This window comes from Sus scrofa, chromosome 13 (genome assembly GCF_000003025.6).
Source record: "Sus scrofa isolate TJ Tabasco breed Duroc chromosome 13, Sscrofa11.1, whole genome shotgun sequence".
In the NCBI taxonomy this organism is placed as follows: domain Eukaryota; kingdom Metazoa; phylum Chordata; class Mammalia; order Artiodactyla; family Suidae; genus Sus; species Sus scrofa.
The window spans coordinates 13,125,768-13,269,946 of NC_010455.5; the positions used below are offsets into that span (position 1 = coordinate 13,125,768).

General features: G+C 39.4%; 1 long non-coding RNA gene across 1 annotated transcript; it reads left to right on the forward strand.

The window, feature by feature from the left end:
• On the forward strand, window positions 4,127–63,849 carry LOC106505556. Its single transcript, XR_001300088.2, has 4 exons — window positions 4,127–4,228; window positions 12,305–12,418; window positions 58,432–58,519; window positions 60,803–63,849. It is a non-coding gene; the product is annotated as an uncharacterized LOC106505556 (long non-coding RNA).

The following is a 144,179-nucleotide window of genomic DNA, read 5'->3' on the forward strand; positions in this document are numbered from 1 at the left end:
CTCTGGTGGGCTACAGTTTTATAATCCAAGGGGAGGTGGGGTGGAAAAAGACCTCCTCTTCCATAGTAGCTCCTCCTTGGTATCCAGTAAGAGAGTATTTGACTCTATAAGGTCAAACCAGGACTGTCAAGTATTTGACCCTATAAGGTCTGTCAAACCAGGACTGTCAAACCAGAACTGATTATTCAAAATCAGCAGATGGGTGGTCCTTAAACTCCCACCCTCGGTCTGAACCTGAATGCAGGTGACACCCCATCCCCCACCCATGAGCAGATGTTCTTATGTGGTAATCATTTTATGAGGTCAAACCACTCTGCTGTACATTGTAAATTTATGTAGTGGGTTTTTTGTCAATTATATCTCAATAAATTTGGAAGACAGCAATTAAATTAAAAAAATTTAAGCAAGAAAAAAATGAGACATTAAATCTTGGTGAATATGATTGTGGGGTTCATTATAATATTCTTTGTTTTTATATACAGTTGTAATTTTTCATGATAAGTTTTTCAAAGTTAAAAAGAAAGCGGCAAAAGCATCCATGTTTCTACATTCTCAATTTTCTCATCAAGCTGCTGAAAGTTAGCTGATACTCCTGCTCTATTATTAGTTATGTTCTGTAATTGGTCAGAAATTTCACATTTTATTAACACAATTTGCTGTACCTTTTCCAGTAGAATGAATTATTAAGTGTTCAGTATTCATGGCCCATATGTTCATGAAAATTATATTTGGCATGCCCAGAAAAATCCAACTAAAATATTGGAGTAGGTTGGAATAGAGTTAGAATGGGTGAGGGTATTAAAATATGCAGCATATCAGAGTTCATTTCCTAAAAGGAATCATAAGACCTGTAATCTCATCAAGTTAGTCCAACTATAGTGCCTGAATAATGTCATCTTTAGGTTCTTAAGCATCAGGGGAAAATTGGGATCTGCTAATGTTGGACAGTAAAAAATTTTCTTTTTAGATACTCATCCTGAACTAGCTAATTTGATTTACTCCAGGAGATCCTGGGTATAGTTAATGGCATATATTAAAAATAACAAAGAGAAATTGGGTACCTTTGCTGGATTTGGAGTGAGAACAAACTAAAGTTTGTTAGATTAGAGATTTTTCACAGTATTACTTTTTAAAAATTTATACGGATTTTTAAACACTCAGGGAATGTAGCTATATTGTTTACATGCAGAGACTTTGGATTTCTCTCTTTCTTTTCTTTCTTTCTTTTTTTAAGGCCACACCTGTAGCATATGGAAGTTCCCAGACTAGGGGTCTAATTGGAGCTGTACCTGCTGGCCTATAGCCACAGTCACAGCAATGCCAGACTCCAGCCCTATCTGCAACCTACACCACAGCCCATGGCAATGCTAGATCCTTAACCCACTGAGCAAGGCCAGGGATCAAACCCACATCCTCATGGATACTAGGTGGGTGCATTAGCACTGAGCCACAACAGAAACTCCTGGATGTCTTTTTTTACCCTCTCCTATTCTCAATCAAGCACATTTTACTATACTTTCTGCTCATATATTTTTATATGTTTCATTAGGATGACTGAATCGTTGACTGGATGAAAAGGTGGATAGCTGTTGTAGGTCTTTTGTAATTATTCTCTAAATGGGACATTTTCCATTCTTTTGTATTTTCAAGTTTCTTTTTAGAGTGTAGCATCTTCACAAATTTTCAGTAAATTCATATATACATAATGTAGATTTTTAAAAAATTATTGGGATAGCTAATATGATCTTTCTCAAAAGGCCAAAATAATAACTTTTAATCCTTTACATTTAAAAATTTGGTCTCTTCTGCTATTTAAAGAGTCCTTTAAAAAAGATGAGTCTATCTTACGTTCTTTCTAAGTGACATCTGGGCTGATTGCCGTGGGGAAACTGAAGGTTATGTAACCCCATGAACAGACTAGTCAGGATTCTCAAATGTGTTCTCCTAGGACTTCCATTAGGTTCTCAAAGGTGATGTTTTTTTATACCTGCTTGCTGTTCATCCATACTGAAATCAGCCACTGGAACTTACGATCCATCTCTCTTATCATGGTGAAGAAAATTGATAACTTTCTGCTAGTGACTGGGCCAACCTTCAGCTTGCACTGGATCCAAGTCTGTGCCATATTCACCCCACAATTTTAGGTCACCTCATTCCTCAGCATAGTAAGTGCCAAAGCAGGGATGGTTGCTTTCAGTTTGGCTGCCTCCAGTCCTTCTCAAGGGCCTAAAGGAAGTTCTGTATTCCACTGATATAATCTAGAAATTGAGAAAGCTAAATATCAGGGATGTTTGCCTGCCAAATTTAGTTTGATTGTTATAGAGATGGGAAGGGGGGCTTCAAGGCCTCTTCAAGGAGATAGAACTCAAAGCCTCTGGCCAAGATAAGAATTACCAGACCCTCATCATCACCCCACCTGTCTTAGTGTCATGCCCCCTCTCCCACCTTGAGAAACCTGGCCTACTCCTTCCTGCCCCTACTAGGAAAGGTAGGTGGCCCACTCCTTACCCCACCCCTATAGGGCCCTTATACACCCCCGACAAACCAGCAGGTGTATCAGAAGACCACATTTTTCTCCAACCAATCAGCAGGTCCAGAGGTATATTGTAAGACCGTGCCTCCCTCCCTGGGTTATAAAAACAGACATGACCACATGCCAGGGTGGGTCAGCTCTCCCTGATCATCAGGAAGATATCTTGCTGCAGCAGCAGCATCTCTCATCTTAAACTCTTTCTACTCTTTGGGATTGTTCTCTCCCTGTTCATCATGAAGTCATCCTACTGCGCTAGCAGCATTTCTATTCTCAATAAATTCTTCTTTCTTTTCACCCTACTAAGAGACTGGAAATTCTTCTGACCTGCATGCACAGATCACAATCAGGTACTGTTATTGAAATAGGTTCTCTATTTAAGTGGGATAATAGGATTCTGAAGGTGGAGAAGGAGGCAAATTTCTGACAAAATCTCTACAAGGGAATAGTCCCATAATGTTTGTGAAACATAGATTAATAACCAGAGTGAACGGACCCTCAGAGAGTTTGAAAGTGAGTAATAGATTGAGGATTCCCCAGACGAAAACTAGAGGTCAGTCTGTTAAAGCCTTTCTTGGTCTTAATAACTTGGGGGAAAATCTGACCTGAACAGACATGATTTGCATCACCAGACTCAGATCTCCTTAGTTAAGTGGCAACTACGTTCCCTTAAGGAAGGAACATGCTATAACATCTCAGGTTTGGAATGTGATTCTCCAAACATCCCTAACAACACCTAAGACCATTTACAAATGTGATTCTGACTTGGGACAAGGTACATATTTAGACTCTGGGGGCCTTACTGAATATTCATTTTGAATTAATGTTGGATTTTTTAGTGGTGGGGGGGCTTTTCTCAATACCTCTGCAGCCCACTAGTCATTGGGAGGCTCATGAAAATCAGCTGATAAATGGAGACTCATCCCCAGTCTATCTCATGTTAGGCTCAGAAGGTCAATGAATCAATCCTGAGGATATTTCCAAGCTTCTAGATGTATAGTTGGCAGAATCCCCACATTGGCTCTCTGATTTTTGAAATTAGGATTTTATAGTAGGTAGGATCAAGTGAAAGCCCCTGGAGTGTCGCTTCCCTGTAAAAATCATAACCTAAAGTGACACAGCATCCATGGGGGAGTCATAAAAATGAAGGCAACTGCTAAGTACTGGAAGATTTAAAGACAAGGAGGATACTCACTATCATAATCCTCATTTAAAGTTCATGTTCACCTCAGTTGAAAGTAGATAGGTTAAGAATGACAAACTATTGAAAACTTAATGGTGACTTTAACAATAGCTGTTGTTCCATTTGCTATTCTCCTCCATTTTTTTTTTCCTCCCTTTAGGGCCACACCCAGGGCATATGGAAGTTCTCAGGCTAGGGGTCCAATCAGAACTACAGGTGCCAACCTACACCACAATTACAGCAATGTGGGATCTGAGCTGCATCTATGACCTATACCACAGCTCACGGCACTACCAGATCCTTAACCCACTGAGCGAGGTCAGGCATCAAACCCGAATCTTCATGGATACTAGTTAGAATTATTTCCTCTGCACCACAAGGGGAACTCCTGCTATTGTTCTTTTTCAATCCTGGAGGAAACTAACACATACCCTGGCATCTGTGCTTCAGTCTGGATGTTTTACTGATTTGTATTCCAGTTAATTCATCCTCTCTTCTGCTGGGTCAAGCCTGAGGTAAGAAATCTATTGAGTTCTTAATTTTAGTTGCTGTATTTTTAATTTCTAGAATTCCCATGTAATTCTTTTTAAACTAAAGTTTAGTTGGCTCATAAAATCCTCCAGAAGGTATTTTTTCCTTCCTTCTCTTCTTTTTTTTTTTTTAAAGTATAGTTGATTTACAATGTTGTGCCAATTTCTGCTATATGGCTCAGTCTTATATATGTATTCTTTTTCTCAAATTATTTTCCATCGTAGCCATTTTAAACTATAAGATTAATTACTAATAACTGAGTCACCTGTGGGTATAGGCTCTTGCCTACGTTCTCTCTTGGTCCTATTTTTTGATATGCATCATAATTTTTAATTTATTTTAATTTATTTATTATTTTTTATTTACTGTGCTTTGTGTATAAAAAATTGGGGATGCTCCAGGTGATATTAGAGGAGATCAACTTAGTCCGATCAAGACTGAGCTGACTTAAACCAGGTCTTAGAAAAGCTCAATCTATTTCTGATTTCCCTTTACTTTTAGGGTATATCCCTCTAGGGTTTTTAATGGACAGCCTTGTCTTGACTCCTTGGGAGGCAAGTCCCAAATTCCAAATTTAATCTGGTCAGGACCATGGCACTGTCAGGAATTTTCTCTGCATTACTTGCGATTTCACATGGGTTTTTAACCTCCTAGCCTGAGCATCTTGAGAATTCATTCAGTAAATGTCTTTGGAGGAAACCAATGTTTCACATCTCTGCATGACCTTTCTCTGGGATCTTGGACCTTCTAATTTTGACTGTGTCACCTGTCCAGAATTCGAATTCTCCCCCCTCCCTCCCACCCCCGCCTGTGAGATTGTCAAAGCCTTGCTGATTTTTCTGCTTCTTTGTAGCATTTATTTCTTATGTGTCCAGCCTTTTGCTTCTGCTCCATGAATCAGCATGTGCCTCCAAAGGAAAGCCAACATTACAGAATATCAGCTCACCTCTTGGGCTTTCCTTCTCTCTGGTCTCACCTTGAAGCCCTGGCTACCTGTGAAGCTGTACATTAACTTCATGAATATGTACTTGCTTTGTCCTCTTATGTCTCTAATTATTAATGGAATCATTGTTTCCACATGTTACTTTATCAAAGGTAGTTGCAGAAGTTCTGATTTAGTATGAGTCAGTTCATCCATTGCCTATTAAAAATATCTTAGATGATTTCCAAGTGGAGTCCAAGTTGAAATAAACTTTTTTCTGTTTATTTGACCACATCACATAGGGTTGATTTTATTGAATTATATTTTTATCACTTTAATTTTCAAAAACCTTCAAATTACTATACATAGAGTAGAATTAACTTATCCCTTACAATACTTTTACTTTCTTTTTCATCAATGATTGATTTCCTGTTATCTTGTTTTAATATTTATAGTTTATAGCTTAATAGTCATATAGATACTATTTAATTTTTTACATATCAGCTCTTTGATTAATTTATTATCTCCATTTTTTCCTATTGGCTATTTTCTGATTTTTAGCTTTCTTAAATTTATTTTTTCCTTAGTGTGTCTCTGTTTTCCACAATTATTTTAATTGCATATTAATTAGTTTTTATTTCTTATTAGTTAATATAATCACTTAAAGCTATGGATTTTTCTCTGAAAGTGGATATAGCAATGTCCCATAGGTGCACTTGTATAGTAGTTTCATTTATCATTATTCTCTCTAAAATTTGAAACTGTAGTTATTTGGCCCTTAGTAATCTGTCCAGTTGGTTTCAGGATAACACTGAATGACTTGTGACTGTCTCATTTTAATGGAAATTGGACAGAGAATAGTTTTTTATAATTTCACGAAACAGAAATTAGTCCTGGAGTTCCCATTGTGGCTCAGTGCCTTAAGAACATAAAGATGTGGGCTGTATCCCTGGCCTGGCTGAGTGGGTTAAGAGTCTGGTGTTGCCACAAGCTGCTGTGTAGGTTGAAGATGTGGCTCAGATCTGGTGTTGTCATGGCTGTAGCATAGGCCACGGCTGCAGCTCTGATTCAACCCTTGGCCTGGGAACTTCCATATGTCATAGGTTCAGATGTAAAAAGAAAAAAAAAGATAAGTTCAACTTTTTAATAGAGAAGTGATTTAGAATGACACAGTCTAATAAGATTCTGGGGTTCGATTTTAGGTGTCCTTAGAAAATTTGGCCACCTTTTTAAAATTATGTTGTAGGAGTTCCCATTGTGGCTCAGTGGTTAATGAACCCAACTAGTATCCATGAGGATGCGAGTTCAATCCCTGGCCTTGCTCAGTCAGTTAAGGTGTGTGTCGCAGACGAGGCTCAGATCCCCTGCTGCTGTGGCTGTGGTGTATGCAGGCAGCTACATCTCCTATTCGACATCTAGCCTGGGAATTTCCATATGCCATAGGTGAAGCCCTAAAAAGATGACAAAAATTTAAAAAATTTTTAAAATTAAATTAAATTGTATAATGTTGGTCTTATTTTCTCTTCTGTCCTATCAGAACCGGGAACTGGCCATGGCTACCCAGACATTGGCTCTCACAGTCCAGGGAAATAAATTTCAGCATCCTCTGGAAATCTCAATAAACTTTGTCTTAAAAAACCCAGTGATAAAATACAGATTTGAGTTGAAAGTCATGTTTATTGCTCATTATCGTTTAGTCCTTCTCCAATGACTTACAGATCACCAGAGATCTGTAATTAAAATATTTTTGTGAAAAGGAACACAGTTTACTTTAAAAAGAAGTGAAGGTCACAAAGAGACTTTTCAGTCCTTGAGATTTTGCCTTTTTTTTTTTTTTTTTTTTTTTGCTTTTGCTTACTAAGTGATTTGCTGCTATTGTTCCTACTTTCCTTCTTCCTACCAAAACTTTCCATGTGTTTTTTATATTTTAGTATTACCCAAGGTGATTCTGGTTATTTTCACTAAGTAGGTTGCTATGGAGGGCATCCCATTAGGATAAAGGAAAGGAAAAAACAGTTGCCCGAAAGTAAAATAAGAGAAAAATAGCCTTTCAAATGAATTCTTCTTACCTAGGGGGGAAACAAAAATATTTGCTGTCTTAACGTGATCTAAGGCACATCCATAATTGACATTGGAGTGAAGGGCATCTTTGGTTGGTTGAAGATGATTTCATTTTGGACAATTTTCAATTGGGGCAATAATTTATCCCTCACTTTCTGAAACATGTTTTGTCAGAGCTTTGGTCAACAAAGAGGGAGCCAGAGAACAGAGTCCTTGGAAAAATAAATCTCTTTTTTTAAAAAAGCTATTTGCACATTTAGATAGCCTAACTCTTATTATACTCATTCCTGAGGAAATCAAATAAGACAACCATTCAATTTACTTTTTAATTTGCTCATCAAGACACTCTGGGAGAGGCTGAAGGGGATCACTGGGTCTGCAAAAAAATAGGAAATCACAGCATAAAAGAAGTCAAGTAATTCTACACAAGAGGAAGTCTTCACATGCTCTTTCAAGATTTGGTAGCAAAAATGAATTCTGTTATGAATTAATATAGAGGTAAGATCCTGCTGATACAGAAGAAATTTCTGGAGGCCTTAGGACACTCAGTCACCAGTGGAACTGCTTTGCTTCCTTTTAATCTCTTGGGAGGACAATCCATATTACATACCCTATGCCAAAAAGCATAATGATTGTGATGAAAATAGAGTCGGTTGAAATAACTTAGGGCTAAATAAGGTATTGCGTTTTGTTGACTGAAAAAAAAAATTACAAGAGAGAGTTATGAGTTAAGCTTTATTTGGGGCAAAAGTCAGGACTATAGCCTGGGAGACAGCATTTCAGATAGCTCTGAGGAACTGCTCCAGAGAGATGGGGGAAGGTCAGTGTTATATACGATTTTAGTGAAGGGGGTACTGCAGTCAATTACACAGTTTGGTGGAGGTTTGCTACTAGTCCAGAGGGGCAGATATAACCATGCAGCACTTTAGTGCTTTTATAGATATGAGGAAATGCAAGAAGTGGGCTCATAAAATCTTCTGAAAATATCTCACTCTCTGATGACCTGGCCTGCTGGTTTTTCCCAGAGCACTGGAGTACCTCATTCCTGATCTCCATCCTAAATTCCTTTCAGTTGGTATTGATGGTCAGAGCATGGTTGAATCCTTGTAGAGATAAATGGCAAGTGCCAGTTTTTAGTTGGCACTTTCTACTTCTAAAAAAAAAAAAATTAAAAGTAAGAGATTTGGGGGCCTCCAATTTCTGGAAGACTCTTCATTTAAATCCTGATTTTCCATTTTCTTTTCTGTCCTTTTTGCTATAGAATTTGAGAGATTCCAATAGCAGAGAGGTAAGGACAGAAGTGAAATATTTTAAGGTGAAAGAATATGGCTAAACAGTGCTAATCAAGACTCTTGAAAGGTAAATCATTTCGCAGGAAATATAACTTTCCTTCTTTCTTCTTTGCTCTCATTTTGTCATTATCTGCTCCCCCATCCACCACTTCTAGCTTATCAGACAATTTCTTTTCCACATATGAAATTCCTAAAAGTAGATGACAAACTTGTAGAAGGCATGGAATGATGGACTATATTTTTCCCCTAAACTCCTCTCCACCCCACCCCCCTTTTTCTTTTAGGGCCACACACCCATGGCACATGGAAGTTCCCAAGCTAGGGGTCAAATCAAAGCTGCAGCTACCAGCAACGCTGGGTCTGAACTGTGTCTGTGACCTATACCACAGCTCACAGCAATGCTGGATCCTTAACCCACTGAGCAAGGCCAGGGATTGAACCCGCATCCTCGTGGGTACTAGTCAGATTTGTTTCCTATGTGACACAGTGGGAACTCCCTCCTCTCCCCATTTTTATTCTCAACCCCGCTTCCATACCACATTACACAATACCTAGTGTGCAGTAGGAACAGAAGTTAAGTTTCCAAATGATCAGATAACATATAACTTTTACATTCAGATGAGTATATTTTGATCCTCACTGTGGCTTTTCATGGTGCTACAGAGGTTACAGTAGTGATGTTCTTGCTGAAATCATTTTGGATCCTCTATTTTATGAGATGCTCCTGCAGCAGGGTTTTGTACAACCCTTTAAAGTGGCAAAAATCTTCACACTGTGTATATGGAAAGACTGGCTAACAGGGACCTGCTGTATAGCACAGGGCACTCTACCCAATATTCTATAATAATCTATATAGAGATTATTATAACTGAATTGCTTTGTTGTACAGCAGAAATTATCACATTATAAATCAACTATACTTCGATAACATTTTAAAAAATAAAAAAGAGCATTAAAAACCCATCATTGACTATATACACATTTGCAATGAACCTGCTATGAAATTGTACTTACAAGGAGTACAAGCTTCATCTCCATTCCATGAAACCACCCTAAAGACCCGGGTCAGACTGGGCAGCTCACTGAGAACATGTTATTCCATAGAAGTGGCATTATTCTTTCGAGCATGCCTGTCCTTACAACAAAGTTCTCTTAACATATCTATTATGGAGCTTACTTTAGGAGAAAATACACATACCTAAAACATTATGTACCATCCTCCATGGCTTATGCATTACGTGTGATAAAAATCGTGTTTTACTTTTTCTTTTTTTGCCAAATATTTATTTAGCAAACCAACACTTCTGACACCTTCCAACTCACTTTGATTTATTCAGTTAACGTGTGTCTTGAAAGGTAATTCAAGTAAAACAGGACTCTATCTGTAACTGAACGTATGTATGGCTGTTCGCCATTCGACAGCCAATAAATCGGGGGTTGAACTTTGATAGAGAAGAAAGGAACTTTATTCAGAAAAGCTGGCAATCTGGAGAGATGGCAGGCTTATGTTCAGAGACCAACTCCAAAGATTTTGCTCAGCCATGACGGCTTTTAAAGGGAAAGGGGGAAATGATCAGCGATCAGTCTCAGTTGATCATTTAGGCAGGATGTCAGGTTCTTGGTCATCTTTCCATCACTTGCAGACCTGCTGACTTCTCTTCCTTGGGATGCTGTCTTGCTCAAGTGGTCCACCTGCAACTGGATGTTCTGCCCACATGGTCTCCCTGCACCCTCGACGTCCACCTGCAAATTTACTAAGGGCAAGCAAGAGGTAGAAAGCCAGCCATTCTTCAATGACTTAATTCTTCATTCTTACTCTTTCTAATCCAGGAAAGGAATCAACAGGTTTGGTAACGTGTTGTGTATATTTAGTAAAGCAGAATCAGGGGCAAAGTTAAATGTTGCCTAACAATTTCACCCCTTATGATTAAAGGTCTAAAAAAAACAGGGATGAATAACCAGAAAAGAGGCAAAGGAGCTGCTTACCTATTTTAGTAGACCTAGTGCTTTGGGGTCAGCCATAGCTCTGCAAGGTCATTCTTATACTGTTTTGCCTTGGTTGCTGCTGTTGTTTTTAATAAGATGCCTAGAGGGAAGGCAGGGTTAGGAGAAGAGATAATTAAATGTCTACTTTTGGACATTTTCAGATTGGAGTGATTTACCTGGGCGCATAATTGTTCTTTCCTTCACATTTTTTTTTTCAAAATAAATGAAGAACAGGTTAGAGAGGATATTAGGGACTGTATGAATTATACTGATAATTTGATTGTTTCAACACGCTGCTATTTGGTAGAATGTTATTTAATTGATTCCTGGAAGTATTTTTTTTTTTTTTTTTTTTTTTTTTTTTGTCTTTTTGCCTCTTGAGAGCCGCTCCCACAGCATATGGAGGTTCCTAGGCTAGGGGTCTAATAGGAGCTGTGGCCACTGGCCTACGCCAGAGCCACAGCAATGTGGGATCCAAGCTGTGTCTGCAACCCACACCACAGCTCACGGCAATGCTGGATCCTTAACCCACTGAGCAAGGCCAGGGATCGAATCCGCAACCTCCTGGTTCCTAGTGAGATTCCCGTTAACCACTGAGCCACGACGGGAACTCCCTGGAAGTGTTTTCAGACCTGTGTAAGTTTGGATTCTCTGAGAAGTAGACTCTGAGTTAGGAGTACGAGAGGCTTATTGGGGGAGGAGGATGGGAACACTTATGGAAAATAAACAGGGAAGAAATAGGATGGTGCCAGGTGAGCCCAGATCACGATGCAGATTTGACAGAGATTCAGCCAAGTGTCAACCCAATGGGTACCCCCCACTGCCCCCAGCAAATATCCTTAGGAGGAGTCCTGCTTTGGGAGGAAAGAACCAAGCCCTAGACGGCCACCATGATCAGTCATTAGCTAGACGGTCTGCAAGGAGAGCAAGGCCTCAGCTCAAGATCCTGTAGGCACCCCAGCTGGAGGCTGTCAGCCAACCTCACTCCTTACCACTGAATGGTAAGGTCTTTCTTGAAGGAGATTTGAGCAGCACACCTCCAGGGTTGCCATGGTTCCCAACTACATCTTTAGCTTGTGATCCTTCTCCTCTGGAGCAACAACTCATAGCATCCCTCACCTTAGGTAAAGATGTTACACAGAAATACAGGGAGGAAGAAACAGTCAAGTCTTGGCTTTTGCATTCCCGTATAATCCTTTGATATGCATAGCTGTGACAATTGCTGGAGAGAAAATTCATTGTGTAACTCAAAAGCCCGAGTCATACGCCATGAAAAACAGGACCATTCCATGACCAGAGAAAATTGTAGGCCCCTTTGAGGTGGGGAGGGAGGAAAGTGACAGTGAAAGAAGAAATGGAAGAAGCTAAAGCACCTGGACTGAGCCTGGTTGGGAAGAGGATAGGTGAGATAACTCAAGCAAAGGAGGGGGCCATGAACCCGACCCAGGACAGCCCTGCACAGGCCCTAGGACTCTGGCTAGTGGGCTGAGAAGGGGGTTGCAGTCCAGCTTGTATACTGCTCCAGAAGCCTTCAGACCAAAGGAAAAGAAGTGTTCTTCTAATTGGTCTGCCCAGAAGTGGTGCATCATGGTGGTGCATCCACAGGAAAGGAACCCCTTTTCTCTATTTATACAAATTTCCTTGTACACCAGCAGGGGCCCTGCCCGTGCATTGCTTTCTGAATGGAGTCGGAAAAATCACAAGGTCTCAGAAGCCTTTCCATCCAAGCAAGGACAGGGTAGGGAGGATGAATGCCAGGTGGAATGTTTATGATCAGGGGTTTGAACCTTCCTTACCAGGTCCTGTAGTCCAGTGCTGGGAAGACTAGAATTTCTCTACTTCCATGTCCCATGCAGTACCAAGGGTTCACTGAAGCCAGAAGCTCTGGAGAGGCCTTAAAGTAGAAAATGGAAGTAAGTAAGGAGTGGAGAACCAAAGAGCGTATGAGAATTAGTGGCCCATATGTGGGTAAGTAGTGTGCCATCATTGTTCCAAACGCTGCATGAAACTGGAAGACTCAGCAAATGCTCTGGGGAGAAATGGGCAGGATTTTATATTGACAGGGACTCTCTTATACACATATGATTACTTAAATTCAATGAATTGTAATGTCTCCCACCCAGAAGAGTAGGGTCCCAAAGTAGGTGAATGGTAGAAAAAGCAAACTATATACATTTGTCTTCACACCTTAGTTTGTGACCTGAAAAGTTAGAACCTCCTATACATTAATTCATAACTGAGGAATTCCCTGGTAGCTCAGTGGGTTAAGGACCCAGCATTGTCACTGGAGCTTCTCTGGTTACTACTGTGGTGAGGATTGATCCCTGGCCTGGGAATTTTCACATGCTACCTGTGCAGCCAAAAAATAAATAAATAAAAAATAAATAAAATAACTAAGTGAATTGCCCAAGGACTCTGAAAAAGTTCAGTGGAAAAGCAGTCTCATACTCAGGCTTTTGGATAGCAACCCCATGTTCTTTACCTAACAGCACCCCACTGTCAGTCTGCAACCTGTTAGGAAACTCAGCTAGCACTGTGCAGTGTTTGGCACACAGCAGGTGCTAGATAAATGCATGCCTAGTGAATGTTAATAGCCTCATTTGTTGCATCCCTGAAGGTCCAATTAGCTACACACACAAGGCAGAAAGGCTTTAGTCTTGGGTTTTAATTAGCAAACCATGATGAGCCTAAGTGCTTTAGAGAAAGGGAGAGAGGCCGTTGAAACTGGGACTTTAAATGATTGGAACCATTGATCTGTTTACACACATGACACCAGAATCTAGCTGGTGAATATTATTACAGGAGCATTTTAACAGCCCAAGTGCTGTGCTCAGAGCTGGAACCCTGAAACCACAGCCCTGAATGTACATCTATCTCCTTCCCATAAGGACACCACCTACTGTTGAGCCCAGACAGCAGGCCGCTCAGTTCTGAGGCAGTTTTGGCACAGCGTCTCCCCCACTGCTGTTTACCTCCTGGCCATGAAGTCTGGGAGCCAGACCAATTCATTTCATATCGCAAATGTAAAGTGTTTAGCATAACTACATTGAGTCACAAAGTAAATTCTACTTTAACTCACACAAACATACACAAAAGAAAATGTGCCTTGGCTGACAGATTTCTTAATTTATGGACTCATTTTAAGAGCTAAACATTTACTGCTTAAAATGAAGCTGTGCAAAAACCCAAACAACCCAACTGTCCAGCAGTAGAGGGATGGATGAAGACAGAGTGGTGCTTCAGACGTGGAATGCTACACGGGAATATAAAAGAATAAACTCCCTGTACATACAACAGCACGGATAAATCCCAAACAATTCTGCTGAGCAAAAGAGGGCAAGTGCAGAAAACAAAACAGTACATTTCTATAAACTTCTAGAAGTTCTAGAACAGACCAAACAAGTAGTTGGTTAAAAATCTCAGAAATGTTGTTGCCTCTAGGGTGAGGGCTCTCTAGAAGAGGGCATGGGGAAACTTTCTGAATCATGAATTGCACATTTAGGATCTTTGAGTTTTGATGTAACTCAGTCGTACCTCAATGAAAATAAATTAATTGAATAACAAAAGGGAAGATACTCTAATAAAGAATTGGAGAAATGCTTTCAGGTGAAGATGTCAAAAGACGGCTACTACAGCAGCTGCCATTGTTTGCACTGCCTCCAAAACCACATCTACTTTTTTTGGCAACACTGGATTCCATTGAAAGAAGTGCTGAGTAGTTTTCTTAGTAGACAGATATTAGGTAACATAACTCTTTGCAGAATTTTCACTGGCTATGTGGATGATATTTTAAATCTTTCTTTTTTCTTTTCTTTTTTTTTTGGCCACCCAGAGGCATATGGAGTTCCCAGGCCAGGGATCAGATCCAAGCCAAGGTTGTGACCTATGACGTAGCTGTGACAATGCCCTATCCCTAACCCGCTGTGCCTGGCCAGGGATTGAATCTGCATCCCAGAGCTGCAGAGATGCCACCAATTCCATTGTGCCACAGTGGGAACTTAAGTCATTTTTAATATAGAAAATGTGTATTATAGTGTACTTTACACTACTAAGAAGACAAAAATTGTATAATATCACCTAAAAAAAAAAGGATACAAATGAATTTTCCAAAAAGAAACAGACTCAAAGACTTTGAAAACAAACTGATGGTTACCAAAGGGGACAGGTGGGGGTGGACGGGGTGGAGGGAGGAATGGACTGGGGGTTTGGGATTGGCATAGCACACTGAGGTATGTGGAATGAGTGGCCAGTGGGGACCTGCTGTATAGCACAGGGAACTCTACCCAGTATTCTGTGATAATCTCTGTGGGAAAAGAATCTGAAAGAGAATGGATGTGTGTACATGTATAACTGAATCACTTTGTTATAAACAGGAATTATCACAACCTTATAAATCAACTATACCTCAATAAAACTTTAAAAAATGAATAAAAGATTAGAATAGGTGTTTGCCATAAAAATCAACTAAACATTGCTTTTTTTAGAAAAAAAAAATCACTTTCCTCTATTTTATTTATTTATTTATTTATTTGTCTCTAGGATGATTTTTTAAAATTTAAGAATAGTTGATTTGCAATATTATATAAGTTTCAGTTGAACAACATAGCGATTCAAAATTTTAAAGGTTATAGTCCATTTATGGATATTATATAATATTAGTTATATTCCCTGTGCTGTACAATATATCTTTGTAGCTTATTTATTTTATACTTAGTAATTTGTACTCATCCTCTCTTTTTTAAAAGGAACTTGGAGTCAAAGATTTCAGTTGAAGTTGTGGTATTTTGTTGGAGTCTTGAGTTGACTCTTGGTTTGTTATTTAACTTTCTGATCTTGCATATATAGTTCCTAGCCTGGGATTATTATAAAGATCAATTCAAATGCCATGTATATAGTAGTGCCTTCTAAATCATAAAGCACTCTATCGTGGCTATATTTCTACTTTAATATGGAAACCTCAGTGGGAATTCTTACGAATAGAAGGCTCAGGAAACCTTAGTTATAATATGTTAGACAGGCGTACTATGCTCCTACAGTGACTTCCACTGATTTCATGTAAAAGTGTAACATGTTTACATTTGACAATATTTATTTCCTCATTTTACCCCACACTCCAGCATAATTTTCCACTTAGCCCAATTTTCAGAAATAATCCACAGGAAAACACCATTATATCTTTACTTAAACCATATTTAGACTAGGACTGGGATGAGTGGGAAGGATGCAGGGGTATATCCTGACCAGAAAGGATTTATCGGCCCCTTTAAATCACTGCCTTGACTTGTTTCAGTGGAAAACACTCAGGATTTTCATTTTTGCTGAGTCACCTCATTTTCCCCCCTCCTATTATATTTTGATAGTTGCATTTGCTGAATGAATTTTACTTTGACTTCCTAAAAAAAAAAAAAAAAAAAAAAAAAAAGAGTACAGGATAAATAGAATTTGACACCATCTGCTCTGAACTTCGTCGTGATGAATCGGTGCCTTTTTCTAGATGATAAAATCTTTGAGACGTAAGTGCATATTGAAAGCAATATTGCAGTAATTTTTAACTCACAGGTGTCTGGCAAGATGGACAAGGGAACTTAGAGGCTGCCTGTAACTGCCTTAGGCTTTAGAAAATTAAAGAACTCCAGTGAGGGAAGAGGTCCCTCCAGGTTTCTGGCTATTCGTTTGTAATCCCTGTGCATGTTTTTTTGTCAAATACTTCTAGGAATTGTGCAGTTCATTAAAGAGAACAGATTTTGTAATGCCCATGTAAGCTTAGCAGCTCTATTTATAAGAGAAAAGATTGTCCAAATTCAAATATTGCAGAGAAGTATGACTGATAAGAAGGTATTAAGTGAGAGGCACATCAGCATAGTGTTTTCGAGTGTGGACTCTGTAATTTAATAGAAGTCTATTCAGATATTTATTCTATCATTTCCTTAATATGTGATCTACAATTAATTAAACTCTCATAAGCTTCAGTTTCCATATCTGTAAAATGTGTATATTCATAGTAACTCTTTCAGTTAGTGATTGCTATGAAACAAACCACACCAAAATGTAGTCGCTTAAAACTATAACTTATTACATGATGATGTGGGATAACTAGGTGGTTCTTTTGCTTCGCATGGTATCAGATGTGGCATCTGCTTAGGTCTTGGGAAGACTAGGGTGGAAAATATGAGACTACTTGGGAAGAAATGGCAGAATTCCTGATGGCCAGGGTAGATGGTAAGAATGGTTGAGATTCCTAGTATATTTTGAAGATAGAGCTAACAGGTTTTTTTTTAAAAATTGGACAAAGAGTGGAAGAAAAAGAGAGGACTAAGGGATAACACTAAGGTTTTTGGCTTTGCATCGTATAGCCTGAGCAGACAGAAAAATGACCAAGGACCTGTGGTCCTTCTCCACATGGCATCTGAGTTCTAAGAAAAAACATTCCCAAGAAGAGAGAAGCTTTCTGGGCAGTTAAGGGATGGACTTAGAATCGGCACAGCACCATTGCCAGTATATTCTACTGATTCACTGTGAAGGTTAAATTCAATTTGAGCATTTTATACAGATCTTACTTTTTCCAGTTCCACTCCTAACTTTAGACAAAGCATTTATGTGACTTTATGAGGTTTCGTTGTCTTTATAAGCCCTCCCCATTTTGCAGTCCAGTGGCACACAATTCAAGTGCTTTTGAATCTACACCTCTTAGGCTGCCATCCTAATAAACCTCAAATAAATGCCCATTTATTTTAATCAGGTCTTTGTTTCTCAAGTTCTGGTTAACAATAAGCACCATCAAAGTAGGTCTTTAAAGGTTGTCTGGTCAACTGACCTCACTTTATAACTAGGGAAACGGAGACTCAAAGATAAGCATCACTTACTGAAAATCACACAGTTCACCTTAGAGTTCATTTGAAAACTAATATCCTGCCTAGCCCATTGTTCTTTACAGTAGACAAATTTCTTTCCTTCTCCAGGGCCTCAGTTCCACCATTTGTAAATTGGGGCCAACAATAAAATATTGTCCTCGAAGTGCCATTGTAAGGATTCAGTGAATTAATGAATGTAAAGTGTTTATTACAAAACACTTGGAATACACTCTTAATACCTGCTTACTACTACTTCTACAATTATTTTCTCTACTATTTACTGTTTTAATTATTATTTTCTACTATTATTCCATGCTGTCTTTGGAGGGGCTTGAGCAGGTATTATTTTCATTGATGTTGTTCTGGATTTGGGGTCCAAGCTGAATCTTCTGCAATGTCTCCCCTCAAGTAAGAGTTTGGCATTAGCTCTTCTTACTTGAATGTAAATTCCGGGAAACCAAGATTATTTAACCAACATGTTCAAGTGCATAGAAAAACGACTAGAAAGTAGTAATTCCTTAACTAAAATTTGTTGTTGAATGCATAGTTTCTAAAGCTAAACTAAAAGAAGCTGCCATTGAACAAAGAAAACTTCTGAGGCTATAGTGTCTCTGGATGACCTCATCCACCCATATGGTTTTCATACAAACTCTACATAGTGGATCTCCAAACTATTTTTTCCCAGCTCCTGTTTCTCTCTCTTCAATATATGTAATTTCAGTATACATAGAATAGCATAGATCGTCCCATGTGGATGTCTCAAAGACACATGAAATTGAACATGTCAAAATTTTAATTCTTCATCCACCCATTTCCTCTTTCTTCTCCTATGTGCATTATTTCAGAGGATGGCACCATTCATGCAATTCAGAAACCACTGGGATATAGTATTAATCAGAATTAGTTCTCATAGGATTAGAATTAGGGTAAGCACAAAAGCAATGTGGCACTACTTTTCAGTTTCTATTTTGGTCAGAAATCATCCAGAGATTTGAATTTAAGCATAGCCATGGAGAGATGCAAATGAGTTAAAGTTGAATGCAAAGGTTAATTTTTAGTGATAGGCCATTGAAGCTTATTTAGGTAAGAAAGATATGGAGGGCATTGGAGGAGGGGTATTGGACAGTGAAAAGGGTGGAATAAGTGGATTGGAAGATTGCATAATTTAACAATTGTTAGATCTAAGATACCAGAAGGAGTAAGTTAAAAATATAGAAAGTTTGGAAATTTTATTTTGGAAGTGGTCCAGCTAAGATATAAGATGTAGGCATGGGAATGAATGAAAGAGGTGACAAAGAAGACAAGGAAATTGGAAGTGAAGAAGTAACGAATACAGAGGCCATGACATTGCATATATTATCTGTGGAGTTATTAAATGTAGGTGGGATGACAAGTATAATATTGGAGAACAAGATGGTAAGCTGGATGCCATTTTTCAGTGGCTATGAGAGAGTGCTGGGATTCAGTGGCTAACTTCAGCCTTCCATAAACTAAGAAATCACTCTGAACTCTTTAAAACTAGTCACTTACCAATATCTATTAATTTCCCTCAAATATAGCTTTAGAATCCATTCGCTTCTCTCTATGTCCTATACTACTACCTTAATATTCATGTAATTTCAGACTCAGGTCATTGCAACAGCCATTTAGTTGGTCATCTAAGTCTCTAGGAGTCCTAAGATGATTTTTTAAATGCAAGATAATTCAATACAATAATAAGTGCATAAAAGACATTTGCCTCAGGATCAGATGGCAATGATGTAATGTAGCGAACATTACTGGATGTCTACCCAGCATTCATTGCCAACTTCTTTCTTCTTAAGAGGGAAATCCTTTTTAAACTTTGTTCAGATATCTGCCCTTCCTCTCTTCAGTCAAATGCCTAAGGGAGAGCTGAAACCACTTCCTAGGCCAAAGAATATTTGATTAGATTAGGGGGAATTTTTCTCAAAAACGATCTCAACCTAAAGAGGTACCATTCTTCGTTGTGAAAGGCAGTCTGTGTATTTCTGGACATTTAGCAGTCTAGATATTTCCGGCTAAATGTTAATAGCTATCTAGTCATTGTGACAACCCAAAATGCCAAATACTCTAATTGCTAAATGCTCCTTATGAATAAACTCATTTTCCTCAGAGTAAACCTAGGAGTTAAGTACTAGATTTATTCAGAATTCAGATTTCCCAGCTAATTAGTGACAAAGATAGGACTGAGATCATATCTGCGACTGCCAAGCTCATGCTCTTTTTCTTTATGTAAGTAATTGGACATTGCAGCTCATATCTCAGAAATCCAAAAAGTGGCTCATTGTATTGGACTTCTGCTAAACACTGGTCTTATGCCAATTATTGCTTCAAACATAGAAATTTCAGTAGTAGTCCTTATAGCTTCTTCTGTATTCAATTTGTATAAATTCTTATATTTTAAAAATAAAGACAGTTTTGTGGAATAATTAAAATATAAATGCCAAGAATATTAAAGTGTAAGAAAGAGTTAGATGCTATTTTATGTTACAGCTTTACTTATCCATGCAGAGGATACAGGCTTGACTATGTCTTGTGATGTGAGAATATGGAATTTTGCCCTTATCTATGAATACAGTCAAGAATTTCTATTGAAATATCTTTCATTAAAAATCAACAATTTCTGGGTAGTATTGAGTTAGATCAAATAAGATTTGTTTTATAGGAATACTTTTGTAGGTAATTAAATTCAGAATCAGTCACATTTAAGAACAACAGTATCTTATCTTTTATAGTATAGTAGTAAAAGCACTTGTTTCAGTCAAATTTACAATGCAGCAATTTACAAAGATTTATTTTAGACAATATAACTTGTATCACATACTCCCAGGATTATTTCTCTAGGAAACTGGTGAAAACTAAATATTGTTTCTATTCAAAATGACTTAGAATTTGAATTTTAAAAATTGAGAATTTTTTCAACACCTTTGATTTACAAAATATATTCACTTTCTTGTATTATTTTAAATTAATCTAACAACCAGATAAGATACAGAGGAAATAGTTTACCTCCTTTTGTATATGCATACATTCAAATTCAGAGGAATAAATAATTTTAGAAATCAGGAAGTCTAAGAAATTTAAGCAAGATATTTCATCAACTTGTGAACCATGAGTCTAAGGGTTCAGAGTAGGCATGTGATCCAATTCTGATGGTAAAGAGATAAACAAAATTCTACTGAGGAACACCTAGGGAAAGTTTCTTCACATTATCAAAAAAGCTGCAAGAGGGGATGTTCTTTTCCTCTCAACGATGTCATGTCTGCACTGACAGCCTTGAACTGCTACCTTGCTGCCATCCTGAAAAATGAAACTTTCCCCAGCTTGGTGGACTGGAGGAATAGCAAAGCTCTGGGTTCTTGACTTTCAAAATCAAATAACTCTGAGGCCCATACTGTCTTGGGATTGCTTTTTATGTTAGGGAACAGCATTTTTAGCGTTTAAACCAGTTTGAAGTGGCATTATTCAGAGCGCCTTCAGCAGTTACTTGCTGCTGAAAGCACTCTAAATAATCTGTATAATGTACTTGATCCTTAAGCCTACCTAGAAGAAAGGGAAATTTTCAACCAGGTAGTTTATTACTTTGAGAGGTCAAACCAAGTCTATATTATAAGGCATTTCTCTCTCTCTTTCTCCTCCTAATTCATTGAAAGAGTTGATTTAAAGGCAGAGAAAAAATCATTTAAAAAAAATAGCATGCAGTTTTTTTAGCTCAACCAAAGATATATTGATTTCTTTGCTAGAGTGAAGGTGAAATAAGGTTCTGTCTCCTACAGCTTACTAGTAGAATCAACCCTTTGCTATTTCTAGATTAATCCATTGTCTTCATTATTCCTCTCCCTCATCCACTCTTTTCTTTGAATGGAAGGTCATTACTTTTTTAGGCAGCTGGACCAAAGGCCAACCTCAGCTTTTAGACGACATACTCAATGGAATAAGTCAAAAGAACTTTTTGGTTACTATACAAAGGGTCATTTCTAACCAGAGAAAACACTCTCAACATCTATAAGCAGAAGAAAGGAAGCACTAAGTACTCTTTATGACCAATTTCATGCTTGAGGTTTGTCTTTGAATCACTAACCACAGGTAGGGACATTGGAAGCCAGAAAGAAGTAAGCAGAGAAACTCAGCTGAAGGTAAAAAACTTCTGCTAGGTGGAGCTTTTTTTCAGTGTAATTCAAGATATAATTTAAGGAAAGCACTGATTATAAACCTGGCACGTTGTTTTAGGACTTGGGCAGAAATAGGGAAATTGTCCTTTGACATATATCCTTTTTGGTCAAGCTTTTGTCAAGTAGATCACTACAGACAAGGGTTTCAGTTCCACAGGCCTTGAGTCTGTCCCTTGAAGAAGACAGGAAATTGGGCTGTAAACTTCTTACTGGAAGGTGTAGATGAAAGAAAAATCTCCATTCCTTTGAAGACTGTTTGGCTATTCATCATGCATTCCTAAAATGTAGTCACTCTGCTCTAACAGCACTCAGACAATTGAAACTGCCTGGCAGTGGAGGGAGGAGGTGGAATGAGGGAAGAGCTGGCTTGGGGGGCAGGAAAGAGGGCTTCAGAGGGAGACTGGGGGATATGAAGTCGTCCTCTAAGGGTTAACCACCATCCGTCGTTCTCCCTCTGTCATCTCACACTAAGAGCTTCCTTGTTAGCCTATTCCGCATTTAAGCAGGGACATCTTCCCCATCTCTAGCAAACTCTATGAGTACCAGGAACAAACCAGATAGTATTCCACTAGTGTGATACATTTGCTGTTCTGGCTTTTCTCAGCTTGTTCCGATATTGATCTGAGGAGGAATTAGAAGTTATCTTCTGTGCTGCTTTTTGCAGAACTGATTTATTGTCTCCTTCCATTCTTCGAAGGATTAATATTGGCTATTTATTGTCTCTGGAGAAAATCCATAGTGGGTGTTTGTATTTTCTTTTCTGTTCCCTTCCTTCTTTCCTTCCTATCTTCCTTCCTTCCCTTTTCATTTCTCCCTTTTCTTTTTAATTTTTTTTTAAATTGTTTGACTATCTTGCACCTCATCCTCATTTCTGTAATTGAAAGATTCCAGAATCCACTTCTCACTACAGAAACAGCAATCTTTTAGGAAGGGCTCAGACATATGAAGTGTTTGATATTCAGATGAACTTGCACCAGACTTGGAATCCAGTGATGGTTATAAACATGGGTGATAGAGGAGAAACATTTCTGTTGGTCTATCAGGATCCTTTTCCTCTGTCCCCTCCCAACAGGAAGTGGTTATTGTGTCAAGTCCATATCCAGTATCTGACTGCAATCGTTGCCATTGCCCTCAGGACTGGTTCTGTAGAATGGCCTATGATGAGCCTGGCTACCTAATGACTCTTCAGGCTGCTTGTTCTGTTATTATTGTAACATAAACTTCTCCACCTTTTAATATGTACTTTATGATCCATAAAAATTTTCTACTGCCTTCTCAATTCATGTTCTGTCTTGTGAAGAATCTTTAAATCAAGCATTCTCAACTGGGGAAGATTTTATCCCATGGAGGATAATTAGTAATGTCTAGAGAGACTGTTGGTTGTCAGAGTGGAGGGGTTGTTCTTACCATCCAGTGGTAAGAACAAGGGGCCCGCCACAACAAAAAACTGTCCAGGCCCAAATTTCAGTTGGTTTGGGGTTCAGAAAGGCAACAGCTTTTAAAGAGAGACCCCCCTGGGCTTCTGTCCCCAGCTTGTTTGTTTACCAGCTGTGCTATCTTCAGCCAAATATTTAAGCTTCACGCACCTCAGTTTTCACATTTATAAGATAGGGATGATGCTGGTGGCTAGAATTAAATGAAAATATAGAGAGAAGTTCCAGCCAATGTGCTGTACAAGTCGGTTCTCTTCTTCCTGCCTGTCTTTCTTTGAGTTTGGAATTTATTTTAAATTCTCTCGTCCCAGTTATTCATCATCTTTTTTTATAATCTTAACATCCTTCATAACTGTTTCACACTCCCAGACAATCACAGGAAAAATCTCTCCTTATCAGCTCCCTATGAAACATCAAGCAGTACCACATAAGACATAGCTTGAGTTTTCATTTCACTGTCAATTTTATAAGTGCATATCTTTCACTTAAAGCCAAATATCCATGAACATGGGACTCATAATTTAGGATATCATAGAGCCCTGCAGTGAAACACGGTAAGTGCTGTAAATGTTTGCTAATAAATCTACCAAATAAAATATTTTATTGGCCAGCCCTAAGTATCAGTGCAATAGCTCAACAATATAATTATCCCGGCAAAAGGTGACTCTTTTGAAGGCTTTTCCTATATATCACCTCTTCTCTCCCCATTTATACTCCTTTCTGCCATATCTTTTTTTTCCTGTGTAATATTTTATCACACCTTGTTTTGGTAATTAACTTAAGAAGCAATGCAAATTCAGAAATGGGGTGATGTGGTTACTTCTTGCTTTCCTCTTGGCAAAGCAAGCTCACTGTCCCTCCAGATGTAATATACTCATTTTAATAATGTTCTCCTACTGTGTTATCCAAAGTGCTGATTCTATAGAAGATGGAGGAGTTCCCATTGTGGCTCAGCGGAAATGAACCCAACAAGTATCCATGAGGATGAGGGTTTAATCCTTGGCCCCGCTCAGTGGGTTAAGGATCCCGCATTGCTGTGGATGTGGCTGTGGCTGTGGTATAGGCTGGCAACTGTAGCTGAGTCACCCCTAGCCTGGGAGTTTCCATATGCTGCACGTGCAACCCTAAAAAGCACAATAAAATAAAATAAAATAAAATAAAATAAAATAAAATAAAATAAAATAAAATAAAGGAGATGGTTTTAGATCAGAAGGAGGGTGAGTGGCCCCATGGTCAATTTTTGTGATGGATGGCTGTTAGGAACTTTCTTAGTTGTGAGTCTGTTTCTGTTCTGCAAATAAGTTCATTTTTTAATCCTTTTTTTTAAGATTCCACATAATTGCCACTTTTTCTTTTCATCAATTTTATTGAGATATAATTGACATACAGCACTGTAGAAGTTTAAGGTACACAGCATAATGATTTGACTTACATCATAAAATGATTACTATGATTGTTTAGTTTAGTGAAAATTCATAATTGTATAAATACTAAATAAAAGAAAAAAGATTTTTTTTTCTTGTGATGAGAACTCTTAGGATTTCCTCTTTTAAACAACTTTCATATATAACACATGCAGTGTTAATGATAGTAATAATATATATTATATCCTGATAATTAATTTAGCTTCTAGCTGGAAGTGTATATCTTTCTACAAGTTTTATTCAAATCCCCCTCCCCTCATACCCCCATGTCTGGTAACCACAAATCTGGAATCTTTTTCTAAGAGTTTGTTGTCTGTTTGTTTTTGAATTATAATCGACCAATAACAATATCTCTCTATCTATCTATCTATCTCTCTATCTCTCTATCTCTCTATCTATCTGTCGTGAACATGTACCTGTGTATCTCCCCTCTACAATTTATTTATCTATCCTTAAAATCTTTCAATGTAGTTTCACAGGTTTGAGGGACAGAGATGTGGAGAATAAAGTTAAATTTCCTAGCAGGCCATCCTGAAAATAATTCTGGATTTTCTCTCCAACCCCATCTCAGACTTTTCCTCCTAGCAACATTGCACTTTTTATATTATGACTCCCACACACATCACACACACACACACACACACACGCACACACACACACACCATGCTGCTGCACACTGGTGCTTTGATCATTCTGTTTCTTTTCTCTTGAATTCTCTCTTCTGTGCTCAGCTCTTCCCTGCTTATTTGTATGTTTTATGCTCTATAACTATCCCCACTGCAGAATCAACTAACATCCTACTTTAGTGCTTCTGGTGCTAAAATTAATGGTTTCTACCATGGAATTTAAATGGATTATTTTAAACTCTGTGTTCTTCTAAGCTGTGATGCCACCAGAGGGAGGAACCATGTTTTAGTCAGTTCTAAGTTCTCCAGTGAGCAGTAAAAAATTCAGTGTGTTGAGTGGAACTGATTGGGCAATGAAAATCAGTGTCCTACCAGTTGCATGTTTGTTCTGAAGTGGGCTCTTAGGTCAACTTCAGGAGGAAAGATAAAATCTGCTATTAGTGACTGCCTGGAGAGTGGTGTAGAAGAAATTGGATGTCATAATTGATTAGTAATGTCTCTTCTGAGCAGATCTTCAAGTGGCACTTTGTCAATGCCCTTTCCAAACCTCATGTTCTTTGACCCTAATTGTGGGGAAGTCCCTAGCATGTCTATAGAGAATATTTAGAGAATTTTGGTATAAAATATGAATGGTGGAAAGATAGCATGTAACCAGATGCTAAACAGCCTTGACTGAAAATCCAAGGGGTTGGTGCTATTTTATAGAAGTAACTGAGCATTTTGGAGAACGGAGGTGAGATATTTTTGTTTTAATAGCATGGTATCTCTAAAGTTATTCGAAATCTTTTATTGAAAACTGTTATTCATTTACAAGTATACTAAAGTGTCATTGACTTGGATTCTATTAGTCTTTTCATAATTACTACATAGACTGGACTAAAATTTACTTTTGCATTATCTATGAGGAAAGGCTTTTATTTTATAAATGAGCAAATAGCATGATGGAGATTCTTAAATGAAAGTTTTCATTTCAAAATGAATTTAAGCACTTAAAGCAGTTGTTTGCATGCCGATAGTATATGTACTTATGAAAAGGGCTTCACTAATGCCAAGTTAACTGAAGATGACTATAAATTATGTATTCTATCAAGTTCTTCTTAATTATTTAGGACACCATCATTTCAGCAAAAGATTAATCTGATGAGTGGGGAGTTTTATTTTTACAATATCTTTGAGATAGGGCAAGTTTGGAACTAGGGTTCTAAAGAAAATTTCTCTTTGTTTCATAGGAGCTTTTCCTAAGAGGACAAGTTAATTGGACCTCAATAGTTTCCTATATCACTACCATCTGTAAGATTTCTTAACTGTCTTTGACAGTCATGGTCATCAGCATTTTGGGTCTTAGGCTCAGTGCAATAAATATCACATCCTGGAATTAAAACCCTTTACTAATCAAAAAGATATCAAAGTATCTTACACACTAAAATTCTAAGGATCAAACATACCAGTATCACATACGAAATTAGTGTCTTCCTATGATCCAGTGAAATATTTTAAACTCATTCTAAAGCATATTGAGACAGAAATTACGTTGTGCTCATCTTTATTGTTAACCCCAGACACTTGGAATGACATAGATATTTAAAGAGCAACCATCCTGATTGAATTCATGAAATGATTAGAATGTCTCATGAGCTCACTGAATAGCTTGCACCAACCAATGTGAATAATCAAGAACAATTCTCTAGTGAACTGCTAACTGGATTCCCGGAAGAATAATGGTACTGTTTTTATTGATTTATACATACAAACATTTTGAGTAGATAGAGTTTTAGAAAGTATTTTCATGAGATTTCCTTTTCTGTGTTTGAGTATAAATTTCCAAAAATTTTGCCCAAGATAAGAAATCCAGGAGTTCCTGTGGTGGCACAGTGGAAACGAATCCAACTAGGAACCATGAGGTTGCGGATTCGATCCCTTGCCTCGAACAGTGGGTCAAGAAGCTGGTGTTTCAGGGAGCTGTGCTGCAGGCTGCAGATGCGGCTTGGATCTGGCATTGCCATTGCTGTGGTTGTGGTGTAGGCCAGCAGCTGTAGCTCCGATTAGACTCCTAGCCTGGGAACCTCCATATGCTGCAGGTGTGGCTGTAAAAAAGACAAAAAGACATTAAAAAAAAAAAAAAAAGAAAGAAATCCAGTTTTTCATTTTATCCCTTAGGTCAACACTTTAGAGATTGGAAAGATGCCAAGAAAGGCCACATGGTGTAAAATTATGGCTGTCAGTGGATTGCTGTTTTAAAAAGTGACAGTAACTGGTAATCATCATAACTGTTAATCTGTGAACAACTGGAAGCAGTAAGCCTACTGGGCAAAATGCACCCTCAGAGTTTTGGGTTCATGACATTACTTTGGTCACTCTTTTAAGAAATGTGCAGAGTTTGAATGGTATATTTGAAAAGTGAATATAAGAGGAAGCTCAACAATTAATTGACAGATATTGGACACTTACTATATTCCTGACTGTTAGAGGCCCACAAGAGGAATTCAGAAATAGTACTGAGGTGAGGTGCCCAATTAAAGGACAGAGAAGGGTGATGCCTCCCTCCACTTACTCATCTGTTCTGCTCACTTTTACCCTTGAGGACAGCATTTTTATTCTGGCTCATGTTTTGGAAGACCCTCTGATAAATAGTTCCAATGACATTCTCCATTTCTTTTATAGTTTTGTGGTTTTTGATCATTTTGAGTGGAGTAGGAATGATTCATCTTCCCTATATGTGCTGTGAGGAACGTATTTAATTGTGATGCCTAGATGTTGTCAGGACATGAATTATTGTACCATGCCTGGCACAAAGCTACAGTGGTATTGGCTCTGGGGACTGGTTTCCTGGGGCTGCACGTGTGGGGTTTCAAGGATGCCAAGGAGGAATATTGTGGTCACCATATTTGAACACCCCAAGTATACACCCCAATGCTTACCACCATTCCCATTATTCATTGAAAACTATTAATAAGCATTCAAATTATAGAAGCAGTATAAAAGGAGATTTGAGCAAACTGTGTAAGCAAATGAAAAAACTAGATTTCTTTCTCCAAGTAACTGCCAGAGATTTGATCTTATCTTGAAACAGACTACATATCCAGGCTTCAGAATTGACTTTGTTTCTTTCTCATTTTGTTCCTGTACATCTATATAAATAGCTTTAAAGATTATCCTTACTAATCCCCAGTATTCTTTTTGCTTATAGCCTTTTAGAGTGCCTAATCAGAACTCATAGTGGTCCCTTGGTACATAAATGTGAGGCATACTGGAATCATTAAAAAGAATTACTGATCTTGGTTCTAACAAGTTTGAGATGTTCAGAACTTACTGGAGGTGCATCATATTTAGTGTGTCATGCAAGATGCACAGTTTTGGAGAAGACAGACATCAGAGACCCCCTTCCTCCTCCAACTTCCCTCAGCCCCCTCCACCACACAGGTGGTTATATAAGTGCAAGAAGAGGAGTCTGTGATTTATGTAAACTGGTTGCAAATGAATTCCTTTGAGATGAGCTTGAAATGTTACACTGATCTTTCTCCTGATGAATCCCTCAGCTTCAAGGGGGTGACTTTTCTATCTTGATACTATAGAGTGGCATTTTCACAATGATGATAGAAGTTCCATGGACTGGGAAGACTGTGACTACTACAATTCTTAGGATGCTGTAACCCTTCACTATCCCGAGGGTAGAGAGAGACAGAGAGATTCTTTTCTCCATTATTGATGGAGCTGCTGATGTGATTGGTAAACTTGGTGCATTCTTTGGGCCCCATTCTCCTGGTGGGCCAATCAGGTCTCAGAAGCGGAGTGGGTTTTCAGGATAGAGATTTAGGAGAGAGGAAAGCCTCATAGTTTAGCTTTATAAAACTAAGTGTAACACTCGAGCAATATATACTGTAGAATACCCACAGGCTGTGGGCAGGGGGCTGTTTCTTGTGTATTTGCCTGGTCGTGAAGAAACTAGCATGACTGTTCTTGAATTTATCACCCCATTGGCAGAATCGTGAGAACAAGGGAAGTATGATTGACAAGAGTAATACCCTAAAGTCCTGACAGCAAAGTGGAGAAGGGTTTGTTCTACTTAAACTATTATGAATCCTATTCCCTTGAAGTGGGGTGGTGATAATACTTTGTCAGCCCTTGTGATGTGACAGGCATTCTGAGTTCTATAGCATTTACTCTGATTCAGGAAGCTGGGCTAATGTCTGTCTTCACAATGTTACCCTATAACTCCCGGCTTGGTTCTATGTTTGGTCACGTTGACACTGGAGGATGTGAATGTGAATAGAAAAAGACTCGTGTTCTGGATACATTTGTGGTCTATTTGGGGAAAGAAAACACAAACATATAAAATAAGTATGATACAAGACATGGCTCATGCCTTGTCAGATGGGTAGCAGAGAAAAAAGCGTAATAGTTCAAGGGGTGGGTGGCTTTTGTGGAGTGGGGTGGGGATGAAAGGACTGATTCACAGAGGAGAAGCAATAATTGACAGAATGCAACTAGGCCATGCAAATACAGGGTTGCTAGGAGTGTTGGTACAGCCAGTTAGGAGAGCAATTTGGCAAAATCCATTATAATTATCCAAGAGTATAAACTGCCAGTTGTCAAGAGCCTTTCTTGAGAAATACATATTCTCAGAAGGAGGCATGTCTGAGAATTTCACCTGCAGCTGTGGATGTAGTGGTGTTAACTGGGGACAAGCTAAAGAAATAATTTAACCCATGGCCATACAACAGAGTCCAATGTGGGCAAGAAAGATAATCAGATCACTCTACATTAGAAACATGGTAAAACATCCAAGACATAATGTTAAATGACATGAAAAGTCATGTGCAAAATGACAGCCCCTTCCCTTTTGCCTGCCTTGTAGGCTATACCTATTTCCATCACCTGCATCACTTACTTGGAATTCTGTTTCTACGCCCAAACTTTAATTAACTTTCAAGTTTAAGAGTCCCCATCGTGGCTTAGTGGTAACGAACCTGACTAGTAGCCATGAAGATTTGGGTTCGATCTCTGACCTTGCTCAGTGGGTCGGGGATCTGGTATTGCCGTGAGCTGTGATGTAAGTCTCAGGCATGGCTCGGATCCCGAGTTGCTGTGGCTGTGGTGTAGGTTGGCAGCTGCCGGTCTGATTTGACCCCTAGCCTGGGAACCTCCATATGTCTTGGGTGTGGCCCTGAAAAGACACACAAAAAAAACCTTGATAATTTTTTTATTTATTTGTTTATTTATTTTTTGCTTTTTAGGGCTGTACCCACAGCATATGGAGGTTCCCATGTTAGGGGTCAAATCGGAGCTGCTGCGGCTGACCTACACCACAGCCACAGCAACTCGGGATCCAAGCCGTGTCTGTGACCTACACCACAGCTCATGGCAACGCCAGATCCTTAACCCACTGAGCAGGGCTGGGGATCAAACACTCAATCTCATGTTGGATTTGTTTCTTTTGCACCACAATGGGAACTCCAAAACTTTGATAGTTTAAATGACACCTCGGTTGGGACTACATTGGGCAGACGTTTATTAAATGTCTTTCATCCAATCAACAGTGGAGGGCCTGCCACATTCCAGGCAGGGTGCTGGGTGCTGGAGAAAACAAAAATTGAGTGAAATGTTCCCCAATCTCAAGAGTCTTATAATCTAGAGGTTTAAAAAAAAAAAAGTAAGTGGAAAAAGTTCCTGTCATAGCTCAGTGGTTAATGACTAATATCCATGAGGACCTGGGTTCAATCCCCAACTTCACTCAGTGGGTTAAGGATCCAGCATTGCTGTGAGTTGTGGTGTAGGTCGAAGACGAGGCTTGGATCCCAGTTTGCTCTGGCTGTGGCGTAGGCCAGCAGCTGCAGCTCTGATTTGACCCCTAGCCTGGGAACCTCTATATGCTACAGGTGTGGCCCTATAAAGACAAAACAGGAGTTCCCATCGTGGCGCAGTGGTTAACGAATCCAGCTAGGAACCATGTGGTCGTGGGTTTGATCCCTGCCCTTGCTCAGTGGGTTAAGGATCCAGCGTTGCCATGAGCTGTGGTGTAGGTTACAGACGCGGCTCGGATCCCGCATTGCTGTGGCTCTGGCGCAGGCCGGCAGCCACAGCTCCAATTAGACCCCTAGCCTGGGAACCTCCATATGCTGTGGAAGTGGCCCTCAAGAGGCAAAAAGACCAAAAAAAAAAAGACAAAACAAAGAAAATGTAAGGAGGAAGGAGAAAAATCAAGATGATATTAATCATGGGGTGGGGTGTGGTGGGTGGGGGCTGGTGGACATGTTGCTTTGGCTGCCTTTTTCCTCTCCTTCCACTTCCTAAGAGTGTCTGATTTTCTTGTGGGGTGTGACCTCATAAGATTCCGGCTGGCTTGGCCCAGCTGTGGCCCATCTTCGGAGGAAGTCCAGACCCCATCTTCACTCCTGCCATTATCATCTCAAGTAGAGGTAACATGAGGACAAATGATTAGTCCTAATGTTTTATGGTGCCATAGTGTTTTATCTTCTCTCTCTCTTCCAGCCCCTGAGGTCTGATTTTCCCTCCACCCTGTGAGGTCTCATGTGTCCAACGTATTTCTGTTTTCACTGTGATTTCTGGGGTTGGGGGGGTAGTATTGGTCATCTGTGATCTGTAACTCTGATCCTTGGGGTGAACAGAAGAGTCAAAGGTTCAAAGCCTGAGTAACCCCTGGGTTCCATATAGAAGGTCTCAGTGAAATTCAAGCTTTGGGTTGAATTATGGGGTGCAGCTGATCAGATGGTTATATGAGAGGAGCTGCTTGTCCCACCATGACTCATGGTTCCTTCTTGTGTGTGTACTGCATTCTGAGTGATTTGGATACATAAGGAGGTAAAGAATTCCATGGCACGGATTTCTTCATAGGCTGAATGGACTATGGGTATCTGACAGAAGCCATCGGTACCTGTGCCTTTTCCATAGAAAGGAATTAGCTGGATTCCATAAGCTCTTCTTAGGTGTCATATGTCTCTGGAATTTGTCTTACCTGATTGACCACTTTTTAAAAAATTGGCTAGTTTCTTCAGTTGCGTTTGTTTTGAGAACCAGTTGATTAATAATATGGCTTTTAGTTGCCTCAGGAATTTAATGAAATGGAAGAAGTCTGTGCCCCTAGTTGACTTCATGGAACAAGGCTCCCCCCACTTCCACTTCTGATACAGATAGCTTGAATCAGCATCTGTCTGACCTTTTCCTTCTTTGCTTTTGGACCTGGAGGTAGGACAGTAGATGAGGGTGCATATAAAGAAGTTCAAGTTTAATTAAGACTAAACAATAAAACCTATACATTAATCACGCTGCTCCTTACTAAATGTTGCTAATCAGTAAGAATGAAAACACTCTGTTCTGCTAAGTGAGCTCCCCCCGAATTACACCTCTCAGAGACCATCTGTCTCCAAGAGCTTCTCCTCTAGTAAATGTCTTCTAATCCTGTCTCCAGCCAGGTGCTATCTTTTCTTCCCTTCATCCTGACCCCCCATTTCTCCCACTGAATCATCAAAGCACTTTTACAGCATTGAGGTTATTAAGAGCTCTGACTTTGGATGCAGGGGGACTGGTGTTCAAATCTTTGGTGCTGCATGACCCTGGGAAAGCTCTGCATCTCTCCGCATCTCATTTTTATTCTCTGCAAATGTGATGCAGTGATTAGCTCATAGTATTTATTTTGGGGATTAAATAAGAAAATAGCTGTTAAATTCACACAGTCATGTAGCAATTAAGTTACTAATGATTCTTTTGGATGATTACTATTTATGTGTTCATTGTTTTTTATGGGTGTGTTATTTTTGTTTTTTGGGTTTTGTTTTTGTTTTTTTGCTTTTTAGGGCCATACTCACGGCCTATAGAAGTTCCCAGGCAAAGGGTCGAATTGGAGCTGCAGCTATAGGTCTACAGCACAGCCATAACAACTCTAGATCTGAGCCACATCTGAGGCCTACTCCACAGCTTGTGGCACCAAGCAAGGCCAGGGATTGAACCTGCATCCTCATGGATACTAGTTGGGTTCTTAATATATAAGCCACAGTGGGAACTCCAATGTATTCATTGTTAATAATACTATTTGTGCTTTCCTTTATAACACTTTCTTAAATCTACACTTTGCTTATTTATTTGTCTTCTTTCCCAGGAAAACATAAGAAGCTTCCTTCTTGTGTGTTTTGTTTATCACTATAGCTCAAGTATTCAGCACGGAGTAGGACTGATATTTGTAGAAGTTTGTGCAACTGCTGTTATTCTATTATTTGGCCTTATGTTATTGCAGTTCTAGACCATGAGGCCAACCCTATTTATACATGCATGTTGAAAACCTAGCACAGTGTTTGGAAGAGTATAGAAACCCAACATCTATTATTAAACTAATGAATAAAGAAACTAAAACTGCATTTCTCCCAATTATCCTTCTAAATAGAAACTTTCTTGGTAGCAGAGACTGTGGCTTATCTTTGTAGCCATGGAACCTAATAGGTTTCCAGTAAACACTTGCTGAATTTATTCAGTTAAAATTGAGAGGAAGGATTTGTGACTTCATTACAGAATTGCGATGAGCTGAGTTCATTTCTGCATGTCCTTCTATTTTCTGTCTGACTTGGTTTATTTCTGGGCTCTATTGTGGAAACTGGCATGAGAATCTATCAACAGGAAGACACGAGGGATTAACTCAATAAGTACTGAGTTATTGTTCACAGCAAGACCAAACAACAGCCCTTCCTAATTGCTACTCAGCCCCCACAACTGCATCAAGGCAGGTGGGAGAAGTGACACTCGGTCTCTGCCTCCTCAGCCATCATGAACTTGTTTATGCCAGTGAAATTGAGTGGCAAGGTCATACCAGAAGAGGAAAATAACTCATATAAGGGTGATAGGTGGCTGGGGTGCCTGGAGGGAGGGATAGGCTTACAGTGGGCCTGGACTCTCGTGGGCTGGTTGTGTAAACACGTGCGCCTTGGGCCCTTTTAAACACAGGGCTAGGCTCCCTCTGAGCCTCTGTGCAGATGTACTTTCTTTACAGTGGCTGTAGAAATTTTGCATTTATTATGCATAACATGCTGAATAATAAAAAATGGAATTAGAACAAAAACAAAACACCGGCTAGTTTAGCGGCCCTTTCCCCCACCCAAGACCGGTCGCTGTGTTCAGTTTGCAAGGGGGAAAGGAAGGGAGAAGTCTGACACTGAAGGGAGCCGACTGCTTCGTTCAGCCTCTAGGACAATTCCTCTATGGCTTTATTCACTGTCTCCTCCATCAGTGATTAGAACTTGACCAGTGCTCTCCTGCTGCGAATCACCCAGGGGTAATCAACTATGTCCATCAGAGTGAGGGGTAGTCACTGCCAACATGAAAAAAATGACCCACAAATTACCTATTAATATTAACTTGAAATCACTGATTAACTTCCACCTTCACTCTCATTCCCTTGGCCAGGCACGTTAGTGCAGAGCTACCTGAACAACACAGGGACGTGGCCTGTAATCACAACGCTGTGAGTCTCTAGAATCACTAAGAAGGTCCCCATTAACTGTGTGACTGTGAAAAGTCACTAAATTCTCTGGATCTTTTTGTTTGTTTGTTTTTAAATGGCTGCACTCACAGCATATGGAAGTTCCCAGGCAAGGGATTGAATCCAAGCCACAGATGTGACCTATGCCAGACAGATCCTTTAACCCACTGTGCCAGACTGGGGATTGAACCCGTGCCTCCACAGTGACCTGAGCTGCTGCAGTCAGATTCTTAACCCATGGCATAACAGTGGGAACTCCCTCTGGATCTTAATTGTAAATATAATGCTATACCTGCCTGAAGATGCTTGGCCTTTTGATGTGTCTTGTGGCTCCCAGACTGTCATATCATGCAACTGCAGAGAGTCCTAGTCTAACCCCTAGGCTGGGGAGTTAACCCTAGTTGTGGGGCACATATTGGTGGTATTCTCACAGGTGACCCTGCTCTCCTGCCAAATTTTCCCTCCAAACCTTGTAGATGTAAACATATATCACATAACAGCCACAGGCAGGCTGATCAAAATTGGAAACTACAGAAGGACCACTGAACAAGTAATTGTACCAGAGTCCTCTCAGGTGAATAACAGAGAACCTTCAAGGTGTTCAGAGGTCAAGGACAGGAACATTCACAGCAGCCTGCGACTGCAAACTGCAAACTTATGATCAGCCTAGGAAAGGACAGAGAAATTGTGATGTATTAATACAGCATGGTCATGAAGAGGAAAACACTTCTTTTTTTTTTTTTTTTTTTTTTTTTTGTCTTTTTAAGGCTGCACCTGCGGCATATGGAGGTTCCCAGGCTAGGGGTCGAATCAGCCATAGCCACAGCAATGCAGGATGGCAGTGCAAGATCCTTAACCCATTGAGTGAGGCCAGGGATTGAACTCACAACCTCATGGTTCCTAGTCGGATTCGTTTCTGCTGCACCATGATGGGAACTCCAGGAGGAACAGACTTGCGATACCTACATCCATGGATACAACATGGATCCATCTCACAGACATCAGTCGGCGTTAGAGAAACCAACATAAGAGAATCCTTACTGTCTGATACCATGTACGTGATTTTAAAGAGCCGGCAAAGGTAGCTGATTGATAGAAGTTAGAACAGGGGTTACCAGAGTTTGCCGGTGGGTGTTGTGGATATTGCCTTGGACATTGACTTTTCACGGGGTTATGGAAATGTTCCGTATTTTGATCGGTGGTGGATACTGCTGTGTTTATATGTGTAAAATACCATCAAAGGAACAGGATGGAGGATAGTGTGAAAAAAATGTATTTGGATGTATAACTGGGTCACTTTGCTGTGCAGCAGAAGTTGACGGAACATTGTAAATCAACTAAAATAAAAAAACTAAAAACAAAATATAACGAAATACCATCAAGCTATTACTTAAGATTAGTGTGTGAAATGTATGTTGTATCCTAATAAAAATGTGTGTATATAGTTATATATACTCATGAAATTATTCAGTGATTTGGAATATATATGTACATGCATGTTATACACACACACACACACACACACACACACATATGTGTATGGGTTTTCTTTTTCCTACAAAGGAAAATGTGAAGGGAAACAGAAAGATCTCTTTGGAGTTCCTGTCATGGCTCAGTGGAAACGAATCTGACTAGCATCCATGAGAACACAGCTTCGATTCCTGGCCTCACTCTGAGTTGAGGATCCGGTGTTGCCGTGAGCTGCCGTGTAGGTCACAGATGTGGCTCAGATCCTGTGTTGCTGTGGCTGTGGTGTAAGCCAGTGGCTACATCTCTAATTCCACCCTTAGCAGCCTGGGAACCTCTATATGCGGTAGCTGCAGCCCCCAAAAGACAAAAAATGAATAAATAAAAGGTCTCTTCAGTGAACAAGTCCCACAGCAGTGTTAGCATCAATGAAACAGAATTTGGATTTCAGTGCCCAGAGGCTAGATTATATTTATGGTTATTAGGAAATTATTTCTGAGTAAGGTGAACCCCTGCTAAATGACTATTAAGTCTCTGACTGATGATTCTGAAAGTAGAAAGTGAGTCCAACGAAATTTATTTCCACAGGATAAATTGTATTGACATCTCAGGAATGGTCTCTGACCTCATTAGTTAGGATGGGAAAGGTTATAGTAAATGATCAATCACTAAAACTCGTTTATAACCATCTTTTAAAATGTGGTATCCATGTGCTAAAACACAATGAAGTCCGTTAATTAGGAGGCAGCGAATGCTTCTTTTTTAATTATATAATTTGATTTATTCTTGGATTCATAAATTAAGGCCATAGTTATTGCTATCAAAAATAATTTTTTTCAGTCTTTTAAAATGTGTGTAGATCTGGAACTTCCTCTTCCTCCTCCATTTTCTAAAGAAGCACAGAGGAAAAGAGAATAAGGATGCTTCTTCTCCAGAAGAATTTTGTAGAAGTGCTAAGAAAACAACAACGTGTTATCCTAATAAAGAGCAGTTTTGCCATTCAAACTTCAGGTTAATATTAAACTCATTGAATGTCATAAGGAAAAGAAATGCAATTACATTCAGGTTATGCTGCAAGGAAATAAAACTGATTTTTAGAGTCATCTTCATTGTTCTTTGATGGAAAAAAAAATCCACAGGGGATTAAATCCTACCTTTGTTTTACAAATGAAGACGCTAAAGCCCCATAGGCCATTCCTTATCCAAGGCCATCTGGTTATAGTGTTTCTTCAAAGCATCCTTCTGAGACCAGCACCATCAACTCACCTAGGAATTTGTTAGGAATTCAAATTCCCAGTGTCCACTCCAGACCTCCTGAGTCAGAAGTCCTGGGGATTGGTCTAAGCAATCTGTGTTTTAAACCCTACAGGTGAGTCTGAAACAGCCAAAACTTCTCCTTACTGGAAGTCATTATTTTCTGTAATTCCTAGTGACAAAGCCAGGAATAGAGCTTAGTAGAACACTGAAACTTACTCCTGATCACTATGACATGATCTTAGGAAATTTCCATTATTTGTATGACATTAAAGTGGCCTTTGGACGAAGCTGGGCTCTCCAACTAATAACAATAGGATTGTAGACAAAAGTGAAATGAATCAATTTAGCAGAAATTTTCTTAGATTTAAGAAATATACCTTTATTTTAGTGTTTTTTAACTGGAGCACTCTATATTTATGAGTATTTTTTTATGCAATATATGTAGGCTTCTCCAGAGATCTAAAATGCTTATTGCTAGCATAATTCATGAATCGCTGCTTTTGCTTTCCAGGCGTAATCTTTGGAACCCTGAGGGCCAAACTTGTCTTTCTTTGGGTCTCTCTCAGAGCTCACAAATGGGGACTGGGAAGGTACCCAGAGGGAGTGAAAGACAAGCAGCAAAGCTGTTAATCACCAGGAACCACAGCATACCCCCACCCCCTCAAAGTCAGCAGCTTCCTATCACCTCTGGCTAATTGGTACTACATTGGAATATGGACCTAGCAGTTGTCACATCCTTAAATTTTCATAGGAACCAGAAATCTGAAATTTTTAGGGAAAATTTCTGTTTTTAAAATATTTTTCAACACTATGCAAGCCAAATACAACACATGTGTGGGGCATCTGTCCCTGACCTCTACTGCAGAACACATGATGCATTGTGAGTTCGTTATGACCAGATGTGCCCAGGGAGCACTGTCTACCTGGGATTAAGGCAGGTGGTTGTCCACTTGGAGAGCATGGTCTCAGTTTACTAGATCTTTCCAGCAGAAATACGCCAGTCCTGGAAAATATGGAGGTGTGTGTGTTTCAGGCAGGTCACACATTACTTTTCTCTGTGATCTTCAACTACCTGGTCAACATCACTTTGTGGGGGGTGAGGGCGGGGGGGTGGTTCTTCTTCACAGACTTTTCATATCGGTCTTTGACCAGTCTGCTATTACTCTCTGATACCATTTCTTTTCTTTTTCTTTTTACATATAAATATAAATATATATATATATATATATATATATATATATATATATATTCTTTTTCTCACATTATCCTCCATCATGTTCCATCACAAGTGACTAGATAGAGTTCCCTGTGCTATACAGCAGGATCTCATTGCTTATCCACTCCAAATGTAATAGTTTGCATCTAGTAACACCAAACTCCCAGTCCATCCCATTCCCTCCCCTCCTCCTTGGCAACCACAAGTCTGTTCTCCAAATCCATGAGTTTCTTTTCTGTGAAAAGGTTCATTTGTGCTATATATTAGACTCCAGATATAAGTGATATCATACAGTATTTGTCTTTCTCTTTCTGACTTACTTACTTAGTATGAGTCTCTAATTCCATCCATGTTGCTGCAAATGGTATTATTTTGTTTTTGTTTTTTTTTTATGCTGAGTTATATTCCATTGCGTAAATGTACCACATCTTCTTAATCCATTCATCTGTTGATGGACATTAGGTTGTTTCCATGTCTTGGCTATTGTGAATAGTGCTGCAATGAACATAACAGGTTCATGTATATTTTTCAATTGAAAAATGGGCAAAAGACCTTAATTGACAATTCTCCAAAGAAGATATACAGATAGTCAACAAGCACATAAAAAAAAAATGCTCAACATCACTAATTTTAGAGAAATGCAAATCAAAACTACTGTGAGTACCACCTCACACCAGTCAGAATTGCCATCATTAACAAGTCAACAAATAACAAATGCAGGAGAAGGTGTGGAAAAGGAAAGCCTCCTGCACTGTTGGTGGGAATGTAAATTGGTACAACCACTGTGGAAAATAGTATGGAGGTACCTCAGAAAACTAAATATAGAACTATCATATGACCCAGCGATCCCACTCTTGGGCATATATCCAGACAAAACTTTCATTGAAAAAGAAACAGATACCATTTCTAATTCACTTAAGAGAGTTGGTGCTGCAGGTGCCTCTCCTCCAGATAAGGACACAGGTGAGGGGAGATCCAGGATGACTGGGGTCAACAACTAGTTATGGGGCAGAAGCAGCTGTGGAAACTGGACCTCCCCTCACTAATTCTAATTCCTGGTTCTTTACAGCTGACCATGAAATGCCATCTGCCCTGAAGGGACTACTGAACCTTTGGAGATGTTAGCTTTCCAAAAAGGAAATGCATTATTTAAGTTACCATCAATTTTCCAGGCTCCTATTATCTTCTGTGTCCTAATTTTGTTCACTAAAACACACAAAAATGCTTTATATTGGTAGATGCTCAAATATAGTATCACAACAATGCCATTAATACTGACTCTGTGGGAGTATTTTGGTTCATGATGGGCTTGTTTATGGGGTGAAGGGTAATTGGTCTCATGTACTGCATTTTCTAAGAGTTATTTTGTTACTTTTATTTTAAGAATTAGCCTTTGAACCTTAAAATCTTATTTCTAAAAAGGATGTACATTATTATCTATGTTAATATTTTCTAAACTTTTGGGGGGAACCTGTTCTTCAAATAAATGTCATGAGTTTGCCCAGTATAAAAACAGAGTTGCTGCAACAATGAAGGTTCTGGAGTGTTCTCCCCTAATGCTTGTCCTTCCGTCCTTCCTTTTTTGACATTTTATTGGTAAATTTTATTTTTCAAATTTTTTGAGAAAAATTTAACTGGAGTATTGTTGACTTAGAGAGTTGTGTTAGTTTCAGATATACAGCAAAGTGAATCAGTTATACATATATCCGTTCCTTCCAGATTCTTTTCCCATACAGGTGATTACACAGTATTGAGTAGGTTACCCCGTGCTATACACTAGGTCCTTTTTACCTACTTTGTGTATAGCAGTGTGTATGTGTCAATCCCAAACCCTAATTTATCCCTCCTGCCCTGCATTTCCCCAATGATAACCATAAATTTGGTGTCAAAATCTTTCAGTCTGTTTATGTTTTGTAAAAGTTTTTATGCATATTTTTTTGTTAATTCCACCTATTAGTGATCTCCTAAGATATTTGTTTTTCTCTGTCTGATTTAATTCACTTCGTATGATGATTTCTAAGTCCATCCATGTTGCTGCAAATGGCATAATTTCATTCTTTTTTATGGTTGAGTAATACAGACTTCCCCTGTGGCCTATAGCACAACTACATGGTATTGTCTCTGCAAAGGCTAGGGTTTTAGCCCTGGAATTTTCACAGACCCCAAAAGCTTTTTCTTAGTGTTTGCTGTGTAAACACTCCTCCACACCACTCCATTTCAGTGGCTCACACCAACAAGCATTTTTTCCTACCTAATCCTACTGATCTAGCCCAGATAATCTGGTTTTATCTGGGCAGCTCTCCTTCAGACTGCCATCCATTTGGGACTCCAGGTTAAAGGTCTGGCTCAGATCCGCTCTCCCATGTATATCCTCTGGATTGAGGTTAAAGGAATAGGTAATTCCAGGGAGAAACTCTTCCTGTGGTAGATTGTAAAGCAAAAGAGACAGACTCTGCCCCCAGGAACATTTCAAGCCTATCATCACATAATGTCTGCTAATATCTCATTGACTACAACAGTTCATATGTCCAAGCCCAGACTCAAATCACAGGGACATATACCCTACTGACCATGAGACCACTGAAAAAGTATATGTATAGGCTTTTATTCCAGGAGAATGAAGAATTCAGACTGCAATCAGTCAAACACGTAGCCCCACTCCTGGTGATCTCTGAGCCAACTCAAGGCAACTCATCAAACACACATGAAAAAATGCTCAACATCACTAATTATTAGAATGGCTGTAATTAACAAGTTGACAAATAACAAATGCTGAGGAGGGTGTGGAGAAAAGGGAATGCTCCTTCACTTTTTGTGGGAGCGTAAATTGGTACAACCACTATGGAAGCCAGTACAAAGTTTCCTCAGAAAACTAAATACAGAACTACCATATGAATTGGCAATCATACTCCTGGGCATTATCCAGGCAAAACTACAATTCAAAAAGATAATGCACCCCTGTGTTCACTGCAGCACTATTTGCAGTGGCCAAGACATGGAAAAAATCCAAATGTCCATCAACAGATGGGTTAAGGAGGTGTGGTACATATATATAATGGAATATGACTCAGCCATAAAAAAGGACCAAATAATGCCATTTGCAGCAACATGGATGCAACTAGACATTCTCATACTAAGTGAAGTAAGTCATAAAGACAAATATTATATGATATCACTTATACGTGGAATCCCTATAATGTGGCACAAATGAACCTATCTATAAAACAGAAACAGCTCATGGTCATAGAGAACAGACTTATGGTTCCTAAACTGGGGAGAAGTAGGATGGATGGGGAGTTTGGAGTTGGTAGATGCAACCTATTACAATTAGAATGGATAAGCAATGAGGTCCTACTGTACAGCACAGGAAACTATATCCAGTCTCTAGGGACAGAACATGATGGACAATAATATAAGAAAGGGAATGTAAGTACATGACTGGGTCAGTTTGTTGTACAGCAGAAATTGACTCAACACTGTAAATCAACTCTACCCTAATAAACAACAACAGCAGCAACAACAGCAACTAGCAGTTCCAAAACCATGTGTGGAGTTCAATCATCTCATCTTACAAATGGGAAAACCTGATATTTAGAGAGATTAGTGACATCCTCAAGGCCATACAGCTAGAGGCAGTTCTAGGAGCCTCGTGAACTGACTCAGAGTTCAGGAATTTCTCTACCATACTATAGTAGGTCTACCTTCAAAGAACGTCCTGAGTTACTTGATTTAAATAGCAACATTATAAATTTAGTTTGAATGTATTGAGCTGTCATTCTTTAGCTGATGAGTTTAGAAGTCTACTTAAGACAGGGAGTTCCCACTCAGCAGGTTAAAGACCTGATACATTCTCCATGAGGATGAGGGTTCCATTTCTGGCCTTAATCGGTGGGCTGAGGATCCAGCATTGCCACAAGCTATGGCGTAGGTTGCAGATGCAACCTGATTCAACTCCTGGCCTGGGAACATCCATATGCCACAGGAATGGACATAAAAAGAAAAAAAAAATGTCTACTTAATCCAAGGACTAGAGCCTGAGCAAAGTACAAATCATGGGGCCATGTTCCTTCAAGGTGTGGCATTTAGTGGCTGCATAAACTTGCTCATGGTGTTTGCTTTTAAGCGTCTTTTCCTACAGTTGTCAAGTATGGTAACAATGATGTCCTTGGAGCGTTGCTGTGAGAATTAAATGTCTGACACTGAGTAACTCTTAGTTCTTTTTCACTGGTTTGCCACTCAGCAGACCAGAACCATGCCTTCTTCTCTTGTGTACTGTGAGAAAGCTGCTCTCCTGTTTTCAGGAGCATATCCTTCTCACTGAGGACATAAACATTACAGAGAAAAGACTCACCCATTCTCTATGCAGCCAGGGGCAAAAAGGTCTGTCTTCTTTGCCCAATCCTCTAGGTTTTTCTAACAAGGTATTTCCTAAGATAGAAACATAATCAAAACAACTGCTTTGAAGTCAAAATCTGAGCTGTAATATGTATTTAGTAATCATTGTAATGGACAGTAAACTCAAAAGTCTTCAATAATTTATTCTGCAGTGGGATGTTTAAAGGCCATTTGGTCAGCGGGGTGCTTATTTGCTATGGAGCTGGTGTACTTTCTTCATTTTTCCTTGATGGTCAGATGGCATAATGAGACTCTCTGTGACATGTTTGTCTTACTTGAAAGTTTTATCACCTTGCTTTGCTCTTTTATCTTGAAACTAGTACTTGTTCTGCCATGAAAGTGTATTTATCTATTCATTAGTCTGTCAAAACATCTATAAACATTGGATTGCTTTTGAGATGCAAATGCCTAATTTGTGGAAAGAAAATATATCCTTAAAGAATTTGCCATAGCTTCTTTCTGCAAACATTTTGATACGTGTAATTATGTTCATAGGGCATTGAGGTGCAGTGACTTAAATTATCCGGTGATTAAAATATTTTGTGAAAAATCACTCTATTGACCAAAATAGAAGTCATGATAGAAGTTTCTATGTATACATTTCCTCAAGTACAAAACGTATGTCTCAATATTTTGCAGTCATGTATCCTGGCTGTTTTAGCATCTGCTACCCTGAATTACATAGTTCAAATATAGTTCCTATTTCACCCGGGAATTTCTAGAGATCTTTTTCTTTCCTTCAGCTCAATAATAAAACTTCACAGAATGTTGAGTAGAAGGTGATCCAGAGAGTTATTGAATTGAATATAGATAATTCTTGTAACAGTAAGGACATTCTCTTCCATTGATTGTTATAAGGAAAGAGGAGGTCTAGTAAGAAATTTGAGAAAAGTTCATGGAAAATATTTGAACAATGTCACTTTGAATATTGTCACAGCCTCATGGTCTCACGCCTCCCCTTGCAGGTCTCCAATTACATGTCACTGGACCCCTGTACTGTTTATCATCTATCTCCTATGCTCTTTGTCCTATTTCCAGTGATTTTTTGCTCTCCATCATCCAGCACTGTTGCTAAAATATGCAAATGCTTAATAAAGAAAAGGATATCCTAGAATTAGGGCTCATCTCTTTGCATTTTTTTTCCTTTGGAATATTGACCTCTCAAGTTCTGGTTTCCTTATACTTCTCCAAATGCCTTCAAACATATTTTTTCGTGGTTTCAAATATTGTTCATCTTATCATTATTCTCAGTGAGCGTGCTGGGCTGTTGCAAGCTACTTGACCATAGTCAGAATTACAAATCCCCACGTTCCTTTTAACTCAGAATTTCAATTCGGCACACATTCATCGAGCTATAAAATTCTATAATTCAATTATTCTAAGTACAAGAAGTTTTTTTTTTTTTCACTGAGATTATTAACTCTCTGGTTGTATAATACTACATTATTCTCTCAGAAACTTGACACAGAAGTGGAAACGCTCTTCTTTGAAGTAGGCCATTTGACTTTGATATTTTTTAAATGCAAAAACATGGAGTTATAAAGAAATAAGAGACATGAACTAGTCAAATAATCTTTATGGTCCCTCCTTTCCTACCCAAGGCAGTATACATCAGAAGTAAGTTGGTGATATGTCCGTGATGATTAGATGGTGACTTCAAAGTGAGGAGATGTTCTGACTTTATTATCTGTGTTATGGCAGTAATGAAAAGTGATATTCCATTATAACAATTTGACCTCATTGGAAGCACCAAGGAGAAGTCCTTTAATTCTTTTTGAGAAACACTGACTAGCCAGTAAGGTGCATTTCTGATAACACTTTGGTTTTCGAGCTAATTTTTTAAATCATTACTTTTTTTTCTTTTTTTCTTTTTCTTTAACATTTTTAAAAGCTCCTTTCTTTGGCATGAGGTATAATTTCTGATAAGTGACACACAAAACTTGGTATAACTACTTAATAGTTGTGGTTTATTAATTCTTTTTTTCCTAGACAAAGAGGAAAAATAAATGATAGATTGTCAACAACAGGGGCTTTTGTAAGTCCTGAAGGAAAATTTTGACTGGTCTATCACAAAAACCAGTAACAAAGCCTCATGCGGTTTTACAGACAGCGTTTCTATGGTTGATTTTTGATTTAAGCATACTTTTTAATTTTCCATTTCCTGGCTTCAAGAACCAGGTCTGTTCTCTCATGTTTGGTCAAAATGAAGAAAAGCATCTTTTCTCAGTTTCAATTTTTGCTGATATTGTATATATAAATTATGTGAATTTAAAATTTTGTGAAAATTTCTAGGCTATTGTCAACTAATTGACTTTAAGTGGAGAGATGTCTCTTGCTTATGTCCTCTTGTAGTAAGTATAGACACATGGCATCAAACCCCAAAGCTCCTGTTTTTCCTAAGAGAGAGTAGATTTAATTGATGCATTTTGACTAAAGCCATGGCACATTGCTTGTAAAATGTATACCCATTTTTAGCCAAATAATAGTAGTCGAATTTAAATTTTAGGAGAAAAATATAAAATGCTGTATTTTATAGCTCTGCTTTATATTTAATTTTTCATGGAATATTTCAAATAGTGAAAAGTACAGAAAATAGTACAACAGGTCTCCATGAGTTCTCTCTCAAAATATTAACATTTTGTTCTATTTGCTTTAAGCCTGCACTACCTATACTAGAGAAAATATTCCATGGTGGAAAGTGGAGACGTGTGCAAATCATATGTGTTGAGGCACTGCTGTTAGTGGTGACAAAGCTGGAGGAACCCACGTGTTAACCTGTCAGGGAATTCCTAACAATGGAAAAGTAGGTCAGTTCTCCCAACTGTGGAAAAGGAGAAGACGAAACTCTGATGTGGGGAGGACTTAACCTCAGTCTGTAACATCTTCTACTTTCACCCAATAGCTTTTTATAGAGTGAATTATTAAAGCAATACATATTTACTGTAGGATTTTCAGAACTAGAAAAAAAAACTGAAAAGAAGATAATTATGCCCTACATAAATGCTACCATTTAGAGATCATTGTCATTAATTTGATTCATATCTTTCTACGTTTTTTCTAAAAATATGTATTTAGTTACGTATATATATGTGTGTGTATATATGTAATTGTTTGGTAAATTAGATAGATAGATGATAGATACAGATGATCCCAAATAAGCAGCTTAACTACAGTTTTGCACCTGTTTTTTCCTCCTGCTTTTTCCTACTAATATTTTTCATAAATATTTTTCCTACCTGTATTTGATTATCTTATATAAAACTTAATTTTAATGGTTGTACAATTTTATCACAGGGGTATGCGATATTTTATTTCACCATTCCCCTGTGATGGGATATCTGGTTCAATTCTTCAAGAGCAACTTTGCATATGAATCTTTGATCACCCTTGAAACATTTCTTAGTGTAAATATCCAAGTGTGCAATGACTTTGTCAAAGGTATGAACTGAAGTCTGCTGAGATATATTACAAAATTATCCTCCAGAAAGGTCATAATGTAAACAATGGTCACTTTATTAGAACTTCCTTGTCACTCATCTAGGACAACAATCGTCATGGCCAGAGAGGCTAGGAATGGGATTGGTTCATATTGAACCACTGCAAATACAACAAAGATCTAGATATTCATAGATTATCATAAGGTCAGGGGATGGGAGGCTAATGCTACCGCTGGCCCGTTTTGTGAGTATATTTCAGCTTGGACCCAATCTTGAAACTGCCTGTTCTTGTAAATATATGCATCATGGTAGGATGTGGGAGACTTCTGGGTGAACAGAAAAATGCTCAGGGGCTGAAGGCAACAAGGACAGGAACAGCCCCCACTGGTTGAGGGAGGCTCATCTCGAGATAAGATAGACCTGCAAATCAAATGTGTTCCAAGCAAGGAGAGATTTCTTAAGCAATGTATGAAAGAAGAAAGAAAGACTCCAAAGCAGAGGATACACTTAGAGATTTGGATAGTAACTAATGTGTAAATTTTGGACAGTTGCAAACTGGGAACCAGGAGAAAATCAAAATGAAGATAGCAGTTGCCCACATCAGTATGTCTTCCCTGATCTTCAATATATGTTTGTGAAGTGAAGGAATGAACCTATTTCATTATATATAGTTTTTAAATTTAAAAATACCATAGAGTGGTATCACATATTCAGATATATACATGCGGTTACCTAAGTGCATACGTGTGATTGTACACTCACTAATATATTTTTTTCTTTTCTTTCTTCTTTTTTGATGGATGCACTTGACTCCCCTTCTTCTCTGTTTCCTCCCCCTCATCGACCTCCCCATTGCCTCAAATAAACCATATTAATTACCTATTGTGCACCTCTATTTTTTTCTTTACTTAGCAATTCTACACACACACACACACACACACACACACACACACTTATTCAAACAAGTAGGCAAAGACCTCTGATAATTATTAATGTTAAAAATGGATCACATGAGATTTTATTATGCACACTTCCCTAAATCTTACTTTTCTCGTAAAACCATCCTTCGTGAAAATTCCTCAAGCCATCTGATGTAGCCCTAATTGATTATGTGAATGACTGCATAATGATAAATGGTACAGATGCCACGATTATTCAGACAGTCCCCTGCTGATGGCCCCTCACCTTGTTTCATGTTTTGCTTGGCACACATGCCCTTGTCTATCTGTGCTTATATTTCTATGAGATAGATTCACAGACATGGAAAAGCACAGTCAATGGCACTATGTATTTATATTTTACATTTTAGTAGATATTTGCCAAATTGCTTTTCTACAGTAGGAGTTAATATTTTCGTCAACAAATTTTTAACTCTACATATATGGAAACTTGTATGTGTTTATTTTCATATCTTATATTTAAATCACCTTTGTAATATAGTGTAAATTCTTTACATTTCTAGTCTGTAAAAGAAAATTCCTGCTAGTGGAAGCCTCTACTGGAGGGTGATCCTTCACCCTTGCATCGAAGAGGAGAGGTTCCAATTCAGGGAAGCAGTTAGAATTAAACTCCATTGTTGGAGTTTGTGGGTCTGGTTGGAGCAACAGGTAGTTTAAGGTATTTTCTCTGGCATAAACACCCTCTCTATTTTAAGGTATTTCTCTTGCTTGGGTCCATCACACTCTTCCCATTGTGTCAAGGATTAGAGTTAGGCCTTAGGGAAAAAAACCATGATGGCAGCTGGGATGCTCTCTCTTCAAGACAAAGGGAGTCTTTGGGAGCCTCACTCATCAGGATAAGGAGACCAGAGAAGGGTTTGTTTCAAAACTCTAGGTAGGAGTCCATGGCATGTAGTACCCAGAGTGCCCTTGTGGCCACCCTCTTCAGAAGTGTGTAGCAGCAGCAGCTGGCCAGATGAGAATTCCCCTCATTGGTCCTAGCCTCTCCACACTGTCCTTTGGAAGTAACACTGATTGTCTTTAGATTCCTTTATGCTAGAGAAAAATGCCTTCTGATGACATTACAGTAGACATCTGGATGCACACCAGCAGATCACCCAATAAATACCATGGTCCAGAGAGGGCAGAATATTTTTACAAACTCCTTGTTACCTAACCTGTTTTTTGTTTTGTTTCATTTAGTGTTGAGATCCCCCTTTTTTTTTCCTAGGAATTAAACTTTAAAGTTCCTCTGGATGTCAAAAGTGATTCAGAGTGATTCTAATAATGACTAAACTGCAGATTAAGCATGATGCTTCATTGTCTGATTTGCGGGTCAGTTGATATGTGTTCTTGGACTACATTTTCTCTATAAACAGGTGGGGCTCAATTCCCTCCCAAGTAAAATGATGAAACAGGAAGTGATGGTTTCTAAAATCTCTACTCACCCTTTCCAGCCTATAAAGAAACATACCTCTTCTCTTTATGAGCTTCCTTCCCACCTGGAGAGCCAGCTTGGTAAGGATTCACTCTGTGATCAGATGGATATTATTAGCTGGGAAGTGATCACAAAGCATTAGCTTTGTGTGAGCTTTGCCTCTTTCTCAGGCTCACTGACTGTGCAAAGACATAGTGGATAAAGTGCAGATGTAAGCTGATGCAATGCGCTGCTCTCCACTGTATCTTGAGGATGAGGGCCACAGGCAGACCTTCAGTTTCCCTTCAGAGGTGTAAGAGGTCCACAAAGACTGACAGAGTACTAAGGTGTGACAGCTGAATTGTTCCATGGACTATAATCCATAAAGTCATTTTTCTGAGGTCCATAGTCTTAGATATTATTGAGACCCAACTCCTACAGGGAGGTGAGCTTCAGTCACTGAAAATGGAGAGAGAAGGGAAAACCCACACAAAGGTTCCTATTGTTGGGAAGTTAGACCCTTAAGGACACTTTCTCCATGGCCATATGGGTTACAAATGTCATTTCCTTATCAGAAATGCAGGCATTGTAGATTCTAAAGCATAGGAGCATTATGCTTGGTCTCTAGTGAATGAGTGGAGATATGAATAAGCATATGCTTATGTTACTGAAAAACTGCCATCGGAGAGACAAGCACACAAGGTAAGTTCCTAAAATTTTTTTTAAACGGTAAGATATTTTTAAAAGTATAAGGTCTGAGGTGTTCTCGATGTCGCATAATGGGATCAGGGGCATCTCTGTAGCGTCGGAACAGGGGTTCCATCTTGGACCTGGCACAGTGGGTTAAGGATCCTGTGTTGCTGCAGCTGTGGCAACTGCAGTTCAGATCTGATCCCTGCCCCTGGAATTCCATAGGCTGCAGGGCAGCCAGAGAGGAAAAAAAATGTATAAGATCTGAGATATGCTTAAAAAGTAATTTTTCCACGGTTGATGTTATGTAGAAAATAAATCCCAACAAATGTCAAACTGTGGGCTAAGAACCACAGAATGCTTTAGAACAGAACACAAATATTGGCTCCTGCAGCCTCAACAAACATGTACACTGTGACTCTTTCTCTAAGCTTTTCCAAGTGGGAATAACTTGTAGCCTTTATCAGTTTTTTTCCAGCTATGCCCTGAAAAAAAAAAAAAAGACCCTGACTTTGGGGGAAGATATTGCTAATCTCTGGAAGCTCTAAATAATAATAAGGAGGGGTACATGGAAATCTGGTGATAGATGGAAACTTGGTCTGAGGTCATCTAACAGTAGGTTCAGTTGGACTATGGACTAAGATTATCCTAAGATTATTTCTCTATTCCCTGAAAGGAGTCTACTTAGTAAATGGGCAGAATACACACTGGATCCTAGAGTCATGGAGCAAACATGGTCAAACATAAGCCCATGCAGCTCCCTTTGCTTGGGGATTTGAGAGATTAGTGCCACCATCAAATACCTGAGTGATGTGGGGGTGATAGTTCACACACATGCTCATTTAATCCATCAGTGAAAAACCCAAGAAATAGACCCTCAATAATGTCCCTGCTTTGTGTCACCATAGTCCCACTATTTCATACTGTTTATTTGTTAACTAAAGGAGATGGACAGCTGAGTGTTAGTTTTATGATCTCTATGCTTTTAAAATAATTCCTGTTTTAAATTTCTTCTTTTTTTTTTTATGTCTTTTTAGGGCCGCACCCATGACATATGGAGGTTCCCAGGCTAGGGGTCTAATTGGACTTGTAGCACTGGCCTAGACCACAGCCACAGCAACTTGGGATCTGAGCTGCCTCTGGGACCTACACCTCAGCTCAACGGATCCAGCAATGCTGGATCCTTAACCCACTGAACGAGGCCAGGGATTGAACCCACAACCTCATCATTCCTAGTCAGATTATTTCCACTGCACCACAACAGGAACTCCAAATTTCTTTATTCTGTTAAAATAATGAAAAAAAAAAGTTTAAAGAAAGTAAGAGAATTTAAACATTAGAAAATTTGTATTTCAGAGGTAAAAAAATGAAAAAATATAAACACAAAATCAAATCATTGTGAATGAATGGATAGACCAATAAGCATATGCTTATATTATTGAAAAACGACCATTGGAGAGAGAAGCATACAGGTAAGTTCCTAAAAATTGTTTGTACCCTATCTTTTTGTTGTTTTTGTTGTTGCTGCTCTTTAGGGCCACACCTGTGGCACATGGAAGTTCCCAGGCTAGAGATCAAATTGGAGCTGCAGCTGTCAGCCTACACCACAGCCACAACAACACAGGATCCGAGCCGTGTCTGACCTACACCACAGCTCACGGCAATGCCAGATCCTCAACCCACTGAATGAGGCCAGGGATCAAACCCTTGTCCCCGTGGATACTAGAGGGTTCATTACCACTGAGCCACACCCTACCTTTACATAAAACATAGCACTATCAAGTGGAGTGAGGTAAATGGATTCATGGGAGTCTATGGACTTTAGAATAGGATGGCCTTGGTGTGTGTTTTCACTCTACCTTTCACTGACTTCCAACAAATTCTGAACTATTTTGTTGAATCCTCACTTTCATCATCTGTACATGGAGTATTTTATTTGTGAGTCTTCACATAAACTGAATTATTCAGAAGCCTATTTACATCTGAATAATTTATTCAACAGGAGCTAAAAGAGCCAGTTCTGGAACCTAACTGACTCAAGTTGAGTCCCACTTCTGCTCTTTGCTAATGGTATGCTCTGAAGAAGTATATTCCCACTGTGCCTCCATGTTCTCATCCCTAAAATGGGCCTCACAGGATTTTGTGAAGACGTACAAGAGTCAATCCATAAAATACTTGGAATTACAAGTAAGCGTTCATATATCTTAGCAGTTATTATGCTCAGTTAAGCATCTGGAGTAAACTCAGATTCTTGAGTTTAGATACACTTACCTGAACTCAGGGAAACATCTTAAGTCTAAGGGCTTATCATAGAGAGATAGTCTGGTCCCTGGAAATATTACTTCAGACAAAATTTGAATTAACCGTATATAACATCCTCGCCTGCAATTCAGTGAATCTGTCATTACTAAACTGCATAAGTCTCTGAGAGGAACATCTGTTAGTATGAGGGTCTTCAGTAATCAAAACCATAAGGGGGAGTTCTCATCGTGGCTTGGTGGTAATGAACCCAACTAGTATCCATGAGGATGAGGGCTGGATCCCTGGCTAAGGATCCAGTGTTGCCTTGAGCTGTGTTCTAGGTTGCAGACATGGCTCATATCCTGTGTTATTGTGGCTGTGGTGTAGGCTGGCAGCTGCAGCTCCTATTCTACCCCTAGCCTGTGAACTTCCATGTGCTGTGAGTGTGGCCATAACAAGACAAAACAAAAACAAAAAACAAAACCATAAGGACTTGAGAACTGAGTTCAATCAAAAAGGAGCTATTTTAATTTGGGGACCTTCTTTGGAGATGGGTTTCTTTTTTCCTTTTTTCTTCCTTCCTTCCTTCCTTCCTTCCTTCCTTCCTTCCTTCCTTCCTTCCTTCCTTCTTTCTTTCTTTCTTTCTTTCTTTCTTTCTTTCTTTCTTTCTTTCTTTCTTTCTTTCTTTCTTTCTTTCTTTCTTTCTTTCTTCTTTCTAAGGTTCTACTCAGGACCATCTCATTGGCAAATAACCATGCTGGGCAGGCAATTTCGAAGGAGTGTATGCTTCTATTTGAAGGAGGTCATAGGAAGTAAGAGAAGCAATTAAATACAAATCCTGCCATCCGGCTCATTTCAACACTTTTCATATCTTGTATAGAATCTGAAAGTGACATGCTGAGAGTTTATTAAATGTATTAATGGGCTAGCAGCCCTTTTATCCACTATTTCTTTACCTGGGTAAAGAAAACCATTTGACAAAAATGAACCTCTTAAACTCTGCCTCCGTGACCAAAGCATTCATGGTTGCATGGAAGTGAGGGCTGGTCATCTACGCCTTAGCCACAATGGAAACTCCACACATGGCTATTTCTTGCTTTTGAAAAATCTTCTAATTGTCTTGGTGAATCCCAGGGCAGCCCCTTCTATGCAGGGATTCAGCATTCCAGGACACTTTGATGTGATGTTACATCCATCTGAAGATAGGCTTATAGCTCCCCTGTAGCAAGGAAAGAGTAGGTGAAGAATTCTATCAGTTGCCCGCAAGAACTAGTTACATGGACCTGGCAAACAGCAGAGAGGAACAGGGAGGTAATGTGTCCAGAAAGGCTGGAGAACTGTAGCTGTGAGTGAGGTGGTATCTGCTACTCCTCCTCTTTTGCTGAGAACTTGGATAGAAATAAGCCAATGAGAGATAGGTCTTTTTCTGCTATTAGAATCTTAAGACAAGGGACTGAGCTCTGATGTGCAGGAGCAGGGAAAGAGCAGTAGTAAGTCTGAGCTCAGCTTATATTTTATTTATTTATTTATCTTTTTCAGGGCACACCCACAGCATATGGAGTTTCCCAGGCTAGGGGTCAAATGGAGTGTAGCTGCCGGCCTACACCACAGCCACAGCAATGCAGGATCTAAGCTGCATCTGCAACTACTTACACCATAGCTCAGGGCAACGCTGGATCCTTAACCCACTGAGTGAGGCCAGGGATCAAACCTGTGTCTCATGGATATTAATCAGATTAGCTTCTGCTAAGCCACGTTGGGAACACCCTCAGCTTACAGAGAAAGCTGTATTGGTGATGGCCGTGTCACAACCATCACATTGGGAGGTCCTTCTGAGACCCAGCCTTACTTGTCTGACACCCTTTGTCCTAAGAAGGAAGGGATGTCATCAGGTTTGCCCTAAGCCTCACCCAGGTGGCCAGGTGGCATCTGGAGACCTGAGGGTCATCCACACTGGGACCAGATGGGGGTGCTGGGAGGAGGGTTGGCTGCTCTTATTTCTATTTTCTCCCCTTGGCCCACAAGTTCATTAAGTAAGCTCCTTTCTGATGTACATATTTGGGATTAAAGAAAAATGAATTTAGTTGAAACTAACAGATTGACTGGGAAATGCCAAATTTATGTTGTAAAATATTAGAATCAGCTCCCAAAATTCAGGCTTGGCCTTATTCCTATTTGGATGACAGAGAAATACTGAAATGCCCACATCTTTCACCCTTTAGTTACTACTCTAAAGCACTGAGACATTGTCTCCACAAGGCCCAGTATTGATGGGGACACAGAGATGAACTCAAGAGGGTCTGGTCCCTTAATAAGACCACTATGTAGTGTAGGGGTAGGGGCTTTCAGCACCATCACGGGTGTAAACAGAAGAAAGTCCAGGATGCTGAGGTAGAGAAGAAAAGACTTCAGAGAGTCAGGGGAGACCCCAGAACAAGGAAAGCTTAGTTCTGAGTGTTGGAGGGTAAGTAGGATTTCTGATGTGGAATCCTGGACACTGATAGGCTACGACGGGAGACATTCTCTCAGTGTCGCAATCAGCAACACATTTGTTTTTATCTTACAGCTAGGATGAGTTTGTAACTGATTAGATTTCTTTCTTATTTATTTTTTTATTAAGTCTAGTTGATTTACAGTGTTTCTTCAATCTCTGTTATACATCCAAGTGACCCCATCACACAGAGTTCCCTGTGCTGTAGTGTAAGGCCCCATTGTCCATTCATTCCAAATGTAAGAGTTTGCATCCACCAATTTCTTTCTTTGCCTTGGCTTACAGGAAGGACACAGGCAGACTTGGGGCCCCAACAAACAACTGTGCATGTGTTCATGACATGAATCTTTACCTTTGATTTAATCTTTTTCTTACCATACCTTTTTTTTTGTCAGCCAAGTTATAATTTATTTTCCTATTTCCTTAGATATTTTTACAGCTTCAGTATCAAATGTACCCTTTAAAAGAATAGCCTCTGTAAGTGTAAGCATTGCATTCCATCAGCTCGGAAGAGCATTTATGATCAATGGTTGTTGACTGAGATAATTTTGTCTGTTTTTTTTTCTTTTCAGTTCCTAAAATGTTATTGAAGTCCAGTTGATTTACAATATTGTGATCATTTCTGCTGCACAACAAAGTGATTCAGTTATGCATGTACACACATCCATTCTTTTTCCCACATAGATTATCACAGAACCTTGGGTAGAGTGTAGTGCACAGGGAACTCTACCCAATATTTCTACCATATCTTCTTTTCTCTTTCTCCATCTGTTTTTACAGTCCTATTGTATCTTTCTTCTTTAAGTCATTTCCACTTCCTTTTTGAGTCAATTACAATGGTAGAAAAGATTTTGTAGGATTCTGCATGGTTTGGTGTTTGTGGAATGGAGGATGGGGGAAGAGAGGTGTGACGTTTTCATCATTAGCATGGCATGAGGGATGGATTGAGGCTGAAGCCTGAGAAACAAGTGAGGAGTCCTTCTTTGTCATGTGTATAGATGATATTAAAGGCCTGTAAGGGCAGCAGTTCTGCAATGGACAAGGAGAGAACTGGACTCAAGAGAGAGTGTGGAGATATACTATTATTGCAAGATGATCAGGAGTGGCTTCCAGGAGTTCCTGTTGTGGCTCAGCGGGTTAAGGACCCAATGCTGTCTCTGCAAAAATGCAGGTTCAATCCCTGGCCTCACTCAGTGGATTAAGGACCCAGTGTTGCCACAAGCTGTGATGTAGGTGACAGATGCGGCTCGCATCCTGTGTTGCCATGGCTGTGACATCGCCACAACTGCAGCTCCGACTCAACCCCCGGCCTGGAAACTCCATGTGCAGCAGGTGTGGCCATAAGAAAGAAAGAAAGAAAGAAAGAAAGAAAGAAAGGAGTGACTTCCAGATTTCTAGTTTGAGCTACTGGGTGAATGGCAGGATCCCCCGCTGAAGTAGAGAACAGAAGAAGGAGAGAAATAACAGGCCAGAAAGGAAAATTCCAAGCATAAGTTGAGGTGATAATGGATCATCAGTTTCAGGTAGAGAAGGGAAGGAGGTGAAGTCAGAAGATCTGAGGGACCAGGAGAAAATGGTGGAATTCAGTGGTTACTGTTATGTCTGGTGGAAAAGCAGTAATAATGGAGGAAGAAGGATGGGATGTTGCAGGCAAGACCGTGGGACTGTGAAGCTTACGAACTCACAGGAAGAACTTTGGTGGGTGGTGACCAGGATGTGGTCCTAGGAAGGAGCTGCTCCTGGGGACAGCAGGTGATGGTCACTGAGGTACGGAGGTTGAGGATGAGGATGAGGTTGCAGCTACTTGCCACTAAAAGGAAGATTCTGATGTGTGTGCTGGCAACATGGAAATAATCCAAAGACGGTTGGTAGGTAGAGATACGGAAGGTAAAGTGCATGGTGCCAAATATTAAGAGAGTCAAGAGAGGAGATTGCTGTAAGTGTACAATATAGCACATAGCATGGGGTCAGAAGTGGGAGCTATAAATATGGAAAATCCTTCTTCAATTTAGAGCCCAAGAAAACAGGAGGCATACCAGCACTCCAGATGAAGCAGAGGTGATGGAAATAATTCTCCCTGCTTGCATACTTCACAAGGCTCATGTGTGGACCAATGGGAGCTGCAGATGAAAGTGGAGCTGGAGCACAAACTTCGGAAGTATTGATGATACGGAATCGAAATTGAATCTGCCATACTGATCACTATTTTTATTCATAGGAGTTGGCTCATTGTGGCCTGAGGCTGTTTTCATAAGTCTAATCATGTCCAAAACATAAATTTTGTTGCCATAGAGCCCTGGAATCGCAGCACTGTTACATGATTCATTGGTTCATGATGGGTTGGTACCATCAGAGCACCAGTTAAACATGAGGATGTCGGGTAAAAAATAATATTAAAATTGACATGGATATGTGAAACAGAATTAAAAGTCCACTGACATGTTTAAAGGAAAGTAAGACTTTATAAAAACTTTAAGATTTGTGTGGATACTTTTGGCCACTCTCCCATGTTTAGGGGGATTATATTTTCCCTCCTCTCTGACTGCCAGTGTGCCTGATAGAGGAAAAGTGTCAACAGTCCTAGCCACATGATTCAGATGCTGGGGGCAATTCTGAAAGAGAGTGTTAAAAATTGCTTATTGAGTGTTAAAATTTAACACTTACTGAGAGTGTTAAAAATTGACAGGGTTCCCTAATGGCTCAGCCGGTTAAGGACCTGACATTGTCACTGCTAAAGCTCTGGCTTGAGCTTTGGCAGCGTTCAATCCCTGAACTGGGAAATTATAAATGCTGCAGTTACAGCCAAAAAAAAAAAAAAAAAAAAAGAGGAATGAGGAAAGAAAAAGGGAAGCAGAGCATTGACAGTACAGACAGCTTTCTGAAATGCTGACATAGAAATCTCCAGCCATCCTTTGGAAGTGTGAGCTCTTTGAGGTCTGTAGATGACATCAGGACCATCTCTGCGCATACTCACTGGAAATACCCCAAAGGTCTGACAATTAATAAATTATAGCACATCTTTATGATGGAACATTATTGAAATTCTGATGATGATGTAGACATATATTCAGTTATGTGGAAATAGGAGACACTAATTATTTTTCTTTTTCAGCTACACCCATGGCATGTGGAAGTTCCAGGCCAGGGATCAAATCCAAGCTGCAGCTGTGACCTACACCACAGCTGTGGCAACACCAGGTCCTTAACTCACTGTGCCACAGCAGGAACTCCAAAACATTAATTTGTAAAAAGATATTACAAAGTGCTTCACAAAAAACTCAATTATTATTCATATATATGTCATGGTTATTAGGATATAGATATTAACATTGTTGTTTGAGAGTAGTGGAATTTGTGTATGATTTATGTTTCTTGTCTACAATAAACACATATTAGTGGTGTTATAAACATAGTAATAAGAGAAAATAAATAGAATATCTATGGGGAACTCACCAGAGCATTGTGTCCTAGAAAGCCTTTTTGGGAAGAACAGAAGTTTATCTACGGAGAACAAGTGAGATAAGCATCTTTTTATTCTCATCTTTTCATATTCCTACCCTGGGAAATTGCCCAGCCGGCCTCAGGGCGGTCATAGGTTTTACAGGCTTTCCATACTCTTACTATGCTCTGCAAAATACACCAGACCGCAATACCTGCTCAACTTTGAAGGTCATAGGTAGCTTCCTGGCGTCTAGAGCAAACTGGCTTTATGCTCACATGTTATTTTTGTCCTTTGCTTCTGATCTGAGTCTTGAGGGAAAGGCTTCAAGCCAGCTTTAGAAAGAGAAGCTGCTGTCATTTGTGAATGCAGTTAATTAGAATAACATTTGCTTTTAAGTATTCAATATTTGGCATGATTATCAGACCTAAAGGTTATGTTGTTCTATCAGAGAAGCTGGGCTCCAGGGATGTCTGTTGTCTCCCCAGACTGGTGCTGGCTAAATCTAGGAAGCCGAAGTGCAGAGGAATAGCTGCCTCAGATATTAAATCTGCACATTCTAGCAAGGAAGCGCCACTATTGACAGATGGATTTCCTCCGTGTGGACAAGTGACTGGCTCAAGTCTTGAGACTGTTTTTGGGAAGTGCTGGAGGGAAAGGATGTCCTACTGGGAGTTGTAAGAGGTCCAAGGGTCTGCTTCGGAGGGGAAGTCAGTTAGGGCAAAAACTATTTGAGTGTTGACAGGGCTGGGCCTGCGTTTCTAAGTGGCTGGCAATTAAACTGCCCAATGAAGAGAAAGTTCCTCCACAGGGAGCATAAACCCCCGCCTTACCCCAATTTCAACACTCAGCTGCCACCATCTAAGGGAACTACTTGATGCCTAAGACAGGTGCATGCTGGGAAATAACTCCTCTTCTCTTTTCAAGGTTTTGCTGTGAAAACACCTAATATAACAGCGACAGACGTTCTGTGCCACGGCATGCCATGCATCAGGTGGACATGGTGGGGAAGCTGGTAGGTCGTGCTTAAATAGAATCATCTGCCTTGGAGGGAAAAAAGAATGTGTCTGTTTGGTAGGGGCGTGGGAGAGTAACTGAGAAAGTCGGTGTGGGAACAGTGCCGGCTGCCTCAGGCTGCATTTCTAGGTTATTTTTCCCCCTGAGGAGCACACACATACTGACAATTTCACTCAGAAACTGTAGTTTATTGTAAGAGATGAAAGATGCATGAATAACATTAATGATAATTCTCAATGGGTCCCAGGACTCGTGAAGAGTTTAAAAAGGAAACCATGGTTGCTTACTGGCTTCATGCATTGTGTTTGGAAGGAAGAATTCTGGTGTCGTTGAGTAACTTTCTGTTGCAAATCTTTGGCTTCAATCAATTATTCCTTTGTTTCTCATTAATTCAATTTCCTCTCTCCTTTCTTAAGCTCCTCGCCTGGTTAAGACTGAGAGAAAACTTAAAAGCAAACCAGTCACCGTATGATCATTTGCATTCAGTCTCTTTTAATGGACATCAGAATTTCTGAGGCCAAGGGTGCCAGGTTTTAATAATCTTCAACTTGGCCATTCACACAGCTGTTAAACTGGGCATCTGCACTTTACCGTAGGCCCTTCCCTCCAGTTGGAAATTTGTTCTTTGTGTCTGTTCAGCTAAATTTTACTGAGGCAAATATGTCTGTTAGACTGTAGAAAATTATCCAAGCCTTGGTCTCCACACTCAAGAAGCTCCAGGATGGAGTCCCCATTGTGGCTCAGCAGAAACAAATCTGACTAGTATCCACCAGGACGCAGGTTCGATCCCTGGCCTCACGCAGCGGGTTAAGGATCTGGCGTTGCCAGGATCTGTGGTATAGGTTGCAGATGCAGCTCAGATCCTGTGTTGCTGTGCCTGGCAGCTACACTCCAATTTGACCCCTAGCCTGGGAACTTCCATATGCCATGGGAGCAGCCATAAAAAGACCAAAAAAAAAAAAAAAAAGAAGAAGTTCCAGACTGATTACGGTCCTTAAGTTCCCAATTTCCATCTTCACAAGTGTGGACAAAGAATGTCACCTGCCATTTTTCAGTAAAGGAAGGATGTTGTGGCCATCAGCCACTGACACAGCCCCTTAAATATGACCCTGGGGGGATTCAAAGGAAATGAATGGAGAAAAACAGGATCCTGGCCCTAGACAGTTAAGGTGCATATCAAAGGGACAATTTCAATGAGCCCAGAATCTTGCATCTTCTCTTAGAGAGACAAGCGCTAAATTCCTTAACTTGAAATATCTGGGGAGTTTTGTGTGTCTGTGTGATTAGCATTAATCTTTTGATGTTCCACTACATTTTTTTTTTTTTCTCAGCAAAAACTCCTATATCTCCTGGCTTTCCCTTAACCACTCCCTCAGAGCTGAGAGGCCATATCTGTAAGCCCACTGAATAAAACATAATTCTCAACTTTGAGGTTGTGTCCTTTTTTCAGCTGATGCATGCAGACCTAAAAATATAGGTGAGATTTAAAGAGAAAACAACACCAACACCACCTAAGAGAAAATTTCAGACAATGTGTAGTTAGTGGGAAATAAAAAATGTCATTAATTTGTACTGGGAGTTCCCAGGTCAGTTTCCTGAATGGCTTGAGTGTGGAAAGGACAATGTTAAGAATTCATGGGAGTTCCCCGTGTGACACAGTGGTTAACAAATCCGACTAGGAACCATGAGGTTGAGGGTTCGATTCCCTGGCCTTGCTCAGTGGATTAAGGATCCGATGTTGCCGTGAGCTGTGGTGTGGGTTGCAGACTCAGCTCGGATCCCGAGTTGCTGTGGCTCTGGTGTAGGCCTGTGGCTACAGCTCCGATTCGACCCCTAGCCTGGGAATCTCCATATGCCGCTGGAGCGGCCCAAGAAATGGCAAAAAGATAAAAAAAAAAAAAAAAAAAAGAATTCACCTTCCCCCTTAATTTTTTACTGTTCTGGGGGTTAAGAGGCAAAGGCCCTGGGTATCTCTGAGTCTGGGGGCATCAGTGTTTGGGGTGCTCACTCCATGTCAGTGGTTGAAGGCTGAGGGAGTGGGTTAACTGTGCTGCTGCAGAATGTGGGAACTAGACAGCTGGAACTGCTGGACTCGCTTCAGTCCTGGAAGAGGACAGAATATTGCTGAGGACTAGAGAGCTTCCCACTGAGGTTTTTTCATTTGTGTGCTTTGCTGCTATTGAAACTCCTTTCTCGTCTCTCCTCTGTCTCTGTTGTTTGAGCTGATACATGGTTCCACTGACTTGTAGATTTTGCTGACTGTCTGCTCTTATCTCCACAGGAAAGGAGCTGATTGGTTACTGTTTGGTTCCCTGTGACTGTATGGTATGCCAACTGGAGATTGGCACTTGCTGTCTGCCTCTACAAGGATGGACTCGTGAGCCGCTGCAACTGCTGACCCCCAACACCCCCCTGAAAGGAGCTCAGGATGGGGGTCCAGAGTGACACCCTCTGTGCTCTGGGAAAACTGGCAGAACAGGACTTTAAATAGTTAGATATTTCCAGGTGATAATTTTATGAGCCCAATTCTTGCATCTCCGCCTATCTAGAAAAGCACTAAAATCCTTCACAGTGACATCTGCTCCCTGTGACTAGCAGTAACCTTCACAAGACTTGCAGCAACCTTCTGCCAAAGGTGTGTTTAACTGCTGGTACCCCCTTCACTAAAATCATAAATAACACTGACTTTCCACCCTACCTCTTTGGAGTGGTTTCTCAGAGCTCTCTGAGAGACTGTCTCCCAGGCTATAGTTTTTATTTTGTACCAAATACCATTTAACTCACAATGCTCATATTGCGCTTTTTATTTTTATTTTTTCCAGTTGATAACATCCTATCTATAAAGCCACAACTATTTTATCTGCTCTTGATTGTGCAGGTCAGGACTTTACAGAAGGCTCTGGTGTTCCTGTAAGAGGCAGGGTTTCTCACTCAGGATTTGTCACCAAGGACAGCTCCAAGTTCCTGGCACAACCCAGTAGCATCACACGTACAGCAACCAGCTTCCCCTGCTGGCTGCCTTTGTCCTTTCTCTCCAAGTAGGATCTCTCAGGATCCCTCCCTTCCTGCAGGGGTCTGGACTTCTTACGTGGTAGCTCCAGGCTACAGAGAGAGCAAAAGCAGGTGCTGCTGTCAGAGAAGCACAAAGGCAGACATTCGTTACAGTGGTCAGAACAGCTTACTCTGAGAATAACCATTGCAGGAGGGAAGAGTCCAGCATGAATGGAACTGAATTTCACTGAGAGAAAAGGCAGGAGAGCATAAGGCTGGCATACTACGGGGAAGGCACTGAGGGGTGAGAGGAGGTAGTGGGACGAAGCCTCTGGGTCTACCAATTGGCACTCATTCAGAGAAAAACACACTTCTCAGATCCTGATGACAGGAGGCAGTGGGGCAAGCTGAAGCAAGGCAGCCACTGAAATTAGGCCCTTATATTTCCCCAAGAACTAGGGGCTAGAGCAGCAGTTTTCTCCCTGAACGTTTGCATTCCAGAGAGGAGACTCTTAAGTCCTTGGAGAAATATTCTGGGTAGCAGATTTACATCTCAAAAGGATTTTATAATTGCAAGCTTTCTAAAGTAACTGCTCTGGAGGACATTCAGGGACCTATCTAGCAAGAGAATTCAGCTGGGACAGAAAATATATTCTGGTGGTGTTGAGCTTTCTCAGGCAGATATGTTACTCAGAGGGTGGGGTCATCCTTAGGACGAGGCTTATGCTGCTAGAAGCCTTGCTAGAGTTTGGTCCTCTCCTAGTGCAAGAGGTTTGGACGGAGCCATTGCGTGTGAGCATTTTATAGTTATTCACTGCCAGGCACTCTCAAGCCCTAAGCCCACAAGTCCAAAGCCTCACTTCCTCTACATTCCCTTGATTAAAAGCAAGTCTACAGTCCCAGCCCAGATTCAAAGGGATAAGATTGCTTAAGAGTGAACACTAAGAGGCTGTGTTTATGGGGCTCACAATTGAAACTAAAACCACAGTTGCTTTTGTCTCTATCCATCATGGACCATTCTTATGGGGCAGAATATTCATGCTAAGGCCATAAGCCAACTCCTAGGCAATTGCCTCACTCCCAGGCTCCACCTCCACCCCACTATGGCAAAGGTGGTTGGAATCACCACCATGAACTTGTTGTCAAAAAAACCCCCTCAGTCTCTGTCCACTAGTGCCAAATATAAATGCTGAAATAGTTTCAGGTAAAGGAGAAAAAAAAAATAGCTTCCATCGCTTTGCCAGGCAAAGCAGGCCATAGCAGGTTAATGCCTTAAAGACTGTGCCCTACATTGGCAGAGAATAGGAGATGATCTTATAGTTTAGGAATGGAAAATAGGGCCGCAGATATGGATTGGGGTAGGTGGAAGCTTGCATTCTTCAAAGCTGGTATTTAGTGGACCCAGACTGGTTGTGGCGGTCCTCCTTCTTTCGGAATGCTTCATCAAGTAGTTAACATCTTCCATTTGTTGAAGGTTTTAGTTCTGCAGAAGAGTTCAAAGATATTGTTAGGCATATCCCTGGAGAGGGCAACAGGACCCTGCCCCAAGGCTGCACTGTTGTTTCTTGACTGCTCCTCCCTTTGTTCAGCAACCCCCTCCCTTCCCTGATTAGCAAATGTTTGCACCTGACCTTTGGAACTCAGGGACAGTCATGGAGACTGAAGCTTATTCCCTAAAAAACAAGAAATGGGGGACACAAAGGTTTTTGTGGCCAGGAACCCCATAGGGTCCTGCTCATTTTCAAAATCTCCATTGAGCAAGAAAATCTACACAAAAGACATCCCTCCTGGGAGCTTTTTTGAAATAGGTGTTCTGGCACAGCAGACATTCAGCATTTCATGAGACTCCTTAGTGTTGACAATGAGGCTGGAAATCAGCTCTGATGTTAGGCTCTCAGAGAACAGTTAGTTGTTGTGTGCTAGGGATTCCGAGGTAGATGGACTGCTGCAAATGATTATTTTAAAATATGGCCAGGATTTTTGCTGTGGTTGTAGTTACTGTTGTTGGTTTTCATGGCTTCATGTCATCAGCAGGAAAGAAATCCTACTGGCAGGACCTCAGAATCCTACTCTTCTGCCTTTTTTCTAACTCCGGTCAGTTTTATTGGCACATATGGCAGAAGTTAATACAATTTAATTTGGGGGGACTTGAGGTCAAGTATATGTATCTTCTAGAGCAGCACTGTCATCACATATTCAAAGGGCTCACCTGAAGGGTGAGGCTCTTTCACTCTTTATCAAATTTCCAATATGTGGTTGCAGCTGCACCCCTTCTCCCACAAGAGTCAGGTTAGAATGTGAATGTGAGAGATTATTGCCAACTAAAAAAAAAAAAAATACAACCTGAATGTTGAGAGTTAAGTTGTATTTGGGTCAAAATTAGGACTTAAGCCTGGAACACAGCATCTCAGGTAGCTCTAAGAAACTGCTTCCAAGGAGGCAAGGGGAGGAGCTAGGATATATGAGTTTTTGCAATAATGGGGAGGTAGTAGGAACAAAAGATTTGCAGAAGACCAGATTTACAGATTTGCAGAATGGTGCACAAAACCATTTCTTTGGGAAGATGTGAGCTTACTGGAATCACTCCTTTGACCTGCTTTCCTGAGTTCCCTCAGGGCTCACTGGCCCACCCTTGGGAGTGGCTGTTCTCTCAGGTGACCATGATATCTTTTGTTTTGCCCACTAACTACAGCACGTGAGACAGTATTTCAGATAGCCCTGAAATACTGCCCCAAGGAGGAAAGGGGGAATATCAAGATTTAAGTCATAAAGGTGAAGGAGGAGACGCACGCAGCCATGCACACTTTTTACAGCCGTTCGCTGCTGGTCTCATGAAGGTGACTGCTAGTCACAGACATCAGTCATCATGGAAGGATTTTAGTGTTTTTCTAGATATGAGGAGATGTAAGAATTGGGCTCATAAAAGCTTCCCCTGAAAATATTTAACTATCTGAAGGCCCGTTCTTCCATTTTTTTCAGAGCACAGAGTGCCTCACTCCTGGTCTCCACCCTGAGCTCTATTGGTTGGCAGTTGCAGTGGCTCGTGTTCTACTCCATGTAAAGACTGATGGCAAGTGCCAGACTTCAGTTCGTATTATATATATATATATATATATATATATATATATATATTCGAATATATATATATATATTCAAACAGTCATTGGCTACCCTATACCCTGTCACTACAGGTAGAGGCAAAAACAGTGTTAAAAGGACAGACTCCAGAGTCAAATTTGTATGTGGTTGCCTGTTTCAAACATCTAAAGCTTTAGTATGCATAGAAATCCTCTGGGAATGCTGGTTTGCCACAGAGGCATGTGCAGCAGTGTCATAGACCCAACAAGTTCATGTGCCCAAAGCACAGTAAGGCCAAGCAAACCAAAATGTTAGAGTTTGGAGCAGAGAGAGGTTTACTGAAGGGCCAGGGAAGGAGATGGGTGGCTCCTGTGCTCAAAAGACCCAAACTCCCCCATGCTCTTCAGTAAGAGTTTTCAAAGGCAAATTTGAGCTGAGGACTGCAAGGTGCATGACTTTCTTCTGATTGGCTGTGGGGGAGGGGGAGGTGGTAATAGGGTGGGGCTCCAGGAATCTTGTGCTGACTGAAGTCACCATCCTTGTGGGTGGGGGCCTGAGTTCCTGCAGAAGAACTCAGCGATGTGTATCTGATTATTGTTTGTATCCCCTGAGGAGGAACTAGAGTCCCGTCTTATTGCCACACTGTTGTCACTGGACCGCTTTTCCTCTGTTTCTGTGTCTCCTCACTCCCCTAAGAAGTAACTGTTTGCATCTGGCCTTTGACATCCAGGGAATGTCCAGGAGCTAAAGGTCCAAGAAATGGGGGGCATGGAAAGCCTTTGGTACCTAGGAGGGCCCCGCAGGGTCCTGCTTGTTTCAGTAGACCTAAGCCTAATTATACAGGCTTGTATAATTCACATCCTTGTGTAATCCCTTCCTCTTGTGTGTGGGCTGGGTCAAGTGACTTAGTGGAAAAAGTGCAGTAACAGTGATGGAATATCACTCTGAGAATTGGCTATAAAAGCCTGAATTCTGTCAAGCTCACACTCTCTTTCTAGCTTTCCTTCTGTGAGGCTTCATGCTCAGGAAAGCAGACTGCTGTGTAATGACTAGCTCTCAGGATAAGTTTACGTGGCCAACAGCCTGATACAATCTGAATCCTGCCAACAGCCACATGGACAAGTTTGGAAGTAGATCCTCCCCAAATGGAACCTCAGATTGGTGGGCTAGAGTAGGATAGTTACACAGCAGGTTGTAGAAGTCCCGGTAAGGGACCATAGATAGAGAGGGAAACCTAGGGGACTTTGGGAGATCACTATAAGTTTATAATAGCTCAAGAAAGCCATCAGAACATTTCGGAACCAGCCTTGCTTCACTATGAAACCGTAAATAAAAGCAAGAGATATGCCTCGGTTCATTAAGTGAAAGATAAAATGAGGCCTGCATTCAAGTTCAGCAAGATAATGATCCTTGGTATCAAGGACAGGAATTTAGGGGAAAGATGACATTCCAAAACAGGAAACCCTCATACAGAAACTCGAGATAATTCTACATATTTTAGCCTATGTTACCACCCTCCTCTGATTTGAATAAGCACCATGAGCTTCCTAGTTTGACTTCACAGAGTCAAATGCCCTCTTACCTGATACAAAGGAGGAGCTAATGAGGAAAGCCTGACATCTACTCAAACAAGGAAGAAGCCATTCTTTTCCCACTCTCATTTTTCTTAGAATATAAAAATGTAGCTCACCTAATCCTCCAGGCAGAGTTTTCTTTTCTCTCACTGAATTCCTTCTGCACTGAGACACAAAGAACCTGAACCTCAGTAAGTCCAGACACCAGGTGAGTGATTCTAATTAAAAACCTGTGGGTTCAAGTGCCAGTCTGGGTTCTGGTTGGGTTCAAGTCAGAGGGGTTTCAATTTCAGACTGTGGCCTCTGTTCACATATTGCTGATAGATTTGTAGGAGATCCTGAGCTGAAGCACCAGCTAGGACATGCCCAAATTCCTGGGACCCCATGACTATGAGGTAATATATGTTTGTTGTTTGAAGCAGTTACATTTTGGAGTAATTTGTTACACAGAAAGACATAACTAATGCCCATGCCGTCATACATATGCCACCCCTTCTTTTACTCATTCAATCAATGTTTATGGAGCTAGATCTATTCAATATTAGATTCTTTGCAAGATGTTGGAAAACCATGGAGACAAATCAGATATTACTCCAGCTTAACATCCTGGTGGGAAAGACCAACTTAAACATGTTAACTTACTCATAACTTAGAATTTAACACAAATAATTTATACTTTTACAAACTATCTTAGGTCCTTGGGAAGAAACCAAAGAGGGTGGATAAAGATTTTAAAATTATCGTAATGATGGAAGTGAAGGAAATCCAAAGTCAGATGCCGAGATGGCACTGGGAACACCCCTTGAGAAAGAGACCTTTTAGCAAAGACAGGATGGATGGGAAGATAAACACAAGGAGGTTGGGGAGCAGCCTGTATTACATTTCTGATGTAGAAAAGAAGGAAGGTGTTTTTAGACCTACGGTGACTCCTGTGGCTATTGTTACTGAACTCAGGTTTAGCTGCTTGCACTCAGAAAGTCACTTTTCTTGTCTTTTTTTTTTTTTAATACTGTTATCTTTTTTATTTTCCCAATACAGTATTTTTTTTTCTACTGTACAGCATGGAGACCCAGTTACACATACATGTATACATTCTTTTTTCTCACATTATCAGGCTCCATCATAAGTGACTAGACATAGTTCCCAATGCTACATAGCAGGATCTCATTGCTAATCCATTCCAAAGGAAATAGTCTGCATCTATTAATCCCAAACTCCCAATCCATTCCACTTCCTCCCCCTCCCCCTTGGCAAGAAAGTTACTTTTCAAAATAAAAATTTAGACAGAAGCATACTGTATAATACATTGTATATATTACACTGTATCACATACATTGTATATAATACAATGTATTTTTATATATGGTATATAATAAAATACATTTTATATATTTGCATTTGTATATATATTTGTATATATTATTTGTATATATTGTCTATGTATTTGTATATATTACACTGTATTATATACATATATATATATATATTTGTATACATACTGGTCAGATTTTTTTTGTTCATTATTAATCCATGAGAAGAAAATTTGTGAAACACAATTGAAAATGTATCACTGAGTTTTGCTCTTATCTCACAAATAGCAGTATGGCAGAGGGATGGAGGAGACAAAAGTCATGAAATACAGATGTATTTTCAGGATATTTCTAAGGCTAATGGAAACATCATGTGGGAGATATTTTGGTCATTTGTTTTCAAGGAATCTTGAGAGTGAATAAGACGTTCATCAAGATGTGCCGATGTTGGTCTGCAGGCAGGGAACCTTTAAAAACATGCTCATCAGCTCTATATAACTGAGAGCTCTGGGGGCAAGACCGTCTCACAAGAATGACATATAGGCCAAGAAATTCCCCTGCAATTGCTGCCCAACTGGTCAAATTCTAGGACACCTGGAAGTATCATCATTTCACTCTAGCTGTTGCTCTGTTCTCAATTTAACTATTTCTTTCCTCATTAAACTTTCTTTCTCTCAAACTCCTGAGGAAAACAGTTTAATAACTCACTCACATGAAAGTGCTTATGATGGAAACAAGAATAGTAAATATCATTTATTGAGTTTGAACAATAGTCCAAAAGTCATCACCAAACATCACAATAAAAGGTAGCATTGCTGATCCTTAAGCTACTGCTAAAGAAATGAAAGTTTAGAGAGACTTCCTAACATGTTCAAAATTATAGTTAGTATGTGACAGGATTTGAACCAAGTCATGTGACTCTGTAGGATGTCAAATCCTAGAAACCACCTTTCTAGGATTTTTCAGGGGAAAGAAAACATTTGAGGTGTGAATAGTTAAACTAATGGTGATCACCTCTAATGATGGAATTTCAGAAACTGTGGAGAAGTGGTATCTTAGAATATTTAAAATCCTAGTGTAAATACAAATTGCCGTGTGTTTAAATGTAATTTTGGAAACACATGATACAAGAGAGAATCCAAGCTTCACAACTTCTGCACTTTTTTTTTTTTTTTTGTCTTTTTTCTTTTTAGGGCCACACCTGTGACATGTGGAGGTTCCCAGAGTCCCAGGGAACTCCCTGCTCTCATTTTCCCATATCATTTTAGCCTCTTACCATTGTCCAACACAGAGGTTAAATCTGGACCGATCATCTGGTGGTTTTTGTTTTTGTTTTTGCCTTACCCACAGCACACAGAAGTTCCAGGGCCAGGGATTGAAACTGGCCATTCACAAAGCAGTAACCTGAGCCACAGCAGTGACAACACTAGATCCTTAACCTGTTGAGCCACTATGGAACTTCAGTTTTTTTCCCTTCTTTCTCTTTATTTCTTCCTTCCTTCCTTCCTTCTTTCTTTTTTTCGTCCTTTCTTTTTTTTCGGGGGGGTCACCTGTGGCATATGGAAGTTCCCATGCAAGGGGTCAAGTTGGAGCTGCAGCTGCTGGCCTATGCCACAGCCACAGCAATGCCAGATCCAAGCCTTGTCTGTGACCTACACCAAAGCTTGCAACAATGCCAGATCCTTAACCTACTGAGCGAGGCCAGGGATCAAACCTGCATCCTCATGGATACTAGTAGGGCTTGTTACCACTGAGCCACAACTGGAACTCCTAGTTTAACTTAAACAATATTTCTTTTTTTCAACTGAACTACTTGTCAAGATTTTAAAATATGTTCAAAATAAAATAAAATATGTTCACTATACATAAAAATTCTTATTTCTGGTTTCTTAAAAAAAAAAAAATGGCAAATCTAGCTTTCCTGGGCTTGCATTTCCTCAAGGCAAAAAGAAACCAGAGTTGAATAATCGTGGTATCCTCTATGTGGGCCAGTGCTCTTTCCAGGTCATCACAGTCTCACCTGGTGCACTGCCTCATTCATGCTACCTGCCCTGCAGGGCCTCCAAGTGCAGCTGGCAGAGCGATATGCCGGCTTCCTATCTTCTGTAGACATTTGAGATCCCTGATTTTTCCATCACTGTTATGAATCCAATGTTATGTTCATATAACTTCTGGGCAGGCAAAGGAAATTCCCTATTTCAGTGGCCATTCACTGAATGCTTGGAACAGGGGCTCTCATACCTGACACCCAGTGGGTGTGTTAAAACACAAATTGCTGCAGCCCAGGCCCAGAGTTATTTTTTTTTCCTTTTTTTTCTTTTTAGGGCTGCACCAGCAACAAATGGAAGTTCCCAGGCCAGGGGTTGAACTGGAGCTGTAGCTGCCGGCCTATGCCCCAGCCACAGCAATACCAGATTGAAGCTGCACCTGTGACCTACACAGCAGCTCACCACAATGCCAAATCCTTTAACCCACTGAATGAGGGCAGGGATCAAACTTACATCCCCATGGGTACTGGTCAGGTTCTTAACCTGCTGAGCCACAAGGGGAGCTCCCAGAGCTTCTGATTCAGGAGGTCTGGGGGAGTCCCAGAGAGTACATGTCTAGCACCTTCCCAGGGAATGCTAATGCTACTGATTCAGAAACCACTATATGTAAAACTATTGCCTTAGGAAAGATATTTTTAAGCTATGGTAAAACCCATGCCCTATCTTCTACCTCTTTTTGTTCTTTCCCACATAAATTCTTGACTTTAAAAAACCATATGCTTTACTTCCCACCCAAATAAAACCCTTCTCTTTTATTCTTCTAGAATTTCTCCAAGGCCAGGGCCGAGAGTCATCTACCTAAAATGGCTTAGAGACAGGAGGATGGTCTTGGTGACACATAGACCTCTTCTCTTGCCTTACTTTTATTTTATTTATTTATTAATTTAATTATTTATAGGGCCACATCCACGGTGTATGGAGGTTCCCAGGCTAGGAGCCAAATGGAAACTGTAGCTGCCAGCCTATGCCACAGCCACAGCAATGCGGAATCCAAGCCATGTCTGTGACCTACACCACAGCTCAGGCAAGGCTGTATCTTTAACCTACTGAGTCAGACCAGGGATTCAACCTGCAACCTCTGAATACTAGCCGGGTTTGTAACCTGCTGAGCCACAACGGGAACTCCTTCCCTTGCTTATATCTTTCTTCTTTTATTATATTTTCCATGTAATTTGTCATGGTGATTGCCAATTTTATGGCTGCCATCCAAATGCACCTGCACTGCCACCAATCCCAGCCAGAGTGGAAAATCTGGAGCTTTTCCACTTCTAGCAGTTCATAGCCCAAATCATATCTGCTGCTAATCTATTTATACGATTTGGATGGCTGGAATCATCCAGAAGAGTCATGCTGTGAAATCTAGAGAAAGTAAATGTACCGTAAGAAAAAATAAATTGGCAATTTTTTTTCTCCTGGCCATTTTCCGCTGTGTGTATTTTTTCCCTATACATTGTTTCTTGTATTCTCATTGATCACTTTTAAGCTCCTTGTTCCTCTACATGTGACTCATTCCTCAAACTTCTCTTTAAATAAATTGTGGCATATGCCACATGCATTCAGATCTTTCTCAGTTCAGTTCAAATAAAGTCCTGGGAGATATCAGGAGAGGGGGCCACAGAGAAAAAATGAGCCTGGTGTGCAATGGCCTCCAGCTTGAGCAGTGGACAGAAATCTGTGCAGCCAGAATCATTAATGTTCATTTCCTGTTTTCCTGCCTTGTATGGGAGCTGTAAACACTTCCTTCCTGACACTGACCTTTTGATGAAAGGAAGACCGCAGAGACATATCTCTTCAAGGCTTCATTTAACAGGAATGCTTAATGAGATGAAGCTGTGCAATGACCAATATGAGGAAGATGTGCCAGTATTAGGATGTTTTGAGGTAGTAGCTTTTTTCAATCAAAGGTTATCTCTTCAGTTGCTGCTGGAACAGGAGTACCACAGAAGGAGAACCTGGCCTAGAAAATATGGAAAACAATGTGTAAAAACACATTAAAGGAGGTGATATTATTTATTAAGCACCAGCCTTGTACCACATTCCCTCTAAATTAGACTTATAGCCCATCAAAATAGCTTCAGTTTCTACTTAATTAGAAAGGTGTATGTTCCTTATGAAGAAAACCCATTATGTAGCCGTTAAATTTTATGAAGCAGAGGATCTAGGTTTTGATTGTTAATTCTGAAAAATGGTTCTGAGACAAAAATATTCCTATAAATAGCGGGTCAGTGTAGTGCATTTGCATTTTTATTTATAGATCATTAGCTATTTCACTAAGAGCTGGGACAGGACAGAGACTTGTAGCTAAAATCACCAGCATTTCAAAAGGAAAATAAACAATGTCTGAAATCATGGAGTAAATTTCTGATGACTTATGAGCTAAGTTACAATGGATGCTTAGTGCACAGCTTTTCAGATATGCCTCATCATTGGGAAAGGTAAAGTATAACCTCAATTTGAAAGAAAGAAACCATTTAATGTGGCCAAATATCAGGAGGGAGGGGTAGGCAGACACTGAGCTTACCTCATCAAAACCATCAAAAATACTACATATGGAGCAATTTTCATTGAGAATAACCTGGAAACTGGCAAAAAGGCTCTTCTACAACCAAGGCTGTAAAGAGAGGTCCAAATATAGTGAAGTAGGAAGGAAGGGGAAGTGAGTAAGTTGGGACCTGCACCCCTAGCGGGGACTCAGAAGAAGAGGGGGACATCACAGGCTTTGGGGATCCAGGGAGTGAGGGGTTTGAGTCATATATTGGGCAGCCCTGGGGCCTGACACTAGGAAGACAAGTTCCCTAAGCTGGTTTGAAAACCAATGGGACTAACGGGGGTGCTGCAAGAAACCAAGACTCTGCTCTTGAAGGGCACATGCACACACTTGCTCCTGGTCACAGCACAGAGGCAGCAGATTAAAAAGTGCCCAGGGCTCTGGCCAGGTTTTTGGGCCTGTTCCAGCATGCATCATAGCCAGCACTAGGTGTCTGCTCCAGCTTTTCTTGCTCTGATGCTGCTCTCCACCAGGATGGAGGCTGCTGTTGCCAAGGAGGGCGGCCACACTTAGGATGAATAGAACCAACCTGGGTCTGACGTTGCCTCACCAGGGCCAGGGGCAGCCTTAGCCAGCACACACATCCCTGCCCATATTCAGGAGGAGCAAAATTAGCCTAAGTGGAGAATGGCATTGCCCACAGAAGCAACAGCAGCTCAGTAGTGAGGCACCAACTCCCCTGGCCCCAACTTAGCCTCCAATAAAGAATGGGGGAAAAGTGAAACCAGATCAGAAGTGCAGACCCTAAGCCCTCACACAACTACTACTCCAAACACGGCAGAAACTACTATCACACATAGAATAAAGCCCAACTCCTCAAGATTTCTGCTCCAGCACCTTGGACCCTGGCACCACCTCCAACAGGGTGGTGACTGCCAATGAACATAGAACAAGTGCTGGCTCACACCTGTCTCTGGCTCCAGCCCCTCCAACTCCAGACCTAATTCCCACCAAGACGACAGCTTCCAGCACACCCTGGGGGAAGACATGACTTCTGATCACTTCAGATCCAGGTATTCCATCAAAACCACGAGCACACGCAGACTACATAGGGAATTCACAGTTGACACACCTTCAAGACTAGGATAGGTAACTGCTTCACCTAAAGAGAAATAAAGTTAAACAAAAATGAGAAGACAGAAGAATATGCTTCAAACCAAGGAACAGAAACTGCTCCTGAAAAACCGTTAATGAAAAGAGATAAATAATTTGCCAGAGAAAGAGTTCAAAGCAAGGGTAATAAGAATGTTAACTGTACTTGGGGAAGGAATACACAAACACAATACTTTAACAAAGAATACTAAGAGTTTTAACAAAGAAATAGAAAATATGATGAGCCAGTCTGAATGAAGAATACCATAACTGAAATGGAAAATACACAAAAAGGGACTAACAGCAGACTAGGTGATATGGAAGAACATATAAGCAATCAGTAAGATAGAATAATGGAAATCATCCAATCAGAACAGCAAAAAGGAAAGCAAGTTTTGTTTGTTTGTTTTAAAAGAGGATTGTTTGGAGTTCCCTGGTGGCTCAGCAAGATAAGGATCCAGCATTGTCACTGCTGTGGAGAGGGTTCAATCCCTGGCTCGGGAACTTCTGTGTGCCATGGGCATGGCCAAAAAATAAAATAATAAACAATGCTATTAAAAGCGGACAAAAGAACTAGATGTTTTCGCAAAGAAAACATAGGCACAGGAAAAGATGCTCAATATTGTGAATCATCAGAGAACTGCTAATCAAAACCACACTTGTTAGAATAGCTATGATCAAAACGTCTACAAATAACCAATGTTATCGAGGATGTGGAGAAAATGGACCTCTCATGCACTGCTGGTGGGAATGTAAATTTGTACAGCCATTATGAAAAACGGCATGGAGATTCTCTTAAAAAACTAAAAATAGAATTACCATGTGATCCAGAAATTCCACTCCTGAGTCTTTGCATGAAGAAAATGAAAACACTAATTTGAAAAGGTACATGTGCCCCAGTGTTCATGGAAATATAGTTTAAATAGCCAAGATCTGGAGGGAACATAAATGTCCATTCACAGATGAATGGTAAAGAAGGTGTGGTCTATGGCATATTGGCCATAAAACAGAAGAGAGTTTGCCATTTAAAAGAATATGGATGGATCTGGAGGGTATTAGGCTTGCCCTCCAGAAATAATTCAGATAGAGAAAAACAAAGATGGTATGTTATCACTTATATGTGAAATCTAAAAAAATAAAACAAATGAATATAATAAAATAGAAGCAGACTCACAGGTTTAAGTGAAAAAACTAGTAGTCACCAGTGGGAAGAAGGGGGGGAGGAGGGGAAGGTTAGAGGTAAGGGATTAGGAGAGGTGAACTACTATGTATAAAATAAATAAGCTACATGGATATGTTGTAGAGCACAGGGAATAGAGCCAATATTTAATCATTATTTTGAATAGCATGCAATCAATGAAAATAGTGAATCACTCTTTTGTATACCCGAAACTAATATATTATACACCAAGTATGCTTTAATCAAAAAAAGACTTTTAAAAAGAAGTAGCTGTTTAATGTGGTATTATTTTTCAGTGGGCAAGAGATGAATAAAGCTTTGCTCCAAGTTTTCTCTTTATAGTTCTGTTCTATCATTGTTAAGCCTAGGATCTACTTTTAGCACTTATATGTACTTAGATTTCAAACACTGGTCAGCTTAATTTTACTTGGGTTAGGAAAAAGGCCCAGAATACCTGCTCTTTTTTCTCATAGCCTGTGTTTGAAAAAAGAGCAAGATACCTCAAAGAGTTGATATCCAGATAGGAAAAGTCTTCTAAAGTGAACTGAATAATCCTGGTTACCTCTTAACAAATTTCCAATAATGAGAAGGTAGGGGTAGGAAGAAGGAGAAGGGACAAATGCTTTCTCCTCAAAAGGCTTCTTCCTTCTATGTCATGCAATGAAGCAATTTCTGAAGAAAGTGCTAGACTGTTTCTAAGGATCATCCACGCCCTCAGTCTTTTAAATCATCTCCTAGTGATTATGGTTCTGCCAAGATGGACATAAGAGACTGGAAGGGAAAAAAATGAACTGGCGACCTACCTGGTTTTCAGCTGTTTTTCAGCAACCAAAGCTACTTCCTAGTCACTTCTCTCCCCTTTTGGAAAATGTTTCTTTTTCTTCTTTCGTTTCTTTCTCTTTCTCTTTTTAATATAACACTCTGTAAAAAAAATACAGTAAGTTCTGGAGAATGCAGCCTTCTCTCTCAACTTTTGGTCATCAGTACACTTGGTGCTGTGATAAGCTAAAAACACAAAGAGCATGTGTTCAACAAGGTAAGAAAAGTGAATCTTCATCCAGGAATACTGGGAAGGGGTGTGTGTGTGTGTGTGTGTGTGTGTGTGTGTGTGTGTGTGTGTGTAAGAGAGAGAGGCAATTTAAAGGATATCCCAGTAGTCTTCATTTTCTGATAAGGGCGAGTGATTGTTTAATTTAGGAGTGGCTTATCAGGAGATATTAATTGCTACAGATCAAGAATCTTTTGCTTTACCTAAGGATAAGTGAGCAGTCAGAAGATTCTGATACCTTTGATTCTATAGTCTCAGGGCTACCAACTATCTCTACATATCAGGCCATGTCTGCCTGCCTACATAGATGACAGTTTATAACACATTTCATTTTTCTGACATGCTCCTATACACTAAAATGTCACCATGTTGAACTTGACAAAGCTGCATGTGGGGCAGCAAATAGAAGCTGTGTTTCATTTCGAAGATGAACTTAGAGTCATTATATTGAAGAGGTAATGATGAGTGAATATATAAATAGATTCAAAGAGGATTAAGCCTTCACAGAGATAGACATCAAATAGATTATTGAGGAAACTAGGATATTTCAGGCTTAAATAACTTAGAGATTGACGAAGACATTAGTACATAAGCCTGCTTCTTCAGATCCTGAGTATGACAGTGTGATATTTATTACACTGATGTTCTGACTATTTCAAGAGCCCAGAGCATTGTCAACAGGACACAGGAAATATTGGCTGGAGCAGAAATAATAACAAGGGGGGGAGTGTACCTATTGAGTGAGATGATGTCATTTTAGACACAATGAGCTTCACTTACTAAATTCAGAACACTCAGATGGGCTTCAAGTGACCTGCTGTCCTGGGTACAAAGACCTGCAAACTAGAGAGGGCTTCACGGCTGTGAAGCTGGATTCATGTCACAAAGATGGGCGAAGGCTTGTTTTCAAGGTAAAATTTCCAGATGGGCTCTCATGCAGTTGTCATCACCAAAATCTGGCTGAGCACAGGCAGAAATCTCCCCACTGGAAATTTTACTGAGGAGTGAAAATGATTGTCCTTGGAGCCCTGTTCCTGGTTGAGCCTCAACAAAACACCAACCTAGTTTCTAACAGCCCAAGGCCACACCCCTACCCCCTTTGAAGTGCGTGCCTGAGAAAACTCAACACTGCCCCCAAATTTACTATTTATTTTAGCCAACATCCGAACATAGGGCTGCTATCTCCCAGTTCTGTGGGAGGATGGACTGCCAACTTTGGTCACTGCCAGCAGACACTTCCGATCAGTGTCACATTTACCCTGATTAAACCTTTGCCCTGTTTCTCTTCCCTGACCCCACTGAGCCCATGCTCAGACCCCTCTTTATGCTTTCATTTTCCCTTTTAAAGAACAACAAAAGGAGGATGAGTTCAGTTCACGCTGGACTCATTCCTGTTGCAATAGTGAGTACCAAATAAAATCCTAGTGTCTGGTTTTGTGTATCTTTGCCGGGTGTTTTAAGCAAGTTACATCATCTCCCAAGACCTGCATTTCCTTTTCTATCGAAAAGTTTGTCAGACTAAGGCAACGTACCTTCCTTTTCCAATTCTTATAAACACTCTATCTTCAGAGGAGATTATTTTTCAGATTTTACTCCACGGAACTGGAGTGTTTCTAGGTTCACACCAGATTTGCACATGTGCACGTGCATGTGTGCATGTGTATATATGTATGTGTCTGTTGCAAATTAACAAAGGATCACTTTAAATCTCTACTACTCTCCATTTTCTATTTTTTCCCTCTTCTCTCCCAAAAAGCTTGATGATAGAAAGAAATGGCTATGGACCGGAAAGTAGACACACAGAAACAGGCACACACACAAATACATGCACACAAAATTGCATCTATTAGTAATAATAGCCAATACTTACTAAATGTACATGCAGGACCTTGTAATACATTGTTCTAAGCCCTTTAAACAAATGCCTAGCACACTGCTTCACACATAAACACTCAATAAATATGCTTAAGAAATTTTGAATCTTTGAAATGCATAAAATGCCTTTCTTCCTTCAAATCTCCTAATGAATTGTCAATTAGGGTTTTTAATTGCTGGCAGGAGCAGTTAGGCATACAAATACTTCTTTGTAGTTAGTTTTCTTTAATGTATAATTAAACTGCTAATATAATTAACCTCAAAATAACTTTTTCCTTAGCCTCTACTCTAACCTTAGAAATCTTATTTGCTTGGGAGTTCCCATCATGGCTCAGTGGTTAATGAACCTGACTAGTATCCATGAGGATGCAGGTTTGATCCCTGACCTTGCTCAGTGGGTTAGGGATCCAGTGTTGCCATGAACTGTGGTGTATGTAGGTTGCAGATGTGGCTCGAATCCTCCATTGCTGTGGCTGTGGCATAGGCTGGCAGCTACAGCTCTGATTTGACCCCTAGCCTGGAACCTCCATATGCTGTGGGTACAGCCCTAAAAAGACCAAAAAAAAAAAAAAAAAATTCTTAACTTGATTAAAAAAAGCCAGGAGTTCTACAGAGAAACAAACAAAGAATACAGCAGCAGGAATGGCCTTTAGGCCTCTAGATCATCATTAAGACCCAAATCCTAGGCCAGGTTGGAGGCTAACTCTTTCACCGATGATCTAGCGGAGGTCCTCCTTGATCCTCCCCTCTTGGGACAGAAGGTCACTGGGCACACACTGGAGTCCTTTTAAGAGAGCAATTCTTTGTGCTGCAGGGAAGTTCTCCAAAAAGCCCTATCTGCATGGGAAGGTGGAGAGCAAACTATTTGGGAAGAAACCTGGAGTTCCAAAAACTTTACTTCAGTAAAAATAATGACATTTTCCTTAACTAGGCCAGTGGCCTTATGTAGGGAGTTGCCACCCAAACACACACACCCACACACTGTCACACATGCATGAACTCCCCGCCACACACACACTCACACCAACCTTATTTTGACCAATCAGCGATGTAATTACTCCTATTCCCAACTGTTTCTGAATTAGCTCATTGTGTTTATCTTAATCCGCATGTCTGGGATTCATAAACTTGGGTGGCAAAAGAATACACTAAATATGGTATTAAAAAAAATTGTGTAGTTTTACATAAGAGTAAGAACACTTCCAGTTATTTTTTATTAATGATCAATATATTTATAAATTTTAGAGATAAAGACTTAAGACATCTTTTTAAGAGCAATTAATCCTATTCATACACTTAGTTGAAAAGATTCTTTTAAACATATCTCAAAACCACCTTTTTTCTTTAACAGCATCTGGAAGTTCCCAGACTAGGTAGGGGTCGAATCGGAGCTGCTGATGCCACAAGCACAGCAACGCTGGATCCAAGCCACGTCTGCCACCTACACTGCAACTCACTGCCACACCAGATCCTTAACCCACTGAACAAGGCCAGGGATCGAACCCATGTACTCATGGTTACTCGTCGGGTTCATTACTGCTGAGTTGAAACAGGAACTCCTCAAAACTACATTTATAACTTCACTATATCTTACACTTTCGAACATTTCAAATATCTAAAATGAAAAAACTTTAACAAGCAAAATCTAAACTTTTTTAAGACATTTGTATAAATCTAAAAGCTAGTCCAAAAGACCGTCTACCTTTAGATTTATTTCCAGTTGTTTCCTTTGCCTTAGTGAAGTCCCATCCACATTCTTCTGAACCTAATTGGAGCCACAAAGTATAAGGCACCATTCTTATGGAGTTTAGATCACTCTCTTAGATGAGCCTTTCTTATTTTATTTAAACCATTTTATTTTCCTTCTTGGGGAATGCTTTGAGAAGTTTGAAACTCTTTCATCCCTATAATTTTGGCTCAGTTTGTCAGGGTACTAAATAAGATGCATGAAGGTGAACATAATTTTTTTCTTCATTGTTTCTTTTTTTAAATATACAGCCTGCCTCTCTTTTTATTTGGACAATTTTCATGCCCTGGTGAGAGCAGTTTATATAAGCATTTGTTCTAGTCTATTTATGTATTTTGATATTCTCTTTTTTTTTAGTTTTACATCTTTATCACTCTTTTGCCTCATTTTTCTTTTTTTTCTTTTTTTTTTTTTTGTCTTTTTGTTGTTGTTGTTGCTATTTCTTGGGCCGCTCCCGCGGCATATGGAGGTTCCCAGGCTAGGAGTCGAATCGGAGCTGTAGCCACCGGCCTACACCAGAGCCACAGCAACGCGGGATCCGAGCCACATCTGCAACCTACACCACAGCTCACGGCAACGCCAGATCGTTAACCCACTGAGCAAGGGCAGGGACCGAACCCACAACCTCATGGTTCCTAGTCGGATTCGTTAACCACTGCGCCACGACGGGAACTCCTCATTTTTCTTATTTTAATTTTTTTATATTTTTAAATTAAAATATAGTTAATGTGCCAATTTCTGATGTATATAGCCAAGTAACTCAGTCATAAATACATATATTCCCTTTCTTATATTATCTTCCATCATGGTCTATCCCAAGAGACTGGATATAGTTTCCTATGCTATACAGTAGGACCCCATTGTCATTTTTCTTCTCCTTGATTCCAGGAAAATGTAGATGTCATCACCCTGTATTTCTCTCAGTGTTTTTTATGAATTTCAAGCCAATTGACAGGTTTCTAATTCACAAGAGGTCTTTTGGGTGAAATGACCTGGGGAGAGGAATAGACAATTTTACTTAAATGGCCTCTTTCTGTTTAGAGTTCTGTAAGCCTGGTTTAAAATTTTATCAATTCTTTTTGTAATCAAAACTGAAACTTTTTCATTTAACTCAGAAATAATGTTATTATTCTTAATTTTATTGAAAAACTAAAAAAATTTGATGAATCAGGAGTTCCCATCATGGCACAGCAGAAATGACTCCAACTAGGAATCATGACATTGCAGGTTCGATCCCTGGCCTCACCCAGTGGGTTAAGGATCCAGCGTTGCCTTGAACAGTGGTGTAGGTCGAAAGTGAGGCTCAGATCCAGCATTGCTATGGCTGTGGCATAGGCCAGCAGCTGTAGTTCTGATTAGACCCCTAGCCTAGGAACTTCCATTTGCCCTGGGTGTAGCCCTAAAAAAAGCAAAATAAATACATACATAAATAAAAAATAAATAAATAAAAAACAGAAATTTGATGAATCAAATGTGTGTTTATGTATAATAGAATCACTTTTTTTGTATAGCAGAAATGATTACAACATTGTAAATCAATTATATTTCAATAAAACTTTAAAAAATGAAAACAATGTGTCTGTAGTAGGAATATGAGCTATATGTACTATAGTACCAGTGTGTCTATTTTTTTTTTAAAGCATAAAAGACATTTGACTTTGTCTTTCTAAGGAAAAGTAGATATCACCCATTTAGGATCTGAACCTATAAAACCTGGACTAAATTCAGTGATGGGAAGATAAAAACGAGATGTGAGACATTCAAGAGTCCTTTAGAGAATCCCATGAAGAGGTATAATGAAAATGGAGCATTCCTTCTATTAAGACCAACAATTTGCAACATGTATAACTCTGTTTTAAAACATGTGCTCAGAGTTCCCGTTGTGGCTCAGTGGCTAACGAACCTGACTAGTATCCAGGAGGATGCTGGTTCGATCCCTGGCCTTGCTTAGTGGGTTAAAGGCCCACTGTTGCCATGAGCTATGGTGTAGGTTTAGGACTTGGCTTGGATTCCTCATTGCTGTGGTGTAGGCCAGCAGCTGTAGCTCTGATTCGATCCCTAGCCTGGGAACCTCCATATGCCTTGGGTGTGGCCCTTAAAAAAAAAAAGACAAAGATAAAAATAAAATATGTGCTTTATGACTGCTTATGACCAGAACTTATAATGAAAATGCTAACAGGTAGATGGACACATTCTGTACAAATTAGAATTGCAAAAGTTAGCTTTAAAAAACAAGGTGTTGAAATTTAGGGGAACAGGTCAAGTGGGGAAAATTATCTCTCTTGGTGAAAAAAGAATTAGAGAAAAATGATGCTAGCAAAACTAAGAGGGATTGTTATGAGGATACATGTCTTGTTCCTGCTCTGGGCCATGGATGGCAATAGATAGAAGACACTGAGGACAAGAGAATATTCCCAATGTCTTGTAAGGGTTTAGCATAAAACCATCCTAAAGAATAGCTCCTCTTTAAAATAACACTACCTAATGAGTTATTACTGGCACTTACTACACTAAGATATTTTGTTGCATAGCAATGCTACCTTAGGATTACTTAATACTTCATAGTTTACAATGCATCATACTTTCTCTCATTGGAATCCTACACTAGCCCTGGAAACAGAAGGCAGTTGCCATGTGACAGATGAAAAAAAAACTGAAGCTCATAGAGGTTATATGACTTCACATGGTCACAGACTAGATACGGGTCTGTGCTTTTACTTAAAAACTTAGGCTCTGGGGAGTTCCCTTCATGGCTCAGCAATTAACAAACCCAACTAGGATCCATGAGGTCGCAGGTTTCATCCCTGGCCTCACTCATCAGGTTAAGGATCTGGCATTGCCATGAGCTGTGGTATAGGTCGCAGATGTGGCTTGGATCCTGCCTTGCTGTGGATGTGGTGTAGGCTAGCAGCTGGAGCTCTGATTGGACCCCTAGCCTGGGAACCTCCATATGCCATGGATGTGGCCCTAAAAAAAACTTAGACTTTGATTCCTTATCCAGCTGGCTTTCCACAAGTACCATTTACTTAAAATAGTAGTTACTAAAAAAAAAAAAAAAAAAAAAAAAAAAAAAAAAAGAGTACTACCTAAAGATGTAAACCCAAGAATCAAAACATGAAGAAAGAATTACATTTTATAATTATGAGGCTCCTAAAAAAAAGGCTATATTTGGCAAACTTGCCCATGGACCAAATGTATCCAACCACCTATTTTTATAAATAAAGTTTTATGAGAACACCGTCACTGTCATTTGTTTATGAATCATCTATGGTTATTTTTACTATAACAGCAGAGATGAGTAATTGCCATAGAGATAATGTGGCCTTGCAAAGTGAAAAGGATCTGCTATCTGATCCTATACAGAGGAAATTTCTCACCCCCTGTTCTACATCACTCTCTAAGTAGTGTAGCATCCCTTTACTCATACTACGTGAGTTAATATTTACACTAAAGGAGGTTACTCCATTTTTATAATACAAGCCCATAGGACAAACTTTTTCTGACTTAATTTAATAAAACTTGGAGGCTCCACGTATGGAAAATACTGTAAATATGCATGATTTATGGTCATAATGATACAAAGTAACATCAATTGACTTGGCTTCAAAATTCACACTGATAAAATGATGCCAAACATTACATGAGTAGAATTAGTAGACTACAGAGTAGAATTAATTGACTACAAATTAGAATTAAACCATTGACCTGGTTCAGGTTACCATGACTATGTTGTTTGGAGACCTCTCTGGCCTATTGTAAGAGTGTGCAGGAAACACATGTATCAAGACCAGCAAATATTTGCCTTCTTAATTTCCAAAAGTCATGTGTGAAAAAAATGCCGCACTGTTTTTTGGGTTAAGTGAGTCTGTATGGAGGCCCTCTACAGGCTCTTCCTTGCAGTTATTAGGTTTCTTGGACATGTTCCCTGTTGGTTTCCAAAACCAGATGTTTTGTTTTTGTTGTCGTTGTTTTTTGTCTTTTTGCCTTTTCTAGGGCCAGCAACGCAGGATCTGAGCCCTGTCTGTAACCTACACCACAGCAACGGCAACGCCAGATCCTTAACCCACTGAGCAAGGCCAGGGATCGAACCTGCAACCTCATGGTTCCTAGTTGGATTTGTTAACCACTGCGCCATGATGGGAACTCCCCAAAACCAGGTGTTTTGGAGGCTTGTCTCTCCTGTGCAAGATCTAGTGATTATGGTAACTGATGCGAAGCTTGACTCATTCATTCTCCAGGGGAAAAAGACCTGCAACGTTGTGACTCCTCCTAATTGTGAATCACTGTGGCTAGGCTGTGCATTTTTCTTTGGTGAACTTGTATCTCTGCCTCTCTTACCTGCCTATGCTGTCCTTTTATTCTTTATTGTGGAAGTCCTGTTCCTCCAGGTTTCAGGTCCTTTTTCAAGAGAATCATTCTGTATGTAGTCACAGGCTTGTTATGTCCATGGCAGGAGGTGAGTTCAGGATCTTCCTGCATCACCACCCTGAACCTTCCCTACGCTTTTACACTTTATATGTATTTATCTAAAAAATGAAATTGTGTGTGTTTAAAAATTTACACATATGCTGTAACATTGTGTATTTTCTTAATTTCCTTTTCCAAACTTATTATCTTTTTGAGATAAACCATTATTAATATATAGCTACATAGCTAATTCCTTTTAACTGGTAGTATTCTATCATATGACTGTAAAATACTTCACTTATCCATTTCCACAGTGGTGCTAACTTAGTTGGTGGTTTTGAATTTTTGGTTGTGTAAACCATCCTTGCACATGTTCTCTTATTCTAACGTGTGGCCATTTCTTTCAGGTATATACCTAAATATGCAGTTATGGGGATGAAGGATACGACATCATCAGTCTTACAAGACCCTGCCAAGTTGCCTTTTAGAGCGGTTGTAACAATTTATACGCCTTCCAGCAGTACAATGTGAGTGTTCATTTCCCCACATGTGAGCCAGTACCTAATGTCAGCTCTCTTTTAATGAGGATATTTATTTCTACAGTTAGTTTTCAGTCTCTTAAGGGAGGCATGCTTTATTTATGGTTTTTTTTTTTTTTGGTGTCCTTAGGGTCTTATATATGGCTAATCTATACTGTACTTGGTATTTATGGATTAATCAATTGGCCAGCAGTGCCTACGACCAATATGTCTGTGGTCTATTGAGGTAGAGAGTCAGCATCCGTAGCTTTCTAAGTGGAACTGTTCTTGTTATCTCATACTATCTCAAACAAGGCTGTATAAAATCCCACCTACGGAATAGGATATGAACAATTTGCTTTGGAGGCAGAAATGAGATAACTCAGGCTATTGCAACCAAATTAAGAACACTTAATCATCAGAACTAATTAGTTAAAAATTGAGCTCTTGTATACAAGGAACTGGTTATGGTTACCTCTTTATTTAGAATCCTCTTGGCTGATGGTATTAAGATAGAGGCAGTTTCCCTGCTTCTATTTCATCCTACCCTCTAGGATATTATCCATTTGAAATTATTTTTTAATCTATCTCTCTCTCTCTCTTTTTTTTGTCTTTTTAGGGCCGCTCTTGCTGCATATGGAGCTTCCCAGGCTAGGGGTCGAATCCGAGCTGTAGCCTCCAGCCTACACCATAGCCACAGCCACAGCAATGGCAGATATTTAACCCACCGAACTAGGCCAGGGATCGAACCTGCAACCTCAGGGTTCCTAGTTGGATTCGTTTCCGATGTGCCACGACAGGAACTCCTTATCTCTCTTCTATATCCAAATTTCCTCTCTCAACTGAATCCTCCTTTCAGTATGTAACACTACTCATGTCTTAGACATCCTTTAAAACTACTTTTTTACTCCCATATCTCCAACCAGATTCCTCATATCTCTCACCTCACTCACCACCACACATCTCTCAATAGTATCCTTTTTCTCAGTGTGTGATATTGTGGCTGTGATTCCAATCACTCCGCTGGATCATCTCTTACCAGTAATTTAGTATTGCTCAAGCCAAGGGACATCACTGTCATCTCAGTTTACCTGATATCTGTAGCATCCTATTTAATGACTGCTTCCTCCTTATAGAAACCCTGGCATCAACTGGCACTAAACGTTGTACTTGCCTCCTTTTTCTTCCCTGACCCTACCCTATTCACTCTACCCTATTGATTTCACCTCCTTTGCATTGCTCACATCTGCCCACCTCATTCCATTTCTCCCACCCACTCCCCTTTTCAGTATTTTCCACCAACCATCATAAAAGCTTTCCAACTTGTAGTACATGTTAATTTTTCTTCTTGGCATTGTATTAGTTTGCTGCTGTAACAAATGAAAACAAACTTAATGGTTTAAAGCAACACAAATGTATTACATTATTGTTCTGGACTCCAGTAGTTATAAAATCAAGGTGCTGGCAGGGCTGCATTTCTTCTGGAGATTCTGGAAGAAAGTTTGTTTCCTGGTCTTTCCCAGTTCCCAGAGTCCAGCTGCATCCCTCGGCTCTTGCCCCTTCCTTGTCAATCCTGACTTTCCTCAGTGCATCTCCTTCTCTAACTCTGACCTGCATGCCTCTGACCAGCATGCTCTGACCAGCAAGTCTCTTTTGATTACACTGAATCGCCTGGATAATCTGGATGCTCTCCTTTCTCAATATACTTAAGATAATCGCATCTGCAAAGTCTAGTTTGCCATGTAAAGGTTCCAAGGAAGGACATCCTTTACAGGTTCCAAGGATTAGGACGTGAACATTTCTGGAGGGCCATTATTCTGTCTACCACAGGATGCTTCTACTCTCGCAATTTTCCTCCCTAAAGTTGCTAACTGCCACTGAGCCTTCATTTGTTAGAACTATGAACATTTTTGTATTTGATTGATCAGTGTCCAACCATCCTACTAGTCAGTAGACTATATTAAAGTAGGAGCCATGCTGGTTTTGCTCACTGCTTTATCTCCATACCCAAAAGAGTGCTTGATATATTGAAGCCACTACTTTGTCCTGAGTGACTGAATGATCAGATAAGTTCAGAACAGATGGGTCTTAGGTCAAATACCCTGGGAAATAGAAATAGAATAGCATGCAGAGTTTATTGGCTTGTGAACTTGGATCAGCATCTGTAGGAGAGTAAAGAAACAATACTGGCTCCTCTAAACCCACAGGACCATGGAAGCAGGAACTGCCTTTGAGAAGCATCTTGAATCAAAGGGCTAGGGCTGAGCCTTCACACCACTTGAATAAACTCATTGTTTGATGTGAGCTGCCCTCGTGGAAGGGATATAACTTTGAGAGAGGCAGAGGAAGGAATTGGATAAAGAACCTTTCTGGTCAATGGCACTTTTTGGAGAGGAGCTCAAGTGTCCCATTAGCAGTACAAACTCATAATATCTGGAAAAGAAGTGTCTCAGCTTTGCCTGAAGTTTCAGGCAGTGCATACAATGGCCATCCAGCAAATAGTCCTTTTTCTTCAGGGTACTAAGAGTTTAATTATATGTTCTGCAAGTAAGCAACCAGTCCTCAATTTTCTTAGCTTTCAGAAGATATTGTGCTGTGGTTTTAGAATCTATACTTGGTTCTACAATTTGGATTCGATTTGTTACAAAACACATTTTTCTTTTGACTCAAGGAATTAGATGTATAGAAAAAAAATTTTTGTGTGAAAGTTAAAATAATTGAAATATATTTTTTTATTTTATTTATTTATTTTTTTATAATTTTTTTTATTTTCCCACTGTACAGCAAGGGGGTCAGGTTATCCTTACATGTATACATTACAATTACATTTTTTCCCCCACACTTTGTTCTGCTGCAACATGAGTATCTAGACAAAATTCTCAATGCTATTCAGCAGGATCTCCTTGTAAATCTATTCTAGGTTGTGTCTGATAAGCCCAAGCTCCCGATCCCTCCCACTCCCTCCCCCTCCCATCAGGCAACCACAAGTCTCTTCTCCAAGTCCATGATTTTCTTTTCTGAGGAGATGTTAATTTGTGTTGGATATTAGATTCCAGTTATAAGTGATATCATATGGTATTTGTCTTTGTCTTTCTGGCTCATTTCACTCAGGATGAGATTCTCTAGTTCCATCCATGTTGCTGCAAATGGCATGATGTCATCCTTTTTTATGGCTGAGTAGTATTCCATTGTGTATATATACCACTTCTTCCGAATCCAATCATCTGTGGATGGACATTTGGATTGTTTCCATGTCCTGGCTATTGTGAATAGTGCTGCAATGAACATGCGGGTGCACGTGTCTCTTTTAAGTAGAGTTTTGTCTGGATAGATGCCCAAGAGTGGGATTGCGGGGTCATATGGAAGTTCTATGTATAGATTTCTAAGGTATCTCCAAACTGTTCTCCATAGTGGCACAGCAAAGGAAACCAAAAGGAAAACAAAAAAACAACTTACAGAATGGGAAAAAATAGTTTCAAATGATGCAACCGATAAGGGCTTCATCTCTAGAATATATAAACAACTTATACAACCCAAAAGCAAAAAAGCCAATCAATCAATGGAAAAATGGGCAAAAAACCTGAATAGACATTTCTCCAAAGAAGATATACAGATGGCCAACAAACACATGAAAAAATGCTCAACATCGCTGATTATAAGAGAAATGCAAATCAAAACTACCATGAGATACCACCTCACACCAGTCAGAATGGCCATCATTAATAAATCCACAAATAACAAGTGCTGGAGGGGCTGTGGAGAAAAGGGAACCCTCCTGCACTGTTGGTGGGAATGTAAACTGGTACAGCCACTATGAAATATATTTTTTTAAAAGAATCCTTTACTTGTTCAGAAAATAATGCAGAAATAATGGAAAATTTCTTCCAAGTTATGATTATCAGATTTCTACTTTTTTTCTCAAGTTCACAGGAAACTATCTTATTAAGATAAATAATAAGTGACATTATTTCAACTGTGGCAGTATTGACAATTATGAAATAGATTGTTATTTACGTCCAAAAATTTAGCTCATCATCAATTGAAATTTTATTGTTTCCCACTGTTATTTTTAACAATTGATAATAGGAAATTGTATTTCTTCTAGAAAATTATTTTGAAGTCTGACCAAAACAGTCAATGACATTAAATGTATCTTTGGTGAAAGTGATAAAAAGTACAACTTCTAGAAAGAGGAGAGTTTCCTTTAAGAATAATTAATCCAGCAAATAAATTAGAGAACAGATGTAGGAATTAATGTTTCTTTTTTCCCTAAGGGAAAGAAAATAACACTATGCATTGCTTAATCAAAAATTAGGATCTCCAGAACATAAAACCAGAGTAGATAAAATGTATTCTGAAACCATAGAATAGAAAAAAAAAATATATGTTAGAAAGCCTTTGTAGACTTAACCATTGTAACATGTCTTGGGAAATGGTAAATTTAAAAGTAAAAGTGCCTATAAAATAAAAAGTTAGTACGTCAATCAGCGAACTGCTAAGAGCATCTGGGAATTTAGGATCTAATTAGAAATGATTAGCATAATGTGGAAAAAAGCTCTTGTGTATGGCCTTGTGGCTAATGGGAGAAAAATGGGTAATTATAATCAAGGCAGAAAAATGTAATGTTGATTGAAAATCAATTATTTTGACATGTGAAATTTACCCATTTCAAGAAGCTCAGTTTGTTTAAACAAACATGTATTGACTGTCTATTACTGTTCTTATTATTCTGCTAGACAGATGGCTGTAAGACCCAGGCAGAGGCAATCCAAGTCAATTGAGTAAATTTTAGTACTTTGGTTGAAACCAAAGATGAAAGTAACCATTTCAATAGTCGTGAGACTCCAATATTTTAATTTGGCTATTTCATGACTACTTTTTGTACCATAAATTTGTAAAACAGAAAATGTTACATTATATGTGAACACATGACCTCATTTATAAATAGAATAAAAGTTTTGAATTTATTTTTGCTTAATAAACGCTTACTAAAACATGTAGATGATTATAGCCACTAAATATAGATACAACTTTTCATCTCAATTCACTTGAATACATTTTTACTTTTTTCTGTTATAAAAGTACTTGTTTAATCCTGGTACCTAGATGTTTTTCTCTATTATATTTTCCTAGTGTATGTCTTCACAAATGTAATTAGTGTATCAAATTACAAGAGAGGCTATTTTAAGGCGTTTAATAACTATTACTAAACTGTTTTCCAAAAGACTCATGATAGCATATATAGTTACCAGGAAAATGTAAAAGAATCACTTTCTGGCCATACAGTGGGGTGTGTGTGTTTATGTGCGTGTGAGTGTGTGCATGCATGCATGTATATATGTAAATCTAGTTAATTTGAGAGACAAAAATGGTATCTCGGGGGGTTCCCGTCATGGCTCAGTGGTTAACGAATCCGACTAGGAACCATGTGGTTGCGGGTATGATCCCTGGTCTTGCTCAGTGGGCTAAAAATCCGGTGTTGCCGTGAGCTGTGGTGTAGGTTGCAGACACAGCTCGGATCCCGCGTTGCTCTGGCTCTGGTGTAGGCCGGTTGGCTACAGCTCTGATTAGACCCCCAGCTGGGGAACCTCCATATGCCTCAGGAGCAGCCCTAGAAAAGGCAAAAAGACAAAAAAAAAAGTATCATTTAAAATTACAATAATCTGACTATTAATGACTTCAAATGTCTGCACAGCTTATTAGATATTAATACTCTTCTCTTTGGGCATTGTTTTTTTCAGCTATTGCTTATATCTGAAGTTGGACAAAATGTTTTTCCTATTCATTTGTATGACTTTAAGCAGTAAAGACTTTCTCAAAATATCTGGTACACATAGAAATATTTTTCAAAAATATGGGATTGTACACTTAAATGTCACTACAAATAGCAATGAATTAGATTGTGTTGTGTTGTATTATAACACAAACATAAAAACTGAACTGAAACCGAAACACTTCATTTATTCCTATAAAACAAGTAAAATGAGGTAAGCAAACTTTTCTGCTTTTCTTCCTCTGTCAAATATTTGGTTTTACTTATTTTATATCATTAAAGTTCATAGAATATTCTATTTTATAACCATAATTTCTAGTTGTGTCGTCTTAATTCTGTATTCAAGTGAATTAATTTTTTGTCATAATTCTTTTTATTTCATGATAGTTTATCATCTTCATTTATTCTTGAACTGAGTTTTTGTTTTCAAAGAGTTTTTTTTTAAAAAAAATTCATGAATACTATTTCCTCTGAACTGCTGTGTATTTAAGATCCTCTGACTTTCTTTTATAGCTAAAGACCAGTTAGGTGGGTATAAGATTCTTGCATCTCCTTTTCTGTCCCTATGACCTTTTTAAGATGAGTACATAGTTTCGTGTCATTGGGTATCTAAGTCTTGCACATGATTTTCTTTTTCTTTTCCTTTTTTTGATGAACAAAATATGGTTTATCCACATGATAGACTGTTATTCAGCAATTAAAAATGAATGAATTACTAATACATACTATAATATGGTTGAAGCTTTAAAACATCCTAAAAGAAGAAGATCTATCTCAAAAGACAGCATATTGTATGATTCCCTAAGAAAAAGAATGAAATGGAAACAGAGATCTGGAACTACGGAGCAAAAGCTAGATTTTCTTTTGCTTTCTTTAAATAGGGAGACATTTCCATCTCCTTCCCCTTATCCCTCTCGCCTTCTTGTCTTCCTCCTCCTTCTTCTTCATCTGTATATTCAGATGCTTTGGGCTTCTTTGATAGACCTTATCTTTGCAACATATTTCTTGTACCTATGCTTGGGTGGCACCATTTCTAAATCTTCAGGTAGGCATAATTTTTTCTCTCTTTAGCTTTAATGAGGTCTAATTAAAAATCAGGTCGTATGTATTGAAAGTGTGCAAAGTATTGATTTATAAATGTCTACCTTTACATCTATTACTACATATAGATACCTTTGTGCATGTGGGTGGTGAGATCACTTGATATTTACTCTCAGCAAATTTCAAGGATACAATACAGTATTAGCTATAGTCACCACGTTGCACATTAAACCTTCAAAATTTATTTACCTTACAAATGAAAGTTTGTACCCTTTTGACCAATATGTCCCTATTTCCCCACGCCCCAGTCCCTGGCAACCACCCTTCAACTCCTTGTTTCCATAAGTTTGATTTTTTTAGGTGATTTGCTTTTTCTGCATGAATTATTACATGATTCTTCTAACTATCAAGTTTAACAATTTCGTCAAATATCTGTTGTTAATTTTCTGTTAATTTTATCCTGTGACACTGCATTCATCAGATGATTATAATATTTTATTTAATTTCAAGAATTGATTCTTTTATATACCGTTACATATATTTTCTTTTCTGTTTGTTCTTTGTTTTCAAGACCATCATTTTTTAAATCTTCTTTGTCTTCCTTCTGTTTACATCTCCTTGATATTTTCCATCTTAGTTTAGGTAATTTTCTCAATCTTGCAAACTGATAGATCTTCATTGTATTTTCTGCCTTTTTTTTTTCATGTTGCAATCTTCTGATTGGGATTTCATCTATATAATGGGCTGAATTTTTCTCTTTTTTAAATCTCCCTCAATTTATTTAGCTTGTCTTTATGATCCATTATGTCCTAGATAATTAAGTTGCTTTAAATTTGTTCAGACTATGGAGACTAATTTATCTGAATTGTTCTTCTGTTTCCTGGTGGAACTTCCATCTCAATTATATTACCCACCTGTCTTTGTATAATAAGAGGTATATTTTTACTTCTGTTCATTCATTCCCTCCCTTTCCCTCTTTCTTTCCATCATCATCTCAGTTTCTCTGATGTGTGGCAAGACTGTAGCATTCTCTTAGCTCTATAAGTCTAAGTTACACTTTATTTTCTGATTATCACTAATCTTTGATGGGGGAAAGTCTAGTCATCAGGTTTTTACTGATGTGTACTGAAGTCAGGGATGAGGGCAATTTTCTGCTTACTTTGGATTTTATTTCCCCTGTACAAAGTACATTATCTGTCTGACGTCATGCATTCTCTTGGGTTTGACATTTAGTAAGTCATCGTAGTTCCCAGTGAAGCCTCTTAAGTCAGACTTTCCCTGTAATCATCTCAGGTGAGCTGCTGTCCTCCTCACCTCGCCCATGGAGGCTGGTCACTGAAAATCAGACTGTGCTTTCTTCTTCACCTCTGCTTCTCCCTCCTTTTTTTGTGCCTTGAAGCTGGAGCTCTATAGTGGTAGGTATCTATACCTTCCTGTCCTTGAACTCAAACTTTATTAGATGACACTTCAGAACTGTGACACTTCCACAAAAATGTTTACCTATCTTGAGGAATTAAGAAAGGTGTGTTGGTCTCATTTCACTGCTTCATTGTGATTCAAATCTCATTATAATTGAGATATGATCTATCTATATTTATATATATATACACATATATACATGTTTTGAATTATGAGAGTTGCTTTGTATCACTTAACATAGAAATTTCTTCTCTATTTTTTCTGTCCTTTTAATGTTTTCAAAGAAATAGAATACAAATATAACTGATCACAATCCACCAGTTTTAACTAAATGTTCACAACCTTTTTCTTAATTATCCTAATATGGTTATAATTTTAAAATGATGAAAAATTAATTTTAAATTAAGAAAAAAATTCCCTTCTGTAATCACTAATCATGACTTGAGGCTTAGACATGGGATAAACCATTGCTGCAGTTCACTGAAATTTAGACAAATTTAATTTGTGATGATAGATTGAAATGTGGAAAATGAACAGAATTAAATTCTAATGGTTTACTGAACTTTATGAAAAGGTTGCAAAGCTTATTGGAAATGTTACTGAGTATTATTTTTGAATAAAGAATGGAAGGGCATTATATAAGTATTTGTATAAAAGGGTAGGAAGGATAATGAATTCAGATCTTTATTAAAACAGATTAAAATTGCAATGGAAAGTTGTGACAAGAAGAACAACTGAAATATTGTCACCTAATAGACATAGGGAAATTATTTGCTAACAAAAACACGGTTAGAAATATTATAAAGAACTGTCATAAAAGCACTTCTCTCTTGACTGTAGTGGTGATTAAATTATTCCTATTCCAATGCAAATTATGTCTTGCAAAACTTGAATATATATATATATATATATATATATATATATATATTTTACTTCAGGCAGCTCTTAACATAGTAGCTATTTTATCTTATTATTATTTTTTTACTATCCCAAACAACTTACAGAATTTGACATAAAAGAGCTTCAAAAGATCTCAATAGGATATATCTGGAAGCCAAGTAATATGTAAGTGGCTGCACCTCTAAACAGCAGTTTATTCACACACATGCCCTCCAAACAGTGGCCTATCAGGTAATGACATTCCTTCATATTTCTGTGCATGAAAATGGGAGCTTTCCAAGGAGACAGTATGTGAGTTAATAAAGTGAATATTAACAAGAAGAGCCTGGATGAAAAGTACTTTTATGGTGACGAGAAGAGAAATCATCCCCATTTCATGGCAGAGTGGAAAGTATGGGTGTGTCTCTTTCCCTTTTGCTGCTGCCTGAACAGTGACTTGTGTGTGATTGCAAAGGTTTGGACAGGCAGTATGTGGTCCTTCCCTCTTGAGCTCTGGTTTTTTAGGAAACAAGTAATTTAACTTTTCAGGAATGAATATGTCAAAACATGAGGAGAGAAGAAAAGCAGATTGATTCTGAGGAAAGGGAGTCTTATGCGTGCTTTGCACTTCAACATATTCTGTGAAATGAAACTACGTCTTTGTCTAGACAGTTCCTCAAACCACAAAGCAGCTGAAGGTCAGAAGAACGAAAATAGCCACCTAGTAAGTGACAGCCACATTTAGAAACTGGACTTTCAGAGGACTCTAAACAAGGTCAAAGAACGGCTGTATAAACAATAATCTCATACTCTTAATATCAGCTGCATTATGTGCTATTCTGAAGCAGAACACTTTTTTGGACAACTGAAAATGACTACCGCAGATGGTGAATATTCGTGAATGCAATACGTTATGGTCAACACAAAGAATGAAACAAGTTCATCTTTTTTTTTTTTTTTTCATTCTGAAGGTACTTTAAAACCTTGCATTGTCTCTAAGTTACACTAATTAATACTTTACTACGTTGATGAGGATAAATTGAGATTCCTATTTTCTACCATGTTGATTAAATGAAATGTTTAAAGTGTAAGCAGGTAGAAGTTTATGTTGCCTCTAGTCTTAAGAAACAAAGGAAGAATTTAATGTCATGATTTTGTTTTGTAGATGTGGAAACTGAGATACAGAGGTGGCAAAAGCTTCTCTCATTCTCCTCCATCTAGATGTCACTGCATCTTATTGCCTCTGAGGCTAGTTCCTCCACGTAGGGACAATATTGGAGATACTTTGGTGTACTGAACGCATGCTAGGTAAAGGCTGAAGGATAACAAGACTACTGAATTGGCTAATGGGCATGAAAGCATTTTATAAACTCTACCTGGCTCTATGAAATCTGAGTGTATAGGAGTGCCCACTGTGGTTCAGTGGGTTAAGAACCTGACATAGTGCCCGTGAGGATGCATACTTGATTCCTGGCCTCACTCAGTGGGTTAAAGATTCCACATTGCTGTGAGCTGTGTGTCAGTCACAGATGAGGCTCTGATCTGGTATTGCTGTTGGCATAGGCCAACATCTGCAGCTCCGATTTGACCCCTAGCCTGGGAACTTCCACATGTCTCGGGTGTTGCCATAAAAAAGAAAAAAAAATTTTAATCTGAGTAGAAATAAAATGGGGGACCGGTGGTCAGGCCTGGACACCCCAATATTTACAGATCAAGAGGACAAGAGAGAACTGAGAGGGAGAGTAGAGTGTGAACGAGAGAAACAGATGTGTGACATCCTGGAAGAGACGGCAGGAAAGAAGGGGTCTGTCCTTTGTAGTGTAGGTTCTGGATTGTCAAGAAGAATCAGTTCTACCTGGTCCACATTTTAAAACTCCTTAAATTTCATGGTTAGTTTCAAATCTTAAGTTTTTTGAAAAATTATTTGAGTTATCAGAATTCGCGTCGTGGTGCAGCAGAAACAAATCTTTCTAGGAACCATGAGGTTGCAGGTTTGATCCTTGGCCTTGCTCAGTGGGTTAAGGATCCAGCATGGCCATGAGCTATGGTGTAGGTCGCAGACTCGGCCCGGATCTGGCATTGCTGTGGCTATAGCTCAAGTCAGCAGCTGTAGCTCCAATTGGACCCCTAACCTGGGAACCTCCATGTACAGCAAATAAGGCCCTAAAAAGCAAAAAACAAAACAAAACAAAACAAAACAAAAAAACCAAATAAAACAAAAAAACATTGAGTTGTTGATTAATGGAAACATTTGGGGTAAGGATGGGGATTTTTCTACTCTTTAGTGCTCACCCTTTAATGACTACTTACTCAAAAAAAAAAAGTGAAATCTAATAAATACAGAAGTAGAATGTTTTCATAGTGACATATGGTCAAAAGTAATGAGAGATTATTGTAATAAATTAGAAAAATGATCTGAAGTGATATGGAAAGAAAGAGAGAAAGGAGCAAGGTGAGAAAAGTAAACTTTTTCTTTGGAACTTTCTAAATGCAAGTCACTTTGGGCGGCTACATATGAAATATTAACTGGACTGGTGGGAGAGGGCTTCAGAGGGAAAACCACTCTTTTGGTCTTGAGCCCCTTGGTGCCTAAGGAAGTCGTACCTTCTCAGACTCATCTCACAGCTTCAGGTCATTTCCAGAGAACTTGAGGACTGAGGTGTGGTCCAGGTACTGGGGCAGCAAGTCATCTGGGAACACCTTGTCACAAACTACACCTTAATAAGGCCAGCTTGCTTGCCCTCTCACTTTCTTTCCATATGTACATGGAATTGTTATATTACACACATGCATACATATATACACACACATAATTTTATGGGTTAAATGGTTCCCCTACAAAATCCATATGTTGAATTCTTAAATCCCAGTGTGGCCTTATCTGAAAATAGGGTCATTGCAGAAGTAATTAGTTAAGATGAGATCATTAGTGTAGGCCCTAATACAACATAACTGGTATCCTTATAAAAGAGAGAAATTTGGACACAGAAAAACACACAGGGAGAATGCCTTGTAAAGACAAAGATAGAGATGCTTCTATAAGTCAAGGAAGGCCAAAGATTGACAGCAAACACGTGTGTGTATGTGTGTGTGTGTGTCTGTGTGTCTGTGTGTGTGTGTTTGTGTGTGTCTGTGTGTGTATCCAATGGAAAACTCACTTTGTCAGAGAAACAATCTCATCTTACACCCCAATGAATATGCTTTTTAAGATTCTCACTGGACATGTGTTTCATAACATTTTGTCAGCTTTCCCAGATCTCAATGAAATAGTCAACAAATACAATTTTATTTTATTTTTTGGCTGTGCCTGTGGCATGAGGAAGTTCCCAGGCCAGGGATCTAACCTGCACCACAGCAGTGACCTAAGCTACCACAGTGACATCAGACCCTTAACCCCTGAGCCAGCAGGGAACTCCCTACAATGAATTTTAAACCTCCTTTTATTGTTTTGGCTATTGTCAAAGTATGTATTATAATGAATGAAAAGAGCTAGAGCAAAAGTGAAAGTGGGCAAGTGACAGAAAGAGGGGAAGGGAGGAAGCGGGCAGTGTATGGTCCAGGAAGAGGATGCATTTGCTTTCTCACTCTTAGGTCAATGCTTCACAAAAAAAAAAAAACAAACCACACTGTGTGAGAGCAGACATCACTTGCATCTGGAGGAAGACTGGCTTTTCTCTGGGTGATGGAAATAACAAGTAACCTTAGTGTAGGCTGTTTACTACACAGTCATTCATCCAGAGTACTTGGCTAACTCTCTGAAACAGCATGGACTAGCTGTCCATTTTGGTCTTCAAAAGTTTTTTTGTTTTGTTTTGTTTTGTTTAATCAAAGAAGCTATGCTTTTGGCAAAGCCATGAGAGATATAAGTCTTATCCCTGTCTAACATTGAGAATCAGACTGGGGGTCTCCTGGTGAATGTGGTCCTTTCTTGCTGCTTCTCAGATTCTCAGGTAAGTCTATGGAATCACAACACTGTAGAATACAAAGTTCTCACTTTCTACTTAGAAGTAGGTCCTTTCGGAACCTATGTATAGATTTCACACAGAAGTCTGTACCTTCACAGTCTCGTGCGAAGTATCTCCACCATGTGCACGTAGGCATTTTAACAGCATAGCTTTCAGTGGATGCCCTGAAGATTCTACGGCCCCTTAGCCCCCCACCCCTAAAAATGAACATATAAAGGCAAGTACCACTGGAACTCTCAGAACGTGTCCCCATTTGGCCTTATTTTTCTTTGCACTGCTGGTAATAAAGAGGAGATGACAGGGGTCTATTTCGTGACCACTATTCTGAAGAGAAGAGGAGATCCCAGGCATTGCATATGCAACATACTGTCCTAGGAGGGAAAACTGCTCTAAGTTACAGAAACACTGTGGCCCCTGGGCGGACCACAAGGTAAGCTTCACACATTCTTGGCCAAATGATATCACTCACTAAATTCACCAAGGATGCACCTCTGTTAGAAGTTGCATTTTACGATGAACTTGCCCTTATGCAAGAGCTCCTGTCTCTGACAGAAAGCAGACCTGATTGCCATTGCCCTTGTCAGAGTGTGCAAACCAATGTCTTGACATAATTCTTGACATTGCTGCTATGATACCCAAATGTTGGCTAGAGTCATCGAAACCGAAAGTATTCTTTGAAGTTTGGAAAAAATCTTCTTGTCCTGTTGCTAACAGACCTTGAGTTACAGGCTCAAACATCGTTTACTATTGTGGTTATTCTATTATTTTTTTGAAGTTGTAAAGGTAAGAAGCAGATATAAATTTCTCAGGGTAGACTTAGAGTTTTCCAGCTTAGGAAAAAATGGTCAAGTTAGACTTTGATGTTATCCAGCCTACTGCTTCTAGGAATAACTTGAACAACTTTTTTGATTAGGCCTGATGTTTAAGAACTTAAACAAGTAGTATTTCAAAACACAAATAAAGTTCCACACAATTACAATTTGGAAAAATACTCGCTTGTATTAATATCCTAAATATATAATTACCTCAAAAAAATATGAACGAAGTTGCCACAATTAAAAAAACACCAGTAAAGATGTTCCCATTGTGGCTCAGTACATTAAGAACTTGACATAGTGTCCAGGAGGATGTGGGATCAATCCCTGGACTCACTTTGTGGGTTCAGGATCCAGTGTTGCCACAAGCTGAAGCATGGGTCGAAGATGCGGCAGGGATCCTGTGTTGTGGCTGTGGGATAGGCCTGCAGCTGCAGCTCCAATGTAACCCCTAGCCCAGGAAAAAGAAAAAAACAAATACCAGTAAGAAAGGCAGTTCACAAAATAATACATACAATTTAATTATAAGTAAATAAAAATTTTCAACTTCGCTAATAATTACAGCAATTCAAAGTAATTGTTATTTTTATACTATGATATTTAAAAGTTGAGTGATAGTACAAAGTATTGCAGAAGGTTTGGAAAAATGGCTCTCTTGTAAACGGTGTAGAGAGAAAAAGCAGTGTCCTTTGTTTGGATGGTAACCTGGCATAAATCATAAAAGTTTTAAAATGTGAACCTCTTTTGAGCAAGAAATTACATTTATAAACAGGTAACTGAAGGAAGTAATTGAGAGTTTGGTGAAAAGAAAATTACAGTAATAAAATTTATAATAAAAATAGTTGAAAATATTTTCAATCTCCAAAAGAATAAGGGATTATTTAGTTGTGCTACTGTCAAATAATGGAATTAAAGATTAAAATGTAGCATTATATTTACAACATAGATGATTTTTCTTTGTTGCAAACAAATAAAAACTAAATGGCAGTATAAAATTATTTTTGCATAAATACATCTCTCTACAAAACGGAGAAAAAAATTTAAAAATGGATACACCACATGTTAACAGTGGTTACTTCAACACTGTGAAAATATGAGTTGATTTTATATTCAATTTTGCTGCTGTTTGTTCAACTTTTTCTACAGTGAGCATCCATTATTTGTATAATGCATAAAATGAATTTTTAAAATATTGTATATATTTTCCCTCATCCTTTAGCATTGACAAACTATTCGAATAAGATTTAGATTCTGCCATTTAGATGTACTTATGTTGAAGATAAAGCACTTTCTGTTTTTCAACTCCATTGAAAAGGAGAATTTTGACAATTTATGATCTAGTAGAATAAATAAGTAAAATTGAAGGACTCTTGGTGGCAATGTGAAAATTAAATAAACCTTAATCAGTAGATTGAGAATAACAAGAGTTCCAATCTGATAAAGTCAGATTTTCCAAGTATCTGTGGAAGGTGATTTGATCCAGGCAGTGGATACCTGGCTAGTTTCACTAAATTGTTTTATGGCAAAATGGTTTCACCTTTCAGGTTAGAATTCTCCTGTAACCATCACCTTGTCCGCTGTTAGTTACATGGACAGTTGAAATCTTTTAATGAAGTAACTAAGCAAAGAATTACTACTGCAGCCAAAAAGCAGAAACAATACCCATTTTACTTAACTAAAGGAACAAGATAGAAACTTCCCCTAATTTCTATAGGTTTAAAATCTGCTTCAGAATTTGCTGTGTAGGCATTAGCTGATCCTTAAATAGTTCCATACAGATTTTAGTTGACCTTGGTTAGAAATGTTTTCTTCATAGCAGCCCCATAGCTTTGAAGGGGAGGAAAGTCTTTGATCAATAAGAACCTTGACAAGTATGGTTTTAAAGAATCCTGACTACTCCAAATTGTTCAAAGCAAGGTTATTTAGCGAACTTCAATTCATGGTGTCAAAATTTTACAGCATGCCTCAGGGGAGTATAGGTGTCCAAGAAAAGCTTCTTTTCTTGGCTTGTCCCTGGCTTGTTATCTCTAAGCAAGCTTCTATATGTGGATTGCCAAAGAGTCTCAGTGTTCCCAAAACGTAGTTTGGAGTCAAATAGTAGAATAAGCCTTTGTAAAAGACAGAAATTGGGGAAGCTTTGCTCAGCTTTTAATTAGTAAAACTGATTTTCCAAAGGATAAAAATCTTCACTTAGAAATTCTTACCAAACCCCTATTGGATGTTAGCTGGTTGTTTTTGTTTTTGTTTTTGTTTTTGTTTTCCTATTTATTTTCTGTGCCATTAAATATTCAGCAAAAGTGACTGGGGAAACTGATCATATTCAACTCAATAAGTATTTTAGCAGTCCCATTTACTATAACCTTATAACATTTTGTTTTGGAAAACAGATGGACATAAACATTACAAATCATTAGAATTCCCTGGTGGCTCAGGAAGTTAAGGATCCAGCATTGTCATCATTGTGGCTTGGGTCACTGTTGTGGTGCAGTTTCCACCCCTGGCCTGGGAACTTTTGTGTGCTGTGGGCACAGCTGAAGAAAAAATGATTACCCTATAAATAGAACTACCATATTACCCTGCAATCCCACTTGGGCATGTATCTGGACAAAACTTTCCTTAAAAAAGACACATGCAACTGCATGTTCATTGCAGCACTATCCCCAATAGCCAAGACATGGAAACAACCCAAATGTCCATCAACAGATGATTGGATTAGGAAGATGTGGTATATATATGCAATAGAATACTACTCAACCATAAAAAAGAACGAAATAATGCCACTTGCAGCAACATGGATGGAACTAGAAACTCTCATACTAAGTGATATAAGTCAGAAAGAGAAAGACAAATACCATATGATATTACTTATATCTGGAATCTAACATAAGGCACAAATGAACCTTTCCACAGAGAAGAAAATCATGGACTTGCAAAGTAGACTTGTGGTTGCCAAGGGGGAGGGAGAGGGAAGGGGGTGGTTGGGGAGCTTGGGGTTAATAGATACAAACTGTTGCCTTTGGAATGGGTTATCAGTGAGATCCTGCTGTGTAGCAGTGGGAACTGTGTCTGGTCACTTGTGATGGAGCATGATAATCTGCGAAAATAGAATGTGTACATGTATATGTGGCTGGGTCACCGTGCTGTACAGTAGAAAAAAAAATTGTATTGGGGAAATAACTATTAAAAAAAGTAATAATAAAATAAAATAAATTAAAGAAAAAGATTACCAATCATCTTCCTGTCCAGAGATGAGCACTTTAAACACTGTTATATATTCTAATTTATTAATATATCTAACATTTTTACAAATAGGTATTTATACTGATTTATAAACAAGTTTACTAAATTTTCATTAATAAGAGATGAATAGTTAAAACAAATCCCCAAATCTTATTTGAGAGAAAAAATATCTACATAGGATTTCTTAATATCCTTAACTCCCTATTTTACAGATACATGAAGCTGGAAGCAAGTGACCTGGACCATGTGAAGGTACAGAGGTTGGTAAAATACAGTCAGATTAGTAAGACCTTGGTCCACCTGTGGTCTAGTAGCGAGGGGCTAGGGATGGGTGATCCTACAGTGAATTGGCATCACAGAAAGAATACCCAGGGAGTGTCATTGGGTGAGAAAGCCTGATTTGGAAGATCAGATTGGAGTGTTAAGTGGTCAGAATGATGTCAGAATACTTTTTACCATGTGATGCTCAATAAAGCTTCACTATTATTATTACCATTTTTGGTCTTTTTTCAGGGCTGCACCTGTGGCACATGGAAGTTGCCAGGCTAGGGGTCGAATTGGAGCTGCAACTGCCAGCCTACACCACAGCACAGCAATGCAGGAACAAAGCTGCTTCTTTGACCTACACCCCAGCTCATGGCAACGCTGGATCCTTAACGCAATGAGAGAGGCCAGGGTCAATCCCACATCTTCATGGATGCTAGTCAGGTTTGGTACTGCTGAGCCACAGTGGGAGCTCAAACTTCACTGTTATCATTGTTGTTATATCTTTGTCAATATGGTACTATCAGCATATGGCAATTAAAAAAATGGTTATGATGACATCTATTTAAATCCTCTTTCCCAGCTCAGCCCCTAAATCAACAGACCATGGGTTTTCTGAGCAAGTGGTCTGCGAGACTCAGCTGCTGTGTCCACTGACATCCAGAAGTCAAGCTGTTTGCCATCCATTAGGCCCCGTTTGACATTTCTCCTCCAAGTTCCAACTGCCAAAATAATCCAAGGACCTAAAAGCTTGAGGAGAGTATTTAATTACGTCAATAAAATAGGCCCATGTTCCCCCCATGCTGGTTTAATAAGTGCATTTCCATGCATTTAGAATCACTTACAATACGCATTTTAAACCAAGATACTTATTTCCTTTTATTATTGTTCCCACTCTGTTAATATGTGTTTATCTTAATTTCAGTCTCTGTGGCCTTGAAACAAGTACTTATTAATCAGAAGCTGTTTAAATGCTGATACGACATATTCTACATTAAGAAAACTAAAAGCACACCCATAAGCATGCACGCATAGGCTCTTTCCTCTTAATTAAAACCTGGTTTGTGTATATACTTCTCCCCTAACATGTTATGTGGAAGTATTAAAATTAGCTTCAGCTAGGATGGGGTATGTATAGGCATAACTAAAGGTTTGCAAGCATCTTGTTTTAAGGACTTTACTCAGCTATATCTATATGCCAAATGAAAATTGCAACTCACGGGAGTTCCCTGGTAGCTCAGTGGCTTAAGCATCCAGAATCATCACTGCTGTGGTGTGGGTTTGATCCCTGGCCCAGGAACTTCCACATGCTGCAGGCGCAGCCAAGAAAAAAATTGCTGGAGTTACCGTCATGGTGCAGCAGAAACGAATCTGACTAAGAACCGTGAGGGTTAAGGATCTCACGTTGCCATGAGCTGTGGTATAGGTAGAAGATGCGGCTCGGATCTGGCATTGCCATGGCTCTGGTGTAGGCTGGCAGCTGCAGGTCCGATTAGACCCCTAGCCTGGGAACCTCCATATGCCTTGGGTACAGCCTTAAAAAGACAAAAGACAAAAAAAAAAAAAAAAAAAAAAATTGCTTTTGCCAATTGCCTCTACAAGTCACTGCTGCAGCCACTGACCCTCAACACTGCCTGAAAGGAGCCCAGAGTGGAGATCAGAAGTAAGGCATCTATGCTCTGGGAAAAAAAAAACAAAAACAAAAAAACTAACTAGCAGAACAGGTGTTCAGATAGTCAGATATTTTTAGGAGAAGATTTTTATAAGCCCAATTCTTACATCTTATATCTAGAAAAGCACTAAAATCTTTGATAGTAACATCTGCTCCTCGTGACTAGCAGCAAGCCTCTGCCAAAACGTGTGCTTGATTCTGCAGACCCGTCCCCTGACCCCTTCACTAAAATCATAGAGTCACTGACCTCCTCCCACCTCTTTAGAGCAGCTCCTGAGAGGTATTTGAAATGCTGTCTCCAGGCTATAGTACTCATTCTGCCCCTAATAAAACTTAACTCACAACTCTCACCTGCAGTTTTTTTCTTCAGTGTACAGATACAAGTAATACATTGTGGCTGGTTGTTCACCATTGAACTCCACAAATTTGTAGAACTAAACTCTCATAGGTAGCAACATATCCACCCCCATCCTAAGTACTAAGGATCCAAGTTCTTAGGATTCCAAAGAACATCTCTAGTTCTCTGTCTGATTGGCTTTCAGTGTTCCTGCAGGACCAGAGATGCATCTTGGAGATGTCTGGTTCATGATCTAAACTACAGCATGTGATGAAGTTAACAGTGAGGGAAAAGGGGCTTCTTGAAAGGGGAGGGGACATCCCTATAAACACAAACATGTAGGAAACAGAGCCAGAAGTTCTCATAAAAAATGGCAAAGTGCATTGGTCTGAATTTCTAGATATTGTATTGTTTGACATTAAAAATCTCAGCAGCAAGAGGGGAAGGATTTGAAGCACGCTCTACCTTAAGACCCCCTAAGCCAAATACTTCCATGCTGGTAGCTAATTTCTTCTTTAGAGCAGCCCAAAATTTGTGGGGATAAATATGTTGGGTGTTTATTGAGGACCCATAGGAAGTGGGTCCTGTGTAAGTCTTAGAAATAGCTTCTGGGCAATTCCTGTTGTGGCACATCAGAAATGAATCCAGCTAGTAACCAGGAGGTTGCAGGTTCAATCCCTGACCTTGCTCAGTGGGTTAAGGATTGACATTGCCATGAGCTGTGGTGTAGGTCACAGAGGCTGCTCGGATCCTGCATTGCTATGGCTATGGTGTAGCAGCAGCTGTAGCTTCGGTTAGACCCCTAGCCTGGGAACCTCTATAAGCCATGGGTGCAGCCCCAAAAGCAAAAAGAAAAGAAAAGGAAAATAAATAGCTTCTGGGAAACAGATTTTGACACCCCCCCCACACACACACACACATACACACAGAGCTCTGGGCATTTTGCTAGGTTCTTTGTTGAGCTGAAGGAAATTGGGAAGTGTGGCCAAGCCATATTTTTTTCTCCAACTCTGGGGAGCTGTAGTATGGCAGCAGGCCCTCTGAGATCACATACCTACCTAAAACTTTCACCAGCGTAGAAGCATGGTCATGAACATTTAAATAGTATAGAGTTGTTTTCTATAATATTCAGAATCACAGGCAACTAATACATTCTCTCTCATCTTATCAAACCCCAGGCACCTGCCCATGAAATTGGCAACAGAAAGATGTTCTGTGCTACCGGTTATAGGTTTCTCGTCGCCTTGCCAACTTGCTTTGTCTTCACAACCTGGCAAAATAGAGCTATTGGCAGGAAAGTGAATATTTGAAAATAATCACAGTATATGGGGATTTGGGGTTCCAAATGTTTAATTAAGTAGTTTAAATACTGTTTTAGCACCAAGGATAGATTTGCTGTCTATTTTATAACATACAACATGCTCTGTAATTTGAGTTTTTTGGCCCCCGGTCCCTCCAAGAAAGAATTAGAATGAGGATCTCAACAAGCCCTATCCATAACAAGAATAATTTAGCAAAAATATTAATGACCTCTGTACTGTGTAATTCCATGGCCATAACATTTCCCTTAGCTAATCTGAAACATTCACCTGCCTGGTGATGTAGAGAAAGGGATGCAAAAAGCAGAGGGCTGGGTTTTTACATCAGGAATGCAAAGAGCAAGTGTATCTTGACCTTCTAAAGGAGAGAGTTCATCTTTAGTTGAACAAAGATGATCCTCCAGAAAGATAGTTACCTGTAAAGCCAGGCTTTCTTCAGAAAAACAGACTTTTCTGGATATCTCAAGCATTTATAGAACCAGGTTCTTTCATAATGTGTAAAGAAAATATCCTGCTTTCCTATGGTAAATGTGCTATTTGGTTGTTTGCCTAGACTGGGAGAATATTGCAAAGAGGAGATGGGAAAGCCAAATCGACTTGTTCTGGTTCAAAAGGATTGGTACCTGGTAAAATTATGTGAAGAAGTAGAGTGAGGAAAGTATGAGCAGCCAAAAAGACACTGGGTTTGTTAGATAAAAGAGATGGGCTATTTTTTGAAATATCATTTTAGAGATTCCAGAAGGTAACATCCTATAGACTTTCATTAACCACTTTGGAGTCATATTAATGTACGTATGAAATCATCAATGCTACACCTTTCCTGAGCTTGGTTGGCTTGGTTCTTCTGTGGCTAATGGTCCTGAAAGTAGCATCCACCTCAACAGCAGCATCAGCATCCTCTGGGAGAGCATCAAAGATGCAGATTCTTGGACCCACTACAGACCTACTGACTCAGAAGCTCTGAGAATGGGGCCTAAACTCCCAAGCAGAGGACTGCTCTTCTATGGCCTGATTTTTAGATTCAGAAATTATCATCGGTCCCCAGAGGCAGACAACAAGGGTGCTCAGCTAAAGTCAGGTGTCTCTATCTTGGGACCCCACCCCCTACCCCAGGGAGAGACCAGAGGTCTAGAGTGTACACACCAGAGCTGGATGAATTCTGACACCAGTGTTTTCCAATGGCTTGGTTCAGAAACCCCTGAACTTTGACTCAAATGAGAGAGATCTACCTGCCAACTTAGGTACAAATGGCAATAGGATATATGTCATGCAAGCTACCAGTCAGGGGACATTGCCTCAGAAAGATGCCTGAGTAAGCAGAAGAGGCAAAGCCCTGCAGGAAATTCCCCCACCATGATCTCACTTGAATGACTACTCTCATCTCACTGCCTAGGTACCCAAAAAGCCCCTTGGAAAAAGGAAATGGAAGGGAGAAGAGAGATGAAAACACAACCTTCTTACGTGAAAAGTCATGGTCTTTCCCATAAAAGATAATTTAGGGGTTTCAGAGACGGATAAAGGTTCAACTTGAAATGACCCAATGTTTGCGCCTAGAGGAAGGTATTGAATAGGAAGACTCTGGGGCTTTGTTAATGGGCAGGTCTGAGTTGTTCCCATTCCGCAGGAGAACAGTGCTTACACAGAAGGTCAGGGCAGTGCTAGAGAAAAATAAACCTATGTGTTATTTAAAGCAAGATGCATGAGTTTGTAACCATGCTATGCACGTCTGAAACTCTGTCGTCCAGAGCTTGCATCTTTGCCACTTAGAACGCTCTCTGGAAAGCAAAATATTGCAGTAGAGAAATGATAGGATGAAATCATTTGGAGAGGATCTTAAAATTGTGAGAAATGATCAGGACATTTTTACAGTTTGCCCTTGGCAAATTCTCCTCCACTCCCCTTTCTCCCCTCTTATAATAATCCATCCAGCAGATTTGCCAGCAGAGGCCTGACTTAGAGCCTTCGGGTGGAGAGATTTTGGCAAGATTAAAATGTTGGGTAAATTGAAAAGCGGTCAGCAGGAATTCCTTATTTGGAGACTCATTTAAGCTAAATGAATAGGATGGGCCTAAACTAAAGGAATATAAAATAAAACAAGAGGCGAGAAAGCAACGGATTTGTGGCTAAGACTTGTCAATCTGCACTGCATTTTTCAATTACTTCAATGTCAAGAGCGTGATCTCAGAAAAGCAACCAGGGTACCTCACTGGAAAGTATTAAAAGCTCTTTAGAAATGTTTCCAGACAGCAGGTTTTAAAAATTTATAGACAATTTCTATAAATGACTGCTGGTCATTTGTAATCATTAGATGTATTTAGGTGATATGATAATCTTCCCAATTGCCTGAAAAAGTGCTGACTGTGTAGCACTTACCCCAAAACAGCCTTTGCTCAGGGTGCTGACCTGATGTTTTTCTTCTTGGACAGACTGGCTTTTTAGCGACTTTTAAAAGTTTTTGTTCTTTTTATGGCCGAATATGGAAGTTCCTGGGTCAGGGGTCAAACTGGAGCTACAGCTGAGGCCTACACCACAGCCACAGCAACACAGGTACCCAGCTGCATCTGTTACCTACACCACAGCTTGTGGCAATGACGGATCCTTGACCTACTGATTGAGGGCAGGGATCGAACCTTCATCCTCACAGAGACAACATCCAGTCCTTAACCTGCTAAGCCATAATGGGAACTCCTTAAAAAACTGAGGTATAATGTTTATATAAGTTAATGCACAAATCCATATGTATAGCGCAGTGGCTTTTTACATATGTATATCCCACATGACCTCTACCCAGATAAAGATATTTCTAGCACCCCAGAAGTTCCCCTGTTCACTCTTCTAAGGAAACAAATCCACCTCTAATTCAACTATTATTCTGATTTCTAGTACTGTTGATTCCTTTTTCCTTTTTTTTTTAACTGATGAAAATGGATTCAAAATAACAATGGTGTTTCTTTTACTCAGAATTATGTGTATGAGTGAGATTCATCTACTTTTTTGGTGTTGGATTTGAGTTTGTTTCTTTCCAATGTGTAGTGTTCTATTGCATGAATATATCACTGTTTTCTTTTGATGGACTTTACAGTTGTTTCCAATCCTCAACTCTTACTAATGACATTGTCATGACCATTCTTGTTCCGGTCTTTTGATGAATGTGTTAGCATTTATTTCCATTGGGGATGAAACTAGGAGTGAAATTGCTGCTAGGAAGGATACGTGTTTATTTAGCTTTAATAAGCACAGCCAGATTTTCAAAATGATTGTGCCAATTTGCTTTCTCACCCTGGCTTTTAAATGAGGGAATGTCTTTTGTATGTTTTTAAGTCTAGCCCAGCTGCCTAAAGATGGTTTGTTTATAGTCACTTAGGCAGAGCATAAGTGCTCTAGAGAGGAAAGTTTTTCACTTGCTTTCTTTATTTTAAAATTCAACCACGTATATGCCCATCAAGGAAAGACAACTTGTGAAGAAAGTAATTTTAACTACCCCAGAACTAAAATATGTATTATTAGAGGTCCATCCCTTGGCTATAGACTTTTCCCTGAATAAACAATATATGGGACCATCTCATCTCTCAGAACTTCCTTAACCCCCACATTACACATTTCTTCTTAAACCTTCATCTTCTTCCATATTACATAAAGATATGTGCACCCAAATGTTCATTGCAGCAGTATTCACAATAGCCAAGACATGGAAACAACCACAATGTCCATCGACAGAAGAATGGATTAAGGAAATGCGGTACATACATACAATGGAATACTATTCATCCATTAAAAGGACAAAATAATGCCATTTGTAGCAACATGGATGCAACAAGAGATTCTCATATTAAGAGAGGTAAGTCAGAAAAAGAAAGGCAAATGCTATATGGTATCACTTACATGGGGAATCTAAAATATGGCACAAATGAACCTATCTGCAAAAAAGAAACAGACTCACAGACATAAAGAACAGACTTGGGGTTGCCAAGGGGGATTGGGCAAGAAGTGGGATGGATGGGGTGTTTGGGATTGGTAATGCAAACTATTACATTTAGAATGGATAAACAATGAGGTTCTACTGTATAACACAGAGAAATATATCCAATCTCTTGATATAAGATATATATCAAGATATGTATCTTGATATAAGATACATGATAGAAGATAATATGAGAAAAGGAATATATGTATATAAATGCGGTACAGCAGAAATTGACACGACACTGTAAATCAACTATACTTCAATCAAAATAAAGTAAAACACATATGCAGAAAATAGAATAGGCAATGCATGTATTAGAATAGGGAGTACATGGGAAAACTCTGTACCTTTCCCTCAATTTTGCCATGAACTTAAACTGCTCTAAAAAATACAGTCTTAAAAAAAAGCATATGCACTCACTGCACCACATTCAGAAAACATAGGAAAATGTAGAAGATGGAGTTCCCATTGTGGCTCAGTGGTTAACGAATCCGACTAGGAACCATGAGGTTGCAGGTTTGATCCCTGCCTTGCTCAGTGTGTTAGGGATCTGGGCATTGGCCCGTGAGCTGTGGTGGTAATGTCGGCAGACCCAGAGGATAAAGACACAAATCTAATTACAAAAATTCTGACCTGACTATATCCTTTCAGAACCTGTTTTCACATGATAAGAGTTTCAGCTATACAGAAATTGTTTTTTTATGAAGGTTTCGTAACTTGTGTTTTCGCCTTTGTTTGCTCTTTTCTTTTTTTAAACTCTGTTCATAGACATCTTTCCATTGCAATAATTATAGATATGCATCATCATGTTTAATGGCAGTAGAAATTTTCATTTTCATTGTACATAAGTACTATATTTACCTATTCCTTTATTGATGGATATTTATATTGAAACTTTGTTTCTCTTTTAAAAACAATGATAGAATCACAAAAGACCCACAAAAGAAATACAGAGAAAGAAGAACAAAGCAGGAGACATCGCATTTCCTGGTTTCAATCCATACAATAAAGACATAGGAATTAAAAGAGTATGGTTCTGGCATAAAAACAGACAAATAGACCTATGGAATAGAATTGAGAGCCCAGAAAGAAACTCAAGCATATATGGTCAACTAATATTTGACAAAGGAGCCAAGAATGCTCAATGGAGAAAAGACTGTCTCTTCAAAATACGGTGCTGCAAAAGCATGCAAAAGAATGAAACTTAACCCCTGTTTTTCATTACCCACAAAAATGAACTAAAAATGGATTAAAGACATATATGTAAGATTTGAAACCATGACACTGCTAGAAAAAAGCATAGAAAAAAAATGAAAAGATGCTCAACGTAACTAGTCATTATGGAAATGCAAATTAAAACCACAATGAAATATCACCTCACACTTGTTAGAATGGCTATTGTCAAAAAGACAAGAGGTAGCCAGTGCTGGAGGGATGTGGAGAAAAGGGAAGCCTCATGTACTCTTTCTGGCAATGTATACTGTGCAGCTACTGTGGAAAACAGTATGACGTTCCCTCAAAAAATTAAAAATAGAACTACTATATGATCCAAGAATTCTAGAAATTTCTGGGAATATATTCAAGGGAAACAAAATCATTATCTTGAAAAGATATCTGCACCACAATGTTCATGGCAGTATTACTTATAATAGCCAATATATGAAAATAACCCGTGTCTATAGCTAAATGAATGGATGAAGAACTTGTGAGATATATACACTATATATATATATAGTTTTATTCTGCTATAAAACAACAAGGAAATCCTGGTATTTCTGACAACATGGCATTATAATAAGTAAAATAAGTCAGGCAGAATAAAAAAAAAAATACTCTATGATCTCACATGTGGAGTCCAAAACAAACAAACAAACGAACAACCAAACACACAGAAAAGATCAAATTTGTGTTTCCCAGAGGTGGAAGTTGGAAGGAGGGGGAGCTGGAGGAAGGCAGTCAAAAGATACAAATTTTGGAGCTCCCATCGTGGCTCAGTGGTTAACGAATCCGACTAGGAACCATGAGGTTGCGGTTCAATCCCTGGCCTTGCTCAGTGGGTTAAAGATCCGGCGTTGCCATGAGCTGTGGTGTAGGTTGCAGATGTGGCACGGATCCCGCATTGCTAGGGCTCTGGTGTAGACCAGTGGCTAGAGCTCCAATTAGACCCTAGCCTGGGAACTCCATATGTTGCAGGAGCGGCCCTAGAAAAGGTAAAAAGACAAAAAAAAAAAAAAAAAAAAAAAAAAAAAGCAAATTTTCAGTTAAATCCTGAGTTTTGTTCACAATTTTTTTCCTTTTCTTTTTATTGTATCTATATGAGACGATGGGTGTTAATTAAACCTACTGAGGTAATCTTTTTACAGTATGTGTAAATCAAACCATCATGCTGTATAACTTAAACTTATATAATGATGTCTGTCAGCTATTTCTCAAGAAAAAAAACCAATAAGGTAGCAAACATCTTTGTATAAACGTGTGCATGTGTCCAATTATTTTCCTTAGAATAAACTCCCATATTTTATTTCATTTCATTTCATTTCTTTATTTGTCTTTTTTTGCCTTTTCTAGGGCCGCTCCTGAGGCATATGGAGGTTCCCAGGCTAGGGGTCTAATCGGAGCTGTAGCTGCCGGCCTATGCCACAGCCACAGCAACGCCAGGTCCGAGCTGTGTCTGCAACCTACACCACAGCTCAGGGCAACGCCGGATCTTTAACCCACTGAACAAGGCCAGGGATGGAACCTGCAACCTCATGGTTCCTAGTCGGATTCGTTAACCACTGCGCCACGACAGGAACTCCCAAACTCGCATATTTTAATTTGTAGGTTAAAGGTGATGCATACATTCAATTTTAAAATATAATGAAATCATATCTCCCCAAAGGCTGTTCCAGTGTACAGTCTCTAATTGAATTTATGTAATTATTCATCTTAATGCTGGCATTAGATTTGAGATACAGAGTTTTTCTAAAAATTCATATTAAAAGAATATATTTTTTCCCTCATTTTTAAAGAATTTTTTCCAGGTATACATAATAATTTTTATTAAAAACATTAACACATTGAGATGATCATAGCAGTCTTTAAGTAATTGGTAAGTTGATCTGTATATATAAACATCCTAATGCTGAACAAGTCTTTCGAAGTATAAACTCTACTTTGTCATGGAAAATTTTCTTTTCATGTATCCTGGAATTGATCTGCTAATGTTTGAAAATTGTAGCTGTTTTACTTATAAATAAGATTATAAGTCCACAGCTTTCTTCCTTGGTAATCCTTTTGGGTTTTTCTATCAGAGTTATGCTAGCTTGGTAAAATAAACATGGTACTATTTTTTTTCTGGCTTTTTTCTGTGAAATATTTTCAATAGCAAATGCCATTTCTAGTTTCTTTCAACCACACCTATATTTAACATTCCTATATACCAGGTACCGTGCTGGGTATTAGAGATAAAGGCAGATGTAGCCAAGATATTGCTCCTCTTTAAAGATTTGCAGAGAAGTCTGTTCCTGGAAGCTTGGAAGAATCAGCCTGGCCTCATCTCTGGGAAGTGGAGGAAGAGTGCATGCAGCTTTGACAACCTTTCTCATTTCTTCCACTTTAATAGATCTACCTCAGTTTTCACTTTTGTCATTCATGTTTCCTTGGACAAGTATTCCTCTCAAAGAGAGTTTGGTGTTGTCTTTTAATAGATGAGTTTTCCCCACCTGTGGTTATATCCCTGTTCCTAATTTGTGTCTCAGCCTTTTCTCTCCTTTGATGTGATGGTTATAGTATTTCTCTTGACTCTCAAGCAAAGAACAAATCACCCTCCTATCACCACAGAATCTGTTTTTGTCATATTATTGATAATATGACAAGAAGATTTGTTAACTTGAAACTCACAAATACACTGAAGATGATTTTTTTTTTTTTCTTTTTAAGTTCACTATGCTGTGACCTTGAGCAAAAAACTAAATTGCTTTGGAATCTGTTCCCTCATCTACTCCTTGAGAATAATGTGAATTTCTCAAGACCGGAGGCCATGTTTTCTGACTTTACCCCATGACTTAGGACAGTGACCCTTAGGTGAAAAGATCTCAGTAACAGTTTGTTGAATAGGGTTTTTGCTGTAAGGCAGAGAGCTTGATTAGATAATTTAGGGTTTCCTTTTTATGAACCAGCCAGCAACCTCATCACTCATTCTTTATTTAATCATTTGCCAGCCACGGTGTTGGGAAAATATTGATTTTTTATTCTTAAACCCAATAAGGGCAATTCTTTTAGCCATTTTACAAGGGGAAAATGAAATAGTTGAATAACAAGTTGTTTCACACTCATGCTTAAATCACTGAATTTTCTGGTGTCAGAATTTTTTGTCAGTTGCTTTTTTCTAAGGCCCAGACTGTGGTGTGTATCAAGTGGATAATTCACCTGATTTTGAAAAAGAGAGAAAGGAAAAAAAGATCTCACACTTCAGTACATCCACAGTTCCCTATTAAGCATTAATTTGAGAATGAACTTAACAAGTTATAAAAGTAAGGCATATTTCTGTATTATTTTCTCTTACCGGCACATTAAATCCATGGCTCTTACTGTGATTTTTGTTTATTTTCCCTCATGGAACATTTTCTTCCATATTGAAGGTTATATTTCTGAGAGCAAAGTCTAATGGCTTTATCTTATTTGTGAGCTTCCATTTATTTTAGCTATCAATGGTGAATGTCTTCTCTCACAGTCACCTGCAGTAAATGACTGTGCATCAGCAACCCTACATTTGGGGCAAGATGGGCCATATCAGACTCTCATTTCACTCGCTGAAAACTCCATGGAGATGTCATCATATTGAAGAACTATTAGGTGCTATTACAATCTTGTAAAAAGCATTGGTCATATTAGATAAAATTTCTTAAGCTTCCAGACTTAGAGGATGGTGTTACATAAGCAAGTTAGAAAAACACGATCATCCAGTTGAACTCTTTGGATAATCATGTTTAATTTTTTAAACTATTTGATTAATTATATTAATAGAGGCCATAATATTGAAATGACTCCAACTTTGGACCCAAGCCCTCTCTGCCTTTTAAGACGGCAGGGTGACCAATGAGTGACCTCTATTGTTTTCATCCAGATGTCTTCCTCTCCAAAACTAAGCCAGTTTTCCCTTTGAAGTAAAATAAATACATATGGTCATCTAGAGGTCTTGCTTGATTAAATACAAAAACAAAAAAACAAAAAAAGATATTCTATAGAACTTTTTCTAGAGTCTCCTCCTGCAAAAAGATGAAGAAGAGCACATACTAGCTTAGCTCCTGGCATCAGTGATCACAGAGTTCTGGGGACAGGAGAGCAAGGTCTTATGGTGAGTGGCTCATCTTCAACGCCAGGGCTGAATTTTCCACTAACGGGATGGATTCACAAAAGCATGATGACAAAAATCCACTGCAGTCCTCCTGAGCTTACACTCTAAAGAAAGGGAGGTGTATGCCATGCCTGAAGTTTCTTCTAATTTTAGATAGTCAGTGATGCCTAAATTTGCCTCTCTGAGCACTCGTAACTAATGTTCTTAACTTGGAGGAAGTCTTGGGAAAAGAAAGATAATTTATGACCTGAATGACAAAAAAAAGTTTGAAGCAAAAAGCAGTAGATTGATGGTGCAGTAAATCTGTACTCTTCCCTGAAGCGTTGGTCTTGTTCGTGACTCTTGCTCAGAATTGATGGTAAGAAACATTTACGCAGGTTGGTAAGCTGAAGGGTCACAAACCAGGAGGAACTGGTGGGCTCTGAGTTCTTGATTTTCATTATGTAGAGAAGCATGAAAGGTGTTTTAAAACTGAATTCTTCCATTCACCTTCTTTGAATGACAAATGTTCATTGACACTTGAGTGATTTTACTGAATACTGAGCCACACAGAAACTTCATGTGGAATACTGCCTGCAAGATCCTGCTTCTGATACCCTGACACTTCTCTTTTCCTCTTAGTAATCCACATTATGATGGCACTTCAGCATGAAAGTAAGTTTTCCATTTCATTGCTCGCTAAATTGAAGCTATTTGATCAATGGCGTACGTGCTACACAAGCCTAAAACAGTGTATACAAACGCAGCGATATTCAACAGAAACCCATTTTAAATCTTGTACTTTTGCATTTGCTGTACATACTTATAGTCCATGTTAGTGTGAGAGGAGGCCAGGATATCATATCATATGCATTTCAACAAAGGCTTGAAGATAGATTTCAGACAGGAAGAAAGTATGAGGCTGTGTTCAAGTTGCAAATAAACAATAAATAATAAATAAATAGTTGAGTATTCATTCATCATGTGATATCAAACCTCATTACGCATTTTGGATGTAGAATTCACTCTATCAGAAATTAATCTTGTGTACTTTTCAGAAATAGGATGGATTTTAAGCATCACGTTGATACCTTTCATAAACTAATGATGATGTGAATGAAGTGACAGTTTATATACTCGGATGTAGCTTGGCAGTCATTCTTCAGAAATGTAGTTCTGAAGATCATCAACTCAAAAAAATTTGGAAAGGGTACAAGAGTTTTCACCTTGTGCTATCACAGCCTTTTCTTACATTTTTGGCATTTCATTGTCAAATTTAACCTTCCCCAGAACTTTTCTTAAGAGAAAAATCTCTAGCTACCTTTAAGAAAAATTCTATTAAATCAAAGATTAGAGGAGTACCCCTCATGGCTCAGCAGTAGCAAACCTGAATAGGATCCATGGGGACATGGGCTCGATCCCTGGCCTCACTCGGTGGGTTAAGGATCCGGCATTGTGAGCTATGGTGTAGGTGGCTGATGCAGCTCGGATCTGGCGTTGCTGTGACTGTAGCTATGGCCAACAACTGTAGCTCCGATTTGACTCCTGGCCTGGGAACTTCCATGAGTCACACCTGCGGTCCTATTAAAAAAAGAAAAAAAGAAAGAAAAAGAAAGAAAAGATTGGAAGTTCATAAATGATAGTTAATTGTCAGTATTGGTTCCAAGTCAGTAAATTTCTGTTCATGTAATGTTGCTTGCAAATTTAGCATGACTATGTCATTTTCTCTTTCCTGTTATGTTTCCCAGTTAAAAAAGAGAGCAAATAGAAGAAGAAAAAAAGGGTGTGACATCAACAGTATCTATACACACTCACAGAAAGAGATAGGATAATTTATGACCTTACGTGAACTACAGAAACTTTCTTTGGTGGTGTTCCAGACAAAAGTAAGGCAATCTTTTGTGTGACTTCTCAGGACACTACTAGATTGGTGGGAAACAGAAAAGCCAGGGACTGTGATGGAGAGCATCAGGGAGATCTCAACACACATTTCTCACACGATGTAGAGGGGTCTCGTGGTGAAGTGGAAACTGTGCGAACCCTGAGGCAAAACACACCTGTGCCTGGTTCCAGCTCTGCCACTGAGCTGTGTCATCCTGACCAAAGGGCTTTTGCCTTCCCAAGCCTATATTACCTCCTGCATAAAGTCCTCATGATTATACCTGGGAGGTCAAGTTGTCAAGATTAGCACTGATAAAACAGGTTGTGCCAGACTTAGTGAGTGTTCACCGACTCTTATTTCTTCCCCATAGTTTCCAGCTATGAATATTATAAAATTTAACCGGCAGAATTTTTCTAAAAATATTTCCAGGTATCTGAAACCTTCCAATATCAAAAGCTACTAAAAGAGGCAAGGATTTAACCATTGGTAAAATTCTTCTTCCCTTTTTTTGGCTGCATCATAGCCAATTACTTCATGGGTGGTTTCACGGCAGGAGTGAATCGGAGGTAGTTCTGGCAGCATATGTTTGATCATTCATTGATAATCTTTCATCGTTAAAAATATTTGTTAGTTTTACTAAAAGATACCAAGACAGAGTTTTGGTTTGAATTAACTTTAGTTCCGTGGTTCCATTTTGGCACTCTTCCTTTAAGATGCCATTGTTTTGATTTCTCTTCCTTTGCATTTTCTTGGCAATTATTTTTCTCCTTTGGATGTGAGCCCCACATCAAATAAGATTATTTCCCTTTGGCATGTAAGATTTCAGCTAGGAGAGATTCTGTGCTGAGTAATGGATGGTTAAATCAATCTATATTTTCTGAACCTTCCAAATACTTTTTATTTTTTTTAGCTTTTTAGGGCTGCACTGACGGCATATGGAGGTTCCCAGGCTAGTCTGAATCAGAGATGCAGCTGCTGGCCTATACCACAGCCACAACAACCCGGGATCTGAGCTGCGTCATGACCTACACCATAGCTCATGGCAACACCAGATCCTTAAACCACTGAGCGAGGCCAGAGATCGAACCTGCATCCTCATGGATATTAGTCAGGTTTTTAACCTCTAAGCCACAACAGGAACTCCCCAAATACTTTTTTGTTTCCATGCTTATGGAATAGTTTCTAAGACTATTGAAAATGTAGACTTCACCACTAACATTAGGGCTGGTCCTTCCAGTCATCATGTGTTATCATATAATCAGACTCAACGGTGAGGAAAGCCAACATTGTTATCATTAAAGGACCTGCGAATCTTTACAGAGTGGCCTCCAGGGACAAAATTTTTAGGCAATTTACCAAGTGATTATGGTGACCGATTAAACATCAGGGAAATTTTTAGAAGAAAGGAAATTTTAGAGAGAATTGTAGAAGAAACACCATTAAGGATTCATTTTGAATATTGATTTTTGATCATCTAAACTGATTTTTAAGAACTTCGCATGTTTCAGACTAGACGGTTCTTACACTTCCACAAATAACTTATAGAATTATGATCTTTTCTTGGTGCCGTAAACAAACTCAAGAGAGGGTTAAACTGACCAAATCAAGGAGTATTAAATTTATCCTCATTTGTTTTCAAGGATGACAAAAACTAAAAGAAAGACAAAAAAAAATATTATTTGCAAATAGAAGCTACTTTACAGACTAGGTAAGGACACAATTAGCCTCATCCTTAGCAAAAATTGATTTAGTGTGAAGTATAAGCCTCAGCTTTAGCACAGTCCTGGCCCACAAATTGTTTATGTGTGCGTTCTAAAAGCACAGCTTTAAATCTTATGGAGGAATGTAATTACAGACTGAAGCATATCCACCTCTTTCTGTTTCAAGTGAACCTTAGAGAATTACCCTCTCAAAGTGCCCTGCTGCAGGCATCAAGGTATACAGGGGATTTTACCTCAAGGTTTTTTTCCTTTTTTGTCTTTCTAGGGCCATACTCTTGGCATATGGGAGTTTCCAGGCTACGGGTAGAATCAAAGCTGCAGTTGCCAGCCTATGACATAGCAACAGCAATGCAGAAACTGAGCTGCGTGTCTGTGACCTGATCACAGCTCAGAGCAACGCCAAATCCTTAACCCACTGAGCGAGGCTAAGGATCAAACCAGCATCCTCGGGGACAATAGTTGGGTTCTTAACCCATTGAGCCACAAAGGGAACTCCTACATCCAGATCTGAACCAGGGACTATAAGAGCAATTAATTTCCCCCAAGTGTGCTGTGAGTTGGAAAGTACATTTAGAAATGGGGGGCTGACAGTAATAATAATCTTAATAATTGTGTGCAGTTCATTTAGTCTTTGAATCCCATAGCTTACTTGTCGTATTATATTATCCAAATTTTAAACAGGAAATCTTCATACTGATTTGCATATCAAGGTAAGGATGAAGCTTGGCGGTGGTGTATTAGTTTCATGTTCCACAGCTGACTTCACCAGGTGAGCTGAGGTTGGGTTCCTAGTGTGTGAAGAAGGTTCTTTCTGTCAGTGTGGGGACAGCCAGGTGTGTGCTTCGTGCCTATCATCTCAGAACCTGAGCAGCTTTCTCTGGGATTGAGCAGAGTCTGAGAGAAGACCCCACAGGTTTTCAGCCAAATGAGCAAGGTGCATGATTTCTGGCACCTGCTTTCTTGCCATTGCATGCTAACCATCATCGAGGACATGATTTGCCAAGAGTAAAACATGCTGCCGTGGACAAAGGATGCAGGGCTGGATGAGTTCCTGTTTCAGATGTTCAAGGATTGCAATGAGCGTTTCAAAGCTGAGGGGAGGGGCACGTGGCGTGCAGGGGATCCTGGATGGGGGCTTCCACTGGCTCTGCTCTGGCAGTAGCCCTGGATCTCCATCTTTCATTCCTCTGTCAATTGTGTTTGATCGACACTTCAGAGGAATCCAAGCTAGCCACCAAGTGACTGCTTTAAAAGCGTGTATGTCGAGAGCTTTATTATTTTGAGATACTTCATATAAAAAGCTTTGATCAGAGTATAATCCATTTTCATGATCATAAGAGGAAATCAATATTACCTTTTTCAATGAAAGAAAATGAAGAGCTGTTTGACAGTTTCAATATATTAAAAACTGTTGTCAACTTGAAATGCTGGAACATGCTTTAACTTTCCTATGATTTTTTTTTTTTTGTCTTTTTGTCTTTTTAGGGCTGCACCCACAGCATATGGAGGTTCCCAGGTCTAATTGGAGCTGTAACTACTGGCCCATGCCACACCACAGCAATGCCAGATCCGAGTCTCGTCTGCAACCTACACCACAACTCACGGCAACGCCAGATCCTTAACCCACTGAGTAAGGCCAGGGATCAAACGGCAACCTCAGAGTTCCTAGTCAGATTCATTTCTGTTGCACCATGATGGGAACTCTGCTATGACTTTTCTGTGCACATCTTCCCTTCAGTATAGTATAAGCTCAAGACTCTAAAGAGATTATCAATAGAAAATCTTGACCAAGAATTGCATGTTAGCCCTTTTACTACAAAATTGCATGTGAAAAATTACATCTGTACACATCACTGTGAGTTGAATTTTGTTCCTCAAGAAGTTGTATTCAAGTCCTAAGCCCCAGAACTTGTGTATGTGACTTTACTTGGAAATAGCCTTTACAGATGAAATCAAGTAGAGATAAGGTTATACTGGATTAGAAGGGGCCTGAAACTTGATGGCTATGGTCCTTATAAGGAGAGAGAGAAAGATTTGGAAACAGACACACAGAGGAAGAATGTCATGTGATGATGGAGGCAGAGATTGAGTACTGTCTGCAAGTTAAGGAACTTCAGGAATTGCTGGCAATGATGGAAGCTAGGAAGGGCCAATGGAAATTCTCACCTAAGGCATTTCAAAGAACCTGACTCTTCTGACACCTCGATTTTAGACTTTTGGGTTCCAGAAATATGAGAAAATAAATCATCGAGTTTTTTCAGCCTGGAGGTATAATTGACAAATAGAAATTATATAAATTTAAGTTGTACCACATGATAGTATACATTGTGAAATAATCATACTTAGGCTAATTAACATATCCATCACCTCATGTAGTTACTGTTTTCTATCTTTTTTTTTTTATTGTGAGTCATCTAAAAAGTATTAGAGTTAGGCTAGATAGATGAGCCTTAAAGTCTCTTTATTGTTTTATGATTCTGGGCTGCCTTTGTTTTTTTCTGTTACTTACTTAGGCTCTACAATGAATTTTTATGATGATTTTCATTGACTTAAATCTCTTTCTTACTCAAGACTTTAATCCCAGAAATTGCTACTATTCATAACTTGTTTTTTCAGTTGTCTGGGTCCATTCTGACTACAATGTTCTAAGCTGTGAGTTCCAACCACATACACTTCCAAAGGCCATGCAAGTAACATAAACCAAGCTATAATTCATAGGGAATTAGGGGAACTTAAAACATATCTTTTTTGGAGAAATGTCTATGCAGGTTTTCTGCCTTTTTTTTTTTTTTTTTTTTTCTGTCTTTTTAACTATTTCTTGGGCTGTTCCCGGGGCATATGGAGATTCCCAGGCTAGGGGTCGAATCGGAGCTGTAGCCACTGGCCTACGCCAGAGCCAGAGCAACTCGGGATCCGAGCCGCGTCTGCAACCTACACCACAGCTCACAGCACCGCCGGATCGTTAACCCACTGAGGAAGGGCAGGGACCGAACCCGCAACCTCATGGTTCCTAGTCGGATTCGTTAACCACTGCGCCATGACGGGAACTCCCTCTGCCCATTTTTTGATTGGGTTGTTTTGTTTTTTGTTTGCTATTGAGTTGCTTGAGCTATTTGTATATTTTGGAAATTAAGCCCTTGTCAGTTGCATCATTTGCAAATATTTTCTGCTGGTCTGTAAGTTGTCTTTTCATTTTTTTATGGTTTTCTTTACCACGCAAATGTTGATAAGTTCGATTAGGTCCCATTTATTTTTGCTTTTATTTCTTTGCCTTGGCAGACTGATCTAAAAAAACATTGATACAATTTATGTCAGAGAAGTTTTTTCCTATGTTCTCTTCTAGCAGTTTTATGATGTCATGTCTTATGTTTTAGTCTTGAAGCCATTTTGAATTTATTTTTGTGTATGGCGTGAGGGTGTGTTTTAACTTTATTGATTTGCATGTGGCTGTACGACTTTCCCAACACCACTTGCTGAAGAGACTGTCTTTTCCCCATTGTATATTCTTGCCTCTGTCAGCTGTAGTGGGAACCAGAGAAGGATGGGAGAATTTTTTTTTTTTACTTTGTCCCTTCACTTTTTTGGTGCACATCCATTCTCTTCTTGTCCTTTTATATGTCTTCATTTATAAAAGTGAAGCACTTATTTACTCATTAGCTGAGTAATGACCAAACAATTCTATTATTGTCTGTTCTAAAGTGTCCTTATACTACCTAATATCAATGCTGAGTCTCCTTTTTGGTTAGTTAAACTTCCTTCCGGGAAGCCAGTTCATGGCTCCCCTTTACTATTAGATTTTTCTATTCCTGCTTCCAACCCACAGAAGGGCCATGCAACAAATCTAAATAGCAGCAGCTCACAATTCCGTAGCTAATGGGTCCTACTGCATTTGGGTACAGTAGTAGCTAATGACCCTATCCACTTCTCTGAAGCCTCTTTGTGGCCACTAAGTTTTTTTTTTTTTTTTTTACCTTCCATCAGTATTTCTCTGAATGGTCCTGAACCACCAGGACCACTTTCCTAGGTCTTTAAGTACCAGATAGATATTCTAGAGAAGGCTTGAATGCCATCTCTCAGAATCTGGGAATTTACTGCTAGTAACCCCATTTAAATGGGAGGCAAAACCAGTTAGCATAATTTGCTCCATCTCCATCTTTCCTCTTCATTACCCCACCCTACACACAACTATTGTCACAGCTCTCCTCTGATCCCACCCAGAGGCTCTCTGGTAATCTGAATTGTACCTCACCCCACCTACTAAAAGATTGGCCTTCAACTCTGCACCTGTTCTTCTCCAGCACCTTCTCCCCATGTGGTCCTTTGCCATCAGCCTTCAGTCATGTACAGTGCTATGCATAAGAAGCACACACATTTCTTTTCTTAGTCGTCCAGCCCATTCAGTTTCTCACAAAGTCGTCTCTATCAGGACACCAGAATCCCTTTCTTGTCAAATCCAATAATTTCTTGTTGTTTCTCCCTGTCTTCATTCTGTATGATCTATTGGATTTAAAAGACTTTCACTGATATCACAGTAAGTAGAACAGATGTAACCAGTCATTTCAGAACTTGAGCAGGAAAATACAGTTAAAGAACGACCAGTGACCTTCCATAAAGTGTAATAAGTTAGCTCTGCTCTTTGCATATATTAAAAGCTAGGTAGGCATCCATTGTTCTACTTTTTGCTGCATTACGGCTCTATATTCTTGCTCTTAGAGTTAACACCTGTTTCGTTGTATCAGATTGGGTGCCCTATTGCAGTACCTTACTCCTAAGACAGGGTGACCTTAGAAGTGACCGGGTTTGGGACTTGCATATGCACACTGTGATATATAGAATGATATATCCAATGGGGACCTGCTATATACCACAGGGAACTCTACCCAATATTCTGTGATGGTCTGTATCGCAAAAGAATCTGAAAAAGAATGGATGTGTGTACATGTAAAACGGAATCACTTTATTGTACAGTAGAAATTATTGCAACATTATAAATCAATTATACTTCAATAAAACTTTAAAGAATGAAGAAAAAGAAAAGAAGAGTAGCCATCTCCGAAGCTCTACTTCTAGTTTCTGAGACTGTAGGTCTCCAACTATCTCCCTGGATGTTGGTCTTGTGTGTTTCACATCCCTGCCCCTCTTGGTTTGCTATTGACTTTGGTTTCACACTTGAAGTCCTTCCAGTTGTCATGTGCAGGACTGAACTGACCAGCATATTGGGTCACAATAAAGTCTAGGACACCAAGAAAATAAATTTCTTTGGGACTGAAAGTATCCAAGGATAGGACATGGCACTGTACCTCTGAAAATATCTTTAATAAGTCAGTTCTTTGTTTATTGTATTACATTTTCAAAATTTTCAAAAAATATAGACAGAATAAAGCTGCAATATGCAAAACCTAGGCAGTTTGTCAAGAAAAACATTGGTCTACCTCATTGATCATTCTAACTTGGAATTAAAGAGGTTTGGAATTTCTCAAAACACTGTAAAATTTAGTGAATGTTACCTCAAATATCCTGGTTGGTATTTACTAAATTAAAATTGATCCTTTTTTTAAAATAACCTTTCTTTATCATATTTTAAGTATCAGAGGATTTCTTTCTAAAGAATTTTAAATAAAGCCAGAGATGCTTTCAAATGTCTCATTTCTACTCAAGTGATTTTCTTTCTTCAAAACTAGAGTACACAATTAATTGTTTGTCATCTAAGAGAAATGAGCATTTAAAAACTTACAGGGATATAACGGTAAAATGTTAACCCTCTAATTCTTCAACTATTTCAAAGGCAAAAAAAAAAAAAAATGTGCTTTTCAGATCAGAAAAACAATTCTGGAGAAAACATACCATAGCAATTTCTCATTAGATTTGCCATTTAAAAACTTCATTTTATTGCCTTTCAGTTTTCCCATGCTCTGTTTTCTTAATCCTTAAATTCTAATTTAAGGAAATTTTAGAATAGGATATGTTATACCAAAATTTGACTGTGGTGCCTTCTGGAAAGGCTGATCAACATTTCATAAATTCAAAACAAAGGATAATGTTCAAAAAAAAAAAATGTTACTGGAAACTACAGAAACTGCTTGGAGTCAGGGACTCTTAAAAACAAAATTCCTGAGATTAAGAAAAGTAAATCAATAGGAATGGGTTCCATAGAATACTCAGAAAGTGGTTCTGGCAACCATCATAGGGCATCAATGCAGAATGAACTACCCCAAATATATATGTCTCGAGTAACAACCTTTTGCATGCTCATGATTCTCTTGGGCAGAAATTGGGACCAACTACAACAAAAAGGTGTTATCCTCACTCCAGGTGATGTATGCTCGGGCTGGAATGTCCAATGTTATTCCATCATTCATGTAATTGGATCACCAGGCAGGGTGTCTTGAAAAGCTGGGGCCTTTCCAAGCATCAGTCCCTTGGACAGGTTGGAAAGGGCACTGATCAAGAGGAGGCAATTGCTGTTGTACCAGTTTGGTACTTACAGTCTATTCCAGTTTAAGGGGTTAGAAAGATGAAGTCCATATTCTGCTGGGGACGTGAAAAAGAACGAATTACCATCTTTAATCCAATACAGCAAAAGTTAAATTCTGTTTGTTGGAGGATCTTCGTATTTTGAAAGAAGAAAGTAGAATTTATTTTAAATAAATTGGCAATAAAGCAATGCACACTTCAAGGATAATAATTGGGTCTTTCTCATCTTCAAATTCTCATTACTGAGTGCTATGTCTGGCACACTCTAAGCATTTAATAAATGGAAGTTAAGAACATGAATAAATTTTGGAAATAAGGGTGTATCAGTGTAGGTAGGTTACACAGTTGTAACAAATAGCCCCTAAATTTTACAAGCTGTCTTAGGTGAGCTAAAAGTCTTCTCTAAGTTGTCATTATTCTGGAACACAGACCTTCTGGAACCCAGTTCCCAGAAGGAAGAGGCACACTTTGAGACACTGCTAGCTTTGTGGAATAGGGAAAGGAGAAAATGACAGGAACTCAAAAGGCTCTTAAAGCGTCACCTGGAAATGGCACACATCACTTCTGCTCACATTTAATTGGCCAAAACAATACAGTCACAGAGCCTGCTAGCAATAAGGCAGTGATGTGTAATCTTCCGCAGGGAAAAACAATGGATATTTGGAATCAGAACAGAATGCATCATATCAAGATATTGCTAACAGTACATTATGACTGGTTTTATTTTTTTCTGAACAAATGAGGTTGTGGCAACCTTACCTTTTTTACAGATTATCAGCACACCATTTTCACATGATACTGTTCCAGATGCTCTTTAAACAGAATCACTGAGATGTGGTTCCTTCTTTGAAAGAAGATATTCACACATAATCACAGCAGGAACAAGTCTATTAAACTAGGACTCTGATAGATAATAATACATTGTTAACTTGCTACAAAAGGTAATCTTTTTGTAGAATTTAATAGAAAACAGAAAATATATGGTAGTCCAATTCAATAATACAGTTTGCATTGACAGCTGTTTCCTGAAACTGAATTGTCTTGAAGGGGCAGGTCTGCAACTAGGGTGGGCCAGTTACTGTAAACAAGTTGTTTTTTTGTTTTGTTTTGTTTTGTTTTTAACAGCCACTCCTGCTAAAAAAAGGAAGTGGAAGTTCCTGGGCTAGAGGTCAAATCAGAGCTACATCTTCAACCTTTGCCACAGCTTGCGGCAACACCGGATCCTTAATGCACTAAGTGAGGCCAGGGATTGAACCTGCATCCTCATGGATATTTGTCGGGTTTGTTACCGCAGGGCCACAATGGGAATTCCAGTTTAATTTTTTTTGTTTGTTTGTTTGTTTGTTTGTTTTTTTGTTTTTAACCAGGGATGGACTGCTTTTTATTTTTTATTTTTATTTATTTATTTATTTATTTATTTTTGTCTTTTGTCTTTTTGTCTTTTGTTGTTGTTGCTGTTGCTATTTCTTGGGCCGCTCCCGCGGCATATGGAGGTTCCCAGGCTAGGGGTTGAATCGGAGCTGTAGCCACCGGCCTACGCCAGAGCCACAGCAACGCAGGATCCGAGCCGCGTCTGCAACCTACACCACAGCTCACGGCAACGCCGGATCGTCAACCCACTGAGCAAGGGCAGGGACCGAACCCGCAACCTCATGGTTCCTAGTCGGATTCGTTAACCACTGCGCCACGACGGGAACTCCCCAGTTTAATTTTTAAGTTATCTTCGTTCAATTCTGATGTCTGAATTCTGCCTTCATTGGGCATGAAGCTCTGAAGCCCTGAGGACATATTCTACATGTCAGTTGGTAGCTTCTGAAGGGGTAAGAACTTCTGAAGTGTGTTAGATGCACTTGATCTGAGCTTTGTGAGTCATACTCTGCTCTGTTTTTAAATACATGCACTGGTCATTATTTTTGTATTTATCTACATAGGCTATTTGTCTCCCACAAGTTTGAAGAAAAAAAAAAAAAAAGAAAGAAATATGACTGGCTTCAGAAAATATCTTCAAAGGATCAGATGAAAATGCTTCATGTGACCTGGGCTCAGATGAGATCATTAGTAAATTTCATTCCTTGCAAGAACAATTTCCATTCTTTCTCTTATTTTGCCTTTGGACCAAAAGCCACAATGCATGGAAAGGAGCTCTCTTAATGGCAGAGGTCTGTGCTTGTCCCATTACTTCCCTGCCGCTGCTGTTTTCACAAAGGAGAAAAGCAGTTCTGCCAGCCAGAGAACCCTCTGCTGCTCTGAGGCTGGTTGGCAGGTTAGTTTATAGATTCACATTTTGTGGACGCATATTTATGGTTTAGAATCCCAAGTACTCACTTTATAATAGAATGTGAGAGAGAGATGATAAAGTGGCATAACCCAGCACATCATCCCCATGGCAACAGTATCACAATGAAAAGTGACTGCTGGTGTAAAGGCAAGACGCTTTTCTCCTTGATGCAAAATATTGCCTTTGAAATCCGCAGACTGGGAAAGGGATCACAAGAGCCATTTCTCTCTTCATCTCTTTTTCACTCTCTCAGCAGCTTTCTCTTGTCTTCTCGGCTGTTCACCAGCCTCTTTCTCCTCTCTTTTATGTGGCCATAAATAGTCAAGAAAAATGGTCATTTTAAAAATAAGTTTTCACATTATCCCTAAGTTTAACAGCCATGAACACAGTTTTTACTAATGCAATTATCAAAGAGCAAGGAGGCTGCCTTGGAATCGCTCAGATATCCTAAATGTTTGGGTTTTTCTTCCCTCCCTAGTGCTCTGCCCCTCCAAAGGCTGTGTTTTGACTAAACACAGAGAAGCATTTGCCTAACAATTGCTCTGCACCTCTGTCCTTTATCCAGGTGAATTATTCTGAGTCCTAAAAGGAGAAAGCTCCCATTCACATGGATGAAAACATGCTATGATCAGGCACAGGTATCCTGAGTGTAGGTGAAGGAACCTGGTAATGTGACTCGAGTGTCATTTTTCCCTTCCTAGGATAAAAAATTTCTTGTCCCCTGGACAATGTTACAAACTATTTCTGTGTGGGCAAGTTGGTAGTTACCATAAATTAAAGGCCAGATATTTCCCTTACGCTTAACCTAAGTCTCCTGGTAGGTACTGGATAGCTATTTTTCTTCGGTGTGTTTGATTATTTCCATTATATTTTTTTGTGTTTGATTGTATATTGTATATTGTTTGATTATTTCCATGATATTCCATTATGTCCAATACATTGGACATTCAAAGTGCCCACTAATTTCAGAGGATGTTTTAAATATGTAACCTTTGCTTATATTAGAGGAAGAAAGAGGAAATTTTTCTGTATAAATTGTGGCATATAAATGCAATTATGTAATTACATATATGCGTGTGTACGCATTCATGTCAGTATTTGTTGATGGTGACTAAAATAAACCTGCTCTTTTATGTTTCTTCCCCAAGCAGCCGCATCCAATTGATTATAACCGACATGGAACATAAAACTTATTTCCTATTCCTAAATAAGGCAATTTATTAACTTAAAAAGACAATGCAGCACCAGATAAAATCCCTTCCAAGAAATGAGTCTATTTAACACAAGTTCAGCTACATAGTCAAGGTTTTGTTACTAGATACAAATTCAGGAGTGTCGTGGAATTCAGCAATGAATGGAAATGGCTCTCACAGAAGGTGGTGAGCTCATCAATGGTATTATCCATCTTCAGATTCCCAGGCTCCCACTCCAATAACAAAATAGTCAGCCGGAATCAATGCTTGTTCAATTGGATTGAAATTCCAGAGCAACAGACAGAGAAAACACAGCATGTGGACTATGTAGGCATTTCGGAAAGCAGGTGAGCACCAAGAGAGACACAGATCAATTGACATTTCTGCTTGAAGCTATTTCCCTAGTTGCAACCTCTTTGCTATTCCTTTCTTTGCTTCGACCAATTCCAACTCTGTCTTTGCCCTAGGGTGAACAGATAACCCATTCAGGTGAACCTTAGGATTTTATCCCATAACAATGGGGAAACATCCAAGGGCATGTCACATAATCTAAGTAGGACCAATTGGAACTCTTCGGTGGGACTTTTCCAACTGAAACATATCAAAAGAAGCTCCCTCTCCCCCTCTGACCACTGAGCTGTAAGGATAGTGTGTCTGAATCTTCCAGTGGACATACCTCTTGCTAAGGAGAAAAAAATAGTACGAGACAATGAGTTAATAGAAATAGTTGAGGGGCAAAGAGAGCCATGAGGACATTTGAGAATCTGGTTCTCATTTTTCTAAGCCCAGAATATTTTTGCCCTTTGCATGATTTGACTCTGCTGGCTGACACCTTTTTTCCATTAGCTAGCTTGGGCTGGGTTTCTATTTCTTGCATCCAGAGGAGTCCTAGCTAATGTAGGCAACATTGATTGCCATGGTTTATCAAAGGGTGTGAAGCATTTAATCAAGAATGTCTAGAAGTTAGTGGTATTGGGAGAGCTTTTCAGGCAGGAGGTTTGTCAGACCATATAAGTACCAAAGCAGGAAACAGACCCAAGCTACTAGAATGAGACTCAAAGAGACAGCTAGGGAACAAGGCAACACCTTGATTTTATTTACCTATTTTTAGCCTTTTAAAAGTCTGCACCTGCAGCATATGGACGTTCCCAGGCTAGGGGTCCAATCGGAACTACAGCTGCCAGCCATAGCAACACAGGATCCGAGCCACGTCTGCGACCTACACCACAGCTCATGGCAATGCCAAATCCTTAACCTACTGAGTGAGACCAGGGATCAAACCCACATCCTCATGGATCCTAGTCGGTTTTGTTAAACACTGAGCCAAGAAGGGACTCCCAGGGCAACACCTTGAAAGGAGTGATCTATTAGGCAGATTATCAAGATTTAAATGCATTTAAATACCAGAGAGCTGAGTTAGAGTCTTAGGCATGTCTCAGAAGAAAGAGAATCTTGTCTGAGACCCGGATAATGATGTCGAAGCAGGAATAGGAGCGAGATTTCTTTATCCTTTCTTGCTCAACACCTGACCTCATCGTTTATATACACTAGGGCCCAATAAGGGCTCAAGGCAGAGCTTGGGGAGGAATCAAGTCTGCCAGAGATCAACTGGATTTGGCATTCAGAAATCTCAGCCCTGACGCCACAGGGTCTCTTCTGTAAAAGAGAGGACATTGGCATGTTTATCACAGCACTATTCACAGCAGCCAAGACCTATGAACAATACAAAGGTCCATCTGTGGATAAACAAAATGTATTTATTCTGCTCTTGATTCCTTTCAGTGTATTCTTTATTTCACTTATTATTCAAATCTTTGCTGTTGTTTTTCTTTTTATCTTCTAGCTCTTTGTTAAACATTTCCTGTGTCTATTCTTTTTCCCAGATCTTGGTTGATCTTAACTATCATTACTCTGAATTCTTTTTTGGGTAGATTACCTATCTCCATTTCACTTAGTTGTTCTTCTGGGATTTTATCAGGAGCATATTTCTCTGCCATCTCATTTTGTCTAGCTTTTGTTTGTGGTCTCCTTTCTGCAGGCTGCAGGATTGTAGTTCTTCTCTCTTCTGGTGTCTGTCCCCTGGTGGGTGAGGCTGGTCTAGAGGAATGAGCAGGCTTCCTGGTGTGAGGGAGTGGTGCATGCCCACTGGTGGATGGAGCTGGTCTCATCCCTCTGGTGGGTAGATCTATGTCCAATGGTGTGTTTAGAGGCAGCTGTGAGCTCAGGAAAACTTTAGGCAGCCTGTCTTCTGATGGGTGGGGCTATGTGCCCACCTTGTTTGTTGTTTGGACTGGTATGTTCCAGCACTGGAGCCTGCAGGCTTTTGACTGGGGCCAGGTCTCAGTGCCAAAATGGCAGTCTTCGAGAGAGCTCACATCAGTCAATATTCCCTGATAATTCCACCACCTGTGTCACCAGTGCTTTTGTCCCCATAGTGAGCCACAATTGCCCCTTATCTCCCTAGGAGACACTCCAAGACTAGTAAGTATATCTGGTCCAGGCCCTTATGAAGTTAATACTTTTTCCCTGGGTACTGTAGTATATGAGATCTCATGTGTGTCCTCCAAGAGTGGAGTTTCTGACTCCCCCAGTCCTCTTGCCTTAGAGCCCTGCTGGCCTTCTAGCCAAATGCTCTGGGTACTCCTCTTCCTGATGCCAGATTTCCAGGCTGGGGAGCATGATGTGGGGCTCAGAACTCTCACTTCTGTCAGAGAAATTCTGCAACACAATTATTTTCCAGTTGGTGGGGTGCCCTCCTGGTAGGTGTGGGATTTGATTATGGCATGAATATGCCCCTGCTACCATTTCATTGTGGCTTCCTCTTTGTGTTTGGTTGTAGACTATCTTTTTTTGGTATGTGCCAATCTTTTTTGCCAATGATTGTTTATCAGTTAGTTGTTATTTTAGATTCTTTATGAAAGGAGGTGAGCTCAAGCCCTTCTAGTCTGCCTTCTTGTCTCCAACCCTGTTACAGCTTTTCTATTGTATTAGCTTAGCTAGGCAATGGTTTCCAATTATTCAACTGAATACTTATTTGGGTGTCACCACAAAGAGATTTTGCAAATGTAGGTACCTAGTCAGCTGACTTTAAGCAAAGGGCAGAATCCTGGATAATCTTGGTGAACCTTAAATCTTGGACTGAGGCCTCCCTAAGAGAAAGAGAAAGAGACATGGAGACAGAGAGAGAGACAGACAGACAGAAATAGAGATGAACTTTCACCTGGACATTTGGCTCATGCCTATGGCTTCTAGCCTGGCTGTGATCTTCTTTTTCTGAAATCTTCCTCACAGAATACAGAGTTTGGAAATTTTCACTTGCTTTAGCCTGTCCCCACAATGGTATAAACCAATTCCTTGTAATAAATTTCATAACTATACATGTACTTATGTGTGCTTATCTTCCTACTAGTTCTGCTTCTCAGTTTAAATTCTGATGGAAGCCTGTGGTTTGCAGAGTCTTCAGGCACTAGAGAGCAGAGTTTAAAAGAGTTGATTTGAATCTGAGAAACAATAAGGCAATAACCAGCACATGAAATGAAAACCCAGCTATGAAAGACCAAGTTAATGTTGATAATGGCATGATGGTGAGAATATTTTCAGAGAACACAAAGCCAAAGGAAAGACAATAGTCAACCCTGAACATCTCAGTTGGGGAGGGATTTATATATCTAGAAACATCTGCCATATTTCAGTGGTCAGTGGTATTGGAATAAAAAGTGGTAGTGATGCCTGTCAATGGCTGTTGATGACAACCAGCAGAATTTGGAATAGTAGGTCATGACCCCTGACTCTTGGATTCTAATTGGTACAGCAGCAAATACCATCATTGCCAATGTCATTCTAGGGAAGGATTCATTTAAATAATGTATCTGTTGGCTTCCAGGGTTGTAGTAGTATTTTATTCATCTATAATCAGAATAGCAAGTGTCTTCCAAGGTTTTGCACTGTATTATAACCACTGTTTCTGGTGGGAAGAAAAGAAGCTTTAAAATGTGCTGAGAAATGTTGTAGAGTGATATTACTTCACAGACTATTAGTTTGGTCATCAAGTAGCCATTACTCTAATTCTCCCTGTGTCTTTATGTCAAACTGACTAATTATTCCCATAGAAAAAGCAAATGACCTGAAGAATTTAAGAGAGTGGGGTCCTGAGCTTGATGGTCCATAAATTCAAACAGGAGCCAGATGATGCAGACCTTATCCAAACTGATTTTGGGTGAGCACCAAAAAATATTCGAGAAGTCATTCTGACTGCTACTCAGTTGTAGGTATCAGCCATAACCAGCTGGGCATCCTGGGTCCCACTGTGTTTCTTTCCTTTTGGAATTAGGATCCAGATACCACGTCAAGGTCACAGAAAGGCCCAGTTCTTTCAACTTTAGAAAACGATATTTCTTCTCTTCCCAAATCATCCCTGGTTAAACAGTCACAAGACACAGCTCTTATAAACAGAGGTCTGATTAACTCAGGCATGTATAGGCAAAGGAGGGGTTATTGCTTCTTTTGGCTCCCAATTCCTTGTGTCCAGGCTAGGACACTCAGATACATAGATGCCCTATGGCTGGACGTGACTGAAGTTGGGTGATGGCCAGGGAGCCTCTCACAGCAAGTTATCTTTACCAACATAGCTTGTGTAAAGGAAGGTGTTGTGCTGTAAAAGAACAGAGACCACTCCAACACAGGAAAAAACAAATTAGGAGTCTTTATTACTGGTCAGGGCCACACATTGCCTAAAAGCAGCTTGAATGTGAAGCCCCGGACAAAGAAACGGACCATGTTTATAGAGGCAAACCTACAGCCAGGATGGGAGGGGAGCGCAGGCATAAGTAGGGGTGTAAAAGCAAAGCGGCGGTTAAATTGCTTTAAACCTTAACTAGTAATAGTGTTTAGGTTAACAATAATAATGATTTATGGTAAGGGTCATATTTCCTGACTTCAAGCAGGCAGCTTATGCTGACGCCAAAGAGGTAATTAGATGGGTAACCTTGTAGCATCTGCAGTCCTCCTTATCAGCTAACTTTGTTCTTCTTAGGAAGGGGGCTGCCGCCGGAGACTTAGGTACCGAGTTGATTACGAGGTGATTACATTACACCGGGGGTGTTGTGGAATGTTAACGAGGCCCAGGCAAATGTCCTTCAAAGGTCATGATTAAGGTTGTGCTACCAAACCAAACTTGGGTCCGCTGACCCACACACAGTAAAATCCAATCTACTGACACTGGATTGCAGTGTTTATTGACAGGTGCCATACAAGTAGTCTGGGACAGTTGAGGACTAAAAAGCCTGAACTCTCCAATGGGTTTCAGGAAAGCACCTTTAATGTACACAGTTCTCTAACTGGTTGATGGTGAGGTAACAAGGTGGTGTCACAGGGGTTAACTTGATTCACCCTTAGGTGCCAATAGGTTGGGGGCCACGTACTCATGACCATCAAGTGGCTAATTTTTTCCAGTTGGTGGTAGTTTTGTTACTGGAATCTGGGTTCTTGTTCTTGGAGCCAAAGAATGAACTTTAAGAACACACACAGGCAGCAAGCAAGCGAAAAGTCTTTATTACAGGAAAGCAAATAGCTCCCAGCACAGACAATGGGAGGGGGAGGAAGAGTCCCCCTCTTTATTGTTTTGTGGAGATTTTTATCTCTTAAAGACAGGGGTACCAACTTGGGGTCTTACTCTCAGTTCTTCTCCCTATTGGCCTTGCCCAGCACCTATCTCAGGCCTTGCCCAATAGGGACTTTAGAGTTAGGTTATGCGCCATAAGATTTATGTCCTTTTGCTCTTTTTTTCTCTCAGACTTAGAGTCGCCACTCTACGTTTTTTTGCTAACAGTAAAATGTATAGGTCAGAGGTTAATTCCCATCTTGACGTAAAACAAATGTACTTTCAATAGTTTATCTTCCAACAAGCAAGGCCTGTTTGTCTTGATTCGTTTTTACAAATCTTAAACCATGGACATGAATCAGGGAATATATCGAAGCCCATGTTTCTGCACTAACTAGATGAATTATTATTCTGCCTCAGTTTCAGCATCTGTAAAACAACTTAGGAATATGCATGAGATACTATTATCTGAAAAAAGCAAAGGCAGAAGATGTGGGGGAGGGGGTTTATCCCAGGAAGGCCCCATAGTGTCCTGCTCCAACTGTAGTTGGATTTCAGAACATCACCCAATGAACAAGAAATCTCACCTGACCAGTACAACCCAAAATGTAATAGGGACCTATCTTTTTCACTTTTTCCCTGGCTCCTATTGTCAAAAATAGAGACTAGTTTCTTGTGTGCAAAGTTCTATACTCTATACACTGATGCCCACTAAAACTAACCTCTGATGCTTTCTCTATTTTCTCAATTCTACCCACAGAATACTTCTGAACCCCTAATAGCAATACTTTGATAGACACCCATGGGGCATCCTACAATTCAGTTCTGACACCATCTACCTGGAGTCAGCATCAGATCCCACAAGTTAATGTTAAAATTTAAATCTTACAAGCATGGCCTCGCCCCACACTGAAGCCCCAATCTAAGTAGAGGGTTCTCCGATTATGCGCCTCTGTTTGGCGTGGCTACAAAGCAGGGATTCCTACAGCCTCTCCCTCCCTTTCAGATCTCAGGAAAATAGTAGTTCCCATCCTGACGCAGTGGAAACGAATCTGACCTGCATCCATGAGGACGGAGTTTCAATCCCGGGCCTTGCTCGGTGGGTTAAGGATCTGGCGTTACCATGAACTGTGGTTTTGGTAGCAGACTGTGGTGTAAGTAGCAGACTCGTCTTGGATCCTACTTTGCTGTGGCTGTGGTATAGGCCAGTGGTTACAGCTCTGATTTGACCACTAACCTGGGAACCTCAATATGCTGCAGGTGTGGCCCTAAAAGACAAAAAAAAAAAAAAAACAAAAAAACAACAACAGCAACAACAACAAAACAGATTACAGATAACTTAAGGAGAGCTAGGTGGAAGAGATGCAAAGTAGGTGGGAAAGGGCCTAGAGCTTCCTGTTCTCTCCAAGCCCATCCCACTCCCACCAGTAATATCTTCACTAACCAGGACACTCTCCAAACCCTTTCATATTTTTATGAAGATTTGTGGCACAGGTGCAATCAATTACATTATTAACTGCTGGTAAATGAACTGAGTTCCTGTAGATGTGGCATAGGCCTGCAGCTGCAGCTCCAATTTGATCCCAAGCCCGGGAACTTCAATATGCGACAAATGCAGCCTTAAAAAAAAAAAAAAAGAAGAAGAAGCAGGATGGTCTTAAGCCTGGGGAAAAGTGGTTGAAGGTAGAACACACAGGACTGAAGGTGAACACAAAAGGTAACTGGTGTTCTGCACAGGCGGATCTGTGTTACATGCTTCTTCATGGGCTGCACATTCAAAAACAGACATGCATTTTTAAACAATCAAAAAAAAAAAAAAACAGAAATGCTTGGCATGCTCTGAGGGTGCAGTCTTTTTGGCCCTTTGACATCAAAAGGTCATTTATCAAATACCTATGAATGTCCAGTTTAGGATCAGTGGTCCTAACCAGCTTAAACTGGACAGGAACCAACTCCAATTCCTGGAAAACAACTTCAGACTGTCATTTTATATTATATATATTCCACATTATATTTAGAGGCTTTATTTTGTAGGGTTATGGAAAAGGGAATAGGGAGCTTGGCAAGAGCAAAGCCATTTTGCTGCCACCGTCCATCGTGGTGAATTTAAGGTGACTCATATGAGGACTCTGAGAAAAACAAAGCCATCAGGACTTGAGAAACTTCAGGCCTGATTGTTCTAAAGGAATTCAAAACTAGCTAGATTGTACTTGAGGTTAATCATTAAAGTAACAATATAAGACTTTCTGTGCAGCTATACGTCTTTCTATAACCTGCATGTAGCTAAAGATTAATGTAGCATGTTAGACACCTAAGCAAGCTCTGTAAATGTATCTCCCTCTTTCTGTTCAGGGTCCATGACTGGGGAGTGATTCCTCATGGACCCGCCAGTGTAATAAAGCTGTTCTCCATCTTCCTCGAGTGTCCTCTGATGTGATTTCTGGGAATTCTACAATAATTTAGAGGCATTATTTACAGGGGTGGCTAAGGAATCTTCTGATATATTGCTTAGCTACATGAAGCATAGAGGGTATGCATTTAAAAAAAGAAAGAGGAAAAAAAAAAAAAAACTAAAGTGGGCTTAATCAGTAAAGACAGGTTGCATACAGAGGGAGTTTATCCAGCTATTCCTTGATCTGCTGTCGTGGAGGACAGGCTCAAGGATGCTGCTTGTCACCAGCTTCTTTCAACCATGGGGCACAGTTTTAATAGGGTAGAAATATAAGCTACTGGCCATGAAAACAGAACTTGAATACTTACTGGTCCATTACTGCCTTTCCTTCCTTAGCAGTGCTTTACAAACTTCATATGCATATAAATCATGTAGTTTTTATTTGTTTTTTTGTTTGTTGTTTAAGGCAGATTCTGACTCAGCAAGTCTGGATTGAGGCCTAAGAGTCTGAATTACTAACCAGCTTCCAAGTGGCTAGTATGTGAGCCATGCTTTGAGAAGCAACGATGTAAGGCTTTGCTTCTGAGACTCAAATTTCGTGTTGAATGAATTCTGTGAGTTGATGAGAGCATTTCTGCCTGAGGTTGTTGGGTAAGTCCCAGAGTGTCACACCACAAACCTTGAAAAGGACAGCACTCTGTGAGAGTCCACACAGCTGAAGAAAGGGAATATTTGACTTTGTCTTCCCTCCAGCAGCAGCTACAGGCTTTATCTACTGAACTGCTATAAGCTCATATTAGAATGTTGACATCCTAGCCAGCCCCAGGGTTATTCATGTTCTGTTGGGCTGGTCCTTAAGTGCTAATGTAAGATTAAGAGTTTATAGTTGCATGGTTGGTATTAGAATGTTGGGGAACCCATATACAAAATGCACACTTTCCACAAAACAATTTGTGTGAAACAACCTTTCAGTGCTGAATCAGCTCACTTTGGAAAAGAGTAGACTGGCCAACAGGGACCTGCCATATAGCACAGGGAATTTTGCCCAATATTCTGTGATAATCTATATGGGAAAAGAGTCTAAAAAAGAATGGATGTGTGTTTATGTATAACAGAATCACTCTGTTGTATAGCAGAAATTATCATAACATTGTAAATCAACTATACCTCAACAAAACTTTAAAAAATAAAAAGAAAAATTAAAAAAAAGAGTAGAGTCTATAAGACTAAAAACAAAAGAAACTGTACATAAACATGATACTCTAGTTGATGAAATTGTTCCCCATGGATTAATTGGTTAAATTATAAAATTGCCATACATGTGTACCGCAATTAAATAATAATTTAACAGCTGATGATGAGAGCCAGATTTCTCCCTATTGGAGTACGAGTTTACAGATAAATAAAGGAAGGATGCTAAAGTGATCCAAGAAGTAATGGATTAGAGTTGGATATATAGGTATGAATTTATGTTGAGCTTAATACAGATAAAGATGTTTTCATTTAGAAATATTTATAGATAGAGCTAAAATTACAGGTTAATATATATCATATTGTTCCTTGCTCTGTCAGCTGAGGACCTGAAGCCATAAGACCCCAGTAGCAAACCAGCACCTAGCACCCAGGTCTTCATTTTAATACCCTTCCCAACAAAGAGCTTCCTTGGAGAAGTGGTTGACCCTCTGGCTGAGACAGGAAGTACACAGCTGACGTGGAGACTCTAATTGTACCAGCAATAAGGAAGTTCTAAAACAACTGCAACCACCTCCGACAGTTATGGAGGTGCGCCAAGGGGCACGGAGCCAACGGAAAGACCTCCCAGTTGACAGATCCGGAACAGTTTGAGCAAAAAATAAACAAAGTTGTACTGGATTGTAATCTAGAGTATAAAGTAATTCCATTAAATTTACCAAAACCATGTCAGGCCATTGTCAGGCTGACTTCGATTGACAATGTACCTTCATCTAGAATTCTTATTTCTATCCTCTCTGTTAAGTAGCGAATGGTTTCCCAGAGACCAATGCCCTTTGAACATGACACTCTGCTAATCTATTAGATAATCACTCTAGAAGTTGGCTGGGCCAAAAGTACAAAACTTCTTGGATGTGGTGCTTAATTATGTGATAGTACCCTGTTCAACCGGTCTTTGCTGGTGATGGTTAAATCACAGGTATTTTCGCAGAGTACAGGCTAGGGTATTATGGCACATACTTGGTGAGAAATAGCAAGTGATTATGTAAAACTGATATACGTGATTGTCCCCTAGCTCCCCATAACCCTTCCCTGCTTCTGTCTGGAAATGCTAATGCTTAAATAAGAGATTTCAACCAAATAGACAAAATTCATTGAGGAACCCCTTCTTTATGATTGTGCTGTGCTAAGACCTACTTTATGAAGTAGCTCCAGGAGGCAGAAGCATAGGAAATCAGATACTTTGCCACTGCTGAGACTCCTTTCCTTCCTTCCTTCTTTCCTTAACTCTTCGTGAATCTCAAGCTAATTTACAGGCTTTGATGTGTCTCAACTTTAAATGAAGTTCAAGGGGAGTTCCCACTGTGGCTCAGCAGTAATGAACCTGACTACCAGTTTGAACCCTGGCCTCACTCAGTGGGTTATGTATCTTGCATTGCTGTGAGCTGTGGTGTCACAGAGACGGCTTGGATCTGATGTTGCTGTGACTTTGGCAGAGGCCAGCAGCTTCAGCTCCATTTCAACCCCTAGCCTGGGAACTTCCACTTGCTCTGGGTGTGGCCCTAAAGAGACAAAAAAACCCTACAAAAAACAAAACTCAAGGTAGGTTAGGTGAACGATCTCACTGGTCTAATTTCCTTCCATTTCACACAGACTATATCCTTCCTATCTGGAAAATGTGTTTATTTTTTGTCTCTAATTACCTCAGCCTGTTGGGAGTATCAGGGGACAACAATGGTTTTTAAGGAAGGCTGTAATTATTAGACTTTGCTAATGTTCCTGGAGATCCTTGCTGTATTCAGATACTTGCTGCCTCTAGAGAATCAAACTAAAGCTTACCTGTGCCATCTGGTATATAATATTTCTAAAAGAGAAAATAAACAAAACCTCTAGCATGAAGTTGCGATCCAATTATAGTTTCATCCATGGAAAGAAGAAGTAAGAATAAAAATTTAATCAAGAATAAATAGATAAGCATGGTCTTTGTATCCAAAACTCTGCTAGTGAAAAGGATATGAGGCTTTATGAAAATATGGTCTCTGACCTCAGTGAACTCACAATCTAGTGGGAAAAACCACCGCATAAAAAGCAAACTGATGCCTAACACAATGAGAAAGGGGTGCTCGATTGTATTTAAATAGGACTAGGGATGAAGCTAACACGGAAGGACTGATTCTTGAGAATAAAAGATGGAACAGAGAAAGCATTACTGAGGCTAAAACATTAAATTGCCCAAAAAGATGAGTAAAAATTTCCCCCAAGAAAAGGCCAGGGAAAGACATTTTATGTAAATATAATAGAAAAATCAAAGATGTAGCAGTGCAAATATGCTTATTATATACTGTGGGAAAGTTGAATAATACCATAAGGCTAAAATCATGCTCTTCAAAATGTGGTCCATGGACCTGCATCATTAGCATCAACTTCTGGAGCTTAGTAGGATGCTAATCTTTAGATCTTAGAAATGGGGCCCTGCAATCTGAATTTTTCCAGCCTTCTAAGTGATTCTAATACACATTTGAGAAGCACTGGTCTAAAACCTTAACATCTTGCAGTCTCACTACAGGGAAGTGGAGCAGAATTGATTGCGGGTGGGGTCAGATCTTGATGAGTCATTGTTCTTAATTAAGTATAATTAAGACAACTGAAAATGATTGGTTTTCCAAGAAAAACACCACATTATCTCCAAATAAACATCATCTTGGGTTATGAATGTCACAGAGAGGATCCAAGAATCAGGAACAAACTAGATGTATCCACTTACAGAGACCAGAACAGAGCCAGCCACAACTAAATATTAAGAAAACGGGAAATCAGAAAGGAGACTGAAATATCCACCATGAAAAATGGTATGGAAGAGATGTGAATTGAAATAAAAGCAGAATTCGCTTTTCCCTGGCCATGTTCTTTCAAGAATCCCTGCTATTCAACATGTGTTGAACCCTTACTGCGTGCTGAGTGTTTTGTCACACACTACGGACAAAAGCCAAGTGAAACTTGTCCACAAGAAGAGTAGAATTTACTGCATAATGGCTATCACCATTTATGGAGTGCCCACCAAGTGCCAATCACTCTCTAACATTAGAGATGATCTTAAACGCCAAGCAGCAATCAAGTCTGTCTGATAATAAAGCTCATATTCTTTTTCTAACACCGTATTGTCCCTTTGCATCAAGAGGACAAACTTGTAAATGGCCACCTATTTTATCTGCTTGCAAAGCCATATTTAATATACTCCCTCCAGATTTCTTTTAAAAGAAGTGTTAGTAGAGGCTCTTGAGCCCCTGAATTTGTACACATGTTTATATGTGTGTGTTTCCAATTACATTGGGATTAATACTTTAAGTGTCTCATCTTATGGTCATTTATCCCAGGGCCAGATGGCACTGTGTCCAGAGAGAGATTAAATTTCATCCTCATCTGTCTTTAGGGGATTGAACAAATGCTTCACCTCAGAGGTGCCCTGTGTATCAGTGGGAAGAAATATGCTCATCAGGAAGAAGTTAACCCTTAAAAAGGAACCCTACACTTGAAAAATAAAGCAGAGAGTTCCCATTGTGGCTCAGCAGGCTAAGGACCTGACATAGTGTCCCTGAGAATGTGGATCCAATCCCTGGCCTCGCTCTTTGGGTTAAGGCTCTGGCATTGCCACAAGTTGTGGTGTAGGTGGCATATGTGGCTCAGAACCCACATTGCTGTGGCTGTGGCATAAGTCTGAAGCTGTGGATCCTATTCGGATTTGATCCCTAGCCTGGGAACTTCCATACACTGCAGGTGCAGCTGTAAAAAGAAAATAAATAAATAAATAAATAAAGCAAACACCCTATTTGTGGCAGATGTTTTATTTGGCCCATGTCATAGCCCACCACTTATCCCAGAGTAGCTGAGCACCCCAGCCACTGGCCATAGACGCTATCCCCCTGTTTTTCTGTCTCTGGGATATCTTTGGATGCTAGGAAGCCCTCTCAGCCAGGACACAGGCCAGAAGCGACAGGATTTAATGCTCTGTGGGCAACCCTCAGTTAATGGAGCGCGACGGTTGAACAAAATGCTACCCACACTCTGCAGCCCTTCAGATGGGAAATTCCAAGGACAGTCTATGTGATGCCTTGGCAGTATCCTGGCAAGACTGACCCCCAGGGCACAGTGCTAAACAAATAATCACACACTCTGACTGCCTTTGATAAATTCTCCTTTTCCATCTTGCTTCCGGGAATCATCTCCCAAATGAAGTTAAGCATGTCTTAGTCCTTGTCTCGGGTTCCAGGTCTCAACATCACCACAGGAGAGTCCATTTTTTAAGCCATGAATAAGTTTGACATCTAGCTCATGGCTGGTCTATAAAATTAGTTGAGCAAAGAGCTTTGGTAGCAGAGGGGACCATGCTTTCAAAACCCTCATGAAAGAGAATTTAGAATTTTTTTTCTTTTAATCTTTCATGGCTAAAATTTTGACATTCTAGTCACAGTTTAAAAAAATGACACGAGAAAGGGGAATGAGGAATAAATATTTATATTTAAAATCAGAATAAGATAAACTCCAACCAGATAGGGCCCTCTGGGTTCATGATCATTTGACATGAAAGCATTATCTATCTAGAAATTACATTGCAGTGCCCCAAATTGGCATATTGACATTAGAATTCTCACTACATATGACTATGTCTGTTTCTGCCTCGTACATTGACGATTTATTTTCCCCAGAAGAGTCTGGCTGTCATCAGATACAACTGTGGATGAAATTAGCACACAGGAAGATTAAACACTTCTTACAAAATATGCTCGGAGTTCCCTTCGTGACTCAGTGGTTAACGATCCTAACGATCCCGACTAGTATCCATGAGGACGTGGATTCGATCCCTGGCCTTGCTCAGTGGGCTAAGGATCTGGCATTGCCATGAGCTGTGGTGTAGGTCGCAGATGCAGCTTGGATCTGGCGTTGCTGTGGCTGTGGCATAGGCCAGCAGCTACAAATCCAATTCGACCTCTAACCTGGGAACCTCCATATGCCATGGCTGCAGCCCTAAAAAAGATAAACAGCAACAACAACAACAAACCTACTTGATTCAATCAAAAATAGCAATGTACTGTGGGATTTATAATATGTATATAAGTAAAATCTATACAAAGCTAATATACTGGAGAGGTGAGAGGATTGGGTTTCAAAAGTGAAATAGCACACTGGTATATGAAGGTAGCTACAATAGCAAAAGAAATACATTGTACATTTTAAACATTTAAACATTTTAGAAGCAACCCTGAGTAGTTATGCTGTGAGCCACACAGGAACTCCCAAATATTTAAACATTTAAAATGACACATGTAGCTAACAGAAGGGATGAAATGGATCACTAAATATAAACATTATGTCAAAAGAAAATAAAAAAGACTGAGAAGAAAGAGAAGGGACAAATAGAAAAAAATAGTACAATGCTGCATATAAGTCCTACTTCTACCCCTTTATCTACAGATTTATATAGAAATCAATATAGGCCACCCAAATGGTCAAGACAGAAGACAGATTATAAGATTAGGTTAAAAAGCAAAATTCGATGATATAGTTTGGATGTAAAATGCATTTTAAATATATTCACAGGGTAAAAAATGAGAATAAGAAATATATACCATACAAAAACAAATTATAAGAATGGCTGTATTAGTATCAGGGGAAGTAGACACCCTAAGAAGGAATATTTTCACAGACTGTGAGGTACATTTTATGATAAATGTAGTTTAGTTGATGGTTTTGTTTTTTGGGGTTTTTTGTTTTTGTTTTTTGTTTTTTTGTCATTTTGCCATTTCCAGGGCCGCTTCTACTGCATATGGAGGTTCCCAGGCTAGGGGTCGAATCGGAGCTGTAGCCACCAGCCAGAGCCACAGCAACGCGGGATCCGAGCCACGTCTGCAACCTATACCACAGCTCATGGCAACGCCGGATCCTTAACCCACTGAGCAAGGCCAGGGATCGAACCTGCAACCTCATGGTTCCTGCTCAGATTTGTTAACCACTGAGCCATGACGGGAACTCCTAGCTGATGGTTTTATACCAAGGATAATTTCTGACTTTGAGAAAAGCATTGTGGATGTGAGAAGTCAACATAGAGGAAGTGAGGTGAAGGGTAGAGTAGCACTTCATATCGTCTTTACCAGTCTTCTATAAATCTAAAATTATTGTAATTATTTTTTAATTTAAAGTTATCCTGATTAAAAAAGAAGTTGAAAAGTGTCTGTATTCATAGATAGCAATGATTGATTCCAAAGAAAGTCCTAAAAAAATCTCCAAAAAATTACTAGAACCAATGTGTGAATTTAGCAGATTTGCAGGATCAAGATCAATATACTAAAAGCATTTAATACATACCAGTACAAACAAGCCAAAGTTGAGATTTTCTTTTATTATTTCCTGTCTGTCTTTCTTTCTTTCTTTCGTTCGTTCGTTCGTTCGTTCGTTCTTTTTCTCTTTTTCTTTCTTTCCCTCTCCCTTCCTTCCTTCCTTCCTTCCTTCCTTCCTTCCTTCCTTCCTTCCTTCCTTCCTTCCTTTCTTTCTTTCTTTCTTTCTTTCTTTCTTTCTTTCTTTCTTTCTTTCTTTCTTTCTTTCTTTCTTTCTTTCTCTCTCTCTCTCTCTCTCTCTCTCTCTCTCTCTCTCTCTCTCTTTCTTTCTTTCTTTCTTTCTTTCTTTGTCTTTTGCCCTTTTAAGGGCCGCACCTGCAGCATACGGAGGTTCCCAGTCTGGGGGTCTAATTGGAGTTGTAGTCACCGGCCTACCCCACAGCTCACAGCAATGCCGGATCCTTAACCCACTGAACTAGGCCAGGCACTGAACCCACAACCTCATGGTTCCTAGTCGGATTTGTTTCTGTTGCACCATGACAGGAACTCCTCATTTATTTTTTTTTGGCTACAACCACAGCACAAGTTCCCAGGCGAGGGATGGAACCTCTACCACAGCAGTGACTCCAGCCACAGCAGTGACAACATCAAATCTTTAAACCACTGAGTCACTGGGTAACTCCCGGAGTTGAAATTTTTAAATACCATTTAAAATACCATCAACATGTAAAATGGAGATAAATTGTATATATGTAATGCCTATACTTAAAAACTACAAACATTTCTGCAAGAAAATAAAGGATACTTAAACAAATGGAGAGATACACATTGTTTGAAGATTGGAAGACTCTATGACAATTTAGGTAGTGATTCAGTGCAACAACAAATAAAATCCTAGTAGATATTTGTTTTATTTTATTTTTAATTAAAACCAGTAGATATTTTAATAGGAATTTACAAGCTGATTCTAACATTGATTTGAAAAATCAAAGAACCTAGATTTAAACAACTTTTTTTTTTAAAGGATAAAGTTGGAAAGGTTGTTCTGCATGATTCCAAGACAGTATAATACTGGCATAAATTTAGACAAATAGATCAATAGAACAAAATACAGAGTTCTGAAGTAGACTTGCACATATGTGGTATGCTGATTTTTGACAAAGATGCAAAGGCAGCTC